The sequence below is a fragment of the Canis lupus genome, chromosome 5, assembly GCF_011100685.1.
Source record: "Canis lupus familiaris isolate Mischka breed German Shepherd chromosome 5, alternate assembly UU_Cfam_GSD_1.0, whole genome shotgun sequence".
Classification (NCBI taxonomy): Eukaryota; Metazoa; Chordata; class Mammalia; order Carnivora; family Canidae; genus Canis; species Canis lupus.
Window position 1 is genome coordinate 66086426 of NC_049226.1, and position 141186 is coordinate 66227611.

The window sequence follows — 141186 nt, forward strand, 5'->3', positions numbered from 1 at the left end:
CCTCATGTGTCAGAGCTGCCGGGGAAGGCAAGGCAGGATGTGATTAATGTCGGCCGTGGGTGTGACAGCCCGCCAGCCTGCCAGCCCGCAGTCTCATTGTTAGAGCAGAACAAATGCAGCCCCCCGCCCGCTCCCCTGCCTGCTGCCTGCCCAGCCCCACCCTGTGTCGAGTCCCCCTCCTCCCTTGGGGTGTACAAACCCACAGTGCCAGGCACTTAAAAATAGCATCCTACCCGAAACGTAGGCATGAGACGGAACTCCAGAAAAGGAGAAAGCATCTCCTCCCTTGCACGTGGACTCTAAGCAAGCCGTGCCTGCCTTCTGTTCCTCGTGGAGAAAGGAAAGCCCATGTGCTAAGCTCCCCGGCCTGAAGCCAGCACCAAGATTCAACGGGGCTGCTGCACTGGGCATCACCCCTCCCACCCAGGGCCGTTCTGCACCCAGGCATTGAAGGAGGGACTCACCTAAGGAATCGACTCATTTCTTACTTTCCTCCCTAGAAGGTCACTACAGGCTGGCTGTGACCTTGACCCCTCCATCCAGCCTCTGCCCTGTTGGGCCAGTGACCCACCTGACTGCATTTCCGTATGTTTTCTTTTGCAGCATTGTTGATAATAGTGAAGAACCAGAAGGAGCTAAAACATCCAAAAATAGAGGTCAATCAAGTTAATTATGGTGGAGGCACCAAAGAATACAATGTGGTCTTCCAGAAGCATCTTCAGAACGCCCTGTTTCTTCTAGTCTGAGACATTGTCATTTGTCACACGGATGGCCCATTCCATAACCCCCTTCAGGGGAGAAAAAGAGAGAAGCAGCAGCTGGCACGTTTCTTTTGACGATGATTCTAAAACATATCCCTATTTCAGAAACATCAAAGTGTGGGAAAATATGCAATCTGGGAAAATGAAATGATTTGGAGAAAATGTTCTGGATACATTTTTAAGTTTAAAAGAAGTGGGTTAAGCAACATCATACCCGGGCTTAAGAAAAACTAGCACGCATATACAGACGTACGCTGTGCTCATTCAACAGTGATTTGAGTCTGTGAAACACGCAAGCGTAGAAACAGGCAGAGGGACACGTAACGAAAGCCAGCACTGTGTCTCCAGGCACCGGGGCTGTGAGCGCTGTGGGTTCTCTTCCTTGAGGTTTCCTGTATTTTCCGATTTTCTGATTTCATGGTCACGTGACTAAAATGATAGCATCTCCTGCTTCTGACCACCTCTCCATGTGTCCACACCCACCTGTGCCGAACGCCCTACGACAGGGCCTCACAACCACCTGTGGTGGCAGGAATCCTTGCTGTTGCCATTTTGCAGGTTGGAAAACTGAGACTCAGACCAGTAGTTTTTCCAGCGTGGTGGGGCCCAGTTTGGAGCTCCGGTCAGCCTGATTCCAGAGCAGAGGCTCTTAACCATTATGTGCAGACACGAACCTCACCACGGGCTCTGGGTCTTCACACTGCAGGGCATCTAAGGACAGTGTCACCTCCTTGCTGGCCAGGAAGGGAGGCCTTGATGTGCAGCCCAGGGAGGACTCCTCACACGGCTACCCAAAGGCTAGGGGCTGGGGCTGGGGCTGAGGCCTCCCCCAGCCCTTTGGTCCTGAGCCACCAACGTGTTTTGTGGGATAAAATGAGTGCAATCAGGCTGAGAAAACCAAGACCAAGACCCAGCCCAGCCTGCCCAGCCCTTCCTGGAGGCAGACGAACGAAATGAATATTCCCATAGTTCCACACAAGGATGCTTTGGCAAACCCCCCTGCACCCCTTTTCATGGTGTCTTCTTGTCCTCCCGAAAGGAGTCTCTAGCTTCTTCAAGAGATAAACATTTCTGATATCATTTCTTCTCAGCTGGGCAGCCAAGAGAGCAGCTGGGAGCCTTCCAAGCCTGGGGTTGGGGAGCGTACTGGTTTGCTGGAACTCGGATGTGAATCTTTTCTCTAGGAGACCCCAAGAAGCTGTTCCAAACAAACAAAAAGGCTGCTGGGGAAACTGGTGGCAGGGAACCCAGGGCAGCCCCTGCAGCCCTGGGAGAGAAGGATGGAGTCAGCAAATTCCAGGGTCACTGGTAGCGGGCATTGGGCATCGCCGCCAACCACTGAGCTCCTCGAGGCACCAGGCTGTGCATCCATGGCAACGACGGGGCAGGATGGTCCCATTGTCCAGGCGAAGGAAGCTGAGGCTCAGAGTGGTGAATGACAGCCCCACAGCCAGAACACAGCCTGAGCTCAGAACGATGCTCTCCCAACCCTCTTCACTCCGACTCCTCTGGGGACACTGTGAAAGCCCCAGAGTCTCTTGCTTTAAAAAATGCGCACAGGATTTTCATGCAAAATGTGGCAGCTAAATTCAGAGAGGTCAAGCTCTCTTCGAAGGCCTTTGATAAGAATCTCTCCAAATACATTGCCTTCCACCCTGCATCCCTGGGCCAGCACAGTCCTCAGGGGAAGGGGAGGGAAGGATGTTCATCTCTACCTTTTACCACAGCCTGGAAGGGGAGAAGGACCAGAAGTGCATTCTCTCTGTAGCAGCCCTGTGCGCGCAGGACCAGGACTCTGCACGGTGAGGGAGCCAGGCCTGGCCCCCAACATTTTTGGCTATTGGGAGCTCCAGTCTCAGCCCCATTTCTAAACTTGTAGAACTCGTGTCAGACTTCAGATCTCCAGAATGGGGAGGTAGAAATGCATGTCCTCAGCTCTGGAGTTTGTGGGCATTTGTTACAGCAGCCACAGGAAGCCAAGGCACCTGTCCAGGAGCATACATTCGGGGCTGCTTTCCCGGCTTCCCCGCACAGAGCAGGCAAGCCCACACAACTGGAGGCCCTCTACCCCCAGGAAAATTTAAGCTCCCCTTTCAGAGAATGCTAAGATGTCAGGTGATCACTGTGAGAAACTGCCATGGCTCCTGGGTGCCAGCACTCATGGTCCCTGAGCCACAAGGCAGCCCATTACACAGACAGGAAAAGTGAGCCTCATGGAGACTGAGTGGCGTGCCCAGGGCCATGCAGCCACGAACCGAGGTCCCCAAGGCTCTGGGCTCTTCTAGCTCACTCTCATTTCCAACACAGCCAACTGCTAATGAACGCGGACATGAAGAAGGGGGTGCTGGCACGGTCACCGCAGGACTCAGGCGGGGCATGCGCAGTGCTGTATGCATGCCCAGGGAGCGAGAAGGGTGTTGTGGAGGTGCCAGCCCCTCAGTTACCCATGGCAATGGGCCAGTGATGGTGAGATAGTCCAGGATAGTCCCGTCTCACCACAGACAGCCCCTTCATCCTCGCCCCTGAGTTAATTTCCCAAAGGGATTAACAGGGGATAAAGAACCAACAAGCCCCTTGCCCCACTCTGGGAGAACCAACCACAGGGTGGATGGGAAGGCAAAAAGTACACGGAGAGGCCATAGAGTCTATCCTGGAAGACAAGAACACTAATTGGGCACACCTGGCCTCAGACAATGCTGGAATGCACTCAGGTGGTTATCTGCCCAGCTGTGAAATTACTGATTACAGAGCACATACATGATCACAAGCTGGCTCGAATGGAGTACAATGGCTCCACGATTATGATAAAGGGTGACAACAACCCTGTAATGGTATCAGCCCCACTACACCCACGCCTCATGTAATGTGGCAGTGCAGCCTCATGGAGAAACAGCTGGGGTCAGAGCTAAGTTACAAACCTGGTACTACAGCATGCCACAGGTGACCTCCTGAGCCTCCCAGTCCTCATCTGCAAACAGAACCTTTATTTTGTTCTGGCTTCCAAACACTCTGCTCATCCATGGACTTTAGGAAAGGCAGGCTCCAGCCACAGAAGTCATATTCTGATTGATCAATGGCCATCACTAGATGCCTCTAGTCCTCTTGTCTGTGGTTACTTGCAGCATAGATATGTGATGCAACCTAGCCAATAAGCCAAGGGGCTTCAGTGGAAGATTTTTTTTCCTTAAAATTCATACACAAAGAAAGATAATCTTTCTTCTTCTGTCAGAAGCTGGATGTGATGTCTGGAACACCTGCAACCACAGCATGAGGAGAACCAGCCAGAGGTCAAGGCTGACACCCTGAGGAGGGTATAATGTATAGAGAGAAGAAGCCAGGGCATTAAACAACCCTGGAACCTTCCTATCTCAGGACTTTTTGACTTTTCAAGCTGCTAGTTAGCAGGTTACATGGGTAATGCCACATCTAATGTCAGAAGCACAGATGGATAGTGAATAGAGTGCATTACCATAAAATGTTATTACACATTTAATACACAAAAATGTGGCCAAACCAAGGTGATCCAAAATATGAAGATGTTGTAAATCATACCAACTATTTTCTACAGTTAGCAATCATCTCTCAAACACAGGTTGATAAGTGGATTGGCTGGGTGATCCCTGATGGCCCCTTTATCACTTTTCTCATCTGCTAATTAAGATGTTAATTTCACATGACTGCCAGATTCTCTTCAGATCAAGTCTTTTCCCATTCTGGGATTCACATCATGTTGTAAGGAAATATTAACAATATTTTGGCAAAAAATTCCACTCTGCAAGGAATTTCTACTAGGGTAGAAACATAATTACACATAACAAATCATCACTGATAGATAAGATATATACTAACTGGAGAAATTAGTATGATGCCATAATCTTTACAGAATTAAAGAGAGAGCTTTGGAAGCAGCATTGCAAAAACTTATTTGGGAAGTCAGAATGACCATCAGCAAACATTTATTTTTTTATTTTTTAAATATTTATTTATTTATTATTTATGATAGACATAGAGAGAGAGAGAGAGAGAGGCAGAGACACAGGAGGAGGGAGAAGCAGGCTCCATGTCAGGAGCCTGATGCGGGACTCGATCCCGGGACTCCAGGATCGCGCCCTGGGCCAAAGGCAGGCGCTAAACCGCTGAGCCACCCAGGGATCCCCCATAAGCAAACATTTAATAAATGCCTACTGTATACAAGGCATCCATCTAGAGCTGGAAACCCAAAGTGACAAAAATGTATCAGACCCAGTCCCTGTTCTTGGGGGAGCTTAGCATTTAATTAAGGAACCAGTAGGTGTGAGTCCACAGGACTGACCTTCCCTAGGGACATGCTGGCATAGTCTTATCATATTTTACAGCCAGGGATGGTTCTGATGGTTCTGTACAGATGTTTGCTTGGAATGCTGTCCCTGTGTAAAAGAGAGTAAGTCTCAGGACCAAGAAGCCAATGCATGAAAAGAATCACATGTGTGACAGAAGGACCAGTGATTTTAAAAAATGTCAGCTATAGAAACAACTATTCAAACAGAAGCTAAAGTCAAATACACACTACATACACAAGCATACAAACATACAGTATCCAAGCTGCTGTAGCTAACAGGTGAGGGCAAGGCAGGAAAACTCTAGTGTGATTAGGGTCACAGAGTGGACAGGACATGGGATCTGTCCTTGCTGGCTGTGTGCAGAGGGCAGGTAGCCTCTCAGAACCACAGTCTCTTCATCTGTGAAAGGAGAATCTAGGGAAAAGATGCAAAGCACCCAGCCTCCAGCAGGTCTCCTCCACGACACCAGGGTCATCTGAGCTGTGTCAAAGAGACACTGTCCGATGACCTTCCTCGTCCATGGACTTGTCATCCTTACTCGGCTTCCAACTGTGCCATTCCAGAGGGGACAGGGCAGCAGGACCGGGGACCGGGAAACCTTTGTTCCAGTCCTGCTCTGCCTGCATCTGCTCTCTTTCCTCAAGGCCTGATCGCCTCCTTTGCCAGGTGAGGATAAGGATCTATTGATTTCAAAGGCATGTCACAGGGTTAAATGAGGCATGAAAGTGCTTTGTCCCCTGGCATTTCTGCCTTTCCTGCTTTTGGTGCCAAAACCTTTAGCTTGGCTGGGCTTGGCAGGAGGCACAGTGAGCTCCCAGCCTCGAGGCTTGGCTCCATCGCTGGCTCGCTGTCTGTCCTTTAAAATGGACTTGCCACTCTGTGCCCTATGCACCGAACCCACTGCATAAATGACAGCAGGTGTGATAACATCCTATCATTTTTGTTCTGTGACATGGAGATGGCTTGGGCCAACCCGGGGGTTGTCTGTGCTATAAACACCCACTGAGGTCAGGAGTATGCATCCGGCACCGAGAGCTGCTTGAGAGTCCAGGTGATTTGGAAGCCCTGGCCCGTTTCCACTATTTACTGCCCTGAGCCTGTTGTGGGACCCCTACCTTCATTAGAACACAGGATAAAGGTGTTCCCAGAGGTGCTGGCGGCCACCAATTCTTGAGCGCCTGCTAAGCAGTATCTCATCTAATTCCCCAGGCTCCTTTGGAGATATTTTTACATCCATTTTGCAGAGGGAGGGAGACATGGGAGAGGAGGTTAGTTGCACACTGGGGGTGAAAGCCAGGATTAAAATTTGCTCCCTCTGACTTCCAGAGCTCCTGCCCTCGACCTCTCTGGTCCACCACAGGGAAGATAGGTTTGAGAAGCTCCCTTGGGCAAACCACATGTAGCCACTAGGAACGCACTCAGCAGCAGGTAGCAGAGAGTCCAACTCACTTGAACAAACGTGGGTTTATTTTTCAAGCAAGAAGCTTGGTGGAGCAGTCGGATGGTGCCAGGCTCAAGGTCTGGGCGAGCGTCCCTTGTGTTCCTCATCGCAAGGTGACAGGATGGCAGCCATGGCCTCCAATGCCCCGGCCACACCAGAGAGCTCCGGTGGGGAGGGTGGAGGGGTTTGCCTGACACATTTCCCCTCCTATTTGAAAAGCAGTTTTCCAGAAACCCCTCGTCAGGCTTTCACCCGAGTCTTACTGGCCAGCCTGGATCACAAGGTCACTCCTGGATTCGAGGGAAACATCGTAAAAGTTTTGTTTTCCAACCTCTGTAGCCAGAGCCAGTGAGAAAGAACCACTGGGAATGGTTCACCAGCCCGGCACACTCCCAAGGGGCTGTCCCCACCCTTGTCTCGAAGACCAGATCCGTGCCCTGGAGCCAAAAACCCAGGAGCAGGTGGTAGGGTAGGGGTGGTGTTTATAACAACAGAAATTTGCTCTCTCGCAGTTCCTGAGGCCAAAGCCAAAGTCAAGGGGGCGCAGGGCCCCTTTCCCTCCAGCCTCCCTCAGAGGCTCCCAGAGTCCCTTCACTTCTGCCTCCATCATCACATGGCCTCTCCCCTGTTTGTCTCTTAGCAGGACACCAGTGCTTGATTAGGACCCACCCTCATGCCCTCACCTCAACCCGACCACATCTGCAAAGACGTGGATCTCACGGGTAGTGGTTGAACACATGCAGAGGCTGTGGGAGGGAGACTATGGGACTGTCCGATCCCACACCTTCACTCCCCCTCACCATTCAAAGAGTCCCCACTCCCAGACCTTCCGTAGGAGCAGAGGTACATTCATTTATGTGGTGGCAGAACCAGTTACCACAAACTCAGAGACCCGAAACAGCGCCCCTGTATCATCTGGCAGCTCCATACGCCAGAAATCTGAACAGACTCATCTAGGATCTCTGCTCAGGGTCTCCTGGGCAGAAATCAAGGTGTCAGTGGCTGAGCTCTTGTCAGCGGGAGAATCTGCTTACAGGCACAAGCACGTTGTGGCAGAAGCCACTTCCTTGAGGCTGTGTGTCTGAGGTCCCTGTGTCCTTGCTGGTTATACGTCAGGGCCACCCTTTGCTCCCTTCCCATGTGGCCCTGTTACAAGCAGCAACAACATTTCCCATCCTCCTGACCCTTCTAAGATTGCTGACCAGCCTGAGAAAATGCTCTACTTCTAAAGTTCACCTGATTGGACCAGGCCCACCCAGATCACCTTTGTGTGTTAGGGTCACTTGATCTGGGATTTTACTTCTGCAAAATCTCTTCACTAGATTAGTGCTTGGATAACCAGGGGCTGTAAATCCTGGGGGAACCATCCTTGGAATTCTGCTTACTCTGAGAGGTCTTACAGGGAGATTAGCTGTGAGAGCCTCTCTCCCTGTCCCCTTCCCATCCCTAGGCAGGAAAGAACCATCTTCCTCCTCTGGTATAAAATGGGCCCTTTTTCTGGTACAGAGGAATTTGCAGAAATTCACTCTGTACCCTGAAGGAAAAAATATGGGAGACCTGGCCTCCAAGGGGAAACCCAAATATACTGAACAAATCTGCCTTCTGCAGGCTGTGGAGGAGGCCACCCATTAGGTGGCCTACTTGGAAGAGTTAGCCATTAGATTTCTTCTTCCTTTTGTCAGGACATTTTGAAGTGATAAGCTGTCAGAACTTTTCAAAACTGATTCTCAGAATGAAGTGTAATGAGATTCTCAATATAGATACCCTTCATCACTAGGCATGGATGACCCCCGCAGCAGCATAAGAGACCCATGAGGATTCCCACGCTCTCAGCAGGCAGGCTGTGGGGGCTGTGGACAGCTGACTTTCCCTCACTGTACTGGGGTGAATGGTGTCCCCCCAAATCCATGTCTACCTGGCACCTAAGAACGTGACCTGATTTGGAAATAAGGGTCTTTGCAGATGTAAACAAATTAAACAAGGTCATACTGCATTGGACAGGCCCTGAACCCAAAGCCTGGGGTCCTTATGAGAAGACAGACATTTGGACATAGACAAAGAAAGGAAGGTGGCCACGTGAAGATGGAGGCAGAGCTGGAGTGGTGTGGCCATGAGCCAAGGAGCACCAAGGATGGCCAGCAGCCACCAGAGGCTGGGAGAGATGCCTGGGCAGATGTCCTACCGACCCCTTGGTTCCAAACATCCAGTTTCAGGGCTGTGAGAGGATAAATTTCTGTGGTTTTAAGCCATGCAGTGTGTGGTAATTTATCTACAGCAGCCCTAGGAAACTAATACCCCACTATGTGTGCTTGTTACTTATTTATTTATTAAGTTGTTTTTTTTTTTTTAATTTGAGAGAGAAAGAGAGAGCATAAGTAGGGGGAGCAGCAGAGGGAGAGAGAGAAGGAGACTCCTCACTGAGCAGGGAGCCCTACATAAGGCTGGATCCCAGGACCCTGAGATCATGACCTGAGCTGAAGGCAGACACTTGACCAACTGAGCTACCCAGGCGCCCCAGGTGTGTTCCTGCTTTTTAAATGGAATCCTGGGATCCCTGGGTGGCGCAGCGGTTTAGCACCTGCCTTTGGCCCAGGGCGCGATCCTGGCAATCCAGGATCGAATCCCACTTCGGGCTCCCGGTGCATGGAGCCTGCTTCTCCCTCTGCCTGTGTCTCTGCCTCTCTCTCTCTCACTGTGTGCCTATCATAAATAAAATAAAATAAAAAAATAAATGGAATCCTGACTACCTACAACCCTCACCCTATTTTATACCAACCACATTCAGTGGTTGCCAACCACTTTAAAGCATTTTAATTTGCAACCCCTGTGGTAATTAAATATAAAACTGGCTTTCAAAAGCAAATACCTCATATTATGCACAAAAATAAACTCCAGGGTGCTTGGGTGGCTCAGTCTGTTAAGCATCCCACTTTTCATTTTGGCTCAGGTCACTGGTCTCAGAGTCATGAGGTCAAGCCCTGCATCGGCTAGTGCTGAGTGTGGAGTCTGCTTGAGATATTCCCTCTCTCTCTGCCCCTCTTCTCCTTGCTTATGTGTGCTCTCTCTCTCTCTCTCAGAAATAAAGAAATAAAATCTTATAAATAAATAAATAAATAAATAATTCCAAATGGGTCAGGAATCTAAACATGAAAAAAATGAAACCAAATATATAATACAAAAAAAACAAAAGCAAACAAAAAAAATATAACAAATAAATTTCTTTACAACCTGGGTATAGGGAGGGGTTTTCTAATCACAACTAAAAAACCCAGATGTAATAAATGATCATAAAAAATAAACCTTTTCAAGGTAAAAACACCATAAATGAGGTCAAAGACAATTGACAAATTTGGACAGAATACTTTCAACATAAATCACAGATAAAGGGCTATTAACTCTAATATATATTTTAAAAACTCTTAAAAATTGACGGAGGGGGTTCTGGGTGGCTTGGTCATTTAAAAACCCAACTCTTGGTTTCAGCTCAGGTCATGATTTCATGGGTTATGGGATTGAGCCCTGTTTTGGGCTCCTCACTCAGCAGGGAATCTGTTTGAAAGATTCTCTCTCTCTGCCCACTCCCTATTCATTCTCTCTGTCTCTCTTTCTCTCTGCATCTCTTTAAAATGAAATGAGTAAATCTTTAAATACATAAGTAAGTAAAAAATTGATGGAAACAAAGACCCAAAACCTGCTAGAAAAATGTGCAAAAAACATGAATAGGCAACTCATTAAAAAAAAAAAAGATACAAAAATGGTATCCACATCTGGTTCTCCAACGAAGCTAGAGACTCTGAGTCCCCTGATATAATTTAATAAACGTGTTTTTCCTCAAACCAGAGTAGACTGCTCTAGGCAGTTTATTTTATAAGCACAGAGTGTTTCCAGATATCAATCCACCTCGAAGTATAAAGACTTTCTAGCCTATAGCATCTCCAAAAATTACCTACATGGAGTGTGGAGACAGCTGTGTGTAAGAGGAGTTCATGTCTATATTTTTAAGCAATCACAGTTTTATCACAGCAGGAGCACTGCCTTCTGGGGTGAGCTCCTTGAAGGACGGTGTGTTACTGGGTTGGGTGAGCTCTGGCTCCTCCTATCTTTTACAGTTACACCTTGTCACCCAGACAATACGTTATCTGCCTCTGGAATGTGTTTTCACCCAGACTTGAGTCTGGGTGTGTCCTGTCTTGAGACCTCAAGCCAGGTGGTGAAGCCTTGACTGGGATGACACTGGGAAACAACCCAGTTCCTCTGCGTTAGCCCTGCCCGAACTTTTCAGAAACATTCGGGGGATCTAGAGGAGGCAGATTAGGTTTCAGCCTGGTGCAAGGTCCAGGATAAGCAGAGCTGCCTTCTAAAACTCAATCAGCAAAATGTAGAAACAACCTGGATGCCCAGCAGTAGGGGATTAGTAGAATAGATTGTGGTATAGCCAAACAACAGGATTCTGGGCTGCCCTTGAAAACCAGGACTTAGAAGAGAGTCCATGGCGTGGGAAGACATCTGGGATATGTTGTCAAATGGAAAAAAGAGATCATAAAATGTGGGAACAGCCCTATCTTTGTGGTGAAAACCACTTCCGTAAAAACAGGTGTGCATAAATATGTGTGGCTACAACAGTGTCTAGGAGGATGTATTTTAAAATGTTAACATTGGCTATGACTGAGAAGCAAGCTTATATGTGACTTTTACATAGTTTTTTAGTGAAACATAATCTCACTAAATAGATACAATAAGTATGTATTACCTCATAATCAGGCAAAACAACACTAATATATACCTATGCTATTACTTACATATGTACAAAACCCCTAATTTATTTGCTTTAAAATAGTCCATTAGAAAAATGTATGTATGCCAGGGAGCAGTGGGAGCAATAGGTGAGCTAGGAACAGCAAATGTAATTGCTCTGGAAGTAGTGCAACAGGGACACGGGGAGTCACCACACTAGTCAAATGACTTTTGGGTATGCTTGAAAATTTTCATAGTACAAAGATAAAACACACAAAACCAAAAGCAGCAGTGAATTAATTGTTGGCTTTCAGAGGATATAATTATGGTGTGAGAAAGGTAGAAATGTGAAAAATGAACAAACCTACAAAAGAAATAAGGCTCAGGAGTTAACAAGAACCCTTGAGCCACTGATAGTGCAACCTTATTAAGCCTCAGCTTCTGGGGTTGTAAAACAGGGAGGATCCTTGTCCACAGGCAGGCCTGGGACACGAACTTAAATGATTATTTTGGTGGTTGCTATTGGTCCGGAGAAGCAGGCTAGATGCCTGAAAGCAAAACTTCCATTCCCCAAAGCAGCTTTCAAATGTCAGTGTGTACCAGGGTCACTGGAGAGCTAGCAAAATGCAGAGTCCAAGACCCCACCCCCTGGGAGTCTGACTCCATACCTGGGGGTCAGGCTTAGGAACGTCCATCTTAAATCAGAGTCCAGGTACAGTAGAAATGCTCTACCTGGCCAAAGGCCAAAGAAACCCAAAGGAGCAGGTCTGTCCTGGAGGAAAATTTGTGGCAGTGCAGAGAGAGAGAGTGCTGGGCACTGTTTGGGACAGTTGCCCATTTATGACTCCAGGTGGACTTTGTCAGCAAGTCCAGACTAGGAAAAACTGGCATGCAACTGATACAACTAGAGTCTCTGGTTTGCAGAAATAATGAATAAATGACACGTCACCTTTGTGCTTTCCTCCAGGAGGGACAGAGTCTGGGTAACAGACTTAGGTCGGAAGGTGGTTCCAGCATGTACAGACTGCATAGCCTTTAGCCCAAGATGACTAGTCCATACCTATAAAAGGGGAACAAGGGCAAGAGTTTAGAAGCAGGCCTTCAAGGTTGTGGCGCTTACACGAGGCTCTCAGGAGCTGAGGCCCCAAGCAAGGAGAGAACTCTTTCTCAAAAATAGTATTTATACTCTATTCCAGCTCTATGGAAAATGTAGATAGACATATAGTTCTGCCCTGGACCTCAGGGAGCTCCTGAGGGCAGGGCCCACTTTACCGTCAGCCCCTTGCCTGAGTTAGGCATGCAGCAGGTCTGTTCACTCCTGGGAGTGAACTTGCTGTCCCATTCAGCGTCTTACCGGGAATCTCTCCTTGTCTAAACACATGGCCTGCTTCCCTTTTACCTGAACTTCTTGGATGCTGTGGAAGAGTGCCCTACCATATGACTTACTCTCCCTCCCCAGCCTCCTCCCCTAGAGCCTCAGGCCCTCCACTTTGTAGGAGGTGAAGAAATGTCCAAATCCTACTTGAGGCCAGGGGTCACCTTTTGCAGAGGGAGAGAAAGGGACCAGCTCCAAGCAGCTGTTTTAGGGAAGGAGCCCTGGGTGGGAGGGAGGGCACTGGCTGGCTCAGAGGACCACAGCCTCACGGCCAGGCCAGAGGGATAGTGTTGGGAGGGACTGGCAGGTCGTCGTCCGTTCTTGCCACCAGGAGGCTCCTGGTTGCCTTCTGGGGAAGGGAACAGTGTGCGAAGAGAAAGCTCCTGCAGATGGGTGGCCATCTGCTCTGGAGACAGGAGTCCAGGCCATCTGTTCCTTAAAGTCGAGGAGCTGGGTCTCATTCTTCTTGGAGGCCCCCAAGTCCTTAGTGGAGTCTGGTCCTACAGTGTAGTAATGTACTATGGGTGGAGCTGAATTAAGTTGCACTGGAGAGAAGTTGGGGGGAAATCACGCTGTAAGAGTGTCCGGGGGCTTCCCACGACAGAAGCGTTCTTCTGCAGTCAGACATCCAAAGTTAAGGAGTCACAGGCCGTGCTCTCTCCACAGTCAAGGAGTCACAGGCCACGCTCCCTCCACAGGCTCTATGGGAGGGTCCTTTTCTAGCTCCTGGTGGCTCCAGGCATCCCCTGGCTTCAAACCTCTACCTCTGTCTTCAGGGGCATCTCCCATCCCCTGAGTCTCTGCTTTTCTTTTCTATCTGTTACAAGGACACTCTTATTTGGATTCTTACCTGAAGTATATCTGCAAAGACCCTATTTCTAAAAAGTCATATCCTGAGGTTCTGGGTGGACATGACATTTTAGGGGATACTATTCAGCCCAGTACACACATCCAATAGCAAAAAGTACAGCGAAAAGTGGCAAGGAGATAGTCAGGAGCTGGGATGCCTTGATTCAGGTACTAGAGGCTCAGTCATCCCACCCGTCCCAGGCCCTGTTAACACCTGTGACCTCCACTGCCAGCTGGGAGTGCGGTCCTGGTTTCCTTTCACAGATGAGAAAACCAAAGCTTGAGTGAACGGCCAAGGTCACACAGCTGCCTAGAAGTGGAACAGGGACACAGGTCTACTTGATACCATCGCTTGGGGGCTTTGCAACCTGGCCAGGCTGGATTGGAGGAACCCTCAGCGCCTGAAGGTCCCGACATCTTTTTGTTCCAAGGAACCTAATTAACCAAGAGAAAGCAAAAGTGTTGACTTGCCTTGATTCTCACATTGCTTTACTTCCTCATATCACAGATTTTGGAATGTGGCTACTTTCCCAGAATCACTTGAAAAGATGAGGTTAAAGAGAACAAAGATTAATTTAATTATTTATAGAAATTAGCCTGTACTGGGGAATTGAGGCAGGGAGACCCAAGGGGGCCAGTCTTGTCCCTGCTTCCTATGTGGATTTTACACTGCCTAGGATTGTTACCTGGATGCTGGGATGCCCGGGACTGTCACCTAGTTGTTGGGAGATCTGGGACCGTCAGTTGGCTTCTAGGATGTCTGGGACTGTCACCTGGTTGCTGGGATATCTGAGACTGTCACTTGGTTGCTCAGATGTCTGGGACTGTCATCAGTTGCCCGGATGTCTGGGACTGCCACTGGTTGCTGGGATGCCTGGGACTGTCACCAGTTACTGGGTTGCCTAGGAGTGTTACCTGGATGCTAAGATGTCTGGGACTGTCCCTGGATGCTGGGATGCCTGGGACTGTCACCTGGATGCTGGGATGTCTGGGACTGTCACTGGATGCTAGGATGCCTGGGACTGTCACCAGTTACTGGGTTGCCTAGGACTGTCACCTGGATGCTGGGATGCCTGGGACTGTCACTGGGATACTGAGATGTCTGGGACTGTCACTTGGATGCCTACTTCTCCTGTCCCTGGCCAAGAACCCCAGAGTGGCTCTGGGAAATTTTGCTCAAGGAGCAGAGAGGAGTCAGGGAGTGGGAAGCAGATTTTTTTTTTTTTGTCGCCTATGTGGCTCTGCAAAATCTGTCCAACCTTGAAGTCCCAGGGCGGGAGAAGGTCTTGCTAGGTCGATTCCAGCCCCTTGAACCACATCCTGCAGAAATCCGAGCACGGGCCCGTCCGCGCTCTCTCGTGCAAGGCCAGAGGAGCAGGCTGGGAGCTCCGCAGGGCGAGGAGGGAAGGGCGGCGCGCAACCCGGGCCCCAGGCCTCGGAACCTGGCACACACGGGGGCCGAACCAACGAACCTGCACAGGACACCCACAGACGGGACCCCGCGGCAGGATCGGGAGGATGGGGCGGTGGCTCCCGCACCCACGGCCTGCAGGGTAGGGTGTCCAGGGGGATGGGGCCCGGCCCGCAGCCAGGGGCCACGCACGGGCCCGGGCGGGGGGGGGGGATGCTCCGGCCCCAGGCCCCCAGGCCCCCAGGCCCCCAGGCCGCGCGGCGCCCCTGAGCTCTCGGCTCCCGGGGCGCGGACAGGAGGCTGGCTTAACAATGGCTCCATCTGGGCGAGGTCTGCGGAGGACGGGGTTCCCTGCGCACCCCAATGTAGGCCGCCGGGTCGCAGGGGCGGGCGCGGCCCCGGGAGCTCACGACCTTCCGGTGAGCCCCCGCCCCCCCAGCAGTTAGGGTGACCCTCAGGCTCCGGGAGGCGCCCAGGGCTCAGAGAGGCCGAGCAACTCGGCCAAGGTCACACAGCTTCGCCGAAGGAGCGCCGGGTCGCGCGGCTCGGGGTAGGAGCCCCGCTCCCGAAGGGCTCCGGAGACGCCGCCGCCGGCCTTCGGGGACGCCCGGGAGCCACACGGGAAGGCCGGACGCCGGCTCTCGCCTCAAACAATGCTCGGCGCAAATCTGCGGGAACAAAAGCGAGAGGGAATCCGCCCCAGGTTTTCCGCCTTCCCGGCCCCGCCGGCAGCCGAGGGGCGGGGCGGGGCGGTTCCGGCGTGATCGGCAGCTCCTCGGAGGCGTGGCCTCAGCGGCGGCGAATCCCATTGGGCACGCGGAACCATCACGGGCCGAGAGGGGGCAGTGCGAGCCAATCAGCGAGGGGGGCGGGCCTGGCCGGCGCGGCTGTCGCGAGAGGCGGCCACCCCGCCCACTTGCGCCTCGTCCCGGCGCCTGTCAGCAGCGAACGCGGCCGCGCTCGGCCCGGATCCGTCCGCGGCGCGGGGAGAGGCCGAAGCGCGAGGCCGCGCGAGTGCCGGCGCAGATCCCTCCGCCGCCGCCGCCGCCGCCGCTCCGCCGCCGCTGCCGTCGCCGCCGCCGCCGCCGCCGCCGCCGTCGCCGTCGCCGCCGCGCCCGCCAGTCCCTGCGCGCCCCGCGCCCGCCCGCCGCTCCCGACGCGCCCGCCCGCCGCCCGCGGCCTCCGACCCGGCAACGGCCGGCCGGCCCAGGCGCGGCGGCGGCGGCGGAGGCGGCGGCGGAGGCGGAGGCGGAGGCGGAGGCGGAGGCGGGGGAGGAGGAGCAGCAGCAGCCCCAGCAGCAGGAGGAGGAGGAGGCATGGCCCGGGCGGCTCCGGCGGGGGGCGGCCCGCAGTGACAGACCCTGCGGCGCGGGGGGAGATGGGGGCGGCCGCCTCCCGGGCGACGACGACGACGACGACGAGGAGCGGCCGCCGCCGCCGCCGCGCACCGGCCGCCGCTGGGGACGGGCGCGGGCCAGGAGCCCGCCCGTGAGCGGGGGGCCCGCGGCCGCTCGCCGCCCCCGGCCGCCCCGGCCGCCCCGGGCCCCCCCGGCGCCCCGCGCGCGCCCACCCGCCGGCCCCTGGCGGGGGTCCCGCCCGCGCCGCGCGCCCCCGCCCCGGCCCCGGCCCCGGCCCCGGCGCGGCCCGCGGCGCCCGCCCGCCCTCGCCCGGCCCCGGCCCCGGCCCCGGCCCGCGCGCCCCGGCCCCGGCGCGCCCCGGCCCCCCCGCGCCCCCCGCCCGCGCCCCGCGCCCGCCCGCGCCCCCGGTCCCGGCCGGCGGCCTCCGGCCCCGGGGCGCGGCGCGGCGCGGGCGGCAGCATGGTGGAGAAGCGCTGCCCGCTGCAGAGGGACGGCGTGTACCGCTGGTTCTCGGAGCTGCCGTCGCCGCAGCGCGTGGAGTTCCTGTGCGGCCTGCTGGACCTGTGCATTCCCGCTCGAGCTGCGCTTCCTCGGCTCGTGCCTCGAGGACCTGGCCCGCAAGGACTACCACTCGCTGCGCGACTCGGAGATCAAGGCCAACAACCCCGCCGACCTGGGCAGCCTCACCAACCTGACGGACGAGGTGGTGCGCAGCAAGCTGCTGGTGTCGCTGGCGCTGCTGGGCTCGGAGCAGCGCGAGGCGGCGGGCGTGCTGTACCGCACGCTCACGCACATCGACTCCATCATCCACAACTACGGGCTGCAGCTCAACGAGGGCCGCACTGGCGATGAGTTCCTGCTGCTCTTCACCATGGCCTCCAACCACCCGGCCTTCAGCTTCCACCAGAAGCAGGTGCTGCGGCAGGAGCTCACGCAGATCCAGAGCAGCCTGAGCGGCGGCGGCGGCGGGGGCCACGGCGGCGGGGGCCACAGCGGCGGCAAGAGCGCGCTGCCCACCTGCCCGGCCTGCCACAAGGTGCGCGCCTCCGGGGGCCGTCGCGGGGCGCTCGGGCACGGGGACGCTCTGTCTGGTCAGAGTTCGCCGCCCCCTTGTGCCTTCTTGCCCCCCTATTCGGGCCCTGGGGCGGCAGAGAAGTTAGCCACCGCGTGCCCGGCTTCTCCAGATCGCTTTATGAGCAGGAAGGGAAGCCGCTGTCCAGGTGGGGGCGGGAACCTTAGCGGACGGCGGCCTCTGTGGCCTGTGCCCTTTCCTGGGGTGGGGGTCCCTGCCCCCGTGTCGGGTGCGAACACACGTTTGGAGCCTGGCATGCATGGAGTCTGCCCGCCTTTGTGGGAGCAGATCCCGGGGCTGCCCGGGTCCCAGGATGCTGGGCTTCTCAGGAATGTTAGCTTCACGGCTCTTGTCTCCAAACTAAACAGGAAGGGCCTTGTGGTCATCCACTTGGCCATGTGAACTTTGTCTCAATGTTTCAAAACTACATAAACATCAAGCGATCAGGGCTCAAACTCATTTTTCACAGCCTTCTGGGACCCAGTGCCAAGATGGTGCTCCAAGGAAAAGGGTTTGTCTTTCACCCAGTGTGGCGGGTGCTTGGATGACGCTGGGGCTCTAGGGGAAAAGGTTGCAGTCAGGACCAGCAGCTCTGCAGGCCTTTCTCCCACGTCTCAGCTGCTTGCAGTGGACACTTGGCTCCTCTGGTTTGCTGCTGTGGTTTTCAAGCTGTCTCTCAACCCCGGCTTGTGGTTTTGTTTCCTCTAAGGTCTCTAAGATGTGGCTGTGGCACCTACGTTGGTTTTAATCTCTGTCATATCTCTTTTTGGTGATGTTGAGCTCCGAGACTGTGGTTTCTCTTTAAATGTGTGTTTGAGTCCTGCTATAAATCTCATGGTGTGCCCAGAAAAATGATGTTCTAGCTACAACAAAGGGGAAGTGGTGTCCCAGGAAATGTGCTTGTCTGCAGGGGGCTCAGTCAGCTTTGGGGTGCTATTGGTACATCACCTGTTTGTGGGATCTCAGTCTCCGATGGCCTGGTCCATGTGCCACCAGCCTCTGTTTAGATGCCGAGCACTCACGGCTGGGGCGCTTTCTCCTGTTCTAGTCAGCTCTTGAAGGGGATTCTTTTGCGTATACAGATTTATCCTGTTATAAAAGGGAAAGATGGCCATTATTATTTTGATGGGGCAGAAGCTAGCCCTAGAATGAAAATAGGCTTTATAAGAGAGCCTTTCTGTCTAGTCTGAAATCCCTCTGATGACATGAAAGGCTGGCCTCCCCCTCCCCCCTGCCCACACACTCTGAACCAGCCAGCTGTGTGACCTTGGCCAGAATCCTGCCTCCTCTTGGTGTGTTTGTCTGTGGAGCAGAGGGCAGGTTACCTGCCTCCTGGGTGTATTGGAGCGCTATCTGAGGTCACGTGTGACATGCCCAGCAGATGTTCAGGGAGTCCTCCGTTCTCTGCCTGGTCTGTCCTCTCTGGGTTTTTATAGAGGAGTGCTGCCTTAGGCAAGGCACGTTATTAGAGAGTGAAATATTTACGTCTCAGAAAGTTCCTGTGTTCTAAATTGATTTTTAAGTAGTTACTTGGAGCTGACAGTTTTTTCTCCTTGTCCGTGGGAAATTCGAGAGTTCTGACCCTTAATTATGACATTATGGTAAGTTATCTTAAGGGCTGTTGCTTCCATATTTCAGAGCAGCCATGGTGTCTAACTTTCCCCATTCATGTAACTTTTAGGTCTGACGCACCCTTTGCTGCTTGGAGGCGGCTCCTCTGGTGGAATCTAACTTTGAGCGTTTTGCCTTAGCATCTCTGAATCTGACATTTACTGTGATCCTGGAAAGCAGCCCCTTTCAAGTTCTGCTTGCATTTCTTTTGTAAGCTGTTGTATTTTGTTTTGAACTTTTTGAGCTTAGAGGCTTTGTGTTTATCCTTTAGGGATAGAGACTTGAGTTTGGTTTTTTTCTTTGTTAAAAGCGATGGTTCTTACAATGATGTTTTCTGACAAGAGTCGTGATTTGCAATGGCATCTCCAAACCTTCACTGTTATTTGATAATCCTTCCTCCTTGGAGGACGAGCAGGTGTTTAAGAGTGTGAGTGAGGTAAAATAGATATTTTCGTGTCCAGAAAGGAAACAGTTGGGAGCAGCAAAGGTGATGGGTTGTGGTGCACTCAGCAGCTGACAGGTGCCATAGGTATGCTGCTCCTCGGGGTTCCCTGTGAGTTAGTGATAAAGGTCGCCTGGGACTCTCACTCTCTTCCTTTTTAAGTGAAAAGCTGTAGTCTGGAAGAAGTTTAATTTTATTCTTTGTAGTCTTTCATGTAAATGATAATGTGCTATGGGTAAATGCTTTTTTTTAAGTTTTTGAGAGTTAATTTTTAAAAAAATCATAAAACTCACCCTTTTGAAGCATAGTTTTTAATATATTTAAGTATATTATTAAAAAATTTAGTTTTAAATGTACTGACAGAGTTGTGTAACCATTACCGCTACCTACTTCCAGAACATTTTCATCACTCCCCAAACAAACCCCCGTACCTGTTTGTAGTCACTCTTCATTCCCTGTGCCCAGACCCTGGCAGCCAGTTCTCTGCTTTGTGTGTCTGCTTGTCCTGGACATTTTATGGAGGTAGAGCCACATGGTGTGTGGTCTTTCAAGTCTGGCTTCTTTCACTCAGGGTCACATTCTCAAGTTTATTTCTATTTTAGCATGTATCAGTGCTTTTCTGCTTTTTTAGGGTCATATAGCATTCACGATATGGATGGACCCTGTTTCATTTATCTGTTTGTTGATGGACAGTGGGCTTGTTGCATGTGCTTATGTTTAGGCATTTTTTGCCCCTGTGGCTAGTAGGCTCTTGTTTTCATCCCTTATAGCTGACAGTTACCGAGTCACCTTGGGAATATCATCCATGTGTGGCCATGCTGAGGGACTCCCCTGTGGTGGTGAGAGCCCATGGGGGGACACGGGGCACAACGTGGCTCCCCAGGACCATGGCTGATGGTGGCAGAGGGCGTGCTGTTCTGAGAGGGAGGTGCGGTGCCATGGGCTTGGTGCAATGCTGGGGGAGCCAGGGTGGCAGGAAGCGGCTCCCACCACGGTGTTTTCGGAATCTCATGACAGGGTCACAACCGGATAACTCGATGAGGTTGATTGTTTTGAGTGGGTGCTGCACCTTTTGAAAGCGCCCGCCGTGGGGATGGTGGTCCTCCATGGGGTGTGCTCCTGTGGCTTCCACCTGGTGCGCTCTAGGGTAAGTGCCATGGGTGGGGGTGGGGTGGCACACAAATCCTGTGAGTGCAGTTGCTAACGAGGCGCCAAGCTGGCTCTGTCACATTGCTTCCCGCAAGCTGTTGAAAATCTTGGAGGTTCAAAGGTGGCATCTCGGGAGTTTGTGCTCTGCTGGCCCCTCTTGGCCTCTCCCTGAAACTCTGCCTGGTGCCCCAAGAGTGATGTAGCAGGCCACAGGAAGGGACTTTGGCCGGGCAGCCCTTGTTCTCGCTGATGGTTGCCCGAGGAGCTGTGATCTCGAGGCGTTGCGATGGCTCTGCCTTCAGTGCCTATGCTCCGGGCTCCCTGGGCAGCAGGGAGCCTGCGAGGACTGGGCGCGTAGACTCAGGCCTGCCCTCTGAGCCCAGTCTGGCTGCCTTGGCTTCCCCTGCTCTGTTTATGACGCTACGGGGGATGATGTCCTAGCCTGGTTTTGGCCAGTTTTTGTAGGCCCACGGACTGCCCTCTTTCTGCTGAGGTCCATGATAGGGTCATTGAGATGAGCTGGGATGCAGGATTGTTTGGCGGTGGCAGTGTTGCCCCTCCATGGAATTGCGCCCCTGATCACATCCACCTGGGGCTGCACCGTAGGCTGAGCTGCCCACAGGGCCCTCCATTTCTGCCCCTTGGCCTCCGGCGGCATCCAGGCTGCGAACCGTTGTGTGCGCTAGTGCCCGTTTGCTGTGTCCAACCTCGCTACCGCTAGGGCTCTTGCTCTAGCTGGCGTTGTGCAGTGCAGCTGTGGAAACTGCACATCTCCTGTTAGCTTCTACTAGGGAGAATGATGCGGTGTTCCATATGTGGTTAGCAGGTGATCACACATAAACGTCCACGTCGGCCTTGTTTCTGCAGTGTTGGGTGTCCACCAGTTCCCTGGGCTTGGCTTCATTTCACCCAGACTTCATTTATCTTTCTTTTGGACTGAGGACATTTGGGATTCATATATTTTTTTCCCGGCAAATCAACAGAGGCGTCTTTTGACCTCAGAAGCAAGCTAGTAGAACATTTCTGTTTGTTCATTTGGTGGCTGCTGACCTCCCAGAGACTGTTAGTAACAAAGAATTCCTATGATGTTTAAGGAAAATAGTTTCTATGTAAGTGTTTTTTTTCTTTTTTTCCAATCTTAGATTGTATTTCAGAAAAAAGGTCCCTTGGATGTGTCTTTTTTTTTTTTTTTTTTTCTTTTTTTTTTGAGAAACCACCATTCAGGACACCAGTTCTCTCATGACTTTGAGAACTGTTGCCACAAGCTCTCCAGTGAGTTTAGAGATCATTGAGGGTTTCTGATTTTGGACTCCAGCCCTGACGTTCAGAGTAGTATCAGCAAGCTGGCTCCTCTCCCCTCTCCACAGAGCTTTGCGTGTGCAGAGACCCGCCACGTTCTAGAGCTGCCTCCTGTCATGGTGGAAAGCCATCATCAAGAGCTTCAAGAGATATGTTAATTCTTTTTCTTTTATTCTTTTTGTTGTTAGAGCCAGAGTTTATTCAGGCACTCTTCTATTAAATGGATGGGCATAAAATAGGTTCATTCTTAGGCAGTTTGTTTTGTTCTGAGTTACGAAACCTGAGGCTATTTAGAGTGAAGACGACTGAATATCTTTCCCATAAACTCATGCTCTATCGGCCACTTGTAATCTGTGATCTGGGCGTAATGAAGTGGGCCTAGACTTGCGCAGACCTGTGTGTGGCTCTATCTCTGAAACAGCGATGAGCTCTCTGGGCCTTCTGTCATAGGCTGGTCCCTCAGACTCTGTTCTGGTCACATCTTTCGGTTTCCTTGGGGATATTGTTAGCTCAGGTGTCTGAACTTGGTCATTTCTTGACCTTCCTGCCTCCCCCTACGTCAGTCTCCGACCTCCATTTCTCCACTGGGTGCATCACTGTGGTCGTGGCTCCTTCCTCCCAGGTTGTCCGCATCCGTCAGCCGCTCTTCTGTCTCCCTTCCTCGCCAAGTCCTCCACTAGCTGACCTCGTTCCTACTTGCCAGGGCTAGACCCATTTTAACAATTCGGTGTGTCTCCTTCTGACATGTTAATGTACATGTAAACATACACATGTTCTTTTTTTTTTTTTTTAAAGATTTTATTTATTTATTCATGAGAGACACAGAGAGAAGCAGAGACACAGGCAGAGGGAGAAGCAGGCTCCATGCACCGGGAGCCCGATGTGGGATTCGATCCCGGGTCTCCAGGATCGCGCCCTGGGCCAAAGGCAGGCGCTAAACCGCTGCGCCACCCAGGGATCCCACACATGTTCTTCTAAAACATTCTGCGTCCATATTTAAATACAGGATCTTCCAACAGCTGCTGTTCTGCACGCTACCCACCCCACCCCCCAAGTGATAGACTAGAGCCAGTTCACCTTTAGCTTATGCCGTGGCCTCCTAGAACCTGGCTTTTACCCCCAACTTCTTTGGTTAAATCTATTTTTAGTAAAGGGAACTCAGTAATCTCTTAATTAAAAGAAAAATTATAATATGATCAGAGGTAAATATTGAAAAAATACAAAAGGATACTCAGTGAAACATCTCCCTTCTCTACACACACACATCAGAGAAGGGCACACAGGACCTTTTGAGGTGTGGGCAGTTTTCTGTTTCTTTACCTTGATGCTGATGCCTGTTATTTCACATTTTAAAAAACAAGATTTCGTACCCTTTTCCCAGTCATCTGGTTCTCTGCTCCTCTTTGTTCCTTATAGAACCTTCCAGAGAAACTTGCTCTGTATTTACAAGTAGGTGCCTGTTGTAGGTACCCCCACACGGGTCTGTGCCTTGCTTTCTTCTGGCAGCTGTTCCAGATGTACAGTCCACATCAGGCTGGGAGCATCTTCATTCTGGTTTAGGGCAAGCTACTTTAGTGAATCCCTGCTGGTGGACATTTGGTTCCCACGTTACTGTCACAAACAACTCGTCATCTACGGATCATGTACGTGTCACATGACAAACAGGATGGGTGGCCTTTCACGTTTCGGCAAGTGTATCTGTGGACTAGAATCCTGGAAATGGGATTGATGGCAGGCCAAAGGGTGTGTGCCTCTAGTGATTTTAGATCCTGGGGTAGCCCACCTCTGGTACCCCCACAGCAGTGTGAACGTGAGTGCCTGTGCCTATGCCTCTGAGCACCGTGGGGTGCATGTCCTGCCCGTGGCTGTGGGGAAGAACCTGTTGGGGTGCTAAGGGTGCTCCAGGTTTGTGTTTTACTGTGAGGTTGAACGTTTCTTCAAGTGAGCTTTTTTTTTTTAGCAAGCTCTCCGTATCCTTTGCCTGTTTCTGTTGAGTTGTTGGTCTTTTCTTTATTGTTTGTTAGGATCACTTTAAGTTTCAAGGAAAAGATCTTTTTATCTTTAGTAGAAGTGGGCCAGAATCTGTTTTCCTGTTTTTTTTTCCTGCCTGTTGACTTTAACATGAAGCTCCTCTTTTGTGTCCCTTTTACCCATCTCATACAGCTTCTGGGTTTTGTGTCATAATTAGACATGTATTCTACTTTATGCATTGCACAGATCATGATATGCATGATGGATTATGGTCAGGCACGCGTTATGCAATGTATATTGTGAAAGCATTCCCTGTGGTGTCTTCTGGTACAGAACTTGTGTGGCTTCTCATCTTACATTTCACAGATCCATCTGGAATTTATTTGGTGTAAGGTAGGGAGCTAGTTTTATATTTTCCGAATGAAAACCCAGTTGTCCCAGTGCCATTTGTTGAATAATCCATCTTTTCCCTCTCACATTTGAAGTGATACCTTTGCTTGCATGCTGCCTGCCATCCCCTTGTTGATGTGGGTTTACCTCTAGACAGTATGTATTTGGTTTCACTGATGTCTTTATCTGGATGGCCTCTGATTTGCCGGGTTCATTGCATGCTTTTCAGTCCTTATCTTTCTTATCTCCCCATACGATGGAATATCCCAGGGAGGGTGTGTGTGTGTGTGTGTGTGTGTGTGTGTGTGTGTGTGTTTTAAGCAAGTATGGTTGTGGAGGTGCTTCCCCCAGATGCTAGCTTTCAGGAGTCTGGGCGCGCCCTGAGCACCCTGCTGAGAGTCTCCTGCCCCATTCATTCCCCCACACTGCTGATTTTCCTCTCATTTCTCTGAGTGTTCTCAGTTTCTCTCAGCTCTCCTGCCCTTTTCATGCTGATGTTCTCACTGATGAATCTAAAATTTGCATGCTCAACTAGATCTGAGCTCCAGCTGGAGGTTCTGGGTAGCTCAGTATGTCCAAAGGCATACTTCCATCTAACTCTACTTGACTGCTGCACCCCAGTCCCTCAGCCAGAAGCGCATGCCTCTCCTATAGTTGCCTTCTCTCCTGGTCCCCCAGTTACCAGGCCCTCCACGTCTTTGCAGGTTTCTTTTCTGCTGATACCACCACGGCCCAAGTCAGTGTTTCCCGTCTGTTCTTCTCTGTCTCTTTATCCCATCACATTTGACATGATGGTCCCATATATGGCACACTTCTGTGGAGGCGGACTTAGATTTTGGGCCATTTGCCAGAGAGCCAGGGCGTAGATTAAAATAGTCTTCAGGGAACAAGCACAACTCTAGCCTCGTGTAACTCCATTCCTTCCCCTGAGTCAAGAACGCACACTGGCATGCAAGTGAGTGATCACCTCCTTTTAGAATTAAGCTGATGTCATTGTTTAAAGTTTACAAGAAACAACTTGTCGCTGCTGTTTTGTTTTTTAATTATATTATCTAGAAATTTTAGTACCTTAACTCTTAAAAATAACATTGACATGTCCACCTTCTCACCTTGAGCAGGGTCTCGTCTATGACAATCAGTCACCTGACCTGGGTCTTGTCTGCTGTGACAACCCGTCCCCCCGGCCTGGGTCTAATCAACTATGATAACCTGTGCCTTTGGTCTGTGTCTAGTCTACTATGACAACCTGACCCCCTGGTCTGGGTGTAGTCTACTATGACAACCTGTCACCCCTGGCCTGGGCCTACTTTACTCTGAAAACCCATCCTCCTGGCCTGTGTCTAGTCTACTTTGACAACCTGTTCCCCTGCTCTGGGTCTAGTCTATTATGACAACCTGTCCCCCTGACCTAAGGATAAGCTACTATGACAGCTCATCCCCCTGGCCTATAGTCTGTTATGACAACCCGACCTCCCTGGCCTGGATCTAGTCTGCTATGACAACCTGTCCCCTGGCCTAGGTCTAATCTACTATGATAACCCATCCCCCTTGCCTGTTTCTAGTCTACTGTGATAACCTATCCCTCTGGCCTGATTTTAGTCTACTATGATAACCTGTCCACCCTTGGCCTGGTTCTAGTCTACAATGACAACCCGGCCCCCTGGCTCCACTCTTAGCCTCTTACAATGGGTCCCAAGGTGTCCCTGAAATGCTCTTGGTAAGATGCCTACAGAATTCTTGCTCTCTTACATGCAGATCTTAGCATGGCATGCCACTTGTCTATACTCACCTTTGTCTATACTTGAGGTTCTTTATGTTTACTGCAGTCTCTCTTTCCTCTGAGCCTTTGTAGATACTGTTTTCTCAGATAGGACACCTGGTACCTGGGGCTCTCCAACCCCCAGTTCTTGGCTCACATTTATAAGCCTTTTGTGGCCTCCACTATATTGAAGTGGGTTTCATTAAATTTCTATCACCAGACTTTGACTTACTGGAGGACAGAGGCTGTCTCTCAGTCCAGAGCCCTGTGATCCCTGCCACCCAACAGGGGATGTGTCCTGAACATCTGTGAGAGCCAAATGGGAGGGAGGTGTTGGTTGTTTATGAAAGGCCACTCTAGTGAAAAATTTTTTTCCTTCCTGCTTTGCTTTTCTGTGGTCCTGTCAGTAACGCATGTTACCAAATCACACTCTTCCTTAATTGCTTTTGTGGCTGTTTCTCTTATGCATTGCATAGTTGTGAATTCTAGTGAATTTTTTTTAACATAAGTATCCTACTTTATTATTTTTCAAAAGCTGGCATGTAAAAGCTTCCCCTAGGAGCAACTCTCTGTGCATGATAGTTTGAATGGTATTACTCCATGACAGAATCAAGTGTATGGATTAGTCTGCTGGGTGATGGAAAGACATTACCTCCCTGGTACTTTGTAGACCTGAGTCCTATGACTTTGCTGTTGGAGTGGTGTTGGCAGCCTTAGCAGTAAGGCTGTTGTGATTATAGTTCTCTCGGGTTTACAGAAGTATAGATCATGTTAAGGCTTGGTATTATAGTTTGCTATGGAATGACAATAAACCAAACAACTGTTCATCATGCCAATTAAAGTGTAGTTTATATTTTTCTATGCTTTCAATAGGAACATAGATTAATTAGAAGGGAGTGTTACAGAGTCATGTCCTAATTATTTGGGACTTTTATGTAAAAGCTTCAGTAGAATTACTAGAAAGAAATTGTATCCTCAGGTTTCTTACTGAGTCACAGTGAATCTAATTAAAACATGTATATGTAGGAACTACTTCTGGAAATACAGTCTAGACTAGAAAAAATAACTTTGTGAAAGGAGGAGAATTAATTTATGGGTAAGAGGCTCCCTTCTCCCATCTCTTTTGGGCATTTCAACAAAATATAAAATCTTGGGAATAATGCTACCAATCTAGCCCTAGTAGAGTTAGTGAAATCAGTGAGACACTTTGAAAGTCCCTGGTCTAGGAGTGGTGTGATGGCACTGAGTGGTGTGTGTGCCAGACCTGGACACCATTCATGCTCAGCTGCAATCTGGAGCCCACACAGGATTTGAGCATGGGGTTCTCCTCACTGCAGCTTCCTGGCAGGTGAGTTTTCTTGGGTGGGCACTTCTGCACGGTGTGGGACTTCGGAGAACACTGGCTGTGGGGGTGATTCTCTTTATTTGAAAGATGAGGTATGAGGCTCATAAGCTGGTGTACTATTGACATTTGTGTTGAGGAGGCTGATTTGCCTATCAAACCGATTTCTTCTTTCAGAATTATCAATAGAGGAAGGAGAGAACAGGTAGTGGGAGGGAATGATGCCAGTGTTTGCCATGCGCAGGCACTGCTCTGTGAGCTTCCCACGTATTTCTTTAGTCCTCAGAACAACTCTGAGTCCCCATCTGTCTTTGTCCTCATTTTAGCAGTGAGAAGGCAGACACCAAGAGGTTAAGTGTAAGTAATTTTGCCGAAGGTGACATTAGTAAGTGGCTATTTTTATTATGAGAAGCCAAAAGTATATTTAACAATGTTTTCACTTTATCGTTAAAAGTGAGCGGGAGAAGCAAAGATGGTGATAGGAGAAGAGGGCTTCTGGGGTGTGTGGTGGCCCTGGTGGCCTGGCACTGGCAGTGCACGTGGTATGTGTGGACTCCCTGTGTGCTGTCGTGAGAGCACAGTCCTACCCACACCACCTACGGTCTTCACTTCTGCTCTTCCAGCTGCCGCAGGGGGATCCTCAGCGCCCCAGCTCCTCACAGCCGGTGCTTGGTGAGACACACACCCTTCACTGTGCCTTTTCAGGGTTTTTTTTTTTTTTTTTTTCAATCATCTGAGCTTCAGTAAACGTGTGCAACTCAGTATCCCAGCCCTGTTGAGGTGAACGTTCCTGTCACTGCCTTTTCCCAGTCAGTTCTCAGGCCTCCTCCTCCCTCCCACCTTTAATGGTGGTTTCTTCTGTTCCATGATGTCCCAGCATTGATCATTGTTGCCTGTGCTAGAACTTCATTTTAAGTGGAATCCTGGAATTCCATTTTAGCTCTTGGCTCTCAGCATGCCACATTGCATTCTTTTTATGGTTGTCTGGGTGGGGGTCATGGCACGTATTTTTAACTTTCCATGACCCACCTCGATGGAGCAAGAGCTGCCTTGCTTGTCGTGAAATGTAAGACTCTTGACCTAAATCGCGACCGCTTACCTTCTTGGCCCTTCATGCTGTGGCCATCATATGTTGCACTTCTACATGTGCTGGGCATCCCAGCAATAGATACCACAGCCCTTTTGCTTTATTTATTTTTTTATTTTTTGAAGATTTTATTTATTCATGAGAGACACAGAGAGAGAGGCAGAGACACAGGCATAAGGGGAAGCAGGCTCCCTGCAGGGAGCCCAATGTTGGCCTTGATTCCAGGATCCCAAATGTAGACCTGAGCCAAAGGCAGACACTTAATCACTGAGGCAGCCAGGTATCCCAGCACTTTTGCTTTAATACAGATGTATTCTTAAAAATTAAGAAAATACAGTCCTATGTTTACCCACATATTTGCTAATCCCAGTGCTTTCCGTTCCTCACTGAAGAGCCAGTTTGTTACTATGTCCCTTCAGTCTGGAAAACTTTCCTCCAGCATTTTTTGGAGTCTGGGTCTGTGGATTACAAATTCCCTTAGATTTCTTTCATCCAAGAATGTTTTGCTTCTACCTGTGTCATGACAGGGCATTTTCACTAGATGTAGGTGTCTTTGTTGACAGCCCTCCTCCAGCATTTAGAAGAAGGGAGGCCCACTACTGGCATGTCTTTCTGGCTCCTGCCGAGGCCCAGTGGTGTGCCCACCTGCACTGTCAGTGTGGGGCGGCCTGGCTATGATGTGGCCCAGTGCCATTTGCTTGAATTGCTCTTGTTTGGTGTTCTCTGAAATTATTGGATCTGTAAGTTCATGTCTTTTACTAATTTTGGGAAATTTTCATTCAGATTTCTCTGGTTTTTCCTGCCTCAGTGTCTCCTTCCTTTTGGGACTCCCGCGGTAGAAATATTAGGCCTTTTGATGTTATCCCACAAGTCCCAGAACCTTTTTCTTTTCTTTTCCAATTTTGTTGTTGTTGTCTCTTTTTTCAGATTGGACAATTTGACTTGATCTGTCTTGAAATTCTTCAAGTCTTGGGGCAGCCCCGGTGGCTCAGCAGTTTAACGCCTGACTTTGGCCCAGGGCCTGATCCTGGAGACCGGGGATCGAGTCCCGCCTCGGGCTCCCTGCATGGAGCCTGCTTCTCCCTCTGCCTGTGTCTCTGCCTCTCTCTCTCTCTCTCTCTGTCTCCCATGCATAAATAAATAATATCTTAAAAAAAAAAAAAAAAGAAATTCTTCAAGTCTTCTGTTAATTTCCAAACTGCTGTTAAGCTTATCTAATGGATTTTTTTAGTTCAGGAATAGCATTTTTTTTTTTCATTTTAGGATTTCTATTTTAACTCTTCTTTATGATTTTAAGGCTTTATTATTTATTTAGAGCAGTTTTAAGTGCACAGAAAAATTGAACATCATAACCACCCAAAGTCTGTGGTTTATATTAGGGTTCACTCTTGGTGTGGTAGAAGTTGTGAGTTTGGACAAATGTATGACAGGTGTCCACCACTGTGATATCCCATGGAGTATTTTCACTGTCCTTATAGTCCTTAGTCTGAGCCTGTTCACACTTCTCCAGCCCCTGATCTTTCTCACCCTCTCCATAGTTCTGGCTTTGCAGAGTACCATCCATTTGGGGTCGTGCTGGGTATAGGCATTTTCAGGTATGCATTTTATTTTCCTCCATGCCTTTTCATGACTTGACAGCTGCTTTTTTTTTTTTTTATTGCTGAATAATAATCCATTGTGTGGGTGAACACACGTGTCCATGTGTTCATTTGTGTTCACCTACTGTGGAACATCTTGATTGCTTCCTGAATTTTCATATCTTAAGGATTTTCCTTTCTATCCTGAGATGTCCTTTTTTTTATGTATCACAAACATTTTCTTTTATGTTGTTGAGCTTGATTATAATGGCCACTTAATGCTGCTTGCCTCTGATTCCAGCATATGATTCATCTTCTGCCTGTCTCCTTTTCTTCTTTGTATGGGTCACGTTCTTGTTTCTCTACATGTCTAGGAATTACAGATTGCTTCTTGGATTTTTATCTGGATTTTGTTGGGTCCGTCCTTTTTTTATCCTCTTTTTTTTTTTTTTTTTAAGATTTTATTATTAGAGAGACAGCATGAGCAGGGGAGCAAGGGTTGGCAAAGGGAGAAGGAGAAGCAGATGCCCTACTAAGCAGGGAGCCCCATGTGGGGCTCAACCCCAGGACCCTGGGATCATGACCTGAGATGCTTAACCAACTGAGCCACCCAGACACCCCAGACATGTTCTGCTTCTGAAGCACTCCTTTGTCAAGGACTGGTCCCTCACTTTGCTACCAGATTCTGGTAGCAGAATTTACCAGATTCTGATCTCTGGCTCCTCAAGTTGCTAGGCTCCTCAAGTTGGATCTGAGCTTCATCTGCTGCTTTTTCTGGTGAGGACTGGGCCTGCAGCACATAACACTCCACCAGTGCAAATCTCTTTTTTCCAAGTGTAGACCTTCTTTTAGTTTCTGCCTGCTTTGGGTCATGTTCAGTTTATTGTTTTTTATACTTTGTCCAGAGCTTATGGTTATCTGCAAGAAAGTTGGTCCAAATAATCAGCCATGATCAAAAGTACAACCACCTGCTTTTGGTAATGCACGTGTTGTAAATACGGGCCATGTGTTGTAGAAGGGATTAACTCTCTCTAAGGAAGTGTAGCTTGAAGGAGTGTTTTACAGTAACTGTGACATTTGTCCTTACAAAGAATGAGGCTCTGTGTGGAGGAGAAAGGAGCTGGCCTGGTGCCGTTTGAAAATGTAAGTGGGGTGATTATTAGGTGTTCTGGTCCTGAGTAGGTGCTGAGGAGCTGAGAGTGACCTGGGCTAGGGAATGTGGAAGGGCAGCTGGGGCTCCTGTAGGCAAATACCATTTCCCTGTTGGATGCAGGGTCTGGTTATAACTGCTATAGGAGGTAAATTTTTAATTTCTTGACCTCAGTGTCTTTTCTTTTCAGTCCAGTTGAGCCCTTTCTGGCCTGACCTTTCCCTGCATGGCTAACCATAGGGGCCTGGTCTCTGACTCCCTGAGCAGCTTTGCCTTGCTCCTAATAGGCGTCCAGTCAAGACTCATTAAATAGAATTTGTGGCTTCTAAGGACCTAAAACCCAGGGGCATGTTTTACTGACTTTCTGGACCTTTGATACACTCTGTTCTCCTCCAGATGCTTCCTGCTCATTTCTAGCTGGTTTTAGTGCTTATCCTTTCCCATCCTGGATGTCTGAATGCTCTGTAACTGAACTATCATGGCCAGTATCTCTTGGGGGTCATAAAGCAACCATTTTAATGTGCTAACAGCTCTGAATGGTTCATCTTAGCAGTTGAATATTACATGGGGAACCAAAATGGTCATTATAGCACAGTTTACTTACTTCTGTTAGACACTGAGCCAGTTTCTTCAAGAAAACCTCAATATTTAAACTACTTTTGGCCAAAATATGTAGAATAACAGTCCTGGGTATATATGCACTTAACATCTGAAGTCCTGAAGGTAGACACAGCCCGCAATGGGTGCCTGAGGCTGACCTTTTGGAGGTGGGGTGCATGAGTGGAGCCCTGCCTGAGCTGGCCTGGGACAGATGCAGGCTGTGGCCCGTCCTCCTGAAGCCATGGCCACTCCTTACCATCTTCCATACGACCCTGGTCACGGGATTCAAGTTTTCCTGGAAGGTGGAGGGATTGTTTTCCTGAATGTATTGTTTTATATTTACATGCAGTGTTGCCCTTGAATTTATTAAGATTGGGTTGTTCTCGTGTGACGGCGCCTTTTAAATTCCTGTCACTCGCTCTTTCCTGCTAACCTTGTACCTTGTACCTTTCTCTAGCAACGGGCAGTTTCTTTTACTCCCCTCCTCACACCTTAAATTTGCTGCCTCTTCTCTGGAGAATACAGCAAGCCTGCTGGCATTGTATTTAAAGTGCATATCTGACTGAGACGCTGGCAGTGTGGCTGTTGGGATGGAAGCCTCTGTGCTACACCTGCTCCTCGGCTGTGCCTCTGTTTGCTGAGCACCTGCTATGTGATGGGTTCCAGAAGAGCCACTTTCTAGGTACTAGCTGCTCTGGTCCTGCACAAGCCAAGGAAGTGGCTTAGGCTGCAGCTTTGATGCCCGTCTATAGGTTTGTGTAGCTGGAAGTCTCATTTTTAGCCAATTAGGGCTCCTGACTTTGAATCCATGCTGAGTCTGCACTGTAGAGTCTCTGGGTTTGCAGAGCTGTTTGTGTCTGCCCCCTCCCCGCCTCATTCTAGTTTAATTGGCCTGTTGGGGGTGCCCTGGAGTCATAATTTATGAGGGATTCTCAAGTGTGCACATTAAGGGCTGGGAGCTCCTGGTAGAGGCTGCTTTGCTCTGAAGGCTGCTGGTGGAAGGATTTGGTTTTATAGTCACTTTGCCAGGACTTAATTGGCCAAGTACTTGGTACCTTTTGCCGAGATTTTGAGCGGAGATCTTTTTTCTGTCTTTTGTAATGAGTACAGCTCTAGGGTAAGAGATTTTTAAAAGGAATATTTTTACATAGAGAACGGTTTCTGGTTAGCATTGGCTTTCACTTGGCCTAAGTCAGCAAATAGCTTTCACTACTAAACTATCTATTTTCCTTCTCTGGTTTTTAGAGACACATAATTACTATTTTAGTAAAATGCTTACAAATCACTTTTCTTTTTGATTTTATGTATTTTTTTCCCACTGAGTTAAAAGTATTTAACAGATGATACTCTTTCCTGTATGGAGGTGGGTTACTTGGAAAACAATGAAAATAAATGAGTGTGTCTGTCAGCACTCTGGAGCTCATGTCTGTGCCTGAGGGCCCTGGCCCCTGCTGCCCCTTGGCTTTCATAAGCTTCAAGCAGGGAGGCAGGGAGACCTTCTGCCTTGGCGCTCCACACCGTCAGTTCCGTGCCTGGAAGGTCCTAGGGCATTAGCGGTGCGGTCCCTGGACCCAGTGTCCATGCCCCACCCCTTCGAATTGTCTTAGTTGTTCCCTTGTCTGCCCTGCATGTCCGGTCCCCTGGCAGCATCTACCCTACCTGTCCTAGCCCTGAGCACCTCTGAGAGCCTCAGGGTGAGCCCTTTGGTTTTAGAAGCTGCTTCTGTTTTACTGTGTTGTGTTCCTGTCTCGTAGGAAGTTACTTAGGCTGAGACCTAATAGCGTCTAACTCTTGTTTCTAGTTGTAACAGTAACTGTTCCTTGTGGAAAAATTGGAAAATCGAAAAATATTTGTAGAAAATCACCCAAAGATCATAAACTCTGTCAGTATTGTGGTACATTTTCTTCTGTCTTCATTGCCTTTGGATATGTGCTGTTGACATGTTCTACATTCTGCCTCATTCCCGGGAACTGAGCGTGAGCATTCCCATGCCTTTTGTTTCTAAAATTACCTTTTCAAGGCTGCATAATATTCAATCCTCTGGATGTGAATTTATTTACATATTTAGATATTCATCTTGCTGGGTATATAAAGCTACAATGAACATCCTTGTGCACAAAGCTGTGACTGTATCATTTGCTGGGCTTAGGATAGGTTATTATTCCCAGAGGGATTAGTAGATCCAGAGTTGCTGTGTAGGTGTCATTAAAGATTACTACGTACACCTAATTTTTGTGAAGACAGTTGACCCATTTTGCACTTGGTAGTTGGGGCTGAGATTGCTCCCATTGCAACAGTAGGAACAATAACTCTTAAGAATGTTCTGTCGAATTGTACTTCAAAAATGATAAATGATCTTTTTAGCTGTTATGTGCTAGTTTTAGAATAGGTGATCACTTGTCATGGTAGAGTCCATTTTTAAGTGGCATATCTATTTGGAGAAGGGAGCCTCCAGCTTCTGGCGAAGGGGCCATAGATACAGGTGGCTGTCTGTCTGGAGCTCGTCCCAGGGTGTGTGTCGCCAGCATGTCTATGCCTGTCTGCCCTGCTGCAGGCATAGACTGTTGAGTTGATTTGCCCTTAGGGAGAGTCAGCCTCTTGGAAGAGGTTCTCTGCCAGGACGTCAGAGGTGTGTGTCTCTTTCAGGTGTTCTTGTAGAGCTGGTCTCTGCCAGGGGGCTTGAGTCTCTTCCACAGGATCCCAACCAGACTCGCAGCCGCAGGAGCAATAGCAGTTGACCTTATATTGAATGTTGACTGTTTGCCCAGCACATTACTTTTCTTTTTTTTTTTTCTTTTTTCTTTTTTAAAAGATTTTATTTATTTATTCATGAGAGACACAGAGGGAGGCAGAGACATAGGCAGAGAGAGAAACGGGCTCCTCGCAGAGAGCCGGATGTGGGACTTGATCCTCAGACCTGGGATCACACCCTGAGCTGAAGGCAGACACTCAATCGCTGAGCCACCCAGGCATCCCAGCACATTACTTTCAATGTATTTTTTTATACTTGTCACAAAGCCCTGAGGAGGCAGGCACCGTTATCCCCACTTTGCATTGGGGAAGACTGGACCTGAGTGAGGTCTCAATGATCCTGGCCATCGTTGCAGCAAGCATGGGCTGCTTCTGCCAGCGCTGTGGCTTCTGTAGGCAGACTCTGCTGTGCTGGGAGTTGACCTGCACAACCAACTAGTGAAGCTTGGTAGCTGCAGGACTGCCCCTACTGGTCTGGTGACCTTAGGGAAATTCCTGATGGAGGGCCAGTTGCTCCTACTGTTCAAGTGGAGAGGATTACAGGGGTTGAGTAGGTTGGTGTGGGTACAAGCAGATTGCATCCATGATAAGAATGGTGTAAAGTATGTTCATAATTCTAGTCGCTTGCATTTTTTTTTTTTATTCTCCATGGCATCTTCCCATGTGTTCACATCTTGGGCATTCCATGTGCATCTGCCTTTGAAGTTGAAATGCTGTTTTAACTGCCTCTTGGTGGCACAGCCTGGCTCACCATCTCATTCCCAGCCCCGTGCACAGCCGTTGTCTTATTTACAGCCGTCAGGACCAGCACTTTAGTGTTGTTACTGCATGTCTCATTGCAGAGGAAAACCTAGAGATGTTGTGTTGAATGTGTTTGGGTGTATCTGAGGGTAGAATTGGGAACTTATGGCTTCATGGTCTGGGAAAGGCTGTCTTTTTGTAGGTTCCTCAAGAGATTCGGGGAGGCTCCCCATTGAGAACCATGGCCTTACACACACATGGGGCTCTCATGTTGCCTGCTGAGCCCCTTCAGTTTCTTACCTCGATTACTAAAGATCAGTTTACATCCCAGCATAGTTTGAATACTAGGGCTTTGGTTTTTCAGCATATTCACTATTGTTTTTACCAGGTTTTTCTTAAAAGTTCCCTGCTATCACGTAGATGTTGAATGTTGCACACATGCCACACGCCTTGCCCTCTGCCTACCTTTGTCCCATCCGATGACTTTGAATAATCTTTAATGAAATAGACTTTTAAAAGTGAAACCTTTCTTCTAACAGTTGTAGTTCTGGTCCATGAGTATAAAAGTGAATTTTCAGCACAGAGCCTTGGGCAGCTTGTGTCCCTCTGGTCTCTCTGGTCAGAGGCCAGCACTTAGGAAAGCATCTGTTAGAGCCTCGCTGCTAGCCGGCCTCAAATCTCCAGGGCTGATGTGTGACACTTTGGCACCTTCAACCCTTACCCTTGGGAGGGGACTCAGAGTTCATCTGATCTCATTTTCTGGGCAGTGCTGGAGTTCCCGTTTTGCATCCCACCCGAGGCGAGGTTGTTTTTTGGGCTTCTGACCGTGGTGAGCCTCTTCATCTTGAAACAGTCTTGCAGCACCTGCAGCACCTGAGAGGAATGCAGTGTCTTGGGTCCTATCTGACCCTTGACGTCAGAACCTGCACTTTAGAAACCAGAAGACCATGGGTTTGGAGGCCAAGAGCTCATCTCCATTCACACAGCTGTGCCAGCCAGAGGGCTAGCGCTCAGAGCTGTGACACCAGCTGCTTGCGTCCAGGGCCGGGCGCTTTGGCCTGTCACTATGTCCCTGGGTGTGCGGCACGTGTTGGACCACATTGCTTTCCCTGAGGGGCACTGGACTGGAGTGTGTGCCTCATGGCTAGAAACATACTCCAGAATCCGATTTCATTCATGCTCACAGCTCTGTTGGTCCTGTGTTAGATCTGGTGAGATGCTGGCAGTGTTGTGTATAAATGAGAACGCAGACGGTTTTCTTTGAAGGAGAACTGTTTTTGTCAGGTTATTCCTGATTTCATTAAAACTTGGTAAAATGATCAGATTTTACAGATACCTATCAGGTACTGTTTGAAGTACAGAGGGTACAGCAGCAAATGAAACAGACAAAAAAGTCCCCACTTCATTGAGCTTTGAGAGGTCCTTATACTAAGGTTGCACGAGTATAGTGTGACATCCCTGAGGGAGCCATGTAGATAGATACAGGGCCCCTGGGGGCACCCCAGGAAGATCCTGGCTCCAGGCCCAGTGGCTGCAGTGGGTTGGGCAGAGGGGAGAAGTGAGAGATGGCAGGGTCCCCGTAGGTCATGGCAGATTCTGTGTAGAGGTGGGGCAGTGACAAGCTGGTCCAGGGGGCAGAGTGAGTGTCCATTGAGTGAGAAGGTGTGGTACTCACAGGACAGAGGACTTTGAACTTCAGGGAAACAGCAGAGTCAGGCTCATTGTTGGAGAGCATCTTCTTGTTGCCCTTCTAGCCGTAGCAGGAGGCGACATTTGGAACTGATCAAGTCTTTATTCTTGTGTCCATCAGGCTCATGACTGGAGCTCTGCTTGTGAGTGTGAGTCAGAGAGCATCTGAGTTGAACTGTGGAGGTCACATGGGGCAAATTAACTTAACCAAAAATAACCCCAAACACAGCATTTCTGGGAAATGGAGGGGAAGAGAGCTTTCAATGTAAACAAAGGAGCAAAGTCAAGATAAAGGCTTGGTTGGAAAAAGTGAGCATCTGGAAAACCAGGAAGAGACACTCTGGTAAAACACAGTGAGCCAAATAGATATTTCTTTTCTGCTGGTTATAATTTTAGAGTTTTCTTTCGCATGTTTATATTGTTAGCATGGCATGTGCTTCCATAGGGTAACTCCTAGGCTTTCCCCTTCTGGAAGCTGTGGCATGTGGACCTAATACCTGTTAGCTTTCCTGTCAGCCCATGAAAGAAGCTTTCTGTCCCCTCAGGTGACACCTGGTCCTTACAGGGTGGACCAGACCACAAGCCTCCTGTGCTTCACACCCTGGCTGAAGTGCACCGGGCACAAAACAAAAGAACACGGTGACCAGTGTTCTGGCCCCACTCTGGAAATTCTGATTGGGTAGGGCTGGGTGACACTGTTATTGCCAGGCCCTGGAGGTTCCACATGCATCAGGGTTGAGGACCACCCATCCAGTCCAGCTGCTGGTACTTTACAGGCTGTGCTCACTGGAAGTGTCCTGGCTGTGGTGCGTTCTCCTCCCCACCCCTGCTTCTGCATCCCAGAGGTGGAGTCAGGAGGCTGGTTTTCTGCTTGTGTCTTTTAGGATGCTTTAGGGTGGGCACTGGTATATGTGCAGGACCTCATGGTTGTGATGGCATCTGTTTGTGCCGAAGAGGTTTGTCGCTAGCAAGGTTAGCACTTCTCTGGTTGGTGGTCCTGACAGTTCAGCCTCATTCTTCAGACGAGGACTTAGATGTACTGACCAAGGTGGCCTGGGAGCATGGAGGCTCCCGTGAGTCAGGCCAGACCTGGTGGTATCTGCTGTGGTTAAGTTTATTACAAGAGTTTAAAATGTTGGGATCCCTGGGTGGCTCGGCGGTTTAGCTCCTGCCTTTGGCCCAGGGAGTGATCCTGGAGTCCCTGGATCGAGTCCCGCGTCGGGTTCCCTGCATGGAGCCTGCTTCTCCCTCTGCCTGTGTCTCTGCCTCTCTCTCTGTGTCTATCATGAATAAATAAATAAAAAATCTTAAAAAAAAAAAAAGTTAACCTCCTGAGTTCCTTCCCAAGTAATCCTTACTATTTGGAACTAAAAATCTTGCTCTTTCAGGAATTACTTCAACTATTGCTTGTGTTATTTAATAAGAAAGAAGTTCATTTCTGGAATATTCAGATCATTAGATGAAACTTTGCCAAATCTGAGGGAAATAATCCAACTTAGTTAAATTACAAATAAAAGTAACTTAAAATTTAAACTGTCTTAATAAAATCTTGGTAATGTCCAAAAAACTGACTTTTTGGAGGAGTATTGGGTGGTTAGGATTTATTTCCTTGAGTTATGTGAACTTGCACATTTAACTAGACTGTGCTGGGTGGCTTTTCTTGAGTGGCATCTCTCGTGTGGTGTAGGACCTGTATGTAGGTCCTGTGCTGTGTGTGGGGAGGCCTCCCCGCTGTGGCTTTGATGCAGCCTGAAGAAGAGAGGGCTTGTCAGGTACCCAGCAGATGCTCTTTGGCTGCTGCAGGCACAGCGGCGTCTCTGTCCTCTCCTGGTGGCTCTGTGCCTCTACCATCATGCCCCCCATCCCCCTGCCCCCTCTTGTGCCTTCCGTGGGCTGTCCTCTGCCTTCCAGGTAAGGAAGCCAACTAACGGGCTGGAAAACTGAGGGCCGGTGAGGTGTGCATCTCTCACGACTGTCTCCACATGAGGATGGAGGTCAGCAGTCCCTCTCCTCCCCCAAACCTGTCCCCTTCCTTGTGTGTGGAGCATAGTGTTTCTCACTTCTTAAAACTCACCCCTCTCTTGATAACCTTTAAAATCCTAACTTTACCATTCTTTGAAATTTTGACGTACATTAAGTTGTGATTCTGAGGAGGTAAAACTATAGGTCACTTTCATTCTTCTGAATCCTACAAGCTCTAAATGAATGTTGGCTGTAAGCATTTCAGGTACTGATCCGTGTTGAGGGGGGAAAGTGAAAGCTCTTGCCCCCGACCCAGGCACCCCCGGGGGGCTCCTCGCTCCTCCGAGGTCCCCTGCGCTTCGCGGGTTGCTGCCCACTGGCCTCCACCTGCGTGTTGCCGGGAGCTGCAGGGGCCGCAGGAGCCGCAGCCCCGCTCTGACTGGGCGTGCGAACCAGCTGCGCGCCGCACGGCTGCTATGTCCGGTGCCCGCGGTGCCGCAGCCGCCTGCACCCACCGGCGTCTGCCACAGCTCTGTCACAGCTGTCGCGTCAGCCCTCCCTGCCTGGGTACTTTGTGCGATGAAGTCCTAGAAGTGGGATGGTAATGTCATGTTAGAACATGTACCCCGCGTGGATCCGGTCGTGCTCTCTCCCTGGCTGTTCTGTTTAGAGCATTTTATGACTTCTTTAAGATTTATAGGACAGTGTCAGGTCCAGCTATGTAATTAATTTTATAGGGAATTACACAATTTGAAGAAATAAAATACAAGTTTTTACCTCAGAGAGAGGTATGTAGTTCGCAGAAGGCTGGCTGACACAGCTCCCACGCTGGCGAGTGGGGCACGGGTGCAGATACCAGCTCCCACATGTGCTTACGCTCACCTGGCTGTTTTCAAGTTTCCGTGATGCCTAGGAAATTGGTGATGTCTTCCTCTTTTGTGGGAAGTACTAATTGTTACACTACTGTGTAGTGTTTAAAATTTTTTATATAAAAATTTTATATAAATTTTTATAATTTATATAAAAAATTTTAAGAATTTATATAATTTATATAAAAATTTTTAAGAATTTATATAAAATTTATATTTTATGTAAATTTTTAATAGACAATCTATATTTTATATAAAACTTGAAACTACCATAAACATCAGTGACTTTCTGATAACAACAAAAAATCATTTCACATGAACCAAATGGAAGAAAATAAGATTTTTTTTTTTTTTTTTTTTTGTCCTCCCAGGTGACTCCAAGAACTGAGGCCCCCGTCAGCAGTGTGAGTAATAGTTTGGAGAATGCACTACATACATCAGCACATTCCACAGAGGAGTCGCTGCCCAAGAGGACTGTGGGGAAACACTCCAAAGGTGAGTCTGTGCGAGGGCTCAGAGAGGAAGAGGTGCACACCAGTGGAAAGCAGATCTTTGTGATGCTATTGGGTTATATACTTTTCAGATCTTTCATCACCTATAGTCTTTTAGTAAGGTACATTGTTTCTAAATTCTGTAAGTAATACATGAGCGTGTCTTGGCTGTAAGAATCTCAAACACTGTTAAGGGGGAAAATGACAGTTATTACACTCTTCCTTGCCTCACACCACGGCGAGTCCTAAATTCTAGAGCAGCACTGTCTTGTAGAACTTTCTATGGAGATAATGGGATGTTCTCTCTGTGCACTAATGCTGTCATCAGCCACATGTGCCTTTGATCACTTGAAATATGAATCATGCAACCAAGGACCTGAAATTTTAGTTTATTTCCTTTCACTTGGAACTGTAATAGCTCAGTGTGGAGAGTGGCCACTATACTGCACAGCGCTGCTTTGGAGATGACAGAGGGCACATCTTAGATGAAGCTGAGTCTCTTGGTTCTTGCACCATTGGACAGTGACAGAGTGGCACTTAGTGTACAGTTGGTGGGCGGAGTGGTGGTGTGGGGACTTCCCAGGAGGCCATTGCAGGTGATGTGTAGGCCTACTGAGGGCCAGGTTGATCCAGAGCCCCAGGGCACTCAAGGCCACCACCCTCTCCCTCCCTGTCCTTTGTTTCCCTTTTATTTGTGTCTCAGGCCCAGTGTACCTCACAGATGTTTAATAAATACTTTGTTTTTAAAATAAAGCCCCATTCTGACAATATCGCAGAGCCAGCCATGCCTGACTTAAAGTCATGTGCTAGAGATAGCTATATCCTGACTGCCGTACCATGTTTATGTATATAAATACGTGCTGGTACTAAAACCGTGAACCCTCATAGTGACCCTGGGAGCACAGAGCTCCTGGATGGGGCTGTTGTTTGGAAGACATGGCAAGGCCTCCCCTCCCAGGATGGATAGTTGTCACTCAGGCATAGAGACTTTTCTACCCTGAAGCTGCCCCTGCCCTTTCTCCTGATACCTGTCGTCCTGGGAGGAGTGCCTTCGAAGGAGGTGTTGTGTCCAGCATGTGACCTGTGCCCTGCACCCTCCTAAAGTGGGAGGACAGCATCCTCTTTCCCATAGTGCTTTTTCCTTGACACATAATCATCAAGACCCCTTGTTCCTATGTTTTCAATATAATTGCAAGATATAGGACTAATCTCACTCTGCTTCCCTGTCCGTGTGCTGTGGGGCAGAGAGCCCATGGACCAGCGGGCTTTAGTATCAGATATAGCAAAGCATAGTGGCCCAGGCATTATTAGCTGTCTACCACAGTCTCCACTCAGTGGTTCTAAGTAATAAGTTTCTTCTGCCTAGAACTTGGCAAGCAAGTGAAGTTGGTTTTCTTAGTCACGCTTCTCGTGATGCTCTGTCAGGCCTGAGTGGTTGCTCTTGGCAAAGCCTAAAGTCACCGCGAGTGTTAATACTATAGAGTTTTCTCGCTGTCTTTTTTGTATTCTACTTGTGTTTTGATTTTTCTGTGCTTCCTTGGAAGTCTTCAGCAATAAGACATCAGACTTATGTTTGTTCTGTATAAAAACTTCAGAGGGCAGTGTTGAGGACAGCCAGAAACTGACTGCTCCCAACAGATGACAATCAAGGTGGTGGTCTGCAAAGTACATGTTGAAAGTGATAGTGTCCTCTTTTCCTCTGCTCTTTCATGTGAAGATTTTCAAGTGTGAAAGAGGAAAGGGGACTGCAGTTCCTAGCATCTGGCTTTGGGAGCAGGTAGTAGGCCTTGTCCTCAGGACCGCCGAGCAGCACAGCTGTGCTCGCTCTGAGAGAGCTCAGTTTTCCCCAAACCCACACGTCCAGACTTGTGTTACTGAGGAAACACGTATAATATACAAGGTAAGGTTGAAATTACTTTTAGTGATGCTCTCAGTGAAAGGAGTTCTGTAATTTGGTTTTCTGGGTTGGATTAGTTATCTTTCAGAATTATCCTTGTGTGAGACCGAGAATCGCAGTAAGCCTGGTAGCACAGCAGACCACTTACCAGTGTCCGAAAACCTGCTCTCCAGTCCTCCTTGCATTCTTAAAATGGAACGATTCCAAAGAGCTTCTGTTAAATGGAGGTTATAACTATAGATATTTATCATATTAGAACTTAAAACTGGGATTTTTTTTTTTTTTTAACCTAAATGAATGCTTTTTGTTGTGTGCCACTGCGGTGTTTGTGTTTCTCGTGCAGCAGCGTTATGACACAGGGTTACATCAAGGTCAAGCTCCAAAAGTCTTGTCCTTTTGGTGATGCAAAACCCACTGCAGAGAATTAGAGTAGGAATTCTGATAAGAAGCATGACAGTAAAACCCAGATTCTGGCTGCCTTTCTGGGGCTGCACTGGGGATTTGAAGGTACATTTGGAATTGAGGCATTTTGATCATTTTAACTTTTCTCTTGGCTCTTTTAACATTTCATTAAGACTTTAAAACACAGTTCAGGGATCTCTGGGTGGCTCAGTGGTTTAGCGCCTGCCTTTGGCCCTGGGCACGATCTTGGAGTCCCGGGATCGAGTCCCGCGTCAGGCTTCTGGCATGGAGCCTGCTTCTCCCTCCTCCTGTGTCTCTGCCTCTCTCTCTCTCTCTCTCTCTCTCTCTCTCTATGTCTATCATAAATAATAAATAAATAAGTATTTTAAAAAATAATAAAAAAAAAAAACCACAGTTCAGAGAATTTTACAGTGAATACCTACCTTCCAGATTCCATAGTTCCATTTTATTTTACCTGCTTATTCTCTAACTGTCCTTCTCTGTCTGCCTCTTCATCCATGAAGACATTGCATTTTGGGGTACATTTCAAAGTAAGTTGTTCTTTTCACTTTTTTTTGCTGCTTTCATGCATTATTATTTTTTGAAAGCTGGTTGTTGCAGCCTTCCTCAGCCAATGATTCTCGTTTCAACCACAGAAGAGAGTTGTCTGAGTGACTGTTCGTCATCCCCTAAAGAAGGAGGGCCTTGGAGAGGTAAGAGTTAGGTTGGTCCATCCCGCAGTGGCATCTTTCAGATAGCAGGGCTCAGCTGTCTCTCAGTCCCCATGGAGAGAAGCTACAGGGCTTACAGTGAACGTCTGTAACTTGTCAGGCCTTACCTCGAATTACTATCAAACCACTTCCTGTGGAGCGGGAGTGTCTTGCAGTGTATTTGGTGGTGTACTGAGCCAGCACGTGCTGGCCCGCAAGGCCAGTTGTTAAAAGTGCAGGGAGATTTTTAGCCTCTCAGTGTCTTATTGATGGCTAGAAACCAGCCATGGTCGGAAGTACTTATACCGTGGAAGTCCGTACATGCCATAGATGTGGGGCTGTCCCCCAAGCCAGCTATGACACATTTTGCAAAGTGCCACTATAGGAGCCCCCGACCTGTCCTGTCTGCTGCACGCATCTCTGTCCATCACGTGACACATGCTGTGTGCCTGCAGCCCAGCTCCAGGAAGAGCAGGTGGTTCTGTGTGACCTGGGACTCCCTGCATCCTAACTTCAGCATCCTCCTCTCTGAAGCTGTTGTGAGGGGTCACGACAGATCTATCTGCTCTTATCTTCCCTTGGCATATCTGACCCTCCACCACCATTCTGTCCTCCCTTGGTTCCTTTCTGTTTTTATTTATTTATTTTTATTTTTTATTTTTCCTTTCTGTTCTTAAACTTTGGACCATCCTACATAGAGAAATGTTGCTGTGGCTCGTTCCCTTGGTCTCCTGGTAACACACTTCCGAGTTCTCCTCTTGCCTCTCTGTCTGCTCGTATCCTATGAAATCCCTGCCCCTGAGATGCTGGTGCTGTCTGCACTCCTCTCTGGCATCTACTCCCACTTTGAGTGTCTTCTCTTCATCTGTTGATGACTTTCATATCTGAGAATTCAGCTGAGACCCTTGCCTGGGACCCAAAATCCCTGTGAATATTTCCACTGAGGTGGCCTGCTGGTGCTTCTGCCCGTGTGCCCAGAGTGGACCCATCACTTCTATGGCCGCCCTTGAAATGAGTCTCCAGTAATGTGGTTGGTGCCAGCCTTCAGGCATTTGGAGCCACGCCTGCAGGTCCACACGAGCAGGCTCAGCCTCACAGCCCTGGTAGCTGTGGCTCTGCGGGGCCGTCCCAGATTCTTCTTCCCCTCACTGAGGCCACCATCCTGGATCAGGCCTCTGTCCCCCTGCTGTCTGTGGATTCTTCTGTACAGTCCATCCCTAAGCAGGGACCTACCTGCAGCTGGACCACAGTAGCCTTTACTTAGGAAGCTTGTCACGGTGCTCATGGCTACAGCTGCTGTCATAGCACTGATCAGCCCCAGGTCCACCCTGACAGTGTGTGTGCACCTCATTGATGTCACAGTCCCGTGAAGTGGGAACCTGTATTCCTCTTTTTCAGGGGTTCAGTGACTGCCCATGGTTACCAAGCTGAAAAGTGTCACATTTCAAACTGAGCCCATCTGAAAGCAGAGCCCATGGGCTTACCTTGACTTGCTTGGAGGAAGCCTGCTGTGGGGTTTGTGGGATTTGTGGGCCAGCCTCATCTATGCCCTCCCCTCCTTGTGACTTGTCCTCATGTCCCTACTCTGGTCTCTCATAATTCTGAGTTCCTGGCTCCAGCTGAGAGCATACTTGTTAGACACCGTGTGCTGTCCTGCCTGGGCCTCGATCCTCACATCCCTCTGCCCAGATGGGCTTTACGCTTTGAAGTTGAGCTCACATGTCACAGCTCTGTGAACTTTGTAAATTTTGTGTCACTTATGGTTAGTCTGTAACTTATGGTTATATTGGTACATACCAATGCTGAATAAAATGCTTGCCTCAATATATAAATAAATGAGAATCCTTGGGCTCTTAGATTCTAGTGCTGTATCATTAACCATTCAAATGGAATGTGTATATGTTCATTTCCTGTTTTTGCTACTTGAGAAATACCTTTTATCAGCTTTATGTTTTCTAGATCATGCCATGTACTACTCTTGTTTCTATTTCTATTTTTGTAGAACTAACAAATTAATGCAAGGTAGCTAGATGCTAAAAAAAAAAAAATCAAAGAAAAACAAATTAGGGAATTCTTAAATATAATATGTTCTATCCTAGAAAGTTGTCAGAGAGGAAGGTCAGGTTAATCATTGTAGTTGTGAATGCTCAGATTTTAACAACAGCTGAAGAACTGCTTCTAAAAATGATCCCCACTAATGCGAACGACCAAGAGAAAGGGAGAAAGTGAGTCAATATTTGAGGAACGTTATTATTCAGCTGAGACTTTTAAGATACACTTTTTCAATTTGTAAGTGAAAGCTAGATTTCAGTAATAAAAATTTAAGCAGGAAACATCTTAAATGTTATTCTGCTTCGGTTTCTTGAAGTAGGAAGCATTGAGTTCTATTGTACAGGACTCGGGAAAAGGAAGTGTTCATGCCAGAGGATGATCTTGCGTCCTTTCCCAAAGTCATAAATGATACCTTCCTGACTGCGATGGCTTGTAGCATAGTTCTGCTAAGTTTTGAAGCAGTCTCCTATGTGGGGCACATAGAAATTAAACTATTTGACTGGAGAGACGTCGAAATCAAGTAAAAGTTCTGAGGCAGAAAAGTACCAACTACCTGGTTTTTTCCCAGAAGAGTTTAGAAGAGAAAGGGAAGAAGTTTCAAAGGAGTGACTCATTTGTGGAACACACTAAGCTGTTTTCTACAGGTGTCTGATATATAAGTATGACATGACAGTCCACTCTTGTGAGTCACTTGAAGATGCATGGCAGTGAAGATGACTTTAGAGTGTGGCAGTTTTAACTGGGAGCTCCCAGGACTTGATGGTGAGAATGTGTTCATGGTCCTGGGTTTGTTGCTGCTGGCTGAGAGGCCTTTGGGTTCAGCTCAGTCCTAAACTGTCTGTGACTTTTTGCTAGCCCCTCCCCGCTTCGGATGTCCAGTCCTGCTTCAGGATGTTTGGAACCCCTGCCTGTACTGCTAGAGCAATGCCTTCCACAGGAATTCCTTCCTGCCTTTTCCAATTACATTCGTGTATTGGCTTTTGAAATTAGGTATGGATCCAATTATAAAAGTGATAGTTCAGTGCAATTAGATGTTTTATTGAAGGCCATGTGGTCTGACTTGCAGTACTGGAGGCAGATTCCTCATGTGCATCTTGAATGAGAAAAGGAAAGTTACAATTTTAAAAGGATAACACATCCCACTTTGCTTTCTCAGCTCAGCATGAGTGAGCAGGCTGGCTTAGACTCAGGTGCCCATTTCTCCCCACATAGGAGCCCTCCCTACCCGGTCTACCTTCTAACTACCCCTCTGGCTGTGGCCTTTTTGTCTTGGAGTCTTTGTGGGCAGTGCAAATCCCATCCCTTCATGGTGGATTGATTTCTAGCCCCTCAGACTTAGCTGTGTTTGTTTACACTCTTCAGAAAATTGTGAGGCTTCTATATACCAGATAACTGCCTGCAGGTCTGACTGGGGTGGTATATGGGACAGGGGTCACTGTATGAACCAGGAGAGAAGTGGATCATAAATAGAAGTTCGTGTGCATATAGGAACGAATACTCTTTAAAATCATGAAACTACATTATGGAAATTTGGGGGAAAGTGCTCATAATTCCACCAGCAAGCACAATGATCCTTGTCAGTCTTGATAACTTTTCATCTTTCTTTCCTATTCTTAACAACTAGGGGCAGCCCCGGTGGCTCAGCAGTTTAGCGCCGCCTTCAGCCCGGGGCATGATCCTGGAGACCTGGGATGGAGTCCCATGTCGGGCTCCCTGCATGGAGCCTGTTTCTCCCTCTGCCTGTGTCTCTGCCTCTCTCTCTCTCTCTGTGTCTCTCACGAATGAATAAATAAATAATTAATTAATTTTAAAAAACCCAACTATACAGTTTGTAATTTTTTAGTTAATATTACAAGCTGTTTTCATGTTTTTGTTTTTCTAATCATGGTCTTTAACCTAAGTTCCAAAATCAAGAACATGTTTCACCATCGTTGAAGCCTAATTAAAGGTCCCACAGGGCAGCCCCGGTGGCACAGCGGTTTAGCGCCGCCTGCAGCCTGGGTTGTGATCCTGGAGACCCGGGATCGAGTCCCACGTCCGGCTTCCTGTATGGGGCCCATTTCTCCCTCTGCCTGTGTCTCTACCTCTGTGTGTGTGTGTATCTCTACGCATAAATAAACAAAATCTTAAAAAAAAAAAAAAAGGTCCCACAGCCCCACTCCATGTCAGCCACTGTTGCCCCCACACCCACTTCAGAGGGCCCCCTGTGACCACAGGTGCTCCACAGGGACAGTACCACTACAGGCAAAGTAGCAGAGTTGTCCCTAGGTGCTGGTGCCCAAGCTGTCCACGCTGCCCACAGGTGGGGTGGTGGCATCGTTTGCTCCTAGACAGGCATCTCAGACTGCAGCCCTAGACTTCTAGATGCCTGTTACTTGCAAACAGCTGGATAATGTTCGTCTGCTTTTCATATTCTCCTGTCCAAGGATGAGTCACTTCCGTTATCAGTCCAGATGGGGTTTTCTCTCTTTACTTTTTTTTGTAAATTCTAGTATTACTCAGTCCTGGAACATTTAGGTGCACGTTGCTGTTCTGTGGCCAGGGAAAATGCTGACTACATTTTTCTGTGTTCATTGACTTCGTATGTTCTATTGTTTAAGAAAGGGGAAGATGTCATTGTGGGTCAGTTTTAAAAAATACTGATTGGGAAAACATAAAAGCTATTTGTTTGCTGACAGTTTGACAGAGGAAGCCAGGCAGGAACAGCAAGCGGCTTCACTTAGTGAAAATAGAGAGGTGTGCAGCCTCAAAATGTGGTGTGTCCTTTGTTTCGCCAGAAAGGAAACACTTGACTGTTTTGTTTTGATTTGTTTTTAGTAATTCCTTCCTGTAAGATGCTATTTTAAGCTTAAAATACTTCAAATCAAATAAGTTCTCGTATCTCTCAAGATGCACATCGACCGTGATGCCACTTTGCAAAATTAGGGAGGCCTAGGAGAAAACAGTTTAACCAGTGAAGGGTCTTTTCTGCCACAGTCAATGACCTCTGAGAGTGTGAGGACCCATTTGTCATATTTGCCGCTCTGTTCCCAGTGCCTAGAATTTGACCTTGCGCCCAGCAGGAATCTGATAGGACGTGTTGGTGGGTGAACAATTGTTGGTTTTACAAGGATCACACATTTTTTCTGCACAGATCCAGATAGTAAATATTTTTGGCTTTGGGAGGCATAGGGTTTCTGGCAAGACGACTGGGCTCTGCTGCCTTGGGGTGGAAAGCAGCCATCGACGATATGTAAACAAATGGCATGGCTGAGTGCCAACAAAGCCATGTACACAAACAGGCGGAGGGCAGCCTCTAGTTTGCCAGGCCCTCTTAGGATTGTACTGTCCAGTAGAACTCTGTGATGAGCGAGTGTTCTGTGTCTGCTGTACAGCATGACAGCTACTAGCCACATCTGGCTGTTGAGCACTTAGAATGAGATTAGTGCAACCAAAGAATTGGATTTTTAATTCTGTTTGGTTGTAATTAATACAAATTTAAGTAGTCACATGTGGTTAGTGGCTACAGTGTTGGGTGTTGCAGGGTTAGAAGCTTCCCCGAAGCATGTTGCACAGAGCGATTTGTTGTTCTCTGGAGGTCTGTACACAGTAGGGGAAGAAAGTTCTGTGGCTCAAAAAACTGAGGAATTGTTAATAAGAACATATTTGTTCATTTCAGGACTGCTTAGAGCCTTTAATGTGCTAATGTACACAGACAGCCTACCAGAGTCTTAGTTTTTTTTTTTTTTTTTCCTGAGCTGTTTGACCGTGAAGCTTTCTGCAGGTGCCCTTGAACACCTTAGGGCACTGGCGTTCTTGGAGAAGACCTTGGGAGGCTCCTGTGTGGCAGGCCAGAACGCTGGGCATCCGCAGGGCTTGGAGCTTAATAGTTTCTGAGGTTATGTTAAGTGCTTCCTACTGGACAGTTAGGTTTTCAGGGTCTGGAAGTCCCCGTAGTCCATGGCCAAGGGCTGTCTGGGACAGTGAATGCTAGCATGGAGGAGGACGTGTGTAATACGCACGTATTAAATAAAGCTCCTTGTTGGTCGTGGACTTTCTTAGCCACAAAGAAGAGTTACTAGACTGCTGGTGTCTGCAAACAGCACAGATGCTTCAGAAATCAGTTATGTTAGTGCTTGGGAAACATTCACATTTGAATCAGAAATAGAATGCGCACACCTCAGTGTGGCCTGGGAACTGCATCATGTTTGTAAGTGGCTATTTTATCTTTGACATAATGTTTGCTCAGATATTCGGATTTTCAAACTCAAGTTTGAGTGCATAAGAACTTCATTGTGCCCTTTTAGTTTTGAGGCACAGAGAAGGTACCCATGTCAGGAGGAGGGCGGAGCGAGCCTGCTGCATGCAGAGGCCTCTGGCGGAGCTTTGTCTCCTCTGGCTATGCTGCTGTGGCCTCTGACAGCCCGTCATGTCCTTCAGAGGCGGTGCTGGAAGGCTTTGGTGCTGCTTCCATTACCTGCCATGAGCGCCACCACTGGCTGGCCGCTGGTGTCTGGCACCGTCACAGCCAAGAATGTGGAGCACTAGTTTCTCAGGAGCCAGAATAGATCCGGCCCGCTCTGCAATAATAACCGGGTCTGTGCCCTCATGCATCCACATCACTCCTGTTCTCTTTCCAAGTGCCGTTTCTTCCTCTTCTAGGATTTGTTTTTATGTTTGGCCTATTCTGTTCTACTTTTGCATTCGCCTCCACTCCTGAGTGTGACAGATTTCTGCGTTCCTCTCCGGCCCCTCTTCCCAGGCGAGCACATTGCAAAAGAGTCAGCCGCGCCAGCGTCGAAAGCTTTGTTTTGAAAATTGCTAAAATATCAAATGCTAACTAATATGTACTTCAAGGTTTTATTTCATTTTTATAATTTTGTTTGTTGTTGTTGTTGTTTTTTGCTTTTACAGTGAGTGTTGAAAAGATAGACCTGAAGGGATTATCACACAAAAAAAATGAAAGACATGTTGAATGTTCCTTTGAGGTAAGATGCCAAGTTTTTTCTCCCTTTTCTCCTCTGTGGGGTAGGAAGGAAACATTTGCCTTGAGTAGATACTGAGATTGATCTAAATGGAAGATGGGCCATGGGCCGGCCACCTCCAGCCTATGTGCCAACTGTTGTCTAGACTGGCGTGCTCAGCTGCGGCTGGTTGGTCACCAGAGTTGGCTGAAGCGAAGATGTGTGCTGCGCAGTAAGATTGGAGGCCTCAGAGTGTCCCAGCGGCTGTGTTCCATGAGGTCCTTGGGGGCCTAGGTGACCCCTAGTTGACCACTTTGATATCCTTGGGGTGCGGCTCTCAGCCTCATGGTCCAGGGTGGCAGCCAGGGCACTAGTCCTCACGTTTTCATTCCAGGTAGCAAGACACAGGATGAAGACAAGAGAAAAGTTTACTTTTCTCTCTCTCTCTTTTTTTTTTTTTTACTTTTCTCTTTTTTTTAAGGAACATTCTGAAAGCAGCCGCTAGATACTTCCACATATGTTTTGCTGGCCAAAATTTGGTTTCTTGGCCCCACTTGGCTTCGGAGGAGGCTGGGGAATGTATTCTGGCTGGCCATGTCTCCAGGGTCTTGTTACTTGCTCATTATGTTGTGTGAGGTTCTCCTTTGACCATGTGCCTGAACACTGATTGACAAGGAAAATCTGCTTCCTGCATTACTAGGGAGTATTCTCAGGAATAGAAGCCTCTGGTTTGTATCTAGTATGTATGCTGTGATGCTCTGTGTGGTTCACTAAGTTTTCAAAGTGTAGCTGCATCCAGAGACTTAAATAGTTTTATCACTAAAAGGATGAAATCTTCATTTGATTCAGGAGGTGTACAGCATTGTGAGAATCCCTCAATAAGCTATGCATGTGTCTTCAGAACATACAGGAAAGACTCACCTAAAGTTTTCAGGCTCTTTAAACTTGGAACCAGCACCCAGGTCTCAGTTACTGGAGAACCTTGGAGTCACAAAATCTTCAGGGCCTCATAAGGGTGGGAGCCTAGCAGGTCCCTGGAATCCTGAGCGTGTTGTTTCCCCCTCCAGCATGCTCTTTCTCGTGGCTGGACCTCCCCTCAGGCTCATCTGCCTCCACTGGGCTGAGCCATCCTCAGGTGGTGGGCCCCACTCACTGTCTGGTTGTGCTGAGCCTTGATCCACCCTTATCTGCTGGCTTGTACAGTGTGAGATATGGTGACTCTGGCCAGTGTGACTGCTTGCAGCTTCTCTCTGAAGAAATGAGCTTTAGCAAAATAGATATGTGGCCTCTCGGAGGAGATGGGAGTTATGGTCAGGAGTCAGGAGGTAACTGGCTGGTGACAACAGGGACACGGTGTCCAGGGTCCTCTGCAAGCAAGCCACACAACTCCAGAAGGGTCCTGGAGCTCTGAGCTTGCGGCCCTAGACTCCAAAGTGTCACTTGGTGTTGACAGTGTCACACGGGTGAGGTATGTAGTTGAAGACATTTGTACCCCAGTGGGTGAGCTGAAGGTTTTAACAGTTAAAGCAAAAGCTTCACTTATCTGCGGATCTTACTTTTCCTGAAGTGATAAGTGACAAAAATATTCTTGTGTTTAGGAAATTGAGAATCCATCTCTCACCTGGAAGTCCAAAGTAGTTTTTTCCTTTTGGAGTACTAACTTCTTTTTTAAGATTTTATTTATTTATTTGAGAGAATGGGTGAGTAGAGGGAGGGACAGAGGGAGAGAGAGATCGAATCTCATGTGGACTCAGCACGGAGCCCAATCCCTGAGATCTCAACCTGAGCCAAAATCAAGAGTCAGATGCTTAACCGACTGAGCCATCCGGGTGACCCTTGGGGTACTAACTTGATAATGGCCTGAGGGAACCACAGCCCAAACTGTGTGTTGAATGGTTACTCGAGGCATAAAGGAAAGATATGATCAACGTTAAAAAGAAATCTTAGGGATCCCTGGGTGGCGCAGCGGTTTGGCGCCTGCCTTTGGCCCAGGGCGCGATCCTGGAGACCCGGGATCGAATCCCACGTCGGGCTCCCGGTGTATGGAGCCTGCTTCTCCCTCTGCCTGTGTCTCTGCCTTTCTCTCTCTCTCTGTGTGACTATCATTAAAAAAAAAAAAAAAAAAAAAAGAAATCTTACTTGTTACTGCAAAACACTCTGTTCATTTGCGCCGCTTAAACTGCATGCTTGTTTTATGCGGGGCTTCCATAGGTTGCCGCTGATGGCTGTCCTTCCTGTGTCAGGTTGGGGACTTCTGTCACCGAGGAAAGGAAGCGGCCTCAAGGCCATGTGCCTGAGGGCAGGTGAGCACAAGGGCTCCAGCTAGCTGCTACCAGCGCCACACTCCAGTGACAGAACTGAGGGTGGGCAGCCTGAGGATAGCGAGCCCACCTAAACTTACCCATCTTCTGGCATCTGAGGAGACTCCTCTCAAAAATAAGCCCCAGTAGGATTTTTCTGCCTTAGAAATCAACAAACTAGCCCTAAAATGTGTGTGGAAAGAACAGAGTAGTCAAAATAATTATGAGAAGAAGGAAGTTGGAAGCTGCGCGCAGCCTGTCTTGGAGACTCGCTGTTAACCTATGGGGGACGCTGGTCTGTGGGATTGCCGTGAGCATGGGGCACCTTTCAGCAGGCCAGCAGAGAGTCTAGAGATCGACTTGCAGGTAGACAGCCAATTGACAGGCGGGCAGTTCAATGAAGAAAGGATGGTCTTTTCAACAAATGGCTCCAGAACCTTTGACCAAACCTCACCTCTCATAGTTAGTTAACTCAAAACTGATCATAGTCCTAGGGGACCCTGCCTGGGTGGCTCAGCGGTTGAGCTTCTGCCTTCGGCCCAGGGCGTGATCCTGGAGTCCTGGGATCGAGTCCTGCATTGGGCTCCCTGCATGGAGCCTGCTTCTCCCCTCTGCCTGTGTCTCTGCCTTTCTCTCTCAGTCTTTGTCTCTCATGAATAAATAAATACAATCTTTAAAAAAAAAAAAAACTGATCATAGTCCTAAACGTACAACCTAAAACGACAAAAGTGCTTGAAGAAAGCATATGAGACTGTGTGGCTAGGCAAAGATTTCTTGGCTACACCACAAAGAACATGATCTTTAAAAGAAAAAGTGAGTATGTGAGACGTAATCAGAGGGTTGAACTTCTCCTCGAAAGTACCCTGAGGAGATGGGAGGACAGGATGCAGATTAGGAAATGCATATTTGATAAACAGTTTTCATTCAAAATATACAAAGAACTCTCAACACTCAGCAATAAAAAAAAAACCATTAAGAAGCGAGCCCAAGATTTGAAACACTTTAGCAGAGAAAAGAGTTAAGAGGGCCAATATCCCATGTGAGCAGATGTTTGGCCTCACTAGTCATTAGGAGAATGGCAGGTAGAGCCACAGGGAAGTGGTGCTGTGTGGCCGCAGGATGGCCGCACCTGGAGACCCTGAGCAGGCCAGCTGCTGGCAAGGGTGCGCGCACATGGGGTGTGTATGCTCAGCGCTACAGCCTCTTTGCAAGGCCGTCTGGCAGTTTTACAAAAGCTTAAACTTTTCTCTAAAGTATGACCCATCAGTTCTCTCCCACGTATTAATCCATGGGAAATGAAAACATTTGTTCACACAAATATTTACGTGAACGCTCAAAATTTATGTAAGAAATATATGGCTTATATGTACCACAACCTCTAAATGTCTGTCCAGAGGAGAATGGAGAGACACACATGGTACCGTAAACACCGTGGAACACCGGCCAGAGTGGAAAGGACTGAACTGTTCTCATACTAGCATGTGGAGAAAATTCAAGTCCTTGAGTTTAGAAAAAAAACGTAGAAAAAAAAAAAACCTCTGCCAAAGAGTAGATACGATACAAGCCTGTTTACATGAAATTGTAAGAAATGCCAACTGTCTACAGTGACAGAAGCCACAGAGTGGCTTCTTGGGGAGAGGAGGAAGAAACTCTTGGGGGTGGTATAGTATCCTGAACATGCACATATGCCCAGACTTCTCACATCATGCCCTTTATATAGGCGCAGCTTACCGCCCATTACAACTCAGTAAAGCTTTAAAAAAAAAAAAAGAAAAGGAAAGTCACCTGAGGATTAAACCTCCCCTTTTGTCCACAGAACTCTAAATAATGAAGCTTAAATTAATTGCCCTTTAAGTAAGGGGTCTTTTTTATGTGGAAGTTAACAGCTACCCATCAGGGACCAGAGCCGTCAAACTGCTTCCTGGGATTTGATGGGACGGCCATGCTGGCCACAGAGAAGGCTCTCCTGCCAGCCTCCCTGGCTCCGGAGGATCTGTGGACTCTGCCCACTGTTTCCTCAGTCCTGTTTGTCTCTAGCTTCACTCTTTGTGGATCGGTATTTTCCAGGATACAAATGAAAGGCTTCTTTTATAGGAAGGCCTATGTAGCTGGATTGAGATGCTTTCAGTATGTAAACATGTACTGCAAATAGGAGCCTGCACTTCCTGTTCTTTTCCATGGGGCTGATCATGTTTTTGCTGGAGTCATGGCTGCTCCTCACTGGCTACCGAGGGGATCAGATTGGTGTGCAGGAAGCAAGCGACTGCAAATGTAACATCAGCATGTAACTACATACACACGAAGTGTCTGGATTTTACTTGTTTTTCCAGACTCACCATTGAGAAACTGCAATAACTAAAACTTTTTTTTTTTTTTTTTTTTTTTTTTTTATTTATTTATTCATGATAGTCACAGAGAGAGAGAGAGAGGCAGAGACACAGGCAGAGGGAGAAGCAGGCTCCATGCACCGGGAGCCCGATGTGGGATTCGATCCCGGGTCTCCAGGATCGCGCCCTGGGCCAAAGGCAGGCGCCAAACCGCTGCGCCACCCAGGGATCCCCTACTAAAACTTTTTTTTAACAAAAAGATTTTTTTTTTTTTTTTTTTTTGTTAAAAGTGAAGGATAGAGAAAACAGCAGAAGATGACCCGAACCCTTGAAGCACCCCCTAGACTGTAGAATTTTAGTGGCTTAGAAAAAGCTGTGGTTCTTTCTTAACCCAGGTATTACATTTACTTTAGTGCTAAATCTTTTCCTTGAAAGTTTTATTTTTACATTTCAAGATAATCTGAACTGCTTTGAATATGTTATTGCTGTTAGCAAGGAGGAGTCTTGACAACTTTTTTTTTTTTTTTTTTAGTTTTTTTCATAAGTGATTTGTGCAGACTTTAGAGCCCAGTAATTCTGTGAACATGCCAGGAGCAGTGGGGAACGGTTTGTTTTGACGTCTGTCTCAGTGGTTCTGTGGCATTAGTGCAACAGCATGACGGGTGCTGATCCAGGAGCCACATGGGGCATGCTGAGGGCTTTCCCTAGGGTAGTCTCTTTTTGTTTGCTGGTGTGTTTTTACTCAGGGAAAGTGCTTCGAAATGATTTCACCCTGAAAGTCCCCCCCCCCCATTGTGCTCAGACATGCCCAGCATTGTTTGTTCCATCTCAGAGCTGTGGTTCTGCGCCCACGTGGACCTGATGGCCCTCGATGGGCCAAGCTCTCCCCGTTTATTCCCGCGTGCCCGGGGCCCCCTCCCTCCTTGCAAGCGCTACCTCCTGTTCTTATGTCCTTCTCTGTCTGATAACTTCTTAGAAAGGGCACCCGGGAGGTGTCTGGAAATGCCCCCCCCCACCCCCCAACATGTGACTGAGAACACAGGTGGAGGCTGGGCATCACTCTTTCTCAGGAATCAGAGAGCGCTGCTAACTTACCACCTCCTGATCCTGAGCTCCGGCATTTTTTAAGGTTTTTCCTCAGTCCTGGGTGTCTGCACACCCCTCACCCGTGCTTGGCTGTGGGTCTATTTTCATCATTGTGCTGGGACTTGGTGGGCCTTTTTAAACTGAAAGCACACGTCTGTAATTTGAGGGCCTCGTCCTAATTCCTCCCTTTTAGTGTCCTCTGCTCTGTTTTTCTCTATTTCCTTGCTTTGGAACTCCTGCTGTCTGCCTGTTGGACCTCATGACTGGTCCTTTGTTTTATTTTTTTCTGTTTCCTTTCCCTTTGGTATTTTGATCTAAACTTTATGGAGGACTGCTTCATCTCCCCTCTTCATCAGTGGGATTTTTCACTCCTGTCCTGTTTTTAATTTTAAAGAATGCTTGTTCTCTGATGATTCTTTTTTCATGGCGTCCTGTTCTTGGCTATGCTTTTCTTCTCTTAGATCACGGAGAATATTAATGATAGTTTTTAGTTTTTTAATACCGTTTTCTTTTCCATACGTGGTCTGTGTTTCCACCTGGCTGCCTTGAGCTCTTGAAGGCTCCATGCTAGATGTTCTGGTGCTGGGCCGCCCACTCACATCTGCGGCGTAGCACGAGCCATGGGCCAGGCCTCTGGCTCACTGCTCCATGCGCTCCATCCAGAGTGCTGTGTGTGACTCAAGGACATTGGGGATGGAGCTGAGATGTAGTGTGATGTAGTCCTAAGTATCTGGTTTGTGCATGTTTTGCTTTTGGCATAAGCTTAGGGTATTTTATGGTCTGTCTTGGGCTGCATAGCTCTTTGCTATGCAAAGTGATACAGGTCCAAGTGACATCATAATTTATTTGGCAACTCTTTTCCTGGTGGTACGTAAGATGATGGGGTAGCTTCAGTTGGTGCCACCTCAGATTTGACGGAATGTGTGTGTAACATGTGGCATGCCATGAGGCTGTTCTGTGTCCATGCCCCTCTTCTGGTGCAGGGACATGGCCTGGCTGGTGAGACCTAGGGTGATTGTGAAGCCTGCATCAGCTACAGAGCATGGGGGTGCTCAGGTCAGCCCAGAAGTGAGCCCTTAGTTCTGCCTGCCTTAGACTGAGGTATCAGCTTCGTTTAGAAGTAAAAGTGTCAAACAGCTCAGGAGCTGACAGCCTACAGTAGTAATTGTGCCTGTTTAAAGCACATCATTGTTGGGGAAACAGATTGTCTGTTTCAACATAACATGATTTGTCTGTGCTGCACTTGTTGCTTGGGCGTTGGATTTCATTTTTTGTGGGGTTGAAGAGCATTCATGCCATGTGAATGTGGACAGAAAGAGAAGGACTCCAGCTGGAATCAGGTTCTTATCCTGCTGTATGCGTCATAAGGAAAAGAGAAATCCTCCACCATGTATTGTACTTTGACAAATGCAAAATGTCAGCAATGCTTTGGGTCCAACATCTAAGGACCAGAAAGTTTCTGATTTTGGCCATAGATGGTGCTGGTATTTCATTGAGTAGCAGCTTGCCTGGACTTGTGTTCAAAGCTGTTGTGAGATTTGTCTCTGACAGGCAGGTTGGGGTCCGTATCTGGTGCAGGTCCCTTTGGGCGGCAAGGCACATTCATTCAAGGAGTGCCAGCGCCTGCCATGGGTGAGGCCTGGTACCGGGAGCCCCAAGATCAGAGGGAAGGAGGAGCCCCTTTCCTCAGTTGGCTCGTATGTCCTGGTTGCTCTAGGAGACAGCCATCTTCGCGGTGGTTTCATGCTGCGGCAGCTGTGGGGACGGAGTTCGTGTGGGTTTCAGCAGAGGAGGGGACACGAGGTCCGTGTGCGACCATGGTGGGTTGCCTCTCAGAAGGTGCAGACGGGTGGCGGGAGCAGAGGGGTCTTCCCAAGCACCATGCTCCATTTGCTCCATTGCTGCAAATATAATGCTGTCTTTTTTGGTCATTTTACTTCCTGATTTGAAACCGGTAGCTTCTGGATCTGAGAGCAAAGTTCCCGCTTCACAACCTCACCTTTCTTATAGCCCTCCCACCTCGCCCCTGCTTCCCAGCCCAGCTCCTGCCCTGCTCCCGTGTCTGAGTCCTCAGTGTCCCCAGTGCCCCTGGTGTGATCAGGAAACACTGGAGGAGCACTGGAAAGATGAGGAAGGAGACTTCCCCCCGGAGCACCTGCTGTCCATCAAGGGGGACTGGCTGGGACACGGTGATGAAATAAGGCTGCCTGCCTGCCTGCCACCTGCAGCGAGGATACACTGGCTGTGTGCTCGGGTGTCCGGCGCCCCTGGTGCTGTGGAGCTGCTTGCAGAGAGCCCTTTCTGACTGCTTTCTCCTGAAACTGTCTGCACCCTTGCTGTTCCCCTGCTGCTGACTGCCCTACCCCCGTTGTGTCAGGTGCCCGAGGGCGGGGGCTCTTGTCTCATGTTCACCTGAGAGGAGGTCCCCTGGAGGATGGTGTGCGCTGGCACACATAAGCAATCGTGATTGTCAGTGACTGCTTACAATGTGGTGGAGCAAGCCTCAGACTCCATGCTTGAATAATTTGGGGATATTTGAATAATTGCACAAAACAGGAAGTTAAGCCTTAAAGGACCTGATTTGTGTGAACTTTTCTCTCACGAGTCAAGGGATGTGGAACCACCCCATTCAGAAGGCGCACCACACTCAGGGCTCAGCATGCTCACGGCACCTGGGCAGGTGTGCTGTGAGGGGCGTACGTGGCGTCTGTTTTTAAGGTTTGTTTGTTTGTTTGTTTTTAAGGTCTTGTGGTCTGATTCTTCAGTAACATCAGTAACCAAATCTTCCTCTGAAGTGACTGAATTTATTTCAAAGGTAAGGTGATTAAGGGCTCTTACAAGAATGAAAAGGCTCTCAATAATATTGCAGAGTGATCCCAGTGGATTGCTTCCTTCAGCTGGCAGAGCAAGTAGCTCGTGCATGGCTGTGAAAGCATGGTCCTCGACACCCTGATCTGCGCTGCTTGCAGTTGTTGAGAACGAGAAGAGGCAGGACGCACGCGGCGGAGGGGTGTCTGCTTTGGTTACTCTGCAGCGGAGACTGAGGGAGAGTCCACATGGTCCCAGCTTGGTCTGTCATATCTGCAGGGCTTCCTGGTCCTTTTCTGCTGGCTTAAACAAATGTCATCCAAACAGAAGGTCCCACTACTAGATAAATAACCACTTTCCCTACATAGACGTGTGTCCACACATACATACATACATACATACATACATACATACGTACGTACCCACCTCCACAGTCAGTATGTGTTTCTAGTCCACTGGCCCGGGCCGTAGCTGTGACAAAGTGGTGCATCTTAATTCATCCCCTTTGTTTCATGAACTGACAGAGCTAAAGTGTCTCCAAAATGAGTCTGAGGTTTTCACTATAAAACCAAGGCTGTAATCCTATAGGGGGAAATCCAGGGGATGGATCATATTTGTTTGCTCATGCTTCTCCTGTTGGCCTGTAAGCCAGGCTTTCCGGGGTTACTGATTCCCCTTGGGATTCACGTTTTCCTCTGTAACCCTGAGAGCGCTACATTTCCTCTCCTGCGTGCCAAGAACATCTGTTGCTCTGGACTGCACTGATGCTGGCAGGAATTCTGACCCCACTGGGTGCTGAGAGTGCTTCATGTTCGCCTGGCTGTGGGTTCTCTGACCTTCCTGGACATCTGGTTTGTCGTCTCCTGTTAATTTTGGAGAATTCTTCCCTGTTATCTCTTCAGATATTTCTTCTGCCCTGTCTCTCTCTTGCCCCGGGACTTGAACTCCATGCACCTGGACCTTTGACATCATCCATAGCTCTTGGGGGCGCCTTCTGTTTTCTTGCTCCTCTTGCTGTGCGTTTGAGTCGGACGATTTCTGTTGTCCTGTTTTCAGGCTCCCTGATGTTCAGTCTGCAGCTCTGCCCAGACTGCCGCTGAGCCTGGTTTATGTGCTGAGTTCATCTCTGGGACCGTGGTTTCCTATTGTTCCTGGCTTTTCCATCTTGACATGACTTTTAATAAAGTTTCCTTCTCTCTGCTGAGATTTCCCATTTGTTCATGCATGTTGTCTGTTTTTTCTCAATCTTTATGTTAAACCTAGTTGTTTTATAATCCCTATCTCATAGTTCCAACGTCCAGTTATCTCTGAGTCTCGCTCTGATGATTATCTTGATAACAGGTTTCATTCATTCTTTTTTTTTTTTTTCTATGTCTTGTAATTTTTTATTGAGTATTAAACATCATGTTTAAAAAATGTAGGAGACTGAAGGAAGCAGTATGTCTGCTTGGAAATGGGCATGTTGCTGCTTCTCTCAAGCCCTCGGTGGGGTCCTCGATTTGACCTAATTAGGAGTTGGGCCGGGTTTGGGTTTTGTTGCTGCTATCCCGCGGGCTTCAGGTTCCTCTGGGGGAGGGCAGCTGATACCTTGAGCCCCGGGAGAGGGGCCTGCAGTGTCAGAAGTTCTGTCAGGGGTCTGGCTTCACCCTTGGCCCTCAGCAGTCCTGGATGCCCATGGCCTGGAGGGGCTGTCCCTGCTCTGCTGAGCACCCTCCTCAGCCCCGGGGAGATTACGGTTGCTTGTTTTAACAGCCTGATGACAGACTTCTGGGGGTGAAGTGTTCTCCATCCTCCTGGTCCAGCCCAGTCCCAGGCACAGGGTCTTTGGGGGCTTCCCCGGCATCCCCGCCCCTCTCTTCCCCAGCAACCGCTGACCTCCTCTTTGTACTGGTGGAGCATATCCTCAGCCCGTGAGGCTTTTGCCCTTTCTTCAGGGCCAGAGGGGTGTGCTTGTCCTTTCTCCTGGGAGCAGGGCATCTTTGCCCATGGCCTGGTGCAAGGAGGACTCCCTCCCCTCCCGCAGAGGCAGAAAAGTAGTGCTTCTGCTTCATCCCCAGAAACAGAGGGTCTGCTTGGGCTCTGGGAGCAGGAGCTGTCTTGTCCCTCCCCCAGAGGCTTAAGGATTTTGCCTCAGATTTAGAGAAAGCTCCAGGGGAAGGCATAGAAGTTCCTGCCAGGCCCCCAGGGGCAGCCAGCCCACACCACCGCTGCCTTGGAGGCTCTCTCCAGTCTCCTTTGGAAGCAAGCTTGGGAAGGGAGGACACTCCCCCTTGTGTCTGGGCTCTTGGCTGACCACTGTGTGGCCCACACTCAGCCCGTGGGAAGTGTCCATCTTCTGACCTCTTCTGGCTGCTGGCATGGCGGCCACCTCTTCCTCGTGTTCTGCTGCAACAGAGACGGGTTGTGTGTCTTGTCTCTCCTTGGAGGGACAGGTCCCTCTTGAAATTCAGTTCACTTGGTGACCTTACAAATGAATTCCTGATGGGCTCATGGAAAGTACGATCGTGTAGGTTATCGAGGTTTTTACCGATGCTATGGGTGGGAGCAATGTTCTTTTGTGGCTTTCCACATCCTAAGTGGAAGTAGAACCCCAAGGAGCTGAGAGCAGGGTGGGTCATAGTGTCCTGCAGGTGTCAGCATCTAGTACCCTCCCACTTCTCAACTGGGGGAGGCCAGTGTCAGGTGAATTTTGACAGACGTCCGATGCTTTTCCATCTCTTTCAGTTACCCCAGCTGTACCCTGAAGAAAATCTGGAGAAGTTCATTCCTTGCTTAGCTGGCCCAGATTCCTTTTACGTAGAGCGAAATCACATGGATCTGGAAGCAGACCTGAGGTAATGCTATCCTGCACCTGCGGGCCAAGGATGCAGTTCTGGCAGTGGGCCCATGGGCCCACCCGTTGGCGATGTGGGACATAGCCAGAGTGGGGCGGGTGCACACCTGGGCTGCCTGGTCATCCCAGCAGCTATGAGGGCACATGCTGCTCCCAGAGGTCCGGGTCTCTGTCTGTCCCTGGGGATTTTCATCTGTTACGGAGAATTTGGTGGAGCTAGTAACGTAGGCATGATTTTGAGGATGTGAGTAAAGGAGTTTCACGGTACATGCCACCACTTAATGTGATTTTGACATTCTGACAAAATAAAATCCAAGTATTGTTTCTGTCCCATAGTGGGAAGTTGAGATTTGCAGGAGGGGACTAGGACCCAATAAAGTCCCAAAAGCTGGTGTCTCCCAGCCGAGTCCATGGCTGACGGGGCAGGCCTGCTGCCCGGGCCCAGCATCCCAGCACCAGCAACTAGAGGCAGCACAGCGGGCGCGGCTCTTGTGCCAGCCTGCTGCCCACCTCCCACTGTGAGATGCGATGGGTGTGGGGAAAGGGGCTCAGGGGAACGAAAGGACTCACACAGGAGTCGAATTGAGGCAGGGAGAACATAGGTTGTGGCACTTCTGTTTACTTTTTTCTCTCTTGTATTTCTCTTAACAGAAAATTACAATTTCTCTCCCCATTAGTTTTTGGTAATAACCATTTTAATGCTGATAAACCTGCATTGTTTAATTTGTAGGTATTTGGCCTCATTACCTTCTCACTTATTAAAAAATGACCACGTTAAGAGATTTTTCAGCACTTCATCTCCCACCCAACAGCTTCAAAGTCCAAGTGAGTTTATGAAATGTAATTACATAAAGATAGAAACATCTTTATTATGTGTAAACTTTATGACATCTATCTTAACTTACAGGTCCTGGCACCCCCTCCCTCTCTAAAGTGGGTACCATGATGGGCGTGTCTGGAAGGTGAGGCGTCCTGTGTAAGCAGTGTGTTTCAGATCAGCATAGAGCTTACTTCTGACTGTGTGTAAATAATTGTTTGTAGAGCAAAGTCATTTTTGGTTTTAGTCTTGAATAATATTGTGAGGGGAACTGGGTAGAGATACTCCAGTTTATGATTTCTCCATGTAAAAAGAGAAGTGGTTCTCTGAGCCATTGCACTTGTAATTCCTAAGGATTGTTACTGCAAGTGCCAGTTTCTGGGCCCTGTGCATCCTAGAATTTCAGAGAATATTCATTTTTACGAGCTCCCAGGGAACGACTGCCCATGAGGTGGCAGAGGCACTGCTCCAAGAGTTCTCTGTCAGCCTCGAGTTGACAGTGATTATAGCAGTGCTCGGGTGGCAAACAGGCTGTCATTAAAATGGGTCAGTATCATGGACAGTGACACACACGCATATAGTTATGTGAAGATGCAGTCAGGTCACGAGGTCTTTGAAAGTGCTGACTTTCTGGGTTTATAGTCTTGGGTGGAAGGGGCAGGGCAGAAAGCAGAATGCTGAGCATTCCTGCCTGCTACCAAGACTCCCTTTCAAAAAAAGTCCATTCAAATAAAAGATTTAAGGAGTCCGTTTTAATTTAAGATTTTCAGTATCATGCTATGATAGAGTAACAAACTAGGCCGCTCAGCCAGGAGTCGGTGACGCACGCATGCACACACACACACAGATGTGCATACTCTGAAGCATGCCTACAGACACCTTCAGGGGGGTGGCATCACAGAGGCACAGCAGCAGGAAAGGGCTTTGGTGCTGACAGTAGGCATGGCCTCTGATGCCATCCAGCACCTGAGAGCTGGCTACTGCACGCTTCCCACCCAGTTGTGGTGGAGGCTGCAGTCTTGTGAAAACCACCTGTCTGCTATCCCCACAGGCCTGTGTGTGGTGTGGCTGGCATCCCATCCTCTCAGAGCGGCGCCCAGCACCACATGCAGCACTCGGCCAGTGCAGCCACCTTGCCCCACTGCTCCCACACAGGGGGTACAGGCTCAGCACTGGCCTACCGGGCCCAGATGGACACCTCGCCTGCCATCCTGATGCCCTCCAGTCTGCAGACCCCTCAGACCCAGGAGCAGAATGGGATCTTAGACTGGCTTAGGAAACTGCGCTTGCACAAGTACTACCCAGTCTTCAAACAGCTCACAATGGAGAAGGTATGTGGATGACTGGGCAGGTGACACAGTCTTCCTCTGCTCTCATTCCTCGTGGGCTTGAGTTGGGTGTCTAGACTGTCCATGATGTGGAAATCACACAGCCTGGTATCTGACACCTGTATGTATATGCCCTAAGTCCCACACACACCAGAGGAGGAGTGGCAGTGCATTTGGATTTGAAGGCTCCCTGCAGCCGAAGCAAAAACTGGAACACAGTTATGAACAAACTTTTTTTTTTTTTTAAAGATAGTTTGAGGGGGGATCCCTGGGTGGCACAGCGGTTTGGTGCCTGCCTTTGGCCCAGGGCGCGATCCTGGAGACCCGGGATCGAATCCCACGTCGGGCTCCCGGTGCATGGAGCCTGCTTCTCCCTCTGCCTGTGTCTCTGCCTCATTCTCTCTCTCTCTGTGACTATCACAAATAAATAAAAATTAAAAAAAGAAATTAAAAAAAAATAAAGATAGTTTGGGGTCTTCATGTGTTAGATACACTGTGTGATACAAAGGACATTGTATCTCCAGCAGCCATTTCAGTAAAAACGGTGAATTGGGGTGTGCACGCCCCCTTTGTTAGATGCCCTTCAGCTTAGGCTGTGCACACGCAGGAGGTCAGTGCCTAAGGGCCTGTTTTACAAGGTGCCCAGATACTTGGATCCGAGGAAATAGCCTGCTGATGATCTGGCTCGATTGAGGGTCATACAGCTGAAAAGAATAGATGAATTTTATGTCTTTCAAGCAATCCTACATAGAAATTTTTTTTAAGAGAAAGGGAGGGGTGAGGGGAGGAGCGGAGGGAGAGGGAGAGAATCTCAAACAGACTGCAAAATGAGCACAGAGCCTGTGAAATGGCTGATCTCAGGACTTTGAGATCGCAGCCAGAGCTTGAAGTCAAGAGTCGGGACGCTTAACCAACTGAGCCAAGGAGCCTTGAAAATTATTTTTTACAACAGAGAGTTCTGATGAGCATTTTTTCGTTGTTAAAATTTGAAATTTCTGAACTAGTGGCATCACTGAGAAAAACTAAATTTGACCCATGGCCGTGTTTGAGCTCTGATGCCCCCTGCTGGATACAATCACTTGGCACTTTTATCTATGTAAAAAATCTCATTTGTCCAAAAATCTGCAAGTGAACCTAGAAATCAAGCTTTGAGTACAAAAAAAATTAAAAATAAAAAAATAAACAGCTTTTAAGTATATTTGTAATATTCTTGGCTTAGGATACATAAATCCTAAAAACCACAGATTTTGCCAACCTTGTCTCATGGTCAATTTAAAAAGTTTCAACATAATGTAGGAGTTGAATTTTAGCCATAAAAATCACAAATCGCATTATAGACTGTTGTGAGAACCAGCGTGTTGTGCCTGCTCAGTATAAAGCCACCAGTTAGTTAGCCATTTAATTCAGATGGCATCATCTTTTCTGGAACACTTGCTTCTCAACAAAGTTGCTTTGCCCCTAAAATGACAGTGAATTTTGAGAAAAAAGAGCTGTTAAGAGTTCTCCTGTCTGCAGGAGGATAAATGGCTTGTATCCAAGGAGGTGGATCCCTCAGACACTTCCATGGATAGGAGGGAACACTTGAACAGATCCAGTCTCTCTAGAAGTGGAAACTAAAGACATATTCTTCAGTTGCCTGCCCCATAGTGCAGACCTTGCAGGTCCCCCATCTTCTCTGGCTGTGGGGAAGGCCCAGTGGACATGGTCTGTGAGCCTTCTATGCAAAGTGAACATTTCATATTTTGAACAAGGGACATGACATCATTTAGCAACGAGCTATTTTGGTGTTTCCAAGCTTTTTATTTGCCTTTTATTATCCAGTTAGGTTTGATCTGTTTGCATGTCCTAATGGTAGGATACATTTATTAAATGATACTCCAAGTTCTTTGTTTTCTGAGTCTTAATTGATTCTCAATAACTCTGTAATGTGTTTCTTCTGTGGAAGTTTCTGAGCCTTACTGAGGAAGATCTAAATAAATTTGAATCCCTCACAATGGGAGCAAAGAAAAAACTCAAGACTCAGCTGGAGCTGGAGAAGTAAGTGTGAAACATCGGTTCCTTTTTGTTCCTAATATACTGAATGTGGTATCTAAATGGGGTGTCTTGGACTGGATAGGGACCTCTGAATGTGGGGTGACAATCGGGTGCCCTGGGAGGCAAAAGAATTCTCCTGAGGCAGAACAAAGGAGACAGAAGTTTATTGAGCAGAGGCTGTTAGCTAGAGGCAGTGGGTGTGGGGGCTGTATTTAAAAAGGGAAGGTGAGGAGGTGTGGAATCTTCCCTTTCTTAGTAACTGTGCTGGTTGTAAGTAGCCCAGTGGTCAGTTGGGGCCTATGGATATTCTGAGGTGGGCCTGTGTTCAGCCAGCGGGTTGCTCTGGCATGTTTGCTTGAAAGCGCCTCGACACGGAACAGGTGCTAGCAGTTACAGCTGAATGCCATTGATTGATCACTTTGATTGCTTAGCAAAGCTTCATTAATGCTTTTACAAATCTACGGATGTGGTTTTGGTGTGCTAGGGAAGGACCTTTGCAGAGAATCCAACAAGTCAGAATGAATTGTTTTCCATCTATGAGGGTATTTGTGGGGCAGTCACCCTTGTATGGAATCTGTGCACTAAAGCAGAGCTTGGGAAATGTCAAAAGGTTCTTTAGCAGAAGACCTGAACGCTCTCTTGTTCACATGCTCTCTTGCCACACAGGGAGAAGTCAGAAAAACGGTGCCTGAACCCCGCAGCCCCACCCCCAGTCACCAGCAGCGGAGTGGCCCGAGTCCCACCCACCAGCCATGTCGGGCCTGTGCAGACAGTGCGAGGCACCCATGCTGCAGGTGGGTGAGGGCGGGCGGCCTGGATGGATCTCTGGCTCTTCCTTTTGAGAATAGTTAAGACCGTAGACGATACCCACACTTTTGGCCATTTGCCTGTTTTTAGAATTTACAGTTATTGCTCATTAGTTTAGCTTTTATCATGTCTACCTTAGAAAACAGAAGGGACATTTGGATTAGAAGCTGGAGACCGGTGACTCGCCTGAAGTTGTTTGGGCAAAAGAATTAGATCCAGAAGCTACATGATGAGAAGAGAAGGAAGTACCCCAAACAGATGAATATACTCTCCCCCAGGAGGTGCAGACAGGTCATGTGTAGGTCCTTGCCCTGGAGGCCCATCTTGAAACTCCCCAGTGTACCTAGTGTAGCCTCCCTGTTGTGGGGCCTGGGGAGCCACTCCCCTGTGTTCCCTGCCTTTGCCTCCACAGATGGGGCAGAAGGCATTGAAGGACCAGAGTAACGGAGCCAGGGAGGAAAACATGCTAGTGTTCTCTTTTCAGTGGTTATTTGAATAAGAGGTCTTACATCCCTTAGCCTCGTAGAATAGGGGTGTCTCTCAGTGTGGGGAGCTGACCTTTGTCACACCATGGTGGCCAGGGACCCTTGTCCCTTCTCCAGCATGAGTAGGGAGGCATGGTGGCACCTGGCCAAGAGCCTGGCCATGCTCACACCTGCTGATGACCAGCTGTGGGGACTTGGGCAGCTTGCTTTCTCTGAACCTCTGGGTCCTGTCCGTCTGCAGTGGGAGTGACAGCATCTGCCCCTCCCTGGGGCTGGCATCCAGGTCAGGTGGGCAGGGAGGGCGCAAAGAGGTGTTGGCCAGCACAACCCACGTGGGTGCCCCTTTTCCACAGCGCTGCGGGTAGAAGTGGAGCAGGCCCCTCACCAGACGGCCCGGGAAGGCAGCTCCTCAGAATGCTCCAGCTCTTCGCCCAGCCCGATGGGGGTGCAGGGCCGGGAAGAGAGCTCGGACAGCGCCGAGGAGAACGACAGACGTAAGGACATGCGGCCTGGTGAGCACTGCACTGTTCCTGCCCTGGCCTGTGAGGCTGTGCTGACTGCCCTGTTTCCATCCCTAGGTGTGGAGATTCACTTGGAGGGCTCGGATAAGGAGAAGCCCGTCATGCTACTGAATCATTTTGCTTCCAGTTCTGCCAGACCCACGGCCCAGGTTCTCCCCGTGCAGAATGAGGCAGGCTCCAGTCCATCGGGCCACCACCCCCTGCCCCCCCAGATGATGGCCGCAGCCTCTCACCTAGCGCCCATCCGGATGCTGAATTCGGTGCACAAGTCGGAAAGAGGGGGTGCGGACATGAAGCTCCTCCCGCCTTCCGTGCACTCGCTGCTGTCTCTAGAAGAAAGGAGTAAACTCTCGGGACCAAGAGGCGGCATCAAAGTGGACAAGAACTTCGGCCACGCAGTGATCGACGCAGCACCCGCACCCACCCCCCAGCAGCCCCTGCAGGTCCTCTCCGCCCTTGCCGAGAGCAGCTCCGTGTCACCTAGCGTCTCCTTCGGTCCCCGTGCCAAAGTCGTACACACGTCTGCGCTGGACCGGGTGATGAAGCCGGCCCCGCAGTCAGCCCTGGCGGCGGAGAGCAGCACGGCCGCCGCAGGGACGTCGAGCACGGTCTTCCACGTGGCTCGGCCCCCCATCAAACTTCTGGTGTCTTCATCTGTCCCCGCGGACTCTGCCATTTCTGGGCAAACTCCCTGTTCTAATAACGTGCAAATAAGCGTGCCCCCTGCAATAATAAACCCCCGGACTGCTCTGTACACCGCCAATACCAAAGCTGCCTTCTCTGCGATGAGCAGTGTGCCCGTGGGGCCCCTGCAGGGCAGCTTCTGTGCGAACAGCAACACTGCCTCCTCCAGCAGCCACCCTTCCACGTCCTTCGCCAGCATGGCCACTGTGCCCAGCTGCCCAGCTCCCAGCTCCAGCCCCGCGCTCTCCTCGGCCCCTGAAAGCAGTTTCTACAGCAGTAGCGGCGGCGGAGGTGGCGGCGGCTCCCCCGGGAACATTCCTGCCTCCACCCAGAACCACCACCACCACCACCACCATCAGCAGCCATCGGCGCCCCAGCAGCCCACACCGGCCCCACCGCCTGGCTGCGTCGTGTGCACGTCCTGTGGATGCAGCGGCAGCTGTGGCTCGAGTGGCCTGACCGTCAGCTATGCCAACTACTTCCAGCACCCGTTCTCGGGGCCGTCTGTGTTCCCCTTCCCCTTCCTGCCCTTTAGCCCCGTGTGTGGCAGCGGCTACGTGGGTGCCCAGCAGTATGGTGGTGGCGCCTTCCCCGTGGTGCATTCGCCCTACGGTGGCAGCGTGCCTCCCGAGCCCGTGCTGGGCGGCCAGTCTGCGTTCACCGTGCCACCCATGCAGAGCTTCATGGCAGGTGCGGCGGGTGTGTACCAGGCCCCAGGACTGGTGGGCAGCAGCAATGGCACCGGCCACAAGAAGAGTGGCAATCTGTCGTGTTACAACTGTGGGGCCACCGGGCACCGCGCTCAGGATTGCAAGCAGCCGTCCATGGACTTCAATCGGCAAGGTAAAGGTGGGCGGCCACAGAGCAGGCTGCCCTGGTTAGTGGTGCAGCGTCACCCCCAAGGAGACACACTCACAGAGCTTTACTCTTTATGGAAACAGTAGGAAATCATCTTTTTAAAGCAGAAACCAGTTTTTTGAATACTAGTTGGAAAAGCGTGAATTCTTGATAGGCTCTAAAGCCCCCCCCCGCCCCTCAAAGGGTTACGTTGTCCCTACGCTGGCCATTGATTTCAGCCTGCTCCTCGTTCCAGGGACTAGTGAGCTGGGGAGGGGGTTGTGTGGCCCTGGTCGCATGTGGGGGTGACTTGACACCCTCACCCCACATTCAGCTGAAAGCCAGGGGTGTGGCATGTGAGCGCGGGTGCTGCCGGTAGGTCGGACTGTCCCCGTCGTCTTTGCCCCTAGGTAGCCGGGCTGGAGGTGTGTGGCTGTATGATGGCACCCATACTGCCACGTGCCCCCGCCCCTTTCCCACTTGCTCTTTGGTCTCTAGTCCACTTCAGGTGTGTATCCGATGTGGTGACACAGGCTCTTGCTGTTGGCTCTGGGAAGGTGGTTAAACTAGGCCCGAGGGTCTCTCCCAGCTCTGGGATACTCACTGTGCAGCCTTGAAAAGTCTGTCACTTGGTCTCTGTACACTTCTGATGGTTGCCCCAGACCTGGGATCCTGAAACACACCTGTGCATCTTGGTCACTTGGAGAGCGTTTAGTGACAACTCTGGGGGCAGGTGGGGGTGACCGTGGGCAGTGTTCATCCTGTGGCCAGAGGTGGGGCTATATCTTCTGAAGCTGGGAGCCTCGGCCCATGGTGATGGTCAGGCCTCCCTGGCCCAGCTGATTGCCCGAAGACTAGAGAGAATGGGACCAGGGACTGCCAGGTCACTCCTCTTCTGTGTGGATCTATGGGTAGTGTCTAATTCTGGGACTGTGAGTGGGGAGCTGGAGGTGGGTCCAATAGGTAGCCCAGATTTCCAGCACCCACCTCTTGACCAGTGACTCTCGAAAGAACTTGGGACAGCTCAGTTGTTGGCAGTAATTGCACGGTGATTTAAATTTGATCTCTTTCCTCCTCCCTCTCTATAGGTACTTTTAGGTTGAAATATGCCCCTCCAGCAGAAAGTCTGGACTCCACAGACTGACATTTTTCTCTGGCAACAGAACACTATTAAGCCATGGAAACAGAAGGAAAATTAAATCCAAAACTGAGAAGTCTAGTTGCTGTTGAGCTTACTATTTTTAATCCAAAGGTGCTTTACTTTACTAGACTGGATAGAAAACCTAGCGTAGGAGTGCATCAAACTCAGTTTTATTGCCAAAATCCTAGATTGGAGCTTGACGTCAGGACTCGCCTGGTTGGCGTCTCCACCACGGTTGTGATGTGGAGACCTCCGTCTCCCGAGGAGCATCGCCGTCATCGGTTCTACCAGGTCACATGTAATTCCAGGGCAGCTACGCAAGATCGGAATCAGAACTGCAGGTTGGAGTTCTCCACGTGGAGTTCCGCCAGACGGACTCTTGATACCCTGGGTGAGGGGACATGTCGCCTTTGTTTCGTTTCGTTGTTTGGTTTTGTTTTGTTCCTCCAGTGGTTAGACACTAATCTCTCTGGGCTTTTTAAGGATTGCACTACAGAAGAATGTACACTGATGTCAATCTCTGCCGTTCTGGGAGACAGACTCCCTGAGACCAGTCAGTGCAAGACATCCGTTTTTAAGGAGTTGGCACCAGCAGGCTATGTGACTTGGTACACAGCAGAGATTTTAGCATTTCCTTCCCTCCTTAAAACACTTGTAGCAGTCTCAAGTTTTTAATTTTTTTTCTGCGAATAAATTTAAACTATGTTATTAAATAGAAATAGTTACTCGCAACAACTTAATATCTAAGGGTCCAAGTCCCAGAGAATCCCTTCCTTCTCGGCCCATCAATAGCTTGAAGTCCTGTCATTTTCCACCTCGACGGAGCTCTTGCAGAGACATGGTGACCGCACAGCCTTCGTGAGCTGGCTCTGAGGGATGCTCCACGTCCTTGGCAAAGTTGGCAAGTTCTTTTATCTCACACGGATCTCCCAAGGACCCCAAGGCTTACTGCTAACGGATTCACACTTGAGACAGACATTTCAACAATACAGTTCTATAATTCATGAGCAAAAGATTTGAAATGTTCTCCTGTCAACTTCTTTTGTATTAGGCTGTGTATTAATGGTTAGTTCTGCTAAAAATGACCCGAAAACTACAATAGAAAGTGGTAAGACTCTGAAACAGAGACCACACCAACAGGACAGAGCTACAAGATCTGCAGGAATCTAGTTTTATCCAAAGTAGGAAAGAAATCCTCACCGTACAGCTCTGTGTCACCCCATTACCATGAAAGCTTCTTGGTCTGAAATTGAGGGACTTATAAATCTTTAAAGCTAAAAGGGAATTTTCTGCTCAAATATTGTTATTTTAAACACTAAAACCTTCAATATTAAAATATTTGGTAAAGCCTTGCCCAGGGATTCTGCAGATGAATATTTTAAAAAAAAGAAAAGAAAATCATAATATTCAGACCTTTCTTAAAATGGGACAATCAGCCTCATGCCCGATTGGTGTAAAAGAGTATCCTAGAATTTGAGGCGTTGTGATGTGAGGCTTCAAATTTTATGATCAGTTTCCTGGCTGGAGGGAAACTAGCAGAGTTGTTACATTTTTTTATGAAAGGCTTTTAGTAGAGTTTTTTAGAGTTTTATTTTAGTAGAGTTTCATTTCTATGCAATGCAGAATTGACAGACCTCTGTATGCTTCTCTCTCTTCCTGGTACACAGTATTACATACAGTTTTGAAGTGATGGTGACGCTTACAACAACTTTTTTGGGGAATGTTACATTGATCTCTTAATTATAAACAAAATGTCAAAATAACGAGAACTGACACAACTTTGCCTTAAAGAGTAGGAGCCTGGAACTTGTCATATGATGTTAAAGGAAGACTTGGGGGTGTCCGCTGATGTTTACGATTTTAATATTTCTGAAGGCCGTTACGGTGGCCTGGACATGTGCTGAAAGCCAAACTTTTAAAATTTTTGGTTTTTTTTAAACAAAGAAATATTTTAAATAAATCCTATTTCAACACAGTGAAATTGTTGAAAACTGTCTCATAAAAGAAAAAAATCATATTTAGGGTTTTTGTTTTAGTGGTCAGTATTGGGGATTGAAAGTGTCTGTTGTTACCCTTATGACTATTTTGACAAATATTAGAGGCTAGTGTGTTCCATACAACAAAAAATTAAAATAGGAGTTTCGATTCGAAGTAGGACATTCAAATTGAGGTAAATAAGTCCAGACATTGTGCGGCTGTGTTCCAGTCATCAAAGGTCTTAGAAAAATTCCCACTTGTCTTTGAAAGTGCATGTGCGCTGTGATGTCTCCAGTGAGGCCATACCAAGGTGAGAATTGTAAAACGTCAATGTGAGCCACACGGGACACAAAGCATCCAGCTGCCGATCGGTGAGATCTCTTCCTGAGTGACTACTTGGACTTGGGAATATTTGCTGGCAGTGTAATCTCTGGTGAATTTCTCTCCAAAAGCAACCAAAGTCAGTAAGGCTGAAGAGCGTTTTGCATTTCCTCAGATGTCCTCATCTTCTCAGAAACATGGATCTGACTGACCCTTTCAACTATGTAGTCATTTTCCAGAAATCACGGGCTCAGTTTCCAAATGCTGTAGCAGCCAGGTAGGTGTGGCACAGCCACTTTGCTCTGTGTGGTCTGTTATATTATCAGAGTTTCCCCATCTTTTTTTGTCTCCAAGAATGGGGGAAGTGGAATGTACAGATTGAAGTAGAATACAACGTTGGGATAAAACAACTATTTAATCCTTTTTTTTTTTTTTAAAGCAAGCACTCAATTTTCTACTTTCTAATTTTTATGTCATGGTAATACTGAAAATTGGAAAGTGTTTAAATGTTAAAACTCGTAATTGCTAAAGAGCACTGAGGAAATGGGAGCTAGCACTTAAATAACATTTTCTTCAAAGCACGTATGCGATTGGGTATTTAAAAAAAAAGCAACCAGCATCATCTAGAATAATCTCTAGAAGATTACAGGAGTCAGCTTGTGAATATAGTAGTTAATAGGTTCAGTGTTTTAATTCACTATTTAGGAGTCACCGTAGCTAGTTTGCAGTTCACTGTGTAGGTGCGGCGCAGCAGCAGCAACGCTGCCCAGCCTCAGCAGCAACTGCCGCGCCTCCCAGTTGGAGCACCGACTGATCGGACCCATCCAGATCTGATGGAGGCTTGCTCTGGGCTCACTCCAGTATCCCTGGAGCGTGCTGGCCCGGAGGAATCAGGTTGCACCCGTCCTCACTCCCTAGCATCTTGTACTCTTCCTGCTTCTGTGGTGGGTTATTTGATGCCTTGCTAGTTTTACATACTGGTTACCGATGGCGTATACATGGAGTCTTAAGGATGTTAAGGGAAACCGTGTCCTTCCCAGAGGATGGGCTTGTGGAACCCAAAGGGGCGGATGTCCTTTCCAAAGCGCAGATGACTCCCAAAGGATGAGTCAGGTAACAGTTTAAAGCCATGGGCTCTGAGGAGGCTCAATTTGCAAAGTCCCTAGGTTCTGAATGAAAAAAAAAATCTTTAATCAACACTCTGGAAACCACATACTTGCTGGTTGAGGCCAAAGGTCAATTTTACTACACTGTTCTGGGGGGGAGGGGAGCTCAGTGCATCTCTGTCAAGTCAGTCCCAGGTATTGTAACAAGCCCCTCACATGCATTAAGTTTTTACATGCACAAAGATGAAGGCTTTGGTACTGAAACCGAAGACCCTTGTGTACTCAAGAATCTTCACAGCTTATATATTGGACAGATTTTCTTTTTAGGAATGAAGGAAAATTCTCCCATTTTTGAGCCATTCTTTTATGTCAATTCTACAAAATTGCATGTAACTTTATAAATATTTTTAAAAGATATAGTTTTGTAAATATTTAATATTCTGCTAATTTGATTTTGAATTGTAAATGTTAAGTATTGTTTTTGAAGTTTTTATGTTTTATTATACTTTGTTAAAAAAGAAAAATTGTACATTTTTAGAATGTTTTTATGAGTAAATTTAATGTACTGAAAATAAAAATTAAAAAAAACTTTCATTTTACTATGTCTTTGTCTCATAGAATATGAAGCACACATCTTTTCAAATAAATTGCAACTCTTGGGTCTGCACACTAGGGGAGTCACTTTTCTGCCTTCTCAACTTTTTTTTGAAGATTTATTTATTCATGAGAGAGAGAGAGAGGCAGAGACCCAGGCAGAGGGAGAAGCAGGCTCCATGCAGGGAGCCCGACGTGGGACTTGATCCTGGGACTCCAGGATCACGTCCTGGGCTGAAGGCAGGCACTAAACCGCTGAGCCACCCAGGCGTCCCATGCCTTCTCAATTTGACAAGAGACACATGGTTTTAAATCCATTTCCTATCAAGTTTCCCATGTTTTAAAAAATATCTTTACTATGACCAGAAACATGATCTCTTGATTTGGGGTTTAAAGATGTTCCATCTCTAGATTCCATAAAAAAAAAAATCAAGATTGAAAAAAAAATAAAAATAAATAAAAAATAAAAAAATCAAGATAAAAATCAAGATTGGCACAAATAGGTATCTGTGAACCATCTTTGGAACATTTCTAAACACGTGATACACGTAGCATGAACATGGCCTGGCATTTAAAGCTCCGTCTTCTCTCTGGGTTGGGGATGGTGGCAGCCTAATGAGCACAAGCTCACCCAGGACTGTGGTGTTCTCATGAGCAGTGCCGGACACCAGAGGGAGAATCCTGGTGCCTTTTTCCCAACTGAGGTCCCCAGGGCCGCTTGGTCTTGTCAGGCTTGTGGCTACCCATAGGAGAATGCTCATGTACACACAGTTCCAGCCACTAGGGCTCCTGTCAGGAGACAAACTGCAGCCCCTCTGAAGATTTGGGGGGGGGGGGGGGGAACGACACACACCGAGCAACAAACATGGGGAAGCAGAACATTTTGTCATCTTGCTTCCTGCCTGGATTCTTCCACAGACATTTTAAGTGCCTGCTTCAATGCGAAATGGGTTGAGTTTTTCAAATGAGTAATGCTGGCCACTACTTGGCTCATGTGTGTACTGGATCTTTCCCTGATGCAGCAAGAAGTACCCAAAACCACATAATGCCTCCTTGACCACTCACCTAGTCTTACTAGCGTCTGTTTTACTTTCACTTAAAGGGGCAAGTTTTCAAGTGTTCCCACAAAACACCCAGGTCCCACATCCACCCATTACTTTGTGCCCTTTTAGTTCTCAGGAAAATTTACTTGTGCGAAGACGACCAGATGGCAGAACCTTGACCAAGGCGAGGAAGGTGCCTGGGATGAGGCAGAGACCTTCAGAGGCCCTCCCCCCACTGCTGCCACCGCCTGGCTTGGGACAGTACAGTGTACAGCACTGCCAAGCACCAAGTACTCATCCATTAAATTGAGCTTGATGACAGTTTTTAGTTGTGCCTTTATTCACCTTAGTTCATTAAAAATGTACTTGGTTTAGAGATCCTAGTGACCACCCAGTAATGTGGGATAAAAGTCACCCCTCTCCACATGGTACTTTTGTTTTTTTAAAAAAGCAGAATTTCTTCTAGGAATCTTATTGATCATACAGTAGTTACAAGAATGTCAGATATAATGATGTATACAATCTAAACAAGACAAGCTGATTAAGAATTTACATAATGTAAAAATACACATATTAAAAGTTAGCCATGTGGACAGATGCATGCAGCGGAAAGAGTAGTTGGAAGGTCGGGGATCAAGTGCCCATATGCAGTACTATTGCTTCCCACCCCAACCTCCGTTAATAAGTAACCTCCACTAACAAGTATAGGTATTCCACACACATCTAAAATACACAAAGGTAAATTGTGACCTGCTACAGTACAGTCTAAAGTTATGTGTGATCTTTCTGTGCTACTGCCACAAAAAAGTAAATAGTGAACCCCATGCAGGTAGTAGAAAGCATTGGTTATTCTAGTTAAACTTGGAAAAATTTTAAACTTCTGACATTAATATCTGTCAAGAGTGTTAGGTCTCCTTTTGCTATTGTTTTCTTCACAACTGACATGCAGTCAGAGTGGAGAAACTTTGATGGTTATTTGACCTACAGTACAACTGAAATACTCTTTAAAAATGTAACTTTTTAATAACAGAGTCACACACTTAACATAAAACATGGATCTCTACAGCTTTAGGCCAAAGGGTAGAGGGAGTGCATCTGAATTGTAATGCTTTAGTTTCCATGTTCTGTAGTTTCTAGCACTGTCGTAAGGAATGAAACTGATGGAACAGCTTGTTTCTTTCCCAAAGCAGACAGCAGTTTGACTTCTTAGAGGATAAACAAATCAGAAATGTCACACTTTCTTTCTCTGGGCCCTTTGAGAAACTAGACAAAAATTTTAAATTATTCAAGCGTCTTGTTGAGCAGTGGTGCTTTTCTTTATTGTCTAGAGAAGCAGCAAACAAGACCTCCCTAGCACTGTGAGAGTGCTGACTCAGGGTACACTTACACCAGAACCAGGAACCTTTCTTACTCCCATTTTCCCTGCTTTTTGCCAACCATTATGGCAAATGTGGGGGGTGGGAGTTATGCTTGACAACTTAGGCTTAAAGATCCTCTTACAGAGATTTCTCCCATTGAGTAGAAACCCTTTTTCTACAAAAAGTTGGCTGGTTCAGTGAACCTAGAAAAGACTTGTCTCTCTGAATGCTTAAATTGCAAGTTCCTAATAGATAAAGAGCGTTAAAATAACGTGAAGGTCTATTTTATTGGCAACTTACAATGCAAAGTATTTTATTTTTAAATGCCTAAATTTGAAAACAAAACAGCCTAGGTTAAATAATATAGTTTTCCAAAGCTGAATGTGCTCATTTGGAGCTCAGTTTTTCTGCTTGCAGTACAAAACAACTTCCTAAAACTCCTAGGCAGAAACACTACTGTTTTGATGATCTGTGATTAGATGAACTGATCAATCTCAGTTGGTAATATCCCTTTTTTTCTCCTTGGTAAGGGTTTAAAAAAATTCTAGAAGAGATGCATCTTTCTAGTCTTACACAAACAATTTCATTCCAAATGTCTCCTGAGAGGCATATACCATATACAGGAATCCATCTTCATCCTTCTCACTTTCATACACTTCAGAAATCGGTGTGGACACACTCACCATGCTGTGTCCATTCACTAACAGGAAGAAGGCTTGATTAGCATTGAGCTGTAAGCGCCTCCTGTTGAAAGAAAACAATGTGAAGAGATGCCAACCAACACATTAATATGCAGGGGACATGTAAAAATATCACCCACTCCCACTGATCTAAAAGTATAACGCTTTTGTAAATGCTGCTTCTGGCAATGTGTATGCCTACTGATGATGACTCATACAACTTCCCATAAAGCATAGGACATTTCCTATGATTACATTCATGAATGACATTAGCGGTAATCCTGGTAGATTATTCTTACTATATTCCTGAGGCTGGTCTTAGACTAGTATGCTCTCTGAATAGCTGTCTAAAGAGAGGAATAGTTCAAAATATAATTTACAGACTACTTATTACCATTTAAAAGACTCCATTGTCTTTTACTAATTTTACCATACAAACTTGTACAATTTTCTGATTAGAGAAAACATCTATGCTAGATGTTATGATTAAAGAATCAATCAATCAATCAATAAAAGAATCAGAGGATAGGAGATCCAGCAGGTAAATCAGAAAGGAAGGAACATTTTTAAGGTTTTGTTACGCTTGCAAAAATGTTAATCAGAACTAAAGATTTATCTAAGTCTGATACAGAAAGAGAAGTTACCCAAAGAAATTTTTTAAAAAGGTGATTAAATACCTAATGATCTTAATGAGCTCACTCATGTTGACATGATCAGGTACGAGGAATTTGGTTTTATCCAAAACAGGAAGTTGCTTCTCACCCTTGTACCGTTCTATTATCACCTAGAAAAGTAACCAAGAAAGATTTTAATAACCATTAACAGTGAAGAAGAGTTGAAATACTTCCTATGTTATAACTAGGACATACCAAAATGGGGTTTGAAATAGAGCACATGTGTTGGTTTCCCCACAGATCTCCTATTAAGAGTGATCATTTATTAGCTTAGACTTATCCCATACAGAATCTAGTACACAAGACAAAGTGACTGCCTCCAAGGGGGTGAGCAGGGTGGTGAAAGTAGTTTTTTTGTTGAAGATACACTCATTAGTCAGAAAAATAAAAGCAGAGGCTAGGTACCAGCTTATAGTGTAAAGCTCTGAATCTATGTCAATTGCAATACCATTTCCTCTGAAATGTGTTAGATCTTAATTATGGTAATACACTGAAATTTTTTTTTCATGCTAAACTGGTTTCTCTACTTGACATGGAAAAAGTCCACGAAAAGACAATGTCAGCTAGTTCTGGAGACAAATTTAATGCAGAAAGACTTGAAGATCGTTTTATTTTGACAATATACTCCTGGTAGTTCAGTAATGAGTTTTAAGAGCTAAGAAACTTGCACTATGCAGGACACAAAAACAGTTCATAGTTCCACATCATGTATGGAAATAGATCTATTAGCCCCTTGCCATACTTCCTTTCCATAGAAGAAAAACAATTTTCCCCTAGTTCTAAGCCATTGCAAAAGCTTGCCACACAGGATTTACTGGGCCTCCCTGTCACCTTCTGAGTACCAGACACTCTTCTCTAGGCAAAGCAACTCCACCCTGCCACAACAATAGTAAGCTGAGACAGTAATGGCAATATTTTCATAATATGTCTCTAGAAAAGGGGAAGATACTTGTCTGTACGTTGTTCTACTATATGGGGCCACATAAGGTTCTGCGTAAAGCCAAATCAAACTGCTATTCCCTTCCTTGATAAGATCAAGGACATTTATCCATAGTGTGTGTTTAGAACATGGCATTCACAAGGGAGAATCAATAGACAGACTACTTTTGCCTGGTTTTGACTAACAACAGAGATCAGAGGCAATACAGAAATCTTAAATTCCTGGTCCAGGACGAGGCAGAAAGCAGTAAGAATGAGAAGAAAATCTCCCATCAATAAGGAGGACATAGCAGCAGCTTGGGGATGCAGACAGCATGGCCTTGGGCACCTCCTGCTCTCAGGTGCCCCTGACTCCCCAGTGCTGGTATTCCCTGAAAGCAATCCACTACAAATTACTGGTTGACTTTTCAGTTATTTCCTCTTTTTCCTGTACTATTCTCATTTGGGAAAGACAACACGTAAGTCATGAGTAAGGCATTTAGCTACACCTGAAAAGTGCCTTCCTGAGTGTTGCATTTAGACAGCAGTGCTATGGACAGAAGTGCAGGAGAAAAGCTGTTCTTGGGAAGTGGAGAGCAAGCAAGCTGCCTGTGCCTTCTCAGTCCATCCATCCTATTCCCATCAAGAAGTGCCTGTGAGAGTATTTCTCAAACTTATTCAGGGGTTACCAGCACATATGAGAAAGTACAAGTTTTCTGCAAAAACCCTTGGAACTACTAGCAGAAAAGAGGACTGCTAATGTACACAGATATTCATGTTTCAAAAGGAGGCTGCAGAACAAATCCTGGCAGACGGCTCAACTATTCATTTCTAACAGCTAGCACCAAAAAGTAAAGAAAACCTTAAAATTAAGAGAATTCTCTAGGCCATATGTTGACCTCAAATATAAGGAAAGACTAAAATTTTTAATAGTCCAAGGAAAAGAGACTATCTTCTACTGTAGAATCCTACAGTTGGAAACTGCTGGGCAGACCCATCTTCTCTTTTCTGTGTACCTTACAGACCCAACCCCCTGGACCTTTTTTCTCCTTTGACCTTAGTTTAGTCTGAGATGGCAGCTCAGAAAGCCAAGAATGAAAACTTCTACCAAATTTTTAACAGTGGAGTCTCTTTCTAAGTGGTCCGTAGCATTCATAGGAGGTAACAACCATGTATGCAAAACTAGGCAAATCTTTCCAACTACTACATGGAATGGGATTCTCTTCCCATTTTACAGATAAGGATGTGGCAAGTCCCTTTCAGAACTTTAGTAACTAGCTCAACATCACTTAGTAACCTTAAGCCTAAGGCTTGAACTCAGCCTCTACCTGAAACCACAAGTTCCTCTTAACCACATTTCTCTACAACTGGTACCTCAGCAGAAAACTTTTTAGGGTCTGCCAGCAAAGGATTTGAGGTAGAGGGTGTTACTGCCTGGGCACAGCAAAAAGCATCTGAAGTACCTACATATGACAAGAAAGCAGTGTCTCCTCTAACTCTTGTAAAGAAGCCAAATACAACAGACTTCTCTGGGGCATCAAAAGATGGCCTAGAATGTACAGTTACATTTAAATCCTGAGAGCTACTGGGAGGCTGGGTGGCTTAGTGGTTGAGTGTCTGCTTTGGCTCAGAGAGTGATCCCAGGATTGAGTCCCACATTGGGCTCCCCAGAGGGAGCCTGCTTCTCCCTCTGCCTATGTCTCTGCCTCTCTGTCTCTCATGAATAAATGAATAAAATCTTTTAAAAAAAATCTTAAGAGCTACTGATCTTCCTACTGCAGGATTCCTTCAACAGAGTGGATATTTCCTTCCATTGATAAAATGCTAACAGTTCTAGCCCCTCTATCCTTTCCCCCAAAATAGATTTGACTTGTGAAGTATGTAACATTAAGGCAGAAAACTCATTCAGGAGGAAACAGAATGTGATTAGATGCAAGAACTGTATATTAAGATATCTCAATTCTAGGTCGTGAAATTGACACTGGAGATTACTTTCTGAGGACCTCTGTAGAAACACCTGTCACACAGTTACACATAGCAGCACTGTATTAAAATACGTAAGCAGTGCTCTCTTCTGTATACATTAATAATGTTATTAATATTAATAATAATAAAACACAGGTGCTGGAGACTACCTACTGGGATTTTGGTAGGATGCTGCTCTCGGATAAGTCGGACATCTTCTACTCTTTGTTCTGCAACGAAAGGAAGAGACAGGCATTCATTATTAAGGGCCAAAATGTAGCTTCTTTCCTGCACTTTTACTGGTGGTTTCCATATTTAAATTCACCTATCCCTAGCTTTGGCAGAGCAGAGCAGTAAGGACATCTTCCCGAGAACTGAGAGGAACCACACAGTGGCACTTCATATCTGGCACAAGTTGATATATAAGGCCAAATGCAACTTCCATGTAAACCAACATGTAATTACATGGCTCTAGCAGGTGTCACAACATATGACCAAGAGTGCAGAATTCCTAGTTTCAAGAATTTGAGACCCCAGGCTTGCAGTCAAATATAATCAGCAGATTACCTGCATGGCATTACCAATCTTTTCTCCAAGGACTCCCACTATGTGTCAATTTTCCAAAACTTCAGTTGATACAGGAATCTGTTAAACTATAGGCAATCAAACTATATAGAAATCAAACTATATAGAAAATCACAATGTGATTTTCTCTTATTACTTCCTGCTTTTCAATGACACATTGGTTAAGAGAAAATGCCCAAAAGAATGCCCTATTTGACTTTCAGTTTTTCTCAATGCCCACCACTGCCCAACATCACTAGACAAAATTTTAAAGCACTAAGTCTACTGTTGAATACTTTTTTTTGAGAGTATCTCTATTCTCTCCCTTAATATAATCATACATGAATAATCAATGTCATGGACTTCCTGAGAAGTCCTGGTGGCTTCAGAAAAAAAAAGATGCAGGGACACCTGGGTGTCTCAGTGGCTGAGTGTCTGCTTTTCGCTCAGGGCATAATCCCGGGGTCCGGAGATCAAGTCCTGCATCAGGCTCCCTTCAGGGAGCCTGATTCTCCCTCTATGTCTCCGCCTCTCTGTTGTCTCTCATAAATAAATAAAATTTTTAAAAAGATGCTTTGATCTACATATATTCTACCATTGCCAATTTTTTTGGATTAAAAAAAAACATTTAGTATCATTCTTCATAAAAATGACTGAACATTCTCATGTTCAAATACAAACATGTAAGTGCTGGGACACCTGGGTGGCTCAGCGGTTGGGCGTCTGCCTTTGGCTCAGGTCATGATCCTGGTCTGGGATTGAGTCCCACATCGGGCTCCCTGCGAGAGGCTGCTTCTGCCTGTGCCTCTCATGAATGAATAAATAAAATCTTTAAAAAAAAAACAAAAAACAGGGCAGCCTGGGCAGCTCAATGGTTTAGCACCACCTTCAGTCCAGGGCCTGATCCCAGAGACCCGGGATCGAGTCCCAGGTCAGGCTCTCTGCATGGAGCCTGCTTCTCCCTCTGCCTGTATCTCTCATGAATAAATAAATCTTTAAAAAAAAAAAAAAGTAAATTCTATTTTCCCATCCAACATATCTAAATCAGCTTCTAAGATAAAATTACTACATATAAACATATCTGCCATAGACTAAGAAGATGGCAAACATGGGGATTCCTACCAGCGTGCATTCCTATTCAGTATATGAGAATAAAGATTAATTTAGTTACCATTAGTAAGCATAACCTAGTGGTTCCCAATCTATAATATAGTGATTAATAACAAGAAATACGCAGCTGGTCCTGTCAGAGCTTCCAAAACACTTAGAATTTTCTAAATGATTAAGAGTGGTATTGATAAGGGCTATCTCTTGTTATTCAAACAAACCCCAATCAACCATACAAGTTTATGTTAATGTTGTAACTTTTAGAAAGCTCCTAAGGATGGGGAACTGGTGGCCAGGGGGGAAAACAACAGTGATTTGGGGTTTGAAATGTTCAGACCCACCCCAACCACCAGGGAGGGGAAAGAGGCTTGAAGGATGAACTAATCACCAAAGGCCAATGATTTAACCAGTTATGCCCATGTAATGAAATCTCCATCAAAAAGATGGGGCTCAGGGCAGCCCCGGTGGCACAGCGGTTTAGCGCCGCCTGCAGCCCAGGGCGTGATCCTGGAGACCCTGGATCAAGTCCCGCATTGGGTGGATCAAGTCCCGCATTGGGCTCTCTGCATGGAGCCTGCTTCTCCCTCTGCCTGTGTTTCTGCCTGTCTCATAAATAAGTAAAATCTTAAAAAATTTTTTTTTTAAAAAGGATGGGGCTCAGGGATTTCAGGTGCTGGGAGAGTAGCACACACCGAACTCCACAGCAACAGAAGCTCCTGTGCTCAGGACTCTTCCTAACCTTATCCTATGTACTTTTCACCAAGCTGTTCATCTGTATGCTTTAATATCCCTTGTAATAAGCCAATAGTCTAGCAAACAAAAGTTTTCCTGTGAGCTACGCCAGCAATTCAATGAAACATAAGGGGGTCGTTATAAACCTCTGATTTCTAGCCAGTCAGAAGCACAAGTAACAAGCTGCACTTGTAATTAGTGTTCGAAGTGGTGGGTGGGGAGGGGCAATATTGCGGGGCTGAACACTTAAACTGTCATATCTGAGGCTATCACCAGGTGAATTAGAATTGAGTTAAATTTTAGGACAGCTGTCAGTCTGTTGAGCATCTGGCTCTTGATCTCAGGGTCCTGAGTTGAAGCCCCACAATGCGTGTAGAGATTACTCAAAAACAACCCCACACCGTTTAAAAATTGTACAACAGCCAGCTGAATTGCTTGATGTGTGGAAAACCCAAACATGGTCCAAAGTGAAGCAGTTGATTAATAGAATACGGAGAGTAGAGGAAACACAGGATGAATTTTTTTTCACTTGCATCATCCTTTAAATCCTTCTCTGAGGGTGTCACTGATTCCCCTTCGATGCCTCTCTCAGGTCTAAGACCCGTCCCTGTATGTCTGTCCTACCCCAGGAGAAGGTGCTCTACCATCTAGACTTAGCTATCCATCTGCTTCACAGTAAAAATCTCGTGTGTCAGGGAAGATTTCAGAAATTAGAGGAAATCACAATTCACTCTATCAAATGAATTTTTTTTAAAGATTTATTTATTCATGAGAGATAGGCAGAGACACAGAGTGAGAAGCAGGCTCCTCACAAGGAGCCAGATGCGGGACGCAATCCCAGGATCACACCCTGAGTGAAAGGCAGACACTCAACCACTGAGCCACCCAGGTGTCCCATGAATAATTCTTTAATATACCTGGGAATATGCTTCACACTTAAAAGCTTAACCTCAGCCCCGGTGGTGCAGAGGTTTAGCGCCACCTGCAGGCTGGGGTGTGATCCTGGAGATCTGGGATCTGAGTCCCAGACTGGGCTCCCTGCATGGACCCTGTGTCTTCCTCTGCCTGTGTCTCTGCCCCGAATGAATGAATGAATGAATCTTAAAAAAAAAGAAAAAAGAAAAAGCTTATCCTAACTGGGGTGCCTAAATGGCTCAGTTGGTTAAGAATATGACTCAATTTCTGCTCTGGTCATGATATCAAGCCCCATCTGGGGCTCTTCCCTCAGTGCAAAGTTTGCTTAAGATCCTCTTGCGGCACTTCGGTGGCTAAGTGGTTGAGCATCTGCCTTTGGCTCAGGTCGTGATCCTGGGGACCTGGATTGAGTCCACATCAGGCTCCCCAGAGGGAGCCTGCTTCTCCCTCAGCCTCTCTGAGTGTCTCTCATGAATAAATAAATAAAATCTTTAAAAAAAAAAAAAAAAAAAAAAGAACCTCTCTCAATTTAAAAAAGGCAAGCTCATTCTAATAAATCTGAAAGTGGAAACATTCAGAGAGAAGGGGGAGCTTTTTTAATAAAGGAAATAGGTTCTGGTATGTGGAAAATGAAAAAAAAATAGGCTTTAAATGTAAGGCTTCAAATCAGAAACTATAATTTCAATACTATAGTATCAAGTTTCTTTATCTTGATTTATCCCCAAAATATGCCCCCCTCCAAAGACAAAAAAAATCATTATTTTTATTAAAGGTGGGAAAACAGGTATGAAGACAAGTTACTTCCTTAAGGTAAAAACAAGTAGTACCAAAGTCTCATAGGAATGTCATGAGTGTCTTGGCCAGTTCTATGAACTCAGTGGTGTGCCTGAGTGAGCAAATATGGTATATGCCTCACTCTTTTTGAGTAGACAGTTATTTTCAGAGGATAACAGTATATTTTAACAAAAGCATTACCAACACAGATTAAAGACAGGCGTGAACACTCTTGATCAAGTTTTTTTAAAATTTTTATTTATTTATGATAGTCACACAGAGAGAGAGAGAGAGAGAGGCAGAGACATAGGCAGAGGGAGAAGCAGGCTCCATGCACCGGGACTCCAGGATCACGCCCGGGCCAAAGGCAGACGCTAAACTGCTGCACCACCCAGGGATCCCTAATCAAGTTTTTTTTTAAACACTGTAATGCCCTGTTTATTCACCAAGGGCTCAGCCTTGCGCACAGAAAATGGTTAATAAACGAATTAAAGTTGTAAAATGGAAATACTCTTCCAAATGCATACCAAGATACACTTCCCAGACTCCTTTTCTCCTGTCTCCAAGAACTCATACAAGACCTACAAACATAAAAGCAGGATAGGAATCTAAGACGTTGGGATCCCTGGGTGGCGCAGCGGTTTGGCGCCTGCCTTTGGCCCGGGGCGCGATCCTGGAGACCCGGGATCGAATCCCACGTCGGGCTCCCGGTGCATGGAGCCTGCTTCTCCCTCTGCCTGTGTCTCTGCCTCTCTCTCTCTCTGTGTGTGACTATCATAAAAAAAAAAAAAAAAAAAAAAAAAAAAAAAGGGGGAATCTAAGGCATCTTATTTTTACCAACATATCATTTGCATAGTTGCTTTGAGATTCCCTGCTGCACTTAAAGTAAAACTTTATTTCACTGAGTGAAATGGAAGCATAATAAATATTGCCACTATCTATAAATCATAAATGTAATACCCAATCCATTAATGAGTAACACTGCTTCAGTTCATGGAGTGCTACCTATGTTTTGGTATAAACCATTCTCTACAGTCTACCTATTAAGAATAGATGGAGCTGTTTATTCTAGACCAACATATAAATTTCCCCCAAGACATGCAAACTTTTGGAATATTAATGGACAAGTTTAAACCTGCTCATGACTAAACTGCAGGAGAATAGTGTGATTCCTTGGCAATTCCAGAAGCTGAAGCGAAATCATTACATTTGAGAAGACCAAATCCAGAATTATTTGCTCAAATACAACGCTGGAAGTTCATAAAATTTTTCCACATACCTGCAAAGACACACTATGCTTTTCACTAAGCGCTGGCCCATCTCCTATACCGAGATGATGGCTACCTACTGGAGGCTGGGAAAATACACCGCAGAAAATAAACTGCAAGTCCAGACTCCGCCACTAGGTGGACCATGATCTCACCTCTCTGGGCCCCACCCACTTTCTTCAGTTACAAAAGGTAGAGGGTTGTTTTGGGTGAGCCCCAAGGTCCACTTCCACCCTCTCAATCCTGGCAGAAGATATCAGCAGAGCTATATTCAATTTTGAATTAACCTAAACTCATTCACTTGGAAAGAGAAAGAACTGCTCAAGCTAACTGGGTCTGCTCTTAGTTTCTATGAAGAGGTTCTTTCCTAAAAACTTATTTCCCTCATCACTGTACTACAAATCAGTGAAAACTGTCAGTGCTGGAGCAAGGAAGGGGAGTAGCCATTAACTGATACCTGATCCTCTTCTGCAATGATTATTAAAGAGATCTTTTAACAAGGGGGGGTGTGGAGAGTATAAAGGTGAGATAAGGGGCAAGCCCAAAACTGGTATATTTAACATGTACTTACAGGGGAGAGGGGGGAATGGGGCATTCTTGGCTAACCCCTATTTATCCACAGGGCCAAAGATTCCAGGTGAATTCCTTCTAATTCATTAAAATACGTTAATCTCACTTTTCCTACTCTTACCACCTACTCTGAGAGGTTTTTCTAGAATAATCTAAAAATAAGCAAAAAAAAGAAACTATAAAAGTATAGTTTCAGTCATAAGAAAATAAGCATCTTTCCCACACAGATGTCCGCAGTGAACTTTCATTGTTTAAGTAAGCCCTACATCTAACATGGGACTTGAACTCACGACTCTGAGATCAAGAGTCACACGCTCCATCCACTGAGCCAGCCACGCAACCCCCAGCTAACTTTAAAATGCATAAGTTAAAAAAATAATAATAAAATGCATGAGTTAGTGAGAACCGAAGCCAGATACAAGAGGAAATCTGATTCAGATGCTGTTCTCAGGGCTGCATAAAAGCTAAACAATATTGAGAGTTCACAGAGGTCATTAAAGAGAAAATTTCCAACAAAAATGCACGTCCAAGTCGGCTAACAAACCCTCAAGAGACTGAAACGGTATGCTTGGCAGCTTCTCAGGACCAAGCAATCAAATAATTATCAGTAACGTGATCTATGACACCATGTAGAAGCTGTGTGAACGCTGGGCTCTTTGTGGACTTCAGGCAACTAAACAAAAGGAGTGCACAGTGTTGCTGCCTTAGACCCTAAAGAAGATGACCCTGGGAACTCCCCTGTGCTGCTATAAACACCCCCACCAACACAGTGTGGTGTCCACGCTGCTAGTGCACAACTTTCTTGCTTCAATGGAGCACCAGTCACTGCCTTGTCCTCATTTTTGTGGAGGCGTAAATATTGATGGTTACTTTCAGTTTCACCAAATGCCAGGGAACCCAAGTTAGGTTTCTAAGCCTGATCTGGGAAAAAAAACTGATTTACTGCTGGGGTAAAGTATGAATACAACAAACCAAAAAGAAAAGCCACCGGACCCTAGTTCTGCTGCAAAAAGGATCCAGAGGATTCGCCACACCAGGTCTACACTGGAGGGTGCAGGGATTCGTACAATGCTCCACCCCCAGGGCTCACCAGTGTGCACACTCCTCCTCAGGCAAGGTAGGGACATTTGTAAGCGACCACGTGTGACCAGCGCGACTTACCTGGAGATGATTCACTCGCGTACTAGTGTCATTACTTCAAAGTACCTGTCACCGCCTGGCCTCCTGGCCAGCCTTCCCCAAGGCACCCTTACCTAATCTGCACCTCCAGAGGGACAGACCCCCAGGACTGCAGGGCTGACCCGAGCGCCCAGCAAACAACGGGGCCATGATCGCGGGAGACCAAAAGGTGATTCAGCAGCTCCCTTGCGGCGCCCCCTGGATGGACGGCCGCCCTCGACGGCGACCCGGCCGGGGCCAGGGCGGGGATGGGGGCCTTCGGGGGTCCGACAGAGCTCAGGTCCCAACCCCCTGGGCAGATCGCCGCCGTCTGCCGCAACCCCGCCCAGAGGAGGAAGGGGTGCTCCGTGGGTCCCCCACCCCCACGTTGGCCGCGGCCCAGAGTGGACCGGCGGACGGATGGACGGACAGACGCCCGCGACCCGGCCAAGGGGGGGGGGGTAGGGGGCTCCCCGGGTCCCACCCTGCTTAGGACCCGGGCCCCCAACCCCAGACCCCGACGCCCTCAGCCCTCCTGAGTCCCACCCCGCTCAGGCCCCAAATCCCAATCCCGAGAGGGCGGACGGCCGCCCTCGCCCGCGACCCGGGGTGGAGGGGGGCGGAAGAGGCTCCCCGGGTCCGACCGTGCTCAGGCCCCGGCGCCCCAGCCCCACGTCGGCCCCCGAACCCCGACCCCGAGCGGACGGACGGCCGCCCTCGCCCGAGACCCGGCCCGGGGTAGGGTAGGGTAGGGTGGGGGGGCGGAAGGGGCTCCCAGGGTCCGACCGCGCTCAGGCCACCCCCGCCCCCAAACGCCGTCGGTCCCCGGCCCCTCGGCCCCCTCAGCGCCCCCCCCCGGCCCCCTCAGCCCCCCTCGCGGCCCCCCCTCAGTCCCTCTCGGCCCCCCCGGTCCCCTCAGCCCCCCCCTCGGCCCCCCTCGGCCCCCTCAGCCCCCCCCTCGGCCCCCCCTCAGTCTCTCTCGGCCCCTCTCGACCCCCTCAGCCCCCCCTCAGCCCCTCTCGGCCCCCTCAGCCCCCCTCGGCCACCCCAGCTCCCTCGGCCCCCTCAGCTCCCTCGGCCCCCTCAGCCCCCCTCGGCCCCCTCAGCCCCCCTCGGCCACCCCAGCTCCCTCGGCCCCCTCAGCTCCCTCGGCCCCCTCAGCCCCCCTCGGCCACCCCAGCCCCCCCTCAGGCCCCCCCCTCGGCCCCCCACCCGGCCGCCGCGGACCCCAACGGCCCCGGGTGCCCGCCTCCGCCCCCCCTAGGTCCCACCCCGCGAGCCCCACTTCAGCCCCCGTTCCCCCGCAGCCCGCCGTCGGCCCGTGCCCCGGCCGTCACCGACCCTGGCGGCCCCGGGTCCGCGCCTCAGCCCTTCCGCCGGCCCGCGCCCCCTCCCCCCGCCCGCCGCGGCACCCACCGAAGGTGCGACGCTGCTTGAAGGTCTTCTCCGACGGCATGGCGCGGGAGGCGAGACGGAGGCGGCGAGGCGGAGGGTCCTGGCTGCTACAAGCGGCGGCGGCGGTGGCGGCGGTGGCGGCGGCTGCGGAGGCTCCGACTGTGGCGACAGCGACTTCCCTTGTGTCTCTTCAACCCGCAGCCGCGTCAGGTGACTGGCGCGGCGTCCTGGGGGGGCGGGGCCAAGGCCGGCGGCCGCCGCCGCCATGGTGGGCGTGGCGGAAGCGGGGTTGCGCGCGTGCGCAGCGGAGAACCCGCGATGCGCAGGCGCGCGGGCCGGAGGAAGCGCGCGTCCGGGCGGGGAAGACCCCAGGCGTAAGCCTCTCGAGCCCAAGTCCCGCGTGGCCCAGCGGCTCCCGCGGACCGCGCGTCACTTGTGTGTCGCCTCCGTGAGCCCACGGCCGAGAAAGCTCCGCTCCGGAAGCACATTCCTTCCGTGCTCCCGCCACAGCGCCGCGGGCCTGGGGGCTGCCGGTTGCTCATCCAGATGGGGGGGCGCCTGTCGCTGCTGTGTTTAGGGACCTGCGCCCTTGCGCCCGCGGCGGCCCCCTGCTTACCCCCCGCGGGCTGCCCGCGCCTGAACGTCCTCCTCTGAACGCGCAGGTGCGCTGCACAGATGGAGAGACGCCTGCAGACTGCAGCCGGCTGGTTCACCGTGCCCCCCGGGCGTGGACGCGCACCTGGGAGGGCCGCGCGGCCGCGGAATGCCCGACGCGCTGGAACCCGCCCGAGCTCCGGAGCCGTAGCCTTTCTTACATGGTCGTTTGATAGAGTGCTCGGATTGTGCTCTATACCTTATTGTGCAGACATACGAAGCACACTAAAATATATTCCTCGGTGGGTTTTTTTGTAGCTGGGATTTCTTTACAGAGAAGCCAAACATGTTGCAGCTCCTTGTATAGTTATTTCCCAAGACCCGAACAATGACATTAGCTCTAGTTCTATTCTACTGTTGACTAGACAACGGTGCATTTGTCCACGTGTCACTCTCTGTCAGGTATTTCCCCCTTTTTGTTACAGTTCTTTACCCTGGAAAACCTGAGTTAAACAGCATTTACGCATTCTCTCTGGTTTCCAAAGTTCCAAAGGAAGGCTTCGGACTGCAAGTGTACTTACTATCCTCATTGCTTTGTATTTATTCTGTGAAAATTGGAAAAAAAAAAAATTCAGTCAGTGTTTATTTCATCTACCTTCTGCCAAACAAAATGATCTGGATTGAAGTCTTAAAGAGAGTGTGGGGGCGTCTGGGTGGTTGCATCTGTTGGCCTGTAACTGTTGATTTTGGCTCAGATCAGATCCCCTGGTTGTGGAATCCAGTGTCAGGCTCACTGGGGAGTCTGATTGAGATTCTCTGATTCTATCTCTGACTGCCCCTCCTCCATTTCTCTCAAATAAATCAATAAACATTAAAAAAAAAAAAAGTGTGTACTGTATGCTGCTTTTTTTTTTTTCTGGATTTCTTTTGTATATTAAGTATTGACTGGTGAGCTGCTTTCTTGGCTTAATTGCTATTTTGTAAGAAATGGACTTTTCGTTCTCTTGTTGGACAACTGTTCCAAATGCAAGAGAGGAAGAAAATCAATTATCTGGCCTATGGAGGTTGGGGGAGGGGAAGGAGCGTTTCATATTTCCCCAGTCCCTTAGGCATCCATAAAGCTTTACCAAATTACCCCAGGCCTTGAGTTCACAGCGACGGAGGGACAGGCTTCAAGGGCTGTGCTAGTGATGGGACAAGATCACTCTGTGATTTTCAAGTACTGAGGTTCACATTTACAGTGACTGCTAAAGTCTTCTCCTAACTTTGAATTCCTACTAGCATCTAAAACCACATCTCCCTACATGTTTCTCAGAAAACTGTGGACATGTCAGGGTGTCTCATAAAGAAGGGTGTGGGCATGTAAGAGTGTCTCAATCTCCATATAAGAATAGCATATTCATAATATATAAATTATATCTAAAATGTATTAATTCATATTAACATACAGATAAAGAAGTAACTTAGTGCAACATTTGAAAACAAGCATGGGGGGATCCCTGGGTGGCTCAGCAGCTGGGCATCTGCCTTCAGCTCAGGGCGTGACTCTGGAGACCCAGGATCCAGTCCCACGTCGGGCTCCCTGCATGGAGCCTGCTTCTCCCTCTGCCTGTGTCTCTGCCTCTCTCTCTCAGGCTGTGTCTCTCATGACTAAATAAATAAAATATTTAAAAAAGAAATGAAAACAAACGTTTGAGTACATGTGAAAAATTTCATGTGCCCTCAGACTGCAGTATAATAGAAGTCTGATGTAGTGAACAATTTTCGGAGTGGTAAATAAATATTACTCAAGAATTATTTTAAGCCAGTTAATATAAGCATAGTATGACTTACTTTAAAATAAATAACATAAACATTACTGCTCCTTAAAATAACCTATATAAAGTAGAAAAACAAGACACATCTTTCATTCAAATTTGTTTTCTCTAGAAATTTCATGATGCCTTTAAGCTACTACTATTCTCAAAAGCCAGATGGTGTCAGTTTTATATAACTCTACCCTCTTCCCTTTTCCATAATATGAAATGACCATAATTGTGGAGAAAATAAGGTAACCGCTAAAAATTGAATGTGATGCCTCCAGCGTTAGTGATGCAACATGGCTGTAAACCATGCTGTCTAGCTATTTCTAAGAATCTGTTAAATGTGGCATGGAACATCAACCTGCAGTGCAGGACACATTATTTTTGACACACACAACATGGAGGACAAGTCACACCAAGAAGTTGTTCAGCCCCACAGGCCTGCCTGACCCTGCCCGCCTCTCCTTTTTCTGATTGGAAGAGATATCTGAGCCTCAAGGATGTCTGGGCAACTATTGGCCTGCTCTCCTATCATTCCTGTGTCATCTCTCTGCTCTTTAGAACAAGTAAACAAACAAGTGTTGCTCAAGAGGACCTGCAGGAGCTATTCTCAGAAAGGATTTAGTCAGGAGGATTTTGAAGTCGACTCTCAATGGAGTACAGTGTTTAGGAGTGTCTTCACTGGCTCCTCGGAGTCACTATCAGCAGCGGGGACAGGCACCGTTCTGCAGTGCTTCCTCTCCCCGTGAAGCTGTCTGATGAACAACTTTAGAAATCTGCAAGGGAGTACATGCAGGAAAGCCATCACAAATCACAATCTAACATTATTTCTGAAATGAGCATGAATCGCTGACTCAGCATTCCACAGGTTTTTCTGTTTGATTCTAAGCAAATTCTCAAGGATTGCTGTTTTTCCAACTTTCGCCCTTATGTGGGACTATTAAGGGAGGGATCTCTTGAGACACTGCAGGCCCTCTTGTTTGGCCTTTGGATATTTTCCTTTCATTCCATTGCCTTGGCTGTTTCTTCTGAGCAGGGGATAAAGATGCCACTTTTCACTTCTGGGTTGTGAGAACCAGCCTGGGTAAAGTTAATACAGTTTAGTCAGGTCCAAGAAATACTAGTTTCTATGACTTCTGTGGTAACAAATTGAGAAATATCCTGCCCTATAATCCGCTCATCTCCTTAGATGCTATCAGTTCTCCATAACAAAGAGTTCATTATTATAGTCTCATCTAGCATTAAAACAAATGATCTCTTTTATCTAGTTTTTTTCTCATTTTGCTATGACCACAACCTCCTTAGTGTTCTCTATGGGATACATTCTGTACAAGGGACTATAACAGTGTTCAAGGTACACCAAGCTTTGGGGGTTCCATGTGCAATAGTTATCTGCTACCCTCAACTTTTCCCCTTGAGTTCCTTCCTGCCAAGAGGGGTTACCCAAGTTCCCATAGCTACATATTTCTTTCTATTCTGGTTAGCACTAATTTGATTCTTTTAGATCTTGGGGTGGCTTACACACACACAGCCTTCTGTTAGTCCTGCTCTCAAGGATATACAGATATGGATAGGTCTTCATAACTGTATAGGTGCACAATCCAAACTATAAACACAATAGTTTAACCATTTGGGGCACCTGGGTGGCTCCATCGGTTTAAGTGTCTGCCTTCAGCTCAGGTTGTGATCCTGAACCCAGGGTCCTGGAATTGAGCCCTGAGTCTGGCTCCCTGCTCACGTGGGGAGCCTGCTTCTCCCTCTCCCTCTGCCCTTCCCCCTGCTTGTGTGCACTTTCTGTCTCTCTCGTTAATAAATAAAATAAAAAAGAATACTTTAACCATTCTGATGGAAATTTAACCACATTATTTTGTATATGACAACAACTCTAAGCTCCTCTGGGAGAAAACTGCCTACTGAGGGGTAGACAGATTAAAAACAAAACTAAACTAAACTAAAATGTAACAGTGGCAGATTATCCTTTAGAACCTATGGATTGAAGCAGAACACGGCACATTGGATAATCTGGCATTCTGCAAAAGTTTATCACATTAGTTCATGCATTTCTGCTTAGAAATACCAGCTTGTACTAAAATGCTGATCCACCAGGCTTCTCTAAATCTCTTTGGTTCATGTTTCTCACTTTTACTCTTTTAGCTACTTTTTTTTTTCATTCAACATTTAATAACCATTCATTGACTGCAAGATGCGTAGCATATACATATTTTTAAAGATTTTATTTATTTATTCATGAGAGACACAGAGAGAGAGGCAGACACACAGGCAGAGGGAGAAGTAGGCTCCATGCAGGGAGCCCAATGTGGGACTGGATCCTGGAACTCCAGGATCACGCCCTGAGCCAAAGGCAGATGCTCAATCGCTGAGCCACCAGGCGTCCCATGTGTTAGAATATCTATCACACGACAAGGGATACGTCTAGGGAGACTGGTACAAAAGGAAACAAGTGTTTGTCATAAAATGGTGGTGCTGTAGAAAAAAGGGAACATCCTTCCTAGGAGATGCCATCTGGGGACACAGAAGAAGGAGGATGGCTCTTTAAGGGCACAGAGTAAGGAGTTGGGTCTTTCTGACAGAGAAGATTGCTTGAGCAGTCAGAGATGTGACTAAGCTGGTGACCTCTGGATTATCAGATGGCTCCCCTGGAGAGATGGGTGTGGGGACAGGCCCAGAGGCCAGACTGGGAAATCCTGTGTGACGTGATAAGGAGTCACTGGAGCCATTAAATACCTTTAAATAGGTGAGTGCCACAAGACTGCTTCTGCTTATGTGTTACTATTTGCAAGAAGAGAGTTGTGATACCAGCGTGGAGGCTGGACTGGAAAGCCGACTGACTAGGTGCAGAAAGATCAGTTAGGTGTTGTTTTCAGTTGTGTGGACCTGAGTGGGTCAAGATTTAATCTAAGACACACTGTATTGTTATTTTTGTTAGAAGTTGAGCTTCCCTGATTACTGGATTCCCTTTTTCCTGCGTTGAGATCTCCCTACAGAGGCAGTAGTGAGTAGTGAGGAATTTGTGGGAACTGGCAGGGTCATTAATTTTCTTTTTAGTAAGACCTCCATGCTCCCCTCAAACACTGGGCTAGATACTTCCCTTTAGACTCTGGGCAATTCCTCCTGCGCTTTAGGGCTTTGTTGTAGAGCGGTTCCCTGACTCTCTGGAAACAACTAATAACTACAGTTTCTTGTTGTTGTGAGCTATTTAAGGTAAGGTACTGTCACAAGCTGGCTTTACATATACTCTCCGCCTTCTAGAACACACATGCCCTGGGGCACAGTAAACAAGGTAACTAGGGCAGAACCCCAAGGCTTGGTATGGAGGACGCCAGAGTTGGTGCTTTGATTTATCAGATAGCCTGATCTCCCCTTTCATTGCAATAAGAGTAGAATTGAGTGAATGTCAGATTTTAGATAAAAGAAAGGGGTTTGATAGGCATACCTCAGGGTTCTATCTGGCTTAGGTGGTTAGTGGTTCCAAGCGCTAGAGAAGTTTGCAGCGCTCTGGGGGCCACCTAATCACGGTTTAGGCGGGCCTGGGGGCATCCTGGGGTGGTGTTAGGGCCGTGGTGGTGGTGTTCTTGGGACATCTCTAGAGGAATGCTAGGGGCTTGGGAGAGGGCTTCTGGGGGGGTGTCGTTGGTACTATTCTGGGTGGGAACCTAGGGCCATCTTGGAGGGTTCTGGGGGGTGGGAACTCCAGGGGAATCCTCAGTCCACACCGAGGAGTTCTGAGGGGGACCTCTGTGGGGTCCTTGGGCTGTTCTGGGGAGGCTCTCGGGGAGGCGGAACTTCCGGGGGGGGTTCCTTGGACTGTCCTGCGGGAGTACTTGGAGGACAACCTCCGGGGTCCCTTGGACCGTCCTGGGAGTGTTATGGGGGGCAACCTGCGGGGTCCTGGGCCTTCCTGGGGGTGTTATGGGGGGACAACCTGCGGGGTCCTCGGGTCGTCCTGGGAATTTTATGGGGAGGGACAACCTGCGGGGTCCTGGGAGTGTTATGGGGGGACAACCTGCGGGGTCCTCGGGTCGGCCTGGGAATTTTATGGGGGGGGACAACCTGCGGGGTCCTGGGAGTGTTATGGGGGGACAACCTGCGGGGTCCTCGGGTCGGCCTGGGAATTTTATGGGGGGGGACAACCTGCGGGGTCCTGGGCCTTCCTGCGGGTGTTATGGGGGGACAACCTGCGGGGTCCTCGGGGGTCCTCGCAGCGTCCCAGAGCGCCGCGGCCCGGGTAGCGCGGCCCACGCTCGGGAGGTGGAGAGTCGGGCCCTCGCGCACGCCCCGGGTCGGGAAGGGGAAGGGGCCCGCGCGGCAGGCGTGGCCGAGGCGCAGGGGCGTGGCCGAGGCGCAGGGGGCGTGGCCCGCGCTCCCCGCCCTGCTCCGGGGGCGGGGGCGGGGGCGGGGCCGGGCTCCGGGGCGGCGCGTGCGCAGAGGCGGCGGCGGCGCGGCTGGTCCCCTGCGCCGGCATGGCGGTGTGCGCTCGGCTCTGCGGTGTGGGCCCGTCGCGGGGATGCCGGCGCCGCCAGCAGCGCCGGGGCCCGGCCGAGACCGCGGCAGCCGACAGCGAGCCGGACACGGACCCCGAGGAGGAGCGCATCGAGGCGGGCGGGGCGCTGTCCGGGGCGCCGGGCGGCCGGGGCGCCGGCCCCCCTCCGCCCCCGCGCTGCTCGCTCCTGGAGCTGCCGCCGGAGCTGCTGGTGGAGATCTTCGCGTCGCTGCCCGGCACCGACCTGCCCAGCCTGGCCCAAGTGTGCACCAAGTTCCGGCGCATCCTGCACACCGACACCATCTGGAGGCGGCGCTGCCGGGAGGGTGAGCGCGGGATGGGGGCGGTTGGCGGGGGTCCGGGCGGGGGGGGGCGGCGACTCCGGGAGAGGCGGAGTCCCCGCGGCGCGGCGCTCGCGGGCCCTGGGAGCGGGCCTGGCGGGGGCCCTGGGAGCGGGCCTGGCGGGGGCGGGGTCCCCGGCCCTGGGGGCTGCGCGGCGATGACCCTGGGGCTGCGGCGGGGTTCGGGCCGGGGGGGACGCCGACGCGGGTGGGCATCCTGGCGGGTCCCAGGCCTCGGGGGCGTAGCCGGGGACGGCGGACGGGGCGAGGCTGGCGGTGAGCGGGGCAGTCGGAGCCCAGGCGCGGGCGGGGGTCCCCTGAGGGCGGGCTTGTGCAGGGGCAGTTGGAGCAGGGCAGCCGGACAGGGCTTGACTTCCCTCGGAGGGACGCTGGTGGCCGGAGTGACGGTGCCGAATAGTTCTGTAACAGTTCCCAGGAGGAAAGGTTTACTTAATCCAGAGTTCAGGGCTCTCTCCGTGTGAACGTTGACAGATCCCAGGTGTTCCGTGAGGTCTCCTATTTTGGCAAAAAGGACAGATGGGAAACAGATCCAAACAATGCAGAACAGCAGCGGCAGGAAAGTACAAAAATCATCAGAGACCCTTGCAGTCAAAGATAACCCACTCTCAAGATTTTGGGAAACGTCTCGATATGCACACGTAGACTCCCGGACACAGGTTTACTTGGACGGGATCATACCATATAGACCGCCCTCCACCCAGTGTAGTATAAGCCAGCTTCGTGGGGGTTCTGCTGCATTTGTAGGCCACCTGACCACTTAGTCCCTTACTGATTGACTTTAGAGTTTGCAGCTTTTTCTTGTCTTAAACAGTGCTGTCAAGGCTGCCTTTGTGCAGTCTTGTAGAAATTTGTGATGTTTACTTGTGCCTTCTAGGACTCCTGAGGTTATCCTCCTAGGGTGCGCTTCCTGCCAGAGCAGGGTTGTTGTTAGTAGAGTATGCACACCGATAGATAGCTCGATAGCTCAGAGATACCCATTACCCAGCTGTTGGAATTTGCATTCCCAGAGGGGGTACATGAGAAGGCCTCTTCCCCCAGGTCCTCCTCAGCAAGAGGATCAGTCATCCTATCTCTGCAGTGAAGCTCAGTGTTCAAGAGTCCAGAGTGTCAGTCGACAGGCCAGGCTCCGTTTAGTGCTTTGAAATCCTGGAATTGCTGCTTTACCTTCCCAACTATTTCTGGGAAGTGCTACTCCTGTAGGTTCACCTTGGGGGTTAAATAAGATCATGCAGGTTATGTGCTCATCCCCTGAATTGTCATGTCCTATCGTGAGGCTTCTTGGCCATTTTATTTAATTTCTTGTGATTCTTTATTTGTATGTCTCTACGAGAGACATAAAATTTTATCTTACATAAAATTTTATCTTACAAATTTGTAAGAACTCTGAGTATTAGCAGTATTCACCTTTTGTCATATATGTAGCAAGTGCATTTCTTTTGCTATTTTAAAACAGAGGCAAAGAGGGCAGCCTGGGTGGCTCGGCTGCCGCCTTCAGCCCAGGATGTGACCCTGGAGACCCGGGATCGAGTCCCATGTCAGGTTCCCTGCATGGAACCTGCTTCTCTCTCTGCCGGTGTCTCTGCCTCTCTCTGTGTGTCTCTTATGAATAAATAAATAAAATCTTAAAAAAAAAAAATAAAATAGAGGCAAAGAAAGTTCCACTTTCTCTGTGAACTCTACCTTTTCATTTGCTTTGTTTTGCCTTTTGTACACCTGTAAGACCCAGATTCGTTGCAGGTGTTCCATTGTGCTTTGAGAAGTTTCTCCATTGGTTAACCAGCCTGTGTAATGGTTTCTGGTGGGTTTGTCTCTGGGGAAATTCTAACTCGTCTAGCTCAACTATAGGAACAGAATAATGAAGACATTTGTGTAATCCAAAAAATCTGAAGGTATGGCATGGAATAAAACTCCCTGGGGTTAGAGGTCAGGGTGATTTCTTAGAGTTGCGGTGTGGGCCCGTCGCGGGGATGCCGGCGCTGCCAGGACAAAAAGTCCTGATGAAGATGTAGAAGGAAATTGGGGGACAGACAACAAGACTGCGGTCCTTTCCTGCTGGGGCACTTCTCAGTTCAGCTTTCCCGAGTCAAGAGACAATGTGACATTAGAAGTGATGGATCTTGTCCACCAAGGCAGACATACTAGGAACATTTCAATTGTGAGAAATTAAAAAAAAAAAAAAGACAAAAGTAGTAAAAAATACATATTCCTAGTCATCCCCGATATTCTATTTGCTTTTGATCCCTTTACCTTTTTAGTTTCTAAAAAATTTTTCAATTTTTTTATGTTTTTAAATATTTTATTTATTTATTCATGATAGAGAGAGAGAGAGAGAGGCAGAGACACAGACAGAGGAAGAAGTAGGCTCCATGCAGGAGCCCGACGCGGGACTCGATCCTGGGTCTCCAGGATCATACCCTGGGCTGAAGGCGGCGCTAAACCGCTGAGCCACCAGGGCTGCCCTTGTTCAGTCTTTTTAAATGCTATGTGGTGGTTCATAATTTGAAGAGACCACACTTTGTTCCTACCTTTATTTTTATTTTTTTTTCTGTTAAATACAGTGTATAGTGAACAATCTCTATGTCTGTTTGAATGCAGATAGAATACATGCAGAAGTAGTGCTTGCAGGGTGGTGGGCTGTGAGCTCTGCAGTTTTTACTGCCTGGTTATTCCGGTAGTGATTTTAGCTGCTTTCTCTCCTGATACTGGAGCATGAACAGAAAAGTCAGAAAAGGTGACATGCAAATGTTTAATATGCATCATGTTATCACAAAGCAGCTGTCATTTCTGGTCCAGCTACTCTAGGTTACCTCCTTTAATCCAGTATCTGCTCAATTCTCTCTACTCCAAACGATCCATATTTATATATTTTAATTTGCATGTGCCTGATAACTAGTGAGGATGCACATTTAAAAAAATATCATTATTAGGGGTGCCTGGGTGGCTCAGTCCGTTGAGCATCTGCCTTAGGCTCAGGTCATGATCTCCAGGTCCTGGGATCCGGCTCTCTGCTTAGTGGGAGCCTCACCCTCTCCCTCTGCCTGCAGCTCCCCCCGCTTGAGTGCTCTGTCAAATAAATAAAGTCTTTAAAAAAAATAAATTAAAAATATCATTATTGGCAATTTGGATTTTTCTTACTTGTTTATCCTTAATCTTTTGCCCACTTTCTACCCTATATTTTTTTCTACTGATTTTTGGGCTTTATTTATTTAGTCCAGATAGATTTAATATGTTGCAAGACATTTCCTTAGTAGCCTATAGTGATTTACAATTTAACCTCATTTGTAATGACTTTTTTGAAAGTTACAATGTTGGTCAAATTTACATATTTTGGATTTAAGGAATGATTTTCTTTCTTTCTTTTCTTTTCTTTCTTCTTTCTTTCTTTCTTTCTTTCTTTCTTTCTTTCTTTCTTTCTTTCTTTCTTTCTTTCTTTCTTTCTTCTTTTCTTTCAATTTATATTTTTTTATTCATGAGAGACACAGAGAGAGGGAGAGGCAGGCTCCATGCAGGAAGCCCGATGTGGGACTCGATCCCAGGTCTCCAAGATCACCCCTGGGCTGAAGGTGGTGCTAAACCACTGAGCCACCAGGGCAGGCTGGCTTTCTTTTTCTTTCTTTCTTTCTTTCTTTCTTTCTTTCTTTCTTTCTTTCTTTCTTTCTTTCTTTCTTTCTTTCTTTCTTTCTCTCTCTCTCTCTCTCTCTCTCTCTTTCTTTCTTCTTTCTTTCTTTCTTTCTTCTTTCTTTCCTATTTTATTTTTTTTTATTTTATTAAAAGATTTTATTTATTTATTCATGAGAGACAGAGAGAGAGAGAGAAAGGCAGAGACGCAGGCAGAGGGAGAAGCAGGCTCCTTGCAGGGAGCCCAATGTGGGAGTTGATCCCAGGACTCTGGGATCATGAATTGAGCTGAAGGCAGGATCTCAACCACTGAGCCACGGCCCCTAAGGAATGATTTTCATCCAAAGGTTATGAAGATGGTCGCTAGGTCTTCAGTTTCAGTAGTTCATTCTGGTAGCTTCGATTTCTAGCTCATCTATGTCAAAAATCGGTTGGCTGGCGACCCCATATGGTATTTATATATATATATATTTTTTTTTTTTTTTAATAATTTTTATTTATTTATGATAGTCACACAGAGAGAGAGAGAGAGAGGCAGAGACACAGGCAGAGGGAGAAGCAGGCTCCATGCACCGGGAGCCCGACGTGGGATTCGATCCCGGGTCTCCAGGATCGCGCCCTGGGCCAAAGGCAGGCGCCAAACCGCTGCGCCACCCAGGGATCCCCCCATATGGTATTTATAGATGTCCCTTAGGGTTGTCTCATTCTACGTATAAGAACAGTCATATATGGGGTGAGTCTGAGCTTCTTTTAGCTTCCAAGTTTCATCTTTCCTAAACTAGATTGGGTTAAGGTGAGTGTTGAGAAGGCCAATGCCCCAAGTACATTTAGGTAAGGACCAAAGCCCCCCAGCCTTGGTGAGCAGGAGGCCAAATCTCAGGCTGGTTGAGGAGGTGAGTTGTCCTAGCCTCTTAAGTGTCTTGGAACTGGAACCTCTGTGTCCCATCCAGTCCTGATGGGTATAATGGTGGCTCCAGTTTTTCGTGTCTTGGGAGGATGAATAAAACTAGTGAATTGCATGTTTACATATTTGCTCTCTGTCTTTTGATAATTGGATTTTCCAGAGCAATAAACAAGCTACAAAAAATGGGAGTGGGAAAGAGAATATCACACCTGTGTTTTATCGCTTCAAAGAATTTGGGACCATGATTGGCTTTTCACGGTGCAGCCAATGTATGCATGTTTAAGAGCCCTTCCTAAAATGATTGGATGAATTTGCATGGGGCGAAGGTGTGTGTGGGGTAGCACTAGAAACTTAAAACGGGGTAGCTCTATTTATAATATGTTGTCAGAAGCTCACAATTTCCAGTGTCCTAGCAATAAATCAGTTATTTTTATAGAACTTTGGCCTTTGTAGCCCACTGTGTGCTGGATCTTTTGGATTAAATATTTTCTAGTGGTATATCTCTGGACAGGTGAAAGGTTGCTAGTGAGAAGCTAAGTCTGTGCTTCTGATTTTGGGGTGAGCACAGAACAACTAGGTGATATTTATCGTCTCACAGGAAACCAACTGAACCATGCCCAGCCTCTGGGGCGAGCGCAGGCCAGGGTGAGGGTAAACACTTTTTTTGATGCATCACTCCTTTGGCTGCGGGCCGCCTGCAGTTACTTGCATGTGGGGCTATAAATAAGTCATCATTTCTCAGACTTCTGAGGGTAGAAGCCAAGTGAGTTATTTTGCCTTTGACCCTGACGAGGCTTTTCTTCATTAACACTTCACCATTTACTCAGTGATTTTTGAAATCTATGTTCAGACCACGGTTTTAAATAAAAATATTCAAATAATAACAAAAGGCAAATTTAGAAACAAAGGAAACGCTCATACGTGTATTTTCCCCTTCCACACTGAGTTAGGAATATTTAAAAATTTTTAAATATTTTATTCACGAGAGACACAGAGAAAAAGGCAGAGACAGGCTGAGGGAGAAGCAGGTGCCCTACAGGAAGCCCGATTGGGGGTGGGGGGGCTCTATCCCAGGACTCTGGGATCATGACCTGAGCCAAAGGCAGATGCTCAACCACTGAGTCACCCAGGTGTCCCTAATATTTAGAAGTACTCAGACAAGGAATTCATATATTCGGGTCAGTATCTGTCAGTGTCAGGTTTTAAATTTATAATGTATAATTTCCCCATTTCTTTCCTTGTGGTAAGTTTTTTGATGCATAGAATGATATTTGCATAATATTTTGATCTAAGTCTAAAATGTGTTTAAATTCCTTCATAATTAGGAATAATCCTTTTCCAATAATGTGTGATCTTTATGACAGAAATGGAGGATTAAAAACCAGTATTAATTCTGTTTTTGCAAGCAGAGGGAAATACAGTTTCTGTCCTATATGATATGCTGATGGGAAATGTGAGAAATGAAGCTTTTGTTAATACAACTGAAATTGGAGGGTCGACTTGGGAAGAGGTGAACTGGGCAAGTTGTTCGTTTTAAGGTTCGCTTTGGGGATTTTTATGATTCCTGTAAAGTGGATCCTTGCTAAGCCCACTGGTTTTGATGGTGGGGTGGGCAGGTTGGCAGGTGGTTAAACTGTACATGGTAGTAATGCATGTGTCTTAACCACAAGAAGGGGAAGCCAGCCCCCTTCCTGAATGTGGAGCAGGATCTCAGAACTTGAGGGAAAACCTTTATCTTTTTCTTCTACTTTGCCACTTGAAAGGACTGCAGTTTTCTATATTTTTTTTTTCCAAAATGAATCTCGTTTGCTGCTTTATAGAGAAACCTCTTCCTTTCCCTTACCGAGGAGGAAAGGGTAGACAGTGGTGCCTCATAGGGGAGCATTTTTCAGATCTCCTTTTTTTCAAACTTAAAAAAGTAAGCTAGAAAGTAAGCCTGGTACCCAGAGAACATCCAGTAAAGATTTCCCCCAACCATATTTAATTAGACAGACACTGGTACTTGCCAAAAAGAATGGATTGGTTGTTAGAGGACCAGGCACTGCCATTGTTACTGTTTTCCTGTGTTTATAAAATGATTACATAATGCATTTGAGGCTCTGGGTTTGTCTTTCTGGCTCTAAAGGGCATGTAAACACAAAGGTGTCTTTGGGACTTTGCAGAGGAACAAGTGTCCTCTTGGAAAATGAAGGCCCTTTCCTGAGATGGGCAGGGTTTGGAACCCATGAGTCAGCATCCTTTGCCAGCGATCCCATCACTGTCCACCTGGTGGCGACGGAGAGGCTGGTAAACCGGAGCAGGGCCAGGCCTGTGTTGTGTGTGGAGTATTAGCCAAGGAGCAGGAAGGGTCAGAAACCCTAGACAACGTTCTAGGGGCGGATGATGGCAGAGTCAGGCTCCAGGCTTCTTTCCTGGTCTCACACATGGGTGGTGGGACAGTGGGTGTGCACACACTCAGGAAGGGTGGGTGTCTCAGGGTGACAGATGGGCCTTAGCTGGAGTGGGTGTCCCTTGGCCAGCAGGTGCATGTCATGGGAGCTGGACTGGGGTCAGAGTCTTCACGCTGGAAGAGTGCAGCTACTCACAGCATTCACTGGCACAGAGACTGTTTATCTTTGTGTGAACTGAACTGGTTGAGAACGAGTCACATTAATCCTGTAGGCAGTTTCAGCCATCCTGGAGAATTGTTTAGCCTCCCAAATAGTCCAGGTGTTTAATAGGAGACACCTGTAGGTTATGTCCAATTTTTGGGTTTTACAGTCTTCCCATCCTAAAATAAGCTTGCTGCAGAGTGTTTTTCCAGATCTGGTACATTATTATTTTTTTTTTTAAAGGAGGGGGAGGTCCTCTCTCCCACCAGCTCCTGCCCCTTCCTTTGACTTTTTTTAAGCCTCAAAAGTAAAAGTGTGGGTTACCTGGGTGGCTCAGTGGTTGAGCGTCTGCCTTTGGCTTAGGTCGTGATCCCAGGGTCCTGGGATCAAGTCCCACATCGGGCTCAACTGCTGAGCCACCCAGGCGTCCCAAATCATTAAAAAAAAAAAAAAAAAGGTCTGCTGTGGAGTCTCTGTCCATGTTGCTTTTCTACCTAAGACTCTTCCATGCTTTTGTGAGGCCTGTGGACTCCCATCTCTGCCATCTACCTCTCCAGGGTTGAGAGAGAACCAGATTTATCTTGTATGCTGGGGATCCCTGGGTGGCTCAGCGGTTTCGCGTCTGCCTTTGGCCCAGGGCGCCATCCTGGAGTCCCAGGATCGAGTCCCACGTCAGGCTCCCAGCATGGGCCTGCTTACCCCTCCTCCTGTGTCTCTGCCTCTCTCTCTCTCTATGTCTAGCATGAATAAACAAATCTTTTTTTTTTTTTTTTAATTTTTTTATTTATTTATGATAGTCACAGAGAGAGAGGCAGAGACACAGGCAGAGGGAGAAGCAGGCTCCATGCACCGGGAGCCCGATGTGGGAATCGATCCCGGGTCTCCAGGATCGCGCCCTGGGCCAAAGGCAGGCGCCAAACCGCTGCGCCACCCAGGGATCCCAATAAACAAATCTTAAAAAAAAAATTTTATCTTGTATGCTCACCAACTTGCTGCAGGTAGCGTCTTAGTGCTGTGCCTGTCTAGTTTCGCATTTACCTGGAGAATGGGACCAGGTCCCCTCTGGCAGCCTCTCGGTACCGATGCAGTGTGCAGGAGACTAGTGCTCACTTTCTTTGCCACATTCTGCTCCGACATGTGTGCATATGTCAGTCATGGGTCTTCACCTTCTCTTCCAGGGAAGGGGCCTCAAGCTGAGGTGTGTCTGTGGGGTTCTGAAGCAGGGAGGGAGAGAGAGGAAACTTCTAACCGACTCCCCCCATAGAAACTAATCAGAGTTATGCATGATCAGAAATGTGCTGTGAGGACAGTTTTCACTAGAACTCCTCACACATCCCCGGGCTCCTTGGACAAGAAACAGTGAGGAGCACTTGGCAGCCCCAGGCAGTTAGATCATAAGAGGCTTACATGTTGACTTGACTCGAGCCAAAGTACTACCCTGTTCTTCCCTTCTTGGCAAAACATTTTTCAAATAGCCTTTTTGGAAATTTTTTGATTGGAATATTTGAAGTGGTAATTTAATTTTTTTCTTATGAGGATATACATACAATAAAAATTAACCCTATGGAGTATCTTTAACTGTACAGTCCTGTGATATTGAGTACATTCACTTGTGCAACCATTCTCCCTTCCCACCTGCCCCCAGTCCACCTCTAGGACTTGTTCATCCTGCCCACGCACAGCTCTGTCCTGGTTACACCCCAGCTTCCAGGGACCTCATGGAATTGTCAGGACACAGTGTATTTGTTTGTGGGGTCCCAGTTATTTCACTGAGCACGATGTCCCGAAGGTTCATCCATACTGCAGCAGGTACCTCCTTTTTAAGGCTGAATAACATTCCATCAGGTGGATGGACCATGTTGTGTTTATGGGTTCACCTGCCAGCAGACACTTGGGGATTGCTTCCACCTTTTGGATATTGTGGAGGCTGTTGCCGAGAGCACGGGTGCAGAAATACCTGAGTCCCCCCTTCCAACTCCTTGGGAGCCCTGCCATAGCAGAATGAGAGCTGGGTCCTACGGTAATTCTGTGTTCCCATACTGTTCTCCACAGCAGGACCGTTTCATTTTAGAAATTTCCTCAAGTCCAGCTTACTCATTTTTCTCCTTTCTCAGCCTTTTTTTTTTTTTTTTCATTTTAGAGTAAACACTTTCAAAAAAGAATTGTTTAAGCTCTTTTTTATAATAGATTAGCGGGGATTTTTTTTTGAAATTTTTATTTAGGTAATCTCTGCACCTGTCATGGGGCTTGAACACACAGTCCTAAGATGAGGAGTCACATGCTCCACCAAATGAGCTTCCAGGGGCCCCATCAAGGAACCGTTTTTTTGTTTTGTTTTTGTTTTTTAAATTTTACTCATTTATTAAAGAGAAACTGAGGCCGAAGGAGAAGCAGGGTACCCACAGGGAGCCCTATGTGAGACCTGATACCAGGACCCTGGGATCACAACCTGAGCCGAAAGCAGACACCCAACCCATTGAGCCACCCAGGCACCCCCAAGGAAACTTTTTGAATTGACAGCCTGTAACACCAAATCCAGTACTTGGGAAGCATCTGTAGGCAGCACAGTGTGGTATGCTAGCTTTTAGTCATCAGAGACAGGATTTGTGCCAAACGGTAGAGTTCACACTTGGTGGTTTTTCTAGAAGGAAAGATACATGGTACTGGTGAGTACGGCCTTAAAGTTACATATTTATTTATTTTTAAAGATTTTGTTTATTCATTCATGAGAGACACACAGAGAGAAAGAGAGAGAGAGAGAGAGAGAGGCAGAGACACAGGCAGAGGGAGAAGCAGGCTCCATGCAGGGAGCCCGATGTGGGACTCGATCCCAGGTCTCTGGGACCACACCCCTAGCAAAGGCAGACGCTCAACCACTGAGCCACCCAGGTGTCCCACCTTAAAGTTATTTTAAGAGCAGTTTCCCTTGATGACTTACGGGAACGTTTATAGAACAATTAGAGGATGTGGCACTGTTCTTAGCTACTATTTAAAAAAAAAAAAAAAAAAAAGATTTTCCCGTCAGGTGGAAAATACCAGATAGTTCTTGTAGGAACAGTTGGGTAAAAATGACATTATTCTTCTTTGGTGCCTTTATTGTGACCTTTTGGGAACATTAAGGAAAACCTACTAAAAATTGCTCCATTTATTAGCACTACATCCTAATTTTGCTTTTCTCCTGATTGTTCATGGTGTTTTTGTGGATGCTTTATCTGCCTGTGCAACTTCACATCCTATGCCATATGAGCAATACCATTTCTTGACGCAGTGGACAGAAATTTATGATGAGCTGGCCATCCTGGCTAAAATCCTCATAGCCACTTAGAAGCATTGTTACTGTCAGGTTGGAGTGTGCATTGGACTCTGATAACAAAAATCAGAGGGCAGGTCAGCAGCCTGGGCCCAGAGAAATGCCTAAGGAGCAATACCAATGCCTCACAAAGGCCTGGCTATGGTCTTCCAGGTGCATCAGCCTCAGGAGCATGCCTGGATGCATTTTCAGGCGCCCCATACTTGACCACTGGCACTGAGAGTCACACATATTAAAAAAGTGCAGTTCAGAGGAGAAGACCTCTTCCCCACTGTCACAGCACTTTGTCAACGAGATAGTAAGAGACTCTTTCTTCCTTGTCTGTCAGCGCCTGCAGCAGTAGCATGCTGGAATCGAGAAGGGGAGCTGTCCTTTCAAAACCACCTGGAAACAAACTGAAGCCTCTAGCTTGTTATGCAGTAACAATTTTGAAGTGCATTGTTTGCACAAGAGAAAGCCAAAGTGTCTTTAAAGAGAGCCAGGCAGGGAAGCCCCAGTGGCCCAGCAGTTTAGCGCTGCCTTTAGCCTGAGGTGTGATCCTGGAGACCCGGGATCAAGTCCCGCGTCAGGCTCCCTGCATGGAGCCTGCTTCTCCCTCTGCTTGTGTCTCTGCCTCTTTCTGTGTCTGTCATGAATAAATAAATAAAATCTTTAAAAAAAAATAAAGAGAGCCAGACAAAGTCGTGACCGCTGACCAGGGACTTTCAGGAGAAGCCTCGTGGCCGTCATGGACATCGCAGAGCCAGCAGGAGATGGTGAAGATAGAGAATATGAACAGAGCCCTTAGTGAGAGCAGGGTAGACCAGTTGCTTCAGTGTGTTCTGACTTGGGGGGAGGGGACCCATTCAGTTGGTCCGTGGGGTGTCCTGTAGGGGTTTTGATAAGTGGTGGTCTCTCAGATGCTGAGACTTGTGTTGCAGGCAGGTGTTGCTGTGTCCTTTCCCTAGATTCACAGACAGCATATTTTATCCATCTGTCCTCACAGGTTCCTACCACTTGCCTTATCCTCCACAATGGAGTCCGTATTCTTTTTGGCAGCAGGATAAAACATAGACTTTTTATTTTTCTGCCCAATAGTGAGCAAGGCCATGTTTTATGGCTTAGGAGTCTTTAACTTCATGTCTGTTCATCAGCAGAGGAGGAAGAGAAAAGCAGGTGTCCTCCAGGCAGGCCCTGTCGGGAGAGACATTGCTGAGCAGGTGCCTCGCCCCAAATACCTTCTCCCCTCTGTGTGCTTCTGGAGCTTTACTTGGTGTACTGTGGGAAACCTGTCAGTTCACAGAAGCATTTGGGCTAATACCATCCATTCTGTTGAAAAAAAAACCAGACTAGACCGTGGGAGGATTTAGGCACCATCAGGAGAGACGTGATGAAGGGACCACCCTCGGACACTGTTGGCCATACCTCATCAGTACACGTTTCAGGTGGACTGCCGAGATGCCAGCCTTGCCCAGCCTTGGCGCCCCTTCCTATAATGGAGGTGTAGTGCTGATCACAGAGGTGGCTGTCCTGTGAAGCCCCAGCTGAACACCTGCACCCCAGGAGGAGCACAGGGAGAGTCCTGGTGGGGATTGTGTGAGGGCCTGGGCAGGGGGGCGCTGAGCACACTCCATGCTAGGGCTGTGCTACCATAATAAGGCACCCCATCTAGGCTTCAGCTGGGGGTCCTGCACCACAAACTCTGGTCCTTTGTGCAAGCTACGGGCCTCTCTTTGTGATTTCTCCTCACCGAAACAGACAAGACAGTAGCAGCTCTCTCAGGCTTGCCAGTAGGGTCAAATGCAGTGGTGCCTGGCCCATGCAAAGGTTGGTACCAGGCATGTGACATCACTGTAGCTCTTGGCCTGCTGGCAGTCTTGGATTTGTGGTTGTTAGTTCAGTACATGCTTTCCTTGCAAAGCCTGCTGGACCCAACCCTTAGGACCTGAGGTTTCCACTGGAAAGCTGCGGTGGGTCACTTAGAAAAGTGGGTTGGGGTAGGGATGGGGAGGAAGAAGCAGGATGGTGCGGTCAGCCAGGCGAGGCTGGGGAGGCAGAGAGGGTATCAAGGATTTCTGTTGCTGGCTGGGGTCTAGGGGCCCTGGTGCCAGAGGGACGTGAGTGTGCAGCTCCTCCTTCCAGGCTTTCACTTGGTCTCCCATCACGGGCCTGTATTTTTGTTTAATGGAACGAGTAGCATGGTGAGCCCCAGTGCAGGTTCAGGGGGACTTCATGGGACTCTGACACCGAGAATGATCTCATTTCCACGGAAACATGTTTCTGGACTGCTGAGTTTGTGCTGTGCCATCTTCATAAGCTGGGGATTGTCTGAATGTAGTTTTGTGCGATTAGGTTTCTAGAGCTTATCAGAATAGACAGTGCAGATAGTTGTTTTGTCACATGTGGTCTAAACATAGAATAATGGCTTTACTGGTGAGTGCGGGTGCTGACGGTATGTGGAAGTCCCACAAAATCTCCCCAGCAAGGGAAAGACTCTGCCTGGGAAGACAGGGCCAAGACTTCAGCTTGCACCTTCCTTCCCCTCCTCCTTCCCTCCCTTCTGTTGGTCTGTCTGTTTCTGTGGTCTTGTGACTTTTTGACTCTGATCTCCAACAATGTTTCTTGTTGCAGAGTATGGCGTTTGTGAGAACCTGCGGAAGCTGGACATCACCGGCGTGTCTTGTCGAGATGTCTATGCCAAGCGTAAGTGACCCTGTTGCCATCCGTGGTCCCCTTTGTTCCAAAGGCAGAACGAGCACCCATGATAGGAGTTCAAAGAATGGGACCCCCAGCCCTCGTTCCCTCCTCAGATCCCCGGTGTTGTAGCTGATGCACTATGGACAGTGCTGGTAGCTGCAGCACTAAGGGTGGGGGGCCTTTTCTTTGTCTCTGGGGGTGTCTCGTCTTTCTTTTTCACAGGTAATGGTGTCTTCTGTTAGGTGCTGAAGACCATTAGATCTGAGAAACGTGGCTGTATGGAAAACAACCCTGGGGTGCTTCAGAGGCATCCCTTTGTCTGGATTCTGGGCACGTGGACAGCAGCTTCATTGAGAAGTCTGGCCGTTCCCGCAGGCTTCCTTGGCCAGCGGGGCTGGCTTCCTCAGACCCTGCCTCCCTGCAGCCCCACCCCAGGTCCCCCTTCTGGGGCTCTGTCTGCCCTGCAGTCTCCTATTGCCAAGTGGGGTCGAGTCTTCAGACCCCACTTCCTGTAGTGAGGCTGTGAAGATCGCTGTTAGCCTGACACCACTCAGGAGCTGCGGCCCAGCACTGAGCCGCAGGGAGAAGCTTGTGGGTTCATCCCTCAGTGGCTGCCTTGGGCAATATTAGCTCCCCAGGGCTGGGGATCAAAGAGCGGAGTAAGACGGTGACCCAGTTCTCTTTGGCCTAAAGTAGACTGTTTATTGCTCTTAAAAGGGCCTTAAGGTTTCATCTTAAATCCATCTTGCTAGATTCTTGGTAGATTCACATTCTTTGGAAATGTTCTCCATTGAAAGCAGAGCCGGTAGTGCTCCTTTGAGGGTGCTCAGACCTGGGAGCTGAGACCTCAGTCTACACGAACATGTCTGGTTCAGGACTCAGAAGGACGCAGGTTGCTGACAGCCAGTGGAAGCCCTGGAAGTTCCTCCAGGGTCGGGGGCATGGGCTGCTGCCTTTCCATGTCCCCGTTCTTAGCGGGTCTGTCACTCAGGTTCTCCTCTGAGATGTCCCTCGTTCACATGGCTGCAGGGGAGCATGGAGCTTCCATGTAGAGCTGGCTCGGTGGGAGGCACTGGCAGTGGCGGATGTCGTCGTCATCCTGTTAGTTCCTTCTGTCCACACTGTGATCCGTGGCAGTTTGGGTTTGTGAGGTGGTTGGTGTTCTGAGTTAGGATTTGTGCTCACATTGGGGAGCTTTTCCATCAGCAAGCTGGAGGTTCTTCATGGACCTTCCTCTGGGGTGCCAGGGTGCTCATGACATGCACAGCTCAGCTGTGCCCTCTGACCCCCCACACCCTCCTGATCCTTGGCCTTGGCCCCCACTGCTGACAACCTGCCAGCTCCTCCTTCTCTGTGGGTACTCAGACTTGGCTTTCTTCTTTTGCTTCTGCTTCACTTTCTACCAGCCTAGAAAGACACGTGTCATGGGACGTGGGTCTTAGGGGGCCCTAGCAGTCATATATCCCGAAAGCCTTATCCCTTCCTGTCTTCTCATCTCCGCAGCCGGAACAATACTGCTTTGAACCTTGCAAAGCCCAGATTCCAGAAGCAGAAAGCTAGTTCTGCCCCCTGTCTCCTGTCCTCCATTCTATGGGTGCCACATGGCCCTGGCTCCACCCTTGGTTCTTCTATGGTTGCCCAGAGCTCAGTATCTTAATCCAGCCAGAGTGTGGAACTGGAGGGACTAACTCTGGCTATCAGCATTAGTGCTGGGGCAGGACCCCATTCTGTCCACAGCAGTCTCTGTGTGTGACATGAAACAGATATCCTGGCTTTTTTGGACAGTCAGCTGGTTTCTAGAAGTATCTAGTATTCAAGTTTTTATCATTGGTCTGCTTGAATTTGTTAGGTCATTTGACAATATCATCTGAAAATAGTTTGAAGGCACAGTTCTCTATGTAGGAGTTGAGTAAGCATTCAAGACAGCATCTGGAAGAAGGCAGGTGCCAATACCTCCCGGGTGTGGGGGCAGATGTGGGAACTAAGGCCCCCATGAAGCTCACTCAACTCAGTTATGCTGTCCCGAAGAACACAGGTGGGCAGGCAGGTGGGCAGTGGCTGGGGGTGAGCTGGAGTGGGGTGAGGGAGAGGGGATGAGGCCAGGGTGAGGTGAACACGCTCACACATGCGTCTGGTATACACAAGAACATTTGGAGATATCTTGACCCCTTAGAAATGGTTGCAAAACTCAGGTAATGATTACCTTATTCAGTGTCTGGAAGTGCTGAATCCACCCCAGTCATTGGCAGCTTCAGTTTTTGTGTTCACAATGCAGGAACTGTGTGTGTGTGTGTGTGTGCGCGCGTGAATTTGCTCTGAAGGCCTTATCGAGGAGAAGATTGCTTAGCTTCTGGAATGGGTGATGGAAAGAAATCAAGGTTGGTACCTGGCAGAGATAGGTTCAAGTGAGTAGGCCTGAGTTAGGAGGCAGGCAAACATCACCCTTAATCAGAAACAAAACACACACAGACAGCACATGATCAAGGAGAATGTCAGGTGTGGACCAGACAAGGGAGAGATCAGTCAGGCACAGGGGTTCCCTAAATGGTCCCCCAAATATCCCCCAGCCATAACCTTGGGTCTCCCACCTCCATCTGTTCCCTTGATCTGTGGCCATCGAGAGGGAGGGTCCTGAGCTTTCCCGCCATTATGAGTTTCTGGTGTGGCTCCATTGGTTAACGAAGACAGGCCATCCCTGGCAAATACTTGCATCCTGAGGTTTTGGGGGCTGCATATGTAATGGGAAATGTCCATTGTCAGTGAGGGAGGGTGTTAAGTCATGGAAACTGATCATACCATCCTGGAAGCAGAGCCATCTTTACCCTTTCCCTGCTGTGTCTGTTCAGGTATAAACCCTCGCGTGAAGTCGGGACGTTTCATGAAAATTCTTCCCGATTACGAGCACATGGAGTACAGAGATGTTTACACCTGCCGTACGTACCTCCTGCTGGCTTTGGCTTTTGCGGGTGAGCACGGCCGAGAAGCTGCATGGAGAGGGACCTCTAACTCCGGGCACAAGGACTGCTTGGGTGTGAAGAGCAAGCTGCCCTCCTTGGCTTTTGCTGTTTTCTTACCTTTGTTGTTCTCTGTGGCTCAGCCACAGCTGAGGCCACACCTGAGCTGTGGCCCTGGGTCGGCTACACACATGGGCTGGGATTGCACAGAAGCTTTGGGGTTTTTGGATAGTACCAACAAGACCACTCTGTTGATGACATTTTAATACTTATCGTTCATTGAGGCTGAGGGGAGAGGACAGGGTAGAAACTTTAAAGCACTTCTGCTCCAAAATTAAATGTAAGTGGTTTGCTTCTAGATTTCATTAGTTCATCACATTATAATAGCATATGTGAATTAAAAAATGTTATACAGGATACTCAACACTGGGCAGGAGTGAGTAGAAGCAATTGATTATTTGCTGATTGGCAAATAATCTGATTCCCCTCTTGATTGGCATTTCTTGAGTCTGGAAATTTCCCTGAACTGTATTATACAAGTCTTAGCTCTGTTAGGTTGAGCTCAGGTGGAAAGTGAGTGTCTGTTGTCAAGAAGACATCACATGTGTCTGTTAACACTAAAGGACGTTTTTATGTTCCTAGAAGCACACTGTTCCCTGCTATTGCTCATACCCTTCTGAACCCTCCACCCTCAGGAGCAGACCCGCTCCTGAGTCTTAGATGCACAATTTCTAACAAAACCTATGGGAGCAGAGGAAATAGAGTTGCTTACAGGATCTCTTCTAACTCCTGTCAGATTGTGGACATTTAGCTGAAGTGTGCTTGCTGGTCTTGTGGTGCTCGGATACCATCCTGGCACCAGTACAAAGATGCCTGGACCTAGTTAGCGTGCTTTGGAGTGTGTGCAACAACTGTGCATAGCTCCTGAGAACACTCACCTCTTTCCGTATCATCAGGCCCAGAGCCCGTCTGCTTAAATGGAGACCAGTAACAACGGCGCTTGTCAGTGTATAAAGCAGGTGTAAGGAGCTGGCTGGGCTGTCAAGGGGGTCGGATGGGTCAGGTCTGGAGTCTGAGGCATGAATTGGGTTCTTTCTGAACCCTCTCTGAGGTCGCCTCTAGCATATTTTGTCATAGATTAACCTACACCCACCCTCCCACTTAACAGTCAGTGAGCAACAGTGCCTCATCCAGCCCAACCTCCCAGAAATGTCCACTGTGACGGCTGGCTTGTGAGGACCTTGGGACCTGACACTGTTTTTGTCTCCCTTATCCACTTGTCCTTTCCTGGAGCTCTTGAGACCCCATGTTTACTGGTACCCTGGTTTCTGTGGTCTCTATTGACCGAGTGTAGACACTGTCTCCGGGGAGAGGCAAGTCAGCCTACCTAGGATAACCTTTGAGGAGCTTTGTGGTCCCACATGAGCTGCTTTTGCTGTATCACTTTTGCTTATTCTATCAGGCCACATGTTGCCTGATACTCTTGGAAGTCCCATGTAGGGCATTAGGAGCATTGCGGGGATGCACTGTGTTCACAACATAGCTAACGTGTTTGTGTGCGAATTGATTGTGACTGTGTAACCACAGGGCTCTGGGTTTTAAGGATCCCCCCTAGAATTCTGACGGTGCTCCAGATGGCTCTAGTAGATATAGAAGTTTGATGGAACATCGTGCACCCTTGGGGAGGAGATGGGTAGGCGACTTTGAACATTTGGGCATGGATGACAGGGCATCTGGCTGCACAGGTAGAGCCTGACGGGAAGGCTCCTCCAGAGTGCAGTCTGCCAAGAGCACACGGGGCATCCTCAGGAAGGGGGAGACCACTGGCAAGTATAGCAACAGGAAGGTGCTCCTCCTCGAGAGCGCAGGCGGCTCCAGCAGGAAGTGCCTTTGAGAGAGGGCGGCAGCCTGCCCATCACCTGGCTGAATTCTTAGAGCCTGTGCAATGTTCTTTCTCCTCTTGGTCTGAATGTAGATTCTGTGTCCTGCACCTTGACACTGTTCCTTTATTAGTTTGGTGGGTTTTTGATGAAGTCTTTGGGGTTTTCTACATACAGTATCAAGTCATCTGCAGGCAGTGACAGCTGTACTTGTTCATTTCCAGTTTGAATGCCTGTTACTTCTTTTTCTTGCCTGGTCATTGAGGCTACAACCTCCAGTGCTATGTTAAATACAAGTGATGAGAATGGGCATCCCTGCCTTTTTCCTGGCCTTAGGAGAGGAAAGCTCTTAGCTTTTCTCTGTCGAGTATGGTGTTAGCTGGGGGTTTCTCATATATGGCCTTTATTATGTTGAGGTATGTTTCCTCTTTTGACCCACTTTGTTAAGAGTTTTTAATCATGAGTAGATGTTGAATTTTATCCAATGCTCTTCATCTACTGAGAAGATACAGGATTTTTATCTGTTTTTTTGTTAATGTGGTGTTACCACATTGATTTGTGGGACATTGAACCATTTATTTATCCCTGAGATAAATTGCATTTGATTATGGTTAGTGATCCTTTTAATGTACTGTTGAGTGTGATCTGCTTGTGTTTTGTTGAAGATTTCTGCATCCCATTCATCAGGGATATTGGCCTGTCATTCTCTTTCCTCTGTGGCCCTCTTGTATCAGGGTCATTCTGGCCTTACGATATGAGTTTGGGCATGTTTCCTCCTCCGATTTTGTTTTAATTTACCAGAAGCTACTAGCAAGTGACAGGAGATACATTAGTTGCCTTTATGATAATGCTTTGGACAGGAGGGACATATGGGAGCACCCCCACCTGGAACCCCTACTCTGCTGTGTCAGGAGTGGTGGTCTAGGAACGCCCAATGGCCGTGCTGGTGGAGAGCCAGCTGTCCCATGTGAGGCCACGGCAGCTGTGTGCAACAGCGACAGTGCGGCAGAGAGTCGGCTCCCAGCCCCCTGCTGCGCCCAGGACAGTCATATCTTTTGGGTTTAGTGTTGTCTCGTGCCAGGAGTTTCCCGCTTGCCTTCTTGAGTGGCCTTCCTGTTAGCAGATGAGAATCGCTGGCACTGATGAGGACAGGGTGTCTTCCGTTAGTGCTTGGGTGGAGAGGTCCCTTAGCCAGCTTAGATTGTTTCCCATTTTGCGGAACAGGGGACGGTTTCTTATGTTTTTTTCTGAAGATGGCCACATTGACCTTGGGAACAACAACAACAACAAAAAAAACAAAAACCTGAGTCCTGCTTTGTGGGGCTGGAGCAGCAGCATTTTCTTGGTTTTCACGAGTAATGGAATTCCCTCGTGTTGAGGCTCTTTCTGCATGTGAACTGAAGCTCTACCGTGTCCTAATATGACAGTAAAGCACCCAAAGGGTCTGAAGCAGTCACCTCCCCCCCATCTCAGGCCCCCTGCCCAGATTGTAACCTGATCCTGTTCTCTCCTGACCCATGGTCAGCGGCTGTTTGGAAGCATTGTGGGGAGGCTCTGTGTGAGCTGGGGGTCTTCCTGCAGGTGAGATGCCCCTTTGGGTCTGGGGAGTGCCTTGCACCAGGACATCTCATCCCAGGCTCGTCCTCTGACTGTGCAGGGGCAGGTTGAGGGTTCCTGGGAGCATGAGGGAAAGTGCATGAACACGTGCACACTCCGTGTATTGCTAAGAGGCTGGCCTTCCCAGCAGGGCTCCAGGCATTAGCAGATGACTCCAAATGTGGCCCCTCTCCCGGTGTGGACACCCAGAGTGTTTGTGTGTGACTCAGGTGGACACTTTAAGTCTGGAGGCACCCTGGGCTCAAGCTGGACTTGATTCTAGATGGTTGTATTTTTTAAAGTATATCTCCTAAAACACAGACTGTACGTTTGCATTAGGAAATGGCTTGTCCTGCCCAGAGGTTAGTGCAGAGGTTGCCTGCTCATAGCCTGGTGGGCAGTGCTGGTCTCTGATTCTCTCTTGGACGGTCTGGAGGGTGGTCTCAGGCTGAGTGAGCCAGTGTTGTGTCAGCAAGAGTCATGAGGGGCACAGTGATTTTTCTAACACGTGCAGAACTTATACATCCAGAGACCCTGCCACTCTAAGCAGACATCTGGGAGGTGGTGTTTTTATTTCAAAGAGCTGTAGGTTGGGGATCCCTGGTGGCTTAGCGGTTTAGCGCCTGCCTTTGGCTCAGGGTGTGATCCTGGAGACCCAGGATCAAGTCCCACGTCGGGCTCCCTGCATGGAGCCTGCTTCTCCCTCTGCCTGTGTCTCTGCCTCTCTCTCTCTCTCTCTCTTTCTGTGTTTCTCATGAATAAATAAATAAAATCTTTAAAAAAAAAGGGGGAGGGGATGCCTGGGCAGCTCAGCAGTTCAGTGCCTGCCTTCGACAGAGGGCGTGATCCTGGAGTCCCATGTCGGGCTCCCTGCATGGAGCCTGCTTCTCACTCTGCCTGTGTCTCTGCCTCTCTTGTGTGTCTCTCATGAATAAATACATCTTAAAAAAAAAAAAAGCTGTAGTTTTTATCACCTATTAGAGCATAAGCATGGGGAGGGTCAGAGGAAGAGGGAGAAGCAGGCTCCCCACTGAGCAGGGAGCCCAACTTAAGGCTGGATCCCAGGACCTGAGATGATGACCTGAGCCAAAGGCAAATGCCTAACCAACTGAGCCACCCAGATACCCTTAAAGAGCTGTAGCTTTTAAAGCAAAACAGGGAACTCTCCCTTCAAAATTGCCAAGAGTCTTTCATGTTCTTTGAACATCCAGGGTCTCCAAGATGGTAGATGGATTTGGAAAGAACCAGACCATTGCTAAGCAGTCAAGCTGGGGACTAGGGGAGGAGGAGACAAGAGGGGATGGTCATCATGCTGAATGGGCCCATTTATTTACTCTCCAATATTCTATCATGAATCTTTGAAAACCTACCAAAAAAATAGAGGGGATTATAGAACACCCACTTACCATCACCAGATTCTACAGCCCTCAGCAGCACTTTATTATCATGCAGCTGTCCATCCGTCTGTCTCTATCATTCCACCTTTTGATACATTTCGAAGTAAGTGCTAGATACTCTCTTATTTTACCTCTAAATCCTTGAGTGTACTTGTCACTGTCTGGAGTTCACTATTTGCTTATGGTTTCTGATCTGCCCCCCCTTTTTTTTTTTGCTTGTTTATTAATCACAAAACCTATCAGCGTATGACCGTAAGATAACCAGATTGCCTGCTGTGCCACTTGTAAACCGAATCAGATTCACACAGGATGCACGGCAGGCGGTTGGAGACAGTACACGCTCATCTGGAAACCTGTGTGCCTAGGCTGAAACCTCAGGTGGCAGTATTTGCCGGCCAGCTGTCTGCATACTTCAAAGGCCTGGCCTACTTCTGGCCTCAGCATCCTATTCCCTGTACCCTAAAGCCAGTGGTGACCTGGTAGCCACTGTCCCGTCTCCGGTGTCCACTTGGCCCTGCTGGCTGGGGCTTCCTTCCCACAGAATGGCATAATCCTGCAGTTCCAGTGCTCAGGCCCATCCCTGGCTCCTGCTATGTATTTGCCAGGGTTCGCCAGACAAACAGAGCCAGCTTCTTTAGATAAATTTATTGTAAGGAATTGGATCCCACAGTTAATATAGACTAAAAAGTCCCAAGATCTGCTGTCAGTAAGCTGGGGACCCAGGGGAGCTGAGGGTGTCATTAGAGTCTGAAATCTGGCTGGCTCAACGCCATGGAAGCAGCCAGGGGCTGCTTTCTGTTTCAAGTTCCAAGTTAAAGAAGACTGATGTTGAAATTCACACAGGCAGACTTTCCTTGTTTGTGGAAAAGCCTTTTCTTTCCAGGCTGTCAACTGATTGGATAAGGCCCACCGCATTAGGGAGGGCAGTCAGCTTTACTCATTGCACTGACTTAAGTACTAATCTTAATCTGAAACATCTTCACAGATACACCAAGAATAACATTTGACTGAATGTGTTGTCATAGGTCACAGGTGGTACTGTCACTGGCACAGGACTGTTGGGTTTGTGTGCCCAGTAGAGCAAGCCTTTCACTATAGTGGTGGTTTTTGGTCCAGTTGCTTTATAGACACACGTCACATACAGATGCCAGTATCCCAGCATTAGAAGAATCTAGGCCCTGTCTGCCTTATTCCTAGGAAGGACCTGTCTCAATCATTGATTCCATCACTGATGGGGGGCTCACTACTTTACAAGGGTGCTCATTCTGTTTTTCAAGACAGTGTCTTTGGCACTGATCACTTAGGGGCTGGGTTTCAAAGCAGCCTGGTTATCTGTTTTGTTATGGTTCTCAAGGACATTTTCCTTCTTAGAATTCTTTAGAAACTTTTAAAGATCTGCTGAAATCCACTTTTCTGTTCAAGGCTATGTTCCCGGCCTCCAGGAGTCCCTTGTGCACAGTTCCCTGCTCCGTGTCTCATCCTCTCCCTGGGTTCCTGTGAAGTGCAGACTGGCTGCCTTCAGTGTCAAGTCCTCTCTTTTTTCTCTGTCTCCCTGTAGTGCTTCATCGATACAGACACATTCTGGGATTGTGGCAGCCGGACATCGGGCCCTACGGAGGATTGTTGAATGTGGTGGTAAGTCTGGGAGTGCGGCAAGCCCACTGTCGCCTATGTGATGGCATGGCAATCATTAGGGGCCACATGCTGTTCTGTAATTGGTTCTTAGCCTTCTCATTGCATCCTTGGACTTTGTGGTTAGGAGCCTCCAGTTGGCACAAGGGCGTCTTTCCTCCTGTATCCTGGTCCCTGCTCCCTGGACACCTCAGGCCCTTGTGCACGCCCACAGGACACTCTAGTTTTGGGGTGTGCACTGGTTTATTGTTCTAAATGAGGAGCCCTGGGAGCCTCGGATGCTGGCCCTCTGGCCCTCGGGGCCGCATGGGGTATCGGAGCAGGTGACCCATCACTGAGCCCCAAGGCACACCCCAGCTGTGACTCGCTCTGTGTGCCTTGTTTTGTTCCACAAATGCTTATGAGTGCTTACCTTATGAGTAAGATCTATCTAGCAGCCAGGGAGGCATGCTGACATGCTGTGTCAGAGTGAGTTACACAGTAGGCACCCTGGCCTCGGGACCAGGAGCCTCAGAGCAAAGTCAGAAAGTGGGGCTGTGAGGCCCTGGTTTTAAATATTTTCTTACCTACCACAATAATACTGGTGTCAGGTTAGCATCCCGGATGGGTGGGAGAAACAGCAGTGGGCACTTTGTGGGAAACCGTGTTTCTACCATCTGGAAGCATCTCCCCACAGAGCCCATACACTCACTGTCTTAGCTTCCAGGGGCCGACATTCCAATGAGCACATACCAGGTGGCCTAAAGCAGCAGAAACGTATTCTGTCACTCTTCTGGAAGCCTGACGTCCCCAGTCGGCATTCCTGGGCTGAGATCAAGGTTGCAGGGCTACTGCTCTCCCTCTGAAGACTCTAGGGGAGCATCCTTCTGCCTCTAGCAGCTGTGGGGTTCAGGCGGCCCTCTGCTGTGGTCTCCCTCCTCCTGCCTCTGCCTCCGTCCTCCTCTGCTCTCCCCTCCTGTGTCTCAGACCTGTCTGCCTCCCTGTTACGGGGGTGCAGGTGATGGCGTTTAGGGCCTGTCTGGGTGACCCAGAAGCCTCTGAAGAGCTTCTCCTTCACATCTGTAAAACCCTCTTTTTGCCATGGACAGTGGTGATGCTCATAGGTTCCAGAGAGGATGTGGACTTCCTTGGAGGTTGTTATTTAGCGATCCAGATGACAGGGAAGGAAAAGGGGCCTTTCCTGGGGAGAGATGGGGCCAGCAGCGCCCATCCTGGTGATCCATGTTAACTAACCAGCAGTGGGACTCTGACACAGCCCCACCTCTCTGGATCTCCTGCCAAAAATACACAGCCTGGATCCAATCACAGGCAGACTGACCCTGAGGGTTGAGCCCCAGAAGCACTGCCCTCCGCCTTCTGAATATCAGGCTCACCGAAGGCAAGAAGGGCTGATGAGCTGAGTACCGGGAACAAGGAGGGTCAGGGCCAGCAGAAGAGGACCAGAGGGGACAGCCTGCCCGGCGGGAGCAGGGGCTGCTTTGGAGGCAAGCGCTCTGTGCTGACAGTAGCCTGACTGCAGTCCCATGAGGGGCCCTCCCTGCCAGGCTGCTACTGAGAGCAGAGTTTCTGGTTGCTCTCGCTGCCTATTCTTTCCCGCAGTGGTAGACGTTGTTAAGGAGTTATCAGCTGGATAATTCTCTTCCTCAGATGAGGTCAAGCTGGTCAGATGGTCCTCAACCACCAGGTCTTGTAGGGATGTGCTATGGCTCTGTGTCTTAAGTTCCTAGTGTTGGGGGTCCCCCCTCTATACCCTCCCAGGAGTTCTCTAAGGACCCCCATCCTTGGCTTCATGGAGCTGGATTGACCCTCATGCTGCTCAGCCAGCCTTGGGCCCCTCAGCAGGTCCTGGGGCTCTGTCTTCGCACAGCTCCCTCCTTTCTGGGACTTTGACCCTCATGCTCCAGCCTCACCAGCCACCTGGGACCCTGATCTCTGTTCCCTCTGGTCAGAACTGCCAGTTCCACATGACCCCGTCTGAGCCTTGGTCTAGAAGGTGCCTCTGGCAGGGTCGCCTCTTCTCTTCTGTGGGGTCCCAGCCTTGCATGGCCTGCTGTCCGGGGTCACTTTCGTGTTCACAGCAGTCCCCGTTACTCCACGATGGCCAGGATGTAAGTCTGGCTTCATTTTTTTGTTCTTTTTTTGATGATGCTTTCCTTTGTATTGGGTTGTCTTGAATATTAGTCAAAGTTCCTTTAGAGTCTGTGACCTCCAGTTCAGTTTACAGTCTCCCTTTTTCCTCTGGATTTTCAGGCATGGCAGTAGGGCTGCCAGGGTGCCTGCACATCTGGCCATGGATGCTGCCCCCAGGAAGGTGCCTATTCTGTGGCCTGGGGTCACAGAGTGCCTTGCTCTGACCAGGTGTAATGAGCGCTGATCTCATTCCTGGTGGCCCCATCCACAGGGTGTCCCCATCCACAGCCTGGGCACCTCCTGCTCTCCAGAGCCTGCATTTCCCCTATCAGGGAAGGGACACCGCTGATGACTCTCATGGCTGGTTGGCTTCTCTATCTGTAACCCCTCATGGGTTAGGATCCAGAAGATGCCTCAAGGGCTGAGCTGTATACATTGTGTTCCCCGCTTCTTTGGGATCCTGGCCTATACCCCTGGTCTCTGTGGCAGCCCTGGGGACTCCAGCGCCCCACTGCCCCTCTGCCCAGCCACCAGCAGTCAGGGACCTGGGGCAAAGGGGTGGGATGCTCTGTACCCTTCGGCTCATCTCAAGCCTGTCCCTTCTTTTCAGGCTCATGGTCCTTGTTTTGGGGCCACTGTGTGTGCTCCCTGGTGTCTTCAGGCAGCACTTAAACTGTGATGTGTGCAGACTTCACAGCTGGTGTTAGCAGCAGGGCTGCTCGGTCTAAGACCCTGGGTCCAAGGCAGGCGGAAAGTCTTGCAGTCTCATTTTTATATGCTGCTCAGTTGCTTGCCTGTCATGTTTTGAAATGTAGCTGCTCATTTTTAGTGCTTTACGGGCGTCTGTATCATAGGATGTGTCACTTTTCTGGGTCTCTGTAGTGTGGCTCTTCCTTACTCCTCGAGCTTGCTGTGTGCTCTCTGAGCAGAAGCCCTGGGACTGGGGGTGTCCAGGTGTCTAGCCCCCATGTTGCTGCAGCTGCTGCTGTAGCGTGAATGGAGTCTGATGCCTTCAGGGAGCCCTGGTGTTCTGATCTTGCTTCCCTCTGGTTGCATATAGCTGTGGTAGGCTGGAAGCCTGAGTCCATGCCTCATTCACAAGCGCATCTAACAAATGGCATGTTGGGGCCTCTGGATGGCCTCAGGGTGGGCTCTTGAAAACTTGCCTCACATGGGCCACTTGGAGGCTCTGGGTGCTCTGTCACTCTGTATTTCGCTCACCAGGTGGGGTTTTGGACAGAGATAAATAGTGCTTCGTATTCTTTATGATTCAGTGGAAACATCCATTAAGAAACACGCTTTGTATTTATGTTTAACGTCACTGGGGAAAGCCTTGCATTTAAAAGGTTTCTTGCAGGGCAAACCAGACTGCTCCCAGCGTGGGCAGACTGCTTTGCTTTCCATGCTTTAGGCAGGGAGAGTGATAATTGTTTTTCTTACTGGCAATGACTAATAGAGTAAAAAAAAAAAATTTTTTTTTTTTTTGCAGCTTCTGAAAGAGGATAATTAGGGGGAGATGGCAGACCAGTGCCAGCTCAGCCTCGTCAGGTTGGCTCGCTGCAGAAGTGGGTGAGCTGGAGCGAGCCGCAGGCACCCAGGCTCCCCCGACTGCAGGGCCTCTGGCCTTGGGGAGCGTGCGGCCTGCCGTCCTGGGGAACCACTCCTGCTCTGACCTCATCTCCGCCACTGTCTGCCTGCCACCGCATTGCGCTCACTGGAGGAGTGACAGCAGCGCTGACAATCCCTCCTTGTTGAGCATGGCAAGCCCACAGCACTGGTCTCCTCCCTTGCCTCTGGTTTTCAGGCATTTTAAAGCAGATCCCAGGCCCATGCCCTTTCATCTGTTTGTACTGTGTGTATCTTTACAGAATGTGGCTGTTTTCCTGCACGTGGGCCTTGTCCTTACACCGCAGTCTAGAGGTGCATGCGGCCCGAGGCCCAGTCTGCATCTGTCTCCCTGAGGCCAGGAGAACTTCCTAGGCATAGCAGCTTGCTGGGAACTGGGTCTGCAGCAGCCCCCCGTGACATCTGTGTGGGTGCTGTGTGGGTCTCTGCTGCCAGAACTAGCCCCCCATTTTCACTGATGGGTCAGATGCTGACTAGGTGCCTCCTATCCTGAGTTATTTGGCCTTTTTCTTTTTTTTTTATTTATTTTTTTATTTGGCCTTTTTCTAGCATCATCTGGCCTGTTCCCCTACTTCAGACCTGGCTGCTCTCTCTAAAACTTGCAAATGTTTTGCTCCAAAAGTTAAACTACTTTTTTCAATTTTTAAAACAAAATTTGCTTATTTTTTTCTTTAAAAATTTATCTTTTTACTGAAGTGTAGCTGAACATGGTATTATATGAGTTTTAGCTATGTGGCATAGTCTGTACGCTGTGCTCACAAGAGCTGCTGACTTGTTACCTGTTCTCACTGTCTTACTTTTATGACTGTTCCTCAAACACCTGGAAGCCTGTACTTCCCCACACTTTGCCCATCTCGCCCGTGCCCCCCACCCTGGAAAATATCCTTTGTTTTCTATTTATCTGTTTCTGCTACTTTGGTTTGTTTTCTTTCTTAAATTCCACATACGAGTGAGATCATACAGTACTAGTCTTTGTTGATTGACTTTTTTCATTTAGCACTATGCCCTCTAGCTCCATCCATGTTGTTACAAATGGCAAGATTTCTTTTTTTTTTTTTTTTTTTTATGTCCATTGTGTATATATACCATATCTTCCTTATCCACTCATCGGTGTCGGTGGGCACTTGGGCTGCTTCCATATCTTAGCTGTTGTGGATAATGCTGCAGGTACATTTCTCTTTATTTTCAGCTTAATTGAGAAACACTGGGCAGGTAGAAGTGTAAGGCGCATGACGAGTACTTCTCGGTGGTTGGTATTTATACACTCTGTGCACAAATCTGGGGTTAACACATAGGCCACTTCTTTTTTGGTGAAAACATTTAAGTTCTAATCTCTTAGAAGATTTCAGTTAGGATGCAGTGCTGTCAAGGACCCGTGTTTGCAGTAGAGAGCTGCTTTTTAATGAACAGACACTTGGTAGGTGGGCCATGCTTGCTGTGGTGTGCTAGGTGGGGCACCACGATGCTCACCAGCTCTGAGATCCTCCATGGGGCCGCAGTATGGAGATGAGAATGGTTCTTGTGAATGGAGTAGGGTGGGACCTTCTGCCCCAGCACCACCTCCTGAACCTTGCGTGGACTTGTGCTCTTTCTCCTCACTGTAGGTTGATGGCCTGTTCATCATTGGCTGGATGTACCTGCCTCCTCACGACCCTCATGTGGATGACCCAATGAGATTCAAGCCCTTGTTCAGAGTCCACCTGATGGAGAGAAAGTCTGCCACGGTGGAGTGCATGTATGGCCACAGAGGGCCCCACAATGGCCACATCCAGGTGAGCGCTCGGGGTTCCCTAGGTGTATAGCTGTGTGCAGACAAGGAACTAGGGCTCCTCTGTCCCCCCTGGTCTCAGTGGCAGCCGGGGCACAGTGCTGGCTGAGTGGCTGTGGTATTCCCAGTTACAGACCTGTGTCCACACTGAGTAGAGATCATGGGAGGAAGTGGGGGCTCAGCCCCACCCTGGGGTGCGTTATCAATGTGCAGGTGCTGTGATGCAGCCCCTCAGAGACGTACTTGCTCGGACTCTTCATGGATTCTGCGTTCAGTTTAAACGGGTTGTTGTTTTTGCCATGCTCCCTGGTTTCTTTTTTGCAAGAATATGAACTTGAACTTGGAATAAGACACTGTGCTCTCTGATAGAAGTTTGGTGGATGGCCACCCCAATAAGCATGTGTGTTACTTAACACACTGTGAAAGCACCAGTCCCTTTTTTCTGCTGTAAGATGTCCTCCTGGGCAAACGTACATGCACTGTCTCCTGAGGAGGAAGTGCATGCTCAGGTGGCTCTGACCCCCCTCTTTGGACTGGCCAGGATTCAGTGGCATCTTGGGCTTCTGCGTGCATGTGGGTTATGTTGGTGTGGGAGAGGTTGACCGTATTGCTCTGGCTGGTGGGGGTGCCGTGACTGATTCATTTCCCTCTCCTTTGTTGTGAATGCTCAAGATTGTGAAGAAGGACGAATTCTCCACAAAGTGCAACCAGACAGACCACCACAGGATGTCTGGTGGGAGGCAAGAGGTGAGCATGTACCCCTTCTCTTCACATGGTGCACATGTGAATTTAAACGCCTTGACATCCCCAGTGTGCCCCCAGCAGAGGGCTGTCTTCCCCGGCTCATCCTGACATGTGCGTCTGACCCTTCCATCAGAAAGGAATGTGTGTGTGTGTGTGTCTGCGCCCAGGCTTTTCTTCCCTGTCACCCCTTAGAATGTGTAAACCCAAGAGAAATCCTTTCCTCCAATTGGCTCTCTTTTGCCCCTTTGGTGAGAATGTTTGTGTGCTGCTGGAGATTTCTTTTTGGATGTAAGTCTGCAGGGAGACCAGGGGGCTTTTTAGAGCCTCTGTGTTCTCCCCATGGTTGGGCTTGGCGGCTGAGATTCCTAGGTCTTGGTGTTGCAGCCGGGAGGCCACCTGTGAGCCACACCTCTGAGTTTCTTTGTACTTCCTTTTATTTGCATGGATAGTTTTCCATTGCCTTTGAGTTTTCCTTTTCTGAGGATCCAAGTCATACTGCCCTTTCAAAACATTCTTAAGAAAAACTTGGAACTTTTAGGGGCACCTGGGGTGGCTCAGTTGGTTAAGCATCTGCCTTTGGCTCCCAGGGTCGTGGGATCGAGCCCTCTGTTGGGGTTCTGGCTCACTGAGGAGCCTGCTTCTCCCTCTCTCCTTCCTCTTGCTTGTGCTCTCACTCTCTCACTCTCTCATGCTCTCTCAAATTAGTAAATGAAATCTTTAAAAAACAAAACAAAACAGAAACTTGAACTTTTAAAGTGTAGGATGCGGGGTAGCCCTGGTGGCGCAGCGGTTTAGCGCCGCCTACAGCCCGGGGTGTGATCCTGGAGACCCGGGATCGAGTCCCACATCGGGCTTCCTGCATGGAGCCTGCTTCTCCCTCTGCCTGTGTCTCTGCCTCTCTCTCTCTCTCTCTCTGAATGAATAAATAAATAAATCTTTAAAAAAAAAATAAAGTGTAGGATGCTCATTGAGCTTATATTTATTTATTGGGTGTGCATTTCTTAGGTTCTGAGTCTGATGGTTTCCCTGTTAGCCAGAGAATTGGAGGGAGGTGTAACATAAAATCATATGCATGTATGTCTGCGTCTGAAGAATGCACACAAATGCTTGCTGGAACCCTTTGCAGGTAGATGAGGCCCTATTTGCTCAAATATACAGTGTGTGAAGGTGACAGGTGACGCAGATGCATTTTCACTTTACAACAGTGCCGTTGAGGATTGCCTGTATGGTCACGCACATAGCATACAGATGACTGCTCCAGTCCATGTTTCAGTGAGAAAGGTCAACATGTATTCTGAGAATAGAAACTCCTCAGCCATTGACCTTAAAAAGGCCATGTAGTGTAGTGTAATTCTGGAAACACACTGGCATCAGGAAGAGGTCTTATAAGCTGCCTCTGTGTGTGGGCTCACTGATTTTGAAGTGGAATGGTATATTTTCTGGTTATAAAAGTATAACACAAGCCCTTTGTGGAAACTATAAGAACACGTGGATTGTGGGTAGGAACAAAACTTTGCTGGTATCCAGACTGACCGAGGCTGAGATTAGGGCATGGTTAGGGCTCCACGTGGCTCCTTTTCTGTGACATTAGTAAACATTCTCACTGCTCTCTCTGGTGCTGGTAGGTTTCTAGTTGATTCGTAGGAGCTTTCTTTTCATATCAGAGCATCAGTCCTTCTGGTGTGAGTTGCAAATCACTTTTTCTTATGTTTCTCTCTTTTAGTTTGATTCATGGTATATATATATATTTTTTAATTTTTTTTGATTCATGGTATATTTTTATCCAGAAATTTTTTTGTCGTCAGAGGTCTGTCTTCCCCTGCCTTGCCCATGGAGAGTGGAAGGTCAGGGAGACGCTGTGTCTTCAGGCAGAGCAGAGGGCCGGGCTGCCTGCAGCAGGTGGTGGGAGAGCTTGCAGTTTGGCCCTGCAGTCACTTTGTCTCAGCTGTGTGCAGTCTCTCTGCTGCTTTTCTCTCTGTCCCTCTCCTGTCTCTCACTTCGGCCATGTGGGAATGGGTTCTGTGGATTTGTGAGTCAGCCAGAAATGTCTGCACATTCTTGTGGAATCTTTCTGTTCCACAGAAAGCCATTCCACAGGGAATGGCTTCAGGCCCCAGGGAGAGAGGATGGGCTGTAGGGGGACATCACCATGTGTCCCAGTAGCTCTGACATTGAGATGAAAGGCTGAGTCCTGCACTCTGGCTGCCTTGTGCTCGGATGGCTGATGGTCATTTAAAACTCTAGGGCCACGTGGTACTCCCTAGGGAACGGAGGGCTCCTGGCAGCCAGGAGGGCTAGGAGGGAACTAGGGCGGCAAGAGCCATCTCCTCCAGCGGAGGAGGGAGTCCTCTCACACTCCCAGGGGATGGCCTGATGCTGCATCTCCTCCATTCTCCGTGGCACCAAGAGCTTTTTGGGGATGCCCTGGTGGCCCTGTGCCCACAAAGGAACCAGTGAGTGTCCATCCATTTTCTTGTGAAGGCCACAGCTGCTCTGTGGGTCTCTGGCTGATACACTGTGTCTTGCTCACCATCCCTCCCACTTGTCACATGCAGCTCCAGTCCCCGGGTTTCTAAACCTGCTGTGTCCACCTTTGAATGCCAGGTCCAGACTATCGTGGTGTATTCTGATGGCTGAGGCTGTGGTGCCCTCAGCCTGCCCCTCATGACACCTCCTGGGTGACCTGTGTGCTCTGCACATTGCAGTCCCTCTCCTGGGATCCTGTGAGCAGGGCAGGCCCTCAGGCCTACACAAACTCATCTCTCTTGGCCTTCTTCACAGATGAGGTAAGGCCCAGCCGCCATCTTCCCTGTTCATCCTGTGCCTGTCCAACCCCCAACCTGAGGCTTCTAGAAACCTAGAGGCTGCTTGGAGGAGGAGAGACTGCACAGAGAGGCAGGAGGGAGGATGGCCAGGCCCCACCCCCTGTGATGCTGTGGGCATCTCTTGTCCCTCCTGACTAGGCCATGGGCTTCTGCTGGCCCTGCTCACAGTGCATTTTGCACTTAGTCCCGTAGAGAGACTCTGGCATTAGACTCCTTGACCGGACACAAGTTGCTTTTGTTTCTTTGTCTTATATACTGAAATGCCTTCTCACCATCAAACATGCAATCATGGGAGCCCTACCCAGGAGCAGCCCCACATCCATCCTCCGTCATACCTTCTTGTTCTCCAAATTTTATGTAACTGCGATCTAACTCCTTCTAATTTGGATCTTTTTTTTTTTTTTAAGCTTTTTAGCTCTTCCAGAAATATTTTCCAGTCTCATTATAATTCTTTAGAAACTTTATTTTTAACACAGCATTCCATCCATAGGGTGATTGACTGCATGCTCTAGTGACTTGCTGCTCTCTGAGAACTTCAGTCCTTATCTGTGAAATAGGGCCGTAGCATTACCTGTGGACACCGATGTGGTTTGGAGGACTGAGTAGGGCTCTGCATGGGAATGCCTTAGTGCCTGGCTGGCCACAGCCACCTGGCAGAGCCACCAGGTGTTATTCCTATAGCTGCCTGAACTCTATGCAAAAACCTTCCCTGGATTTTGGATTATACAGAAATGAGATTTCCACGTAAAAGGCCCTGAAGGTTTTTTAAATTCTTATTATGTGTTGTTAGTTTGCTGGGTGAGCCCCCTGACTCCTGTGCTCCTGCTGGCCTTTGAGTTAGCCCTGGTGGAAACAAGGCCAGTTAGCTTGTGAACTTCAGAGTAGCTCTGATTCTACTGCTTCCTAGCTGGGTGACTTTAGAAAGTTTTCTCAAACTCTCCCAGCCCCCACACATCTGTAGTACAGGGAAGGTGTGAGCACCTGTAGCCTGGGCCATTGTGTAAATAAAGGTGATGATTCTGTAGTGCCAGCACCTGGTGAGCAAGCGTTGAATAAAGATTATTCTTGTACTGTATGCTCTGGGCCCCTCTGTTTTTCCTTGTGCATGCATATCTCATGAGGTAATTTCATAATAAACATATCTCAGAGGTCTTTGTTCTGAGTAATTGGGTCTGGTTCTAATGACTCTGACCTTTTCATGCAAAGTAAACAAGATTATGACTCTTCACAAGCCAGCTTCAAGTATTTAGCTCAAGTCTGATTACTTACCATGGTGACATAAAATCCTTGCTCATTACCTTTGTTCAATTCCATTTTTATCTGTTATCTGTTTTGATTTTTTAGGGCCTTATTCCATTTGAGTGGAAGGTTTTGACTTTGGTAAAGTCTAATTTGTCAAGTTTTTTCTTTTATAGTTATTTTCTGTGTCTTAAAAGACTTTGCCTATCCCTAAGCTGCAGAGAAGCTCTCTCCTCAGAAGTTTGGTAGCTTCACGCTGGGTCTGTGGCTCATCTAGAGTAACTTCCTGTGTGTGGTGTGAGGCAGGGATTGTGGTTTCTTTTCTCCACATGGATGTCCAGTTATTGGAGTGTCATTTGTGGAAGAGACTTTTCCTTTCTTGTTGGGTGGCTTGGATGTATTTGTTGGAAAGAGACTGACCAGGTAAATGGGTCTGTTTTTTGGACTGTTTCAAAACAGTCCATTGACATATTTGTTGGCTCTGATGTTCATATCACTGTCTTGATTACTGCGGCTTTAGAGTGAGTCATAATGTCCTGTGCATACTTTCTAATATGTATTCCCAAGTCATGTGTTGTCTGAGCCTGCTGGAAATAGGACTTAAAACTTTTCCTTTTCCAACTTCATTCTGCTAGTACAGAAACTTTCAGTTGATTTGCGGATATTGAGCTTGTGGCTCACTCGCTGTGTGCTCCAGTCACTGCAGGGAGGGGTTTCTGTGTCTGGCCAGAGTTTGGGCAAGGAACATATTAAAGCAAACAACAACAACAAAAAAAGCAATCAACAGATGACAACTCTCTTGGTTTTTCTGTTGTTATTAAACTGCTTTTGCTTCTGTTTGTGGAGCTAACTCTGGATGGTCAATAGGAATGCTATATTGAGCTAGAACTCAGAGCTATGGATTAAGTTAAATGCACAGAATCAGGCTATTAAGTACTAAACATCCTTTGCATTGATCCTGTAATGAATGACTGAACTTTGAGGATGCAGTGTTTATAAAAACTCCTTTTTACAGATGAACTTTTGAATGTGTAACAACTGTGAAGGCACCTGCCTTCTCCTCTGGCCATACCTATCTTGCAGAAAGCAGCCAGCCAGTGTGACCAGCAGCCCCATAACCAGGTTCAGTGTAGATTCCACATGCCCCTTAGGTGGCCACAGCTGTGAGGCTCACATGGCTGCTACCTGGGAGCTCTGGATGTGGGCTGTGGCCCTAGCCTTGCCTGGAGGGATCCCATGGTTGTTGCCTGTTGAAGTCTGGGCCTGAGTGCTCTGGGAAGATGGGGACCAGAGCCCCTCACTTTTTTTTTTTTTTTTAAGATTTATTTATTTATTTATTTATTTATTTATGATAGACATAGAGAGAGAGGCAGAGACACAGGAGAAGGGAGAAGCAGGCTCCATGTCAGGAGCCCGACGTGGGACTCAATCCCGGAACTCCAGGATCGCGCCCCGGGCCAAAGGCAGGCGCCAAACTGCTGAGCCACCCAGGGATCCCTGCCCCTCACTTTTCATTGGTGGCTGACCTCCATAGGAAGTAGGTCAAGGACTGGGAGACCAAAGTGTGGCAGCCCCCTCCTCCTTCCTATCCTTTATCTCCATACCGTCCACCCCCTGGTACTCTGGCACAGGTGCACCCAAGGCATCACCTGCAGCTGTAAGAACGCTGCTTTTATCTACCTAGTGTCACAGTGAGTTTTCCATGCGAGTCATGTTGGTTTTCATGATCTGTATTCTCTTGGAAGGAATTCCGAACATGGCTGAGGGAAGAATGGGGGCGGACACTGGAGGACATTTTCCATGAGCACATGCAGGAGCTCATCCTGATGAAGTTTATCTACACGAGTCAGTATGAGTAAGTGCAGTCTGCCCTGTGAGTACTGTGAGCACAGTCTCTCTGGGTACTGTCAGCCCAGTGCTCTTTCATGGTTACTGAGTTCCCCCTTTATGGATACTGTGAGCACAGTCTTGCTCTCTCTGGGTACTGTGAACACAGTGTCCAACCACCCTGCCCTACCTCCATGTCTGTTTGCTATCTGATTTATCATCATCTACTAACAGTGTGCTCTAACAAGCCTGGCCTGTGTGCCAGAGCCTCCCCACGTCTACTGGGGGAGGCCTCTGCCCTTAGTTGCTCTCCCTACCTCAGCCTCTGCCCCTGTCCCCATGACGCATTTAAATGGCCCCTTGTGCAGTGAATATCCTCTTTGCAGTTTTGGGGATTCCTATGCTAGGGTGATGGAGTGGGAGTAGTATCCCCTTCCCCTCTGTAGAGAGCTCTACCCCCGCAGTTCCCTTGTGCTGGTGGAGCGAACATGAGCTCTTAAGCCCTGTCAGAATTAGGAGGTGTGAAATGTGCCCTGCGTGTGTTTTGAGGGGAGTGATTGTGGCTCAGGAATGTAGGGTGTCCCTGCTCCCCACTGGCCTAGAGGAACCTAAGCCTGGCTATACTAGGCCTTCCTGCCCGCCAAGCTGCTCTCATGCCCCCTGTTCCCCCCACAGCAACTGCCTGACCTACCGCCGCATCTACCTCCCACCCAGCCACCCGGATGACCTCATCAGACCCGGCCTTTTCAAAGGCACCTATGGCAGCCACGGCCTAGAGATTGTTATGCTCAGCTTCCATGGAAAGTGTGCCAGGGGCACGAAGATCACGGTGAGTCTGGGTGCGGCCTTGGTGGGCTCACCTCTGTGAACTCCATCTTATTAGCCTTGTGGTAGCAGGACTTGGGCTACACTCTGGCTCCTCAGAGTGGGCTCTGGACCTGTAGCACCCCTGCACTGGGGAGTTCGTTGGGACTGCAGAGTGTTGGGCCCTACAGATCCACTGAACCAGGCTTTGCTTTTTACAAGACCTCCAAGGGATTTGCAGCATTTCCAAGGTGGCTTTACCACATGGTTCTCAGTCCTGGCCACACACCGAATCCCTGGGGATGTTGAGGAGACCCTGATGCTGGGCCCTACAGATTCTGATTCGGAGGGGGCGGCGAGTGCGGGCTGGGTATGTGGCTTCATGAGCTTCCCTGGGGACTGTAAGGTGTGGCCACATTGGAGATGTCCTGCATTATTACACAGGCTCCCATCTTGGCCTCCGCAGCTCACAAACAGTGGGAGGGTTGTTGAGCTGAATGGGGGTCTTGAACAAATGGGCACCATCCACACCGTGCTCACCCATCCTACACGTAGTTGGGGTGCATTTCTCACAGGTGCACTATAGTCTCCTGGGGAGCAGTGCCTCTCCTTTGTTCTCAGGGAGCTTTGCTCTTAGACCTTGATGGGCCAGGGTCCCTGTGCCCTGGGAAGCCTCCTGGTGAGCAGAGCCCAGTACTGGGGCCCCTGGTGGGACTGAGGCCTGGAGCATTTCCTAGGTTCGGGCTCAGGTGTGTGTGTGTTCCAAACAGATCTGGGCTGCCGCCTGACCCTGGAAGGGTCTGTGCCTTTCCCTTACCCTCAGTCTTCTAGAATGGGGAGGTTTTTATATCTGGAGTTTTTTTTTTTTTTTTTTAAGATTTTATTTATTTATTCATGAGAGACACACAAAGACAGAGAGAGGGGCAGGCTCCATGCAAGGAGCCCGACACGGGACTCGATCCCAGGTCTCTAGGATCAGGCCTCGGGCTGAAGACGGCGCTAAACCACTGAGCCACCCGGGCTGCCCTATATCTGGAGTTCTTGAGTGCCCATGAGCCACTGTGCCAGGTGCTTGTGTCCTTCTCGAGTTCGCTCACAAGATCTTAGCCCCTGTTTTCACAGATTCCTTCACAGATGAGGGTGCCTGCTGTAGGCACTTACTTTTAAGGGCTTCTAAAATAGTCTTACTTCAGAGGGGTTGCTGCTAAGTCAGTAGGATTGCTGGAGTGAGCTGATTTGTCCAGAAGTGTGATCTAGGCTGGAAACTGCGCACAATGTGTCTCTGCTGGTCCCTGAGCCCTGCTGACAGCCACACGCTCGCTCCTCAGGGGGACCCCAACATCCCTGCTGGGCAGCAGACAGTGGAGATCGACCTCATGCACCGTATTCAGCTGCCTGATGTGGAGAGCCTCCGCAACTTCAATGAGCTCTCGCGCATCGTCCTGGAGGTTCGGGAGCAGGTCCGTCAGGAGCAGCAGCAGCAGGAGAATGGGCCCGAGGACGGTGAGGGCCGAGGCCAGCAGAGTCCCCGAGAGCCCCAGCGGGGCCCTGCCCAGCCCAGCGCAGAGCTGCCTGCCGAGAAGGGCGGGGAGTCTCGGGATGGAGAGGCCGAGGCTGCAGCTCCACCTGCACCTGAGCAGCCCGCCCAGTCAGGGCAGGGGCAGCCGTTCGTGTTGCCTGTGGGCGTGAGCTCGAGGAACGAGGACTATCCCCGCACCTGCAGGATGTGGTAAGAATGCCAGGGCAGGCGTGACAGGCTTTCCGGGGAGTCCTGCCTTACCACCTGGCACAGAGATGGGCAATGGGGGCCAGGCTCAGTGCTGGCCAGTGTGGGGGCTCCCTGCACTCAGGTGGGGAGACCCTGACAATTCTGGTGGAGTCCCAGCTTGGCCCCCAATGAACAGTGCCCTTCTCTGGGCTGCACAGCCACAACTCAGACTTGGGAGGCTCCCAACCTCTCACCCCCGGTGAGCCTCGAGGGGGCCTTATTAAACCTCCAGGCATGAGGCTTCCTTCCCAGTGCCTTCTGTGGCCTCGTTAGGTGAAAGGGAGACAGGTGAGTCTGCAGGTGGCATTGAAAACAGCTGGGGAGAAGACGTCTCTCCTGTACCTGTCCCCCAGAAGCCGGCTTGAGTTTACCTGGATGTCCTTGTAGTTACCTGCTGAGCAGGTCTGAGCACACTCCAGTATCAGCCCCTCTTTCCTCCTGTGGTTTCTCTCCTGGCTCAGAAAGCCTGCTTTTCACTTGACTTCTATTCTTATGGTTTTGTCTTGAGCCACTGCCCACAGCCACTCAGGCCCTTCCTGCCCCAGCTCTCTTCTCTGTACTTCAGGCCTTCTTAGGTGTAGATGAGCCAAAATCAATAAAACTACAGATTCAGGTCCTCCATCACACTGGCCACAGTTCAGGTGTCAGCAGCCACACATGTATTGGACAGTGCAGGTGTCGAACGTTCCATCATTGCAGAAAGCTCTGCTTAGTTGTCCTAGGGGATGTCTCGAGGGGATGACCTGTCCATTTCTTGGCATCTCAGCTGCCTGGCCTCCATGTTCATCCAGTTACATGTAAAGACCTGTTTGCTTGACTTCCAGGCTGACTGCTGTCTCCTGCCGGCGGTGCTCTAATCAGTGCATCATGTTAGAATAAGTGTGGGCAGAGTGCTGAGCACCCCAAGTGAGGATTTAGGTATCTTTGTGGGCTTGGCGGGTTAATTGGTTCTGAGCACACAGTGTCAATTGGTGGGGTGGTGCCCCCCACACCAGTAGGCAGTTCTCCATAATACCAACTTGGTGTTGGGCCACTTGACTCTCTCCTGACTCTGTCCCCCAGAGACGCTATCAGACCCGGAAGACTGCCCCTGCCCCTTCAGACACCAATCCCACCTGTGCTTCTGACCAACCAGCTATGGGTCGGGGGGGGGGGGGGTGGTTCCTGTGATCCCCTCCCCAGGTTTGATTGAGGTGCTGGGGTGGCTCATTGAACTCAGGGAAGTGAGAAAGGATATAGGTGGACAGCCAGATGAAGAAATGTGTAGGGTCCCGAGCCCAGTAGCTCCCACCCCCGTGGAACTGGGGTGTAGGTTTCCCCACTTTGGAGCTCCCTGAACCCCATACTTTGGGATGTTGTGGAACTTCCTCACATAGGCACGGTGGATCATTAGCTCCGTTTCCAGCCCCTCTCCTGTCTGGAGAATGGCGGGGCTGCTGAAGATTCTAAGCTTCTATTCCTGGCTGGTCACCAGAAGGGAGGGTGTCACCTCCTAGTGGGTTTTACAAGGGTTTCAGGAGCTCTGTGCCAGGTACCAGGACAGAGATCAGTGCGTGTACTCTTCTGTTATCTTACATTGGGGAAAAATCTATTTCCGTTTTCTTCATGTTACACAATTACCACAAAAGTGGCTGAATTCAGTTTTTCCTGGAGGAGACCTACAAGTGGTGTTCCAGTGTAATTTCAACTGTTGCAAACTTTTTAGTGGTCATAAAAGAAAGGACTCTGCTGTCCTTAGGAAACTTAACAGTTCACAGTGTCTCGAGGCCGGTCGAGAGCCCAGTGGGCTCACCTAGGGGGTGTTCTCAGGCCAGCCCCGCCCCACATAGGTGTCCATGAACTGGGAGGGACATGCTGTGGTCCCTTCCCTGTTTGGTTTGTGTGTCTGCGAGGGCTTGCCACAGCGTGCATGCAGGATATGGCCCCCTGGAATACTAAGCTCAGTGGATATCACTTTGCCTCCCTGTAGGCTCTGGTGCTTTTTCCACCTGAGAATACCTGCAAACCAGGTGCCCTCATGGACAGGCCTGCTCTGCTCTCCTACCCAGGAGAGCCTCGGCATGGTGGCTGAAGGTTGGGGGTCCTGGCTGCCTCTGTGCACTGGGAGATCAAGCCAGCCCCCAGCTCCTTGTTATCTGGAGGAGTGCCAATTTCTTGGCAAGAAACATGTAAATGCATCTCTGTCTCACTTTGTTCTTGAAATTTGAAACTTGGCCTTAATGATTTGAAATTTCTGCTTTTGGAGTTCACGATAGTTGCATGCCAGTAAGTCTTCATTGATTGTTTGAGGCATTCACATGCTGACATAAGTATCCTGAGAGCTTTACAAAGGTGTATTTTGGGACAGTTACGCAGTGATGCTACCGGAGACCCTCTTCCTTTAGCTGGGTGAGCTGGTGGAGAGCAGTGGGCAGCAAGGGGAGCCTGACTGGGGGCCTGCGGTGTGGGAGTGCTGCAGGGGCTGGGTGGGGCCCTCCCTGCTCCTTCCAGGCTCTTCTCACTTTCCTCCCCTGTGCTGTCCCTCTTGTTTCTGTGCAGTTTTTATGGCACAGGCCTCATTGCTGGCCATGGCTTCACCAGCCCTGAGCGCACACCTGGGGTCTTCATCTTGTTCGACGAGGACCGCTTCGGGTTCATCTGGTTGGAGCTGAAATCCTTCAGCCTGTACAGCAGGGTGCAGGCCACCTTCCAGAACGCAGAGGCGCCATCCCCACAGGCCTTCGAGGAGATGCTCAAGAACATCCAGTCCCTGACTTCCTGACGGGCCAGTGCCCTGTAGGGTGGCTCCCAGGGCCCTGGACCCTGCTCCTGCGAAAGGAAGCAGCATGCACTTTGGAGATTTGGCCTTCTGACCAGAATACCGACCTTGTAAGAGTCTTGGCCTAGCCACCCCAAGATTCTTGTATAGAGTGTACATTTGCCCCGGTCCTCGTCAGGAGCTCATAGGAAGGCTGACTGAGCATGTCTTATAAAAAAAGAAAAAAGAAAAAAGAAAAAGAAAAAGAAAAGAAAAGAAGGAAGAAAGAAGCTGAAAGGACTGATGGAGAGGGCTGACTACAGTCTTGTGAACAACTCGAGTGGAGAAATGGGGTGTCCCCTTGGCCTGTAGGCAGTTTTCATGGGACAGGCTGAGTGACCCTCTGGGCTACTAGGGGGGATTGATTGTGCGTGAGCTTTGCCAGCTCCCTTGCAGGAGGCGAGTGAAAGCGGCTGCAGGCTGGCAAGGGGCTGGGGCAGTGAGTGCTCAGAGGGAGTCCTGGGGGGTCGGGATGCTGGGCCAGGACCCTGGACTGAATTCTTGTTTCTCTACTAACCTGCTTGGATTTTGGACAAAAGTATTTCACCTCTGCCATGTTTGTGCATCGGTGTGGTGGGGTCAGTGATGCAGGCCAGTAGGGAGTGGCACAGTGGGCCTCTGAACAGCTTAGGGGCCCTGGCCTCTCTCTAGCTTTAGAGTTAAGACCCTCGCTGCAGCCAGTTCCAGACAGGGCATCTGTTTGCACACCCCTACCCACCTCCTGCACACGCTCTGGTGTTGGAACCCTGAGCTGAGCCACTTGTCCCAGAACCTGCCCCAGGATTTGGCAGGGCTACATCCCAAACAGTCCTATATTGCCCATTTGTACACAGGTGCTGTTTTTGCAAGTGTCAAAGCAGCAGAGTGGTTGCACAGATGACTTTGGAGCCCCTTTGTGGGTAATAGGGCAGCTTTCTAGAAAAGTCACCCCTTATGTATGGAATGCACTTTGGAGACCAGGGCCTCTTGGGAGCCTCTGGGGTGGAAACCCTGAGCATGGATGCTTCTGCTGGTGGTGTGCCTGTGTCCCATTGACACCTGCATTTGGGGACCCTCCGTAAGGTCTCTGCTGAGAACAGAGCCCGAAATGCACATAGACACCCAAGAATTAGTTGCAGCTCTGTCTCCAGCCTGCAGAGAGCTGTCACCATGTTCGCCTTCTATGAGTTGTGGCTTCACTTGGGAGGCATGCAGATTTTGTCTCCCTCTGTGTGGCTTGCTCTTGTTGGGTGAACTGTGCTGAGCCCTCATGCGGGGGGGGGGGGGGGGGGGAGGAGGTAAGGGACCCCAGGGAAGGGGGCAGCTTTGTGGTGCCTTCATGTAGAGACCAACATGAGATGTCCCATGAAACGTGTTTTCCTGATGAATTTCTCCCTGACTGGCCTTTTTAAAAAAAATAATAAAAAAATCCCTATTGCTCTAGCTTCAGTACCTTTGGCAACTTTGAACTTCCTTTGCTTCCTAGAATTGTAGGATTGATAAGCTCTGCGGCATGGTCCCTAAAAGGCAGACCTTCTAGGAGGTTCTTTCCGGACTCCGACTCGGGAAGGAGGCAAGCCAAGAAGGCAGGGTCCCCTCTGGCTGGCTGTCGGCACCACAGCTCAGCTCACCTCCCACATCTTTCTAGCAGGACCTGAGGTGCGGTCACAGTTTTTGTGTCTTCCGCGTGTCTTCTGTGGGACTGAGCTTTCAAGTGCTGTCACCCCCACCCCTTTGTGGCTGTTGCTGTTTGACCTGTGCCAGGTGTGGCTGCTCCTGCATGGGGTAGCCACGGCCATGAAGCCTCAGGGAGAACAGAATGAAGGGAGAACAGAATGAAGGCCAGCAATGTGACGGCTGCCGTGCTTCATGTTTCGCCCAAGCCTGAGGCTCGCTCTTAAGGCTACTCGGCCCGAGGCCTCCCCTTGTCTGTGACACCCATTGACACTCATTGAAGATGAGCCTTTTCATCAGAAAGGGGCCCCATGGTTTCCACTGTTGGCTGCATTCACATTGGTCTCTGTCTTAGGCCAGGCCCCAGGGACCTTTGGGGCCGAACAGCTGGTTGTGGCCTGGGTGATGCCAGGTAGGGCCTGCAGTGGTGGAGGGTGAGGGCTTGTCACCTGCACAGCTGGTCATTCAGAGTACGTGTTGTGTCCCACTTGGTGTATTTGTGGCCAGTTCTGGTTTCCAGTTTGGTAGGTGAGTGGGTAGCTATGTAAACTAGCCCCAGCGGGCATGCCTTAGGGGAGAGTGGGCAACCGGCTTCTGGGAGCCACTTCTGGCTGGTGAGCATTCAGAACGGCTCCCGTTGTGGTTGGAAGCTTGAAGACAGCTGGGATTTGATAAAGCAGGTCCCCACAAGGAACCAGAATGACCTGATTTAGGGACTGTCTGTGCTTGTGCTTGATTCCAGGAAGGGGTTACCGGACCCTGGGTCAGTCTGGACATCTTCCCCTGGTTGGCACCACCTCATTTGCCACTGTGCTGCTGTGAGGTTGGATAAGTCTGTTGTGTGAGTGGCAGGAGCCTCAGGTGTGTCTCTGCGTACCTGGGCATGTGCTGTTCTGCTACTTGAGGGGGAATGATGTGATTGGAGATTTCAAATGTGAGTCATTGGAGTCTTCTCTATTGGGGCTGAATGTTCACTGCATGAGGCTGATGTAAATGACTTTTTTTTTTTTTTTTTTTTTTTTGGGCTATCTGGTTATGTTGGCCTAACCACCTCAGACTTGCAGTGGTCTGCTGTTGGGTGGGAGCAGGTTTGGAGGCCTCATGGTGGTGGGAGTTCCAGAATCCTTCCTCCCATGTTCCAGACTGGGCCTCCCTTCCCAGCATCACCCCTTGGTCCTGCCATCTGGACTGTGGCTGATGCTGAGGGCTGCAGCTTCCACCCCTCCATCCCCTCCTCCCCCAACACAAGCAGCTTAGGCTGGATGCCTGTACCCTGGCATTCCTCTTGGCCAGGGCAGAAGGTAGGAGAGCTCCCACAGTGGGCTTACTTGAGGAGGAGGCCAGGCCTCTGTTCCTATGTCTTGGAGAACAGGCTGTGAGCTGGAGTTGGCACATCTGACATTCTCTTTTCCTGAGAACCTGGGGTTTACTGCTGTGGCCTGGTCGGGCAAGGCCCTCCCGTCAGCCAGGCGATCATCTGTGCTCCAGCAGCGGCAGTGGTCATTGTGGGTTGCCTATGTGTTCTCTCATTGCTGCAGTGCGGTCACTGTAGTGCTCCTGAGTGGTGACAGAGGGGAACCTGTTTAGTCCCTTTACTTGGTGAACTCGGTCACGGGAATCTTGGAATTTCTGACTCCTGCCCACAGTGTCTGTGTGTTGAAGATGAACCTCCATACAGACTTGGTGCTTTGAGGAAGCTGCCCTGTTCCATCAGAAGCCCTCATTCTGTCTTCTGTCCTCGTGCTCTAACTTTTAAGAACCTTTATGGGAGTGTTCTCATATAGCCCTCCCCTGGCTTGAGGCTCGTGCACCCTAGTCCTTGGCCAATCCCAGAGGTAACCTAGGCCGATCTCCCTGTTCTTACTTTTAGGAGGTCTGGAATATAATCTGGCTGTACATTCTCAGAGGTGTTGAGAGAGTAGAAATAAGCCATGATACCATCAGTTTGCCTGAAGCTGTGAATGGGAACAAGACAGTGCCAAATTACTGAGTGTTCCATGTCATGGTGTGGTGGCCTGTAGGCCAGCCTTCAGGAGGTGTTGGTGGCCAGCAGTGACCCTGAGACATGGAGGACGTCCAGTCTTCTGGGCCCTTTGTGTGCTCACAGGGAGACCCGCCAAAACACATGAAGGGGTCAGAACCTTTGCTTTTTCAGCCTAATTTTACTTTTGGTTGCTATTTGAGATCATGTAGCCTACTTGGAGAAGAAACGAGTTTATGCTGCTTGATCTTGAGATCCCACGCCCTGACAGGTGAGGTGGGGGGAGTTGCTGTTCCTCTCCGGCGTCTGCTCTGGTGCAAGGTGGGCTGGAGCAGGGATGATGCACCCCTGGCAGGGCCAGGAGCTGAGGAAGTGGCTGCTGTGAGCCTGTGCCCAGTGTTGTCACCCAGATGGGACCACTGTGTGGGGCTGTTTCTCCATAAATCAGTTTTTGAAACCTTGTTGTGTTCTTTGTAATTGTTTTTTTGGGGACATGATCCAGATGGAGGCCAGAGCCGTGAGCTACAGGAGGTGGGGGGTGAGGTCTGAAGGAGGGTCTGGATCCTGGGAGGGTGCCCCCCCCCCCCCCCCCGGGAGCCTCTCACACCTGGACTTGACAAAAGTGTTTATTTACTCAGGTGTAGAATGAAGCGGTAAGTGCTCCCTTGGAACCCAGGCAGTGGTAGGTCCCTGGACTCCTCCCTCTGACCTTGGCTTGATATGTGTCCCCATCACTGATGTGGTGGCCCTGAGGAAGTGGGGGCCCCAGTAGAATTTTCTCAGGCTAAATTCAAGGGGTGTTTTTCTGAGAACAAGATAAGAAGGATAGATGAGGACAGGGGCTGTGTTCTTTGGTGGGCACACAACTGAGATTTT

The 141186-nt window shown here is 48.6% G+C and overlaps 3 protein-coding genes and 2 long non-coding RNA genes across 9 annotated transcripts; 2 read left to right on the forward strand and 3 right to left on the reverse strand.

Annotated features, from left to right (window-relative positions):
- Positions 1 to 4829: 4829 nt before the first annotated feature.
- Positions 4830 to 13925, reverse strand: LOC102152720. 3 transcript variants are annotated; one of them, XR_005359933.1, is made up of 4 exons: positions 13694 to 13925; positions 12205 to 12315; positions 6196 to 6811; positions 4830 to 5760 (listed from the first exon to the last, which is right to left on the reverse strand). It is a non-coding gene; the product is annotated as an uncharacterized LOC102152720 (long non-coding RNA). The 3 variants fall into 3 exon arrangements; XR_005359932.1 differs by having other exon boundaries at positions 4830 to 6293; positions 6530 to 6811; positions 13694 to 13914; XR_005359931.1 differs by having other exon boundaries at positions 4830 to 6811; positions 13694 to 13923.
- A 24-nt stretch (positions 13926 to 13949) lies between these two features.
- On the reverse strand, positions 13950 to 25515 carry LOC111096000. The gene is made up of 3 exons (XR_005359934.1): positions 25292 to 25515; positions 18269 to 18409; positions 13950 to 14018 (listed from the first exon to the last, which is right to left on the reverse strand). It is a non-coding gene; the product is annotated as an uncharacterized LOC111096000 (long non-coding RNA).
- On the forward strand, positions 16708 to 74204 carry ZCCHC14 (zinc finger CCHC-type containing 14). The gene is given in 14 exon segments (XM_038538095.1): positions 16708 to 16818; positions 16820 to 17284; positions 40081 to 40204; positions 50155 to 50228; positions 58661 to 58732; positions 61450 to 61559; positions 62289 to 62383; positions 62466 to 62520; positions 63427 to 63706; positions 65649 to 65740; positions 66404 to 66531; positions 67383 to 67523; positions 67608 to 69077; positions 70160 to 74204. Coding segments are annotated over 14 exon segments (3273 nt in total). The 3' UTR covers positions 70216 to 74204.
- A 1365-nt stretch (positions 74205 to 75569) lies between these two features.
- MAP1LC3B (microtubule associated protein 1 light chain 3 beta) lies at positions 75570 to 89536 on the reverse strand. 2 transcript variants are annotated; one of them, XM_038538097.1, is made up of 4 exons: positions 89353 to 89536; positions 81023 to 81078; positions 77969 to 78075; positions 75570 to 77355 (listed from the first exon to the last, which is right to left on the reverse strand). In XM_038538097.1, the coding sequence occupies exons 1-4, from the start codon at positions 89390 to 89392 to the stop codon at positions 77181 to 77183; spliced, it is 378 nt and encodes a 125-aa protein (XP_038394025.1). In that variant the 5' UTR covers positions 89393 to 89536; the 3' UTR covers positions 75570 to 77180. The 2 variants fall into 2 exon arrangements, with proteins under 2 accessions (XP_038394025.1, XP_038394024.1); XM_038538096.1 differs by lacking the exon at positions 89353 to 89536 and adding an exon at positions 88032 to 88191.
- A 6662-nt stretch (positions 89537 to 96198) lies between these two features.
- FBXO31 (F-box protein 31) lies at positions 96199 to 140771 on the forward strand. Of its 2 annotated transcripts, XM_038538098.1 has the most exons (10): positions 96199 to 96554; positions 109624 to 109695; positions 112536 to 112622; positions 119075 to 119151; positions 124509 to 124676; positions 125345 to 125419; positions 131226 to 131335; positions 131983 to 132136; positions 133440 to 133840; positions 136418 to 140771. In XM_038538098.1, the coding sequence occupies exons 1-10, from the start codon at positions 96209 to 96211 to the stop codon at positions 136638 to 136640; spliced, it is 1713 nt and encodes a 570-aa protein (XP_038394026.1). In that variant the 5' UTR covers positions 96199 to 96208; the 3' UTR covers positions 136641 to 140771. The 2 variants fall into 2 exon arrangements, with proteins under 2 accessions (XP_038394026.1, XP_038394027.1); XM_038538099.1 differs by lacking the exon at positions 112536 to 112622.
- Positions 140772 to 141186: the final 415 nt, after the last annotated feature.

Coding starts and splice junctions, on each gene's coding strand:
- MAP1LC3B (XM_038538096.1), bottom strand. CDS start 88,107: ATGGCCCCGTTGTTTGCTGGGCGCTCGGGTCAGCCCTGCAGTCCTGGG. Junction 81,079..88,031: donor CCTCTGGAGGTGCAGATTAG/GTAAGGGTGCCT, acceptor CTTTCGTTGCAG/AACAAAGAGTAGAAGATGTC. Junction 78,076..81,022: donor AGCATCCTACCAAAATCCCA/GTAGGTAGTCTC, acceptor TTACTTTTCTAG/GTGATAATAGAACGGTACAA.
- FBXO31 (XM_038538098.1), top strand. CDS start 96,209: ATGGCGGTGTGCGCTCGGCTCTGCGGTGTGGGCCCGTCGCGGGGATGC. Junction 125,420..131,225: donor TGTCTGGTGGGAGGCAAGAG/GTGAGCATGTAC, acceptor TTCTCTTGGAAG/GAATTCCGAACATGGCTGAG. Junction 133,841..136,417: donor CCCCGCACCTGCAGGATGTG/GTAAGAATGCCA, acceptor GTTTCTGTGCAG/TTTTTATGGCACAGGCCTCA.